At 36.0% G+C, this 135,763-nt stretch overlaps 2 protein-coding genes and 1 long non-coding RNA gene across 6 annotated transcripts; 2 read left to right on the top strand and 1 right to left on the bottom strand.

The window, feature by feature from the left end:
• Positions 1-1,498: 1,498 nt before the first annotated feature.
• On the bottom strand, positions 1,499-78,701 carry LOC127494793 (uncharacterized). Its single transcript, XR_007924975.1, has 3 exons — positions 78,454-78,701; positions 69,411-69,642; positions 1,499-2,041 (listed from the first exon to the last, which is right to left on the bottom strand). It is a non-coding gene; the product is annotated as an uncharacterized LOC127494793 (long non-coding RNA).
• On the top strand, positions 61,562-74,328 carry tlx2 (T cell leukemia homeobox 2). 4 transcript variants are annotated; one of them, XR_007924974.1, is made up of 4 exons: positions 61,562-62,987; positions 69,435-69,672; positions 72,630-72,863; positions 73,348-74,322. XR_007924974.1 is itself a non-coding variant. In XM_051860949.1 (4 exons), exons 1-4 carry the CDS (start codon positions 62,507-62,509, stop codon positions 73,357-73,359), a joined length of 912 nt encoding a protein of 303 aa, XP_051716909.1. In that variant the 5' UTR covers positions 61,569-62,506; the 3' UTR covers positions 73,360-74,317. The 4 variants fall into 4 exon arrangements, 3 of the variants coding, with proteins under 3 accessions (XP_051716908.1, XP_051716907.1, XP_051716909.1); XM_051860949.1 differs by having other exon boundaries at positions 61,569-62,987; positions 72,683-72,863; positions 73,348-74,317; XM_051860948.1 differs by having other exon boundaries at positions 69,438-69,672; positions 72,683-74,328.
• A 1,458-nt stretch (positions 78,702-80,159) lies between the features above and the next one.
• npm1b (nucleophosmin 1b) lies at positions 80,160-119,063 on the top strand. The gene is made up of 11 exons (XM_051860092.1): positions 80,160-80,308; positions 80,699-80,781; positions 81,198-81,317; positions 86,394-86,487; positions 86,916-87,010; positions 87,989-88,068; positions 88,226-88,283; positions 93,454-93,537; positions 106,157-106,264; positions 109,942-110,016; positions 115,081-119,063. The coding sequence occupies exons 1-11, from the start codon at positions 80,260-80,262 to the stop codon at positions 115,123-115,125; spliced, it is 891 nt and encodes a 296-aa protein (XP_051716052.1). The 5' UTR covers positions 80,160-80,259; the 3' UTR covers positions 115,126-119,063.
• The last annotated feature ends 16,700 nt before the right edge of the window (positions 119,064-135,763 follow it).

Consider the following 135,763-nt stretch of genomic DNA (forward strand, 5'->3'; position numbering starts at 1 on the left):
TATTTTGTTGACTTATGTGCTTACATTATCCCAAATGTTTCCAAGATCCAGAGAAATAAGCAATTTTAACCAGGACACGGACCAGTGTCCATGCGTCGCCTGTCAATGACATCATTCCCGCATTATCCTTGATTTCTGGTTTTATTTTGTAGAAACCATGGAAACACCAAAGACGCTTTAATATATTATGTGTTTTATTAGACAGGTGAGCAACTCTTTGAATACATTTATGGACAGAAAACTAATCATTGTTATATAGCTCAACACTGTTAGTCGTCTTGTTTAAATCTTGATTTACCATGAGTACCATGTTTTACCATGCCTAATACTGATGTAGCTTACTGCAGTGTGCAACAAGTGTCTCAAAGTAGCCGTCGAGCTAACGCAGAGTAGCACTATAACAACTTTCAACACAAATGTATCGCGCTGCGATACCCCACATACACATGACCGGAAGAAGTGGAAGCGGCGACTGCGGCATAATAAAAGCTCCACTGCTCTCGAGCCGTGTGTCGCTCGTCTCTCAATAGCAATCGCTTCAGCGGCCTCATTCCGCTCCAACGGCTTTCATCCACACCCTGCTTCACAGTAATGTTAATAAATCTTAATACATTAGCTCATCTATGAATATGATTTCTGCCCGAGTCCCGTTGGATTCTTTTCCACCAGCTGTAGACATAAAGACAACACATCCCATGATTCCACAAAATCAAGGCATCAACAAGCTACGCCTTTGTTTTGAATAAGTGATCTCTAGCGGCGAAAAATTACATATTGTGCTTTTATTAAAAAAAAAAAAAAATTTATTAAATAAATTTAGATTTTAAGGACCTTTTTCTTTACTTTTGTTAACTAAAACTATTAAAAAATTATTTAATTAACAAGAGTGCAACAGTCGGGTTCCTGGAAGTAAAAACTCCATTAATTTTCTTCACGCGGGAATTGATTTTGAACAATAACTTGAACTTTAAAAACAGACATACTGTGAGCTACGAGGTTGTTAATCCATGGTATTTGTATTTGCTGAAGCCGACAGCCCACATTATTTCAACTTATTTTTAAAATAATTGTGTTTAACAGCGGAATTCCGGGTGGAAAAACTACATTACCCATGATGCTGTTCAGAAAGTTACACCAATCAAAGATTCGAAAAAAGCAACACACCCCAAAAGATCTCGTTAGCTCCACCCACTCCCATGAAGCACTGAGAATGACGTAATCAAATCGATCTCCATACACTCCCAAAACACTGAAATGTTTGTATATATGCATATTTTGCAATAAAAATGCATAATCAACATTTGTAAATGAGTAGTTTTATATTTCTCCATCGCTCCCTCCGTTGCACTCTATTAAAATAAAGCTAAAATAAAATATAAACATTGAATTAAAAACTTAAAACTGAAAAAAACTTCTAGGAAAATGATTATATAATTTATATATATATATATATATATATATATATATATATATATATATATATACACACACACTAACATTTAAATACAGCAAAAATATTAAAAAATCATAAAATAATATATAAATATAAATGGTAAAAGAACACTGTACAATAAATAATTTATGTTCTGAATTGGGTTACCACTTGATCCAATGTAAAACCTGGATTCTAAAGCCAAACCAGTTTAGAAGCACCTCAATTTGTATCAATTCTTGCAACTACATGTCTGAGGATTGAATTGCTTTCTCTCTGCAGCCAGTATCTGATTTATCACATCTGTTTGTCTGAGGAAATGTGCTGCACTTCACCTGTGACGTCCCTGTTGCTGTGTTACTTTAACCTTAAAAAGTGTCAACCGTCGTTTGGTCTCGTTCAGCTTTTGTTCACGGTGCACAACATGGCGGTTAACTTCTTGCCCTCTGCACTCGCAGGGAGCCGCCAGACGTCGTGTCACTCGTCACGCTGGGGAGGACAGGAGGAAGATGGCGTCTGATGTTCTCAGGAAGTCCGTCCACTAGATGAACACTCCTTCCTTTTCACTCTTACTCTCCTGATTCTCATCACTCCTCTGGTCTTTAGCACCTGCCAACAGGACAGCGGAAAATGATGCAGCGCTTTCATAGCTGAGCGATAAGTCCATCATTCCAAGAGCTTTGATAAGACAACTATGAATTCCCACTACAATAGCATCAGTTTTTAAGTTTACAGGGATAGGAAAATAAATAAATAAATAAATAAATAAATCCCTTCAAGCATAAGCAAACATAGACATGTCAATTAAAACTGCAATGTGTATATATTTGCGCCACTAGTGACACTAAATACAATTGCAAAAATAATAATAGTTTTTTTAAGCTGATTTGAGTTAAAGAAACATTTGTATTGTATCATTTCTGTCAGATTTTATTGTTGATTTGACATGTTACTGAAATGTAAGCTTGGCAAACAGTTTTATAGATTTCTCTGTTTCCTCATTCAATTAGACAGGATCTGTACAATACAATACAATACATTAAAATAAAGTAAAATAAAATAAAATTACATTTATTAAATATTTAAATATGTTTTATATTTAAATAATACTTTCTGACACTCAGGGTTGCTTAATAACAAAGAAATAATTATGACATTATATAATTAACATAATAATATTTTTGTAATGCACCTTTCTTATACTCAGAATGCTAAAACAGAAATTTACGCAATTAACTCTTTCCACGCCATTGACGGAATTTTCCAGCAATTCATGTTTTCGCTGTAATAGGGTAGGGGGCGCTATTACGCATCTTCTGAAAGAGTACTGAATCTCCGAATCAAAACACAGGCAAAGAAGAAGCAGAAACAAGCGATAGAAGATTTCTTATGCACATGTAAAATAATCAACAAATATTAAACCGTTTATATGTCGACTCAATTAAAAAACAGCTTAAATGTCGACCCAGGAATAGGTGTGAAGACTGTGAAGCTTTGGCGGTGTTGATGGACTCGATCTACTCCATATATGTTTTGATCATCGTTTTGAATCCAATCCAGATGTAGTCTTTGACAAAAACGTGTTTTTCTTTTTGTTCAAAATGTTGCTTTTTTAAAAAATAAAACTTAAGCCCAAAGTATAGTTCACTTTTTATTCATACACGAAGGTCAGCGTACAGTGCAAGTGACGTGAATTTCATCATCAGAAGAGTATGTGCGTACTGTACGCGCACCGCCAGATTTTTATAACTGCACATTTCATTTTTTTTTGCAGTAATTAGTTTATCCACAAGGTGGCAACCGTGCCCTGAGGGCGTCGATTCACAAGGTAGTCGAAGAAAAACCGCATAAACAGAACAGACCAGAACGCATGCAAGCTACAGCGACAATGGAGGCCTACATAGATGAGGTATTGTGCGAAGAGGTTAGAAAGTACCCTCATTTGTACAACTCTAGCATGAAAGAATACAAAGATGTTTTAACTTGTGCTGAGAGATTGCTCAAAACTGCACGCGTCGAACGTCTGTGTATGTGTACGAGTCAAATGAAGTATACTTTGCAAGGCTGTGCATTCCTAGCGTACGTGTAAAAAAACAAAGTATACCCAGGGCTTTACCCACATTTAAGTATTGATAAAAAAAAAAAAAATGTAGCTAGAATTAAATATTTTGTGTTGTTTTGTTTTGTTTAAAAGCAGAGGCTTTGTTCTTTCGTTTTATATATTGCATGTTCAGATATCCATATAACAAAATATTCTGGGGGCCATGACATTTTTGTGAAAATTATCAAAAAAGTTGCCGCTGGCTGGCAACTTTTAAAAAAAACACTTGCAGCTAATCACAAAACAGATCGGAAAATCACATTAACAAAACAAATATGAAAACATAAGAACATAACATTAGCTAAAAATGAAGGCTATAGTTTAGGATTGATGGCCATTCAAAATGAACAAATAATGTCAAAAAACAAAAATCGGCACACTGCCACTGCTGCTCTCAAAATTTATTAAAAAGACAACGTTTCGACCACAAAGGTCTTCGTCAGGTCAGACAAACAGTAAATAATCAAAAGATGACAATTTCTTATCATTTTATCAACATGATCAATCACACCTGATACAATTCATTAAACTAATAACCCAATCAACACGAGTAACAAATAGAATTAAATATATACAAAAAACTCACACAAAAAAAAAATCAAATTCCAAATTTAAACCTTTTGGAGAGAGAGTATTTAATGTGTAAATATAAAAAGCTTCCCTCTGTAATAAGATTTTATTAATATCACCACCCCTTCTAGGTACTTTTATTTGTTCAATGCCTAAATAGTGAAGAGTCGACAAGTTATGTTTGAAAGCGTCAAAATGCACGGCAATGGGATTTTTTTTTGGTCCTTCAACTGTATATTACTTCTGTGTTTGGCTATGTGTGTTTTTAAACAACGCTTTGTTTTACCTATATATGCCAAAGCACAGGGACATTTGATCATATAGATTACATTTTTGGTATTACACGAAATTATTCGCTCAATCTTAAACTGTTTCCCTGAGTGAGGATGACTAAAAGTTTGACATTTTATTGTAAAATTACATTGTGCACATTGTCCACATCTATAATTGCCCTCAGGGACTGAAGTCTATTCTGACAAAATAAACATTTTTGCAAGCTACTGCCATTGAGATGAATGAGAATGCTAACAGACAGCTTCTCACTGTTATTATAAACCTCATTAGGTTTAAGTACCCGAGACAATTATTTTCAGTTATATTCCACTGCAGTTAGCTTACCTAATAAAAGATATCTGAGATGTCTTTATAGCCTTTAGCAAAAGTTGAGTTTTGACTGGTATCTAGGTGGCACGAGTACAAATTTCTCTCAGCAAAACCCTGCAGCAGTAACGTGAGGGATGTTGGTATTACGCTCATTTCCCATGAGTTACAAAAACAAAGCAATCAATGGGCACAGAAGTTCTCTTAAAGGGACAGTTCACCCAAAGATGAAAATTCTGTCATCATTTACTCACCCTCAAGTTATTCCAAACCTGCATGAATTTCTTTCTTCTGCTGAACACAAAAGAAGATATTTTGGTCGATGCCAATAGCCTAATGGGCAGCGCACCGACATATAGCGCAATTGTGCTTTGGCCGTCCCGAGTTCGAGTCCTGGCTTTCCCGATCCCGTCTCCCCCTCTCTCTCTCTCAAACTTCGCTAATAATAAAGGCAAAAATGCATAAAATAAATCTTAAAAAAAAGAATATCGGTAACTCATGCCCAAAGTATACTTCGTTGTTTTTACACGTATGCTAGCACAGTCGGACGCACAGCCAAAGTATACTTCATTTGACTCGCACGCATACACAGGCATTCAATGCTTGCGCAGTTTTGAGCAATCTCTCGCCACGAGTTACAACCAGTGTAAACATCTTTGTATTCTTTCATACTAGAGTTGTACAAATGAGGGTTCTTTCAGACCTCTTCGCACAATTTTTCGTCCATGTAGGCATCCATTGTCGCTGTAGCTTGCATATGTTCTAGTCTGTTCTGTTTATGCAGTTTTTCTTTGACTACCTTGTGAATCGACGCCCCCAGGGCATGGTGGACACCTTGTGGATAAACTAATTACTGCAAAAAAATGCGCATGTGCGACCTGTGTGTACAGTACGCGCAGTTACAAAAATCCAGCAGTGTGCGTACAGTACGCTCATACTCTTCTGATGACGAATTTCACGCGTACGCATAAAAAGTGAGGTATGCTTTGGGCTTCGACAGTTGACGGTAGACACTGACTTCCATAGGATTTTTTTCCATACTATGGAAGTCAGTGGGGCCCATCAACTGTTTGGTTACCCATATTCTTCAAAATATCTTATTTTGCATTCAGCAGAAGAAAGAAATTCATACAGGTTTGGAAAAACATGCGGTTGAGTAAATGATGCCAGAATTTTCATTTTTGGGTATACTGTCCCTTTAAGAGTTTATGTATAGGCCTGTACAGTATATTTATTTTTCAGCAATGGCAATGATAGCTATATAAATATGGGTGATTCCACAAAAACAAGTCCAGGTCACATTTCACCTCAACATCAAAAGAAATGTTATTTAGCATATTTCTGACAGGTTTCGTGAGTAACAGCCATATATGCTGAGGGTAGCCTCCTCATTGACACATTGAAGGAGGAAGTTCATGTGTATATATACAGGGTGTGGGTGTGTGTGTGTGTGTGTGTGTGTGTGTGTGTGTGTGTGTGTGTGCTTGTGTTTGTTTGATAAAGATCACTCATCTGACTATGACAGATTCTGTTTTTCAAAGAATATGACTTAGAAGCTGTGATGAGGAATCATTAATCCCATATTGTCATCAATCATTTCAACCAGACAAACATGACAAGAGCTCCGTGAGATGCTGATGGATTTTAAATAACATTTAGCATGTCTGCACTTTGTCTTTTTGTACAATCTATGATGTACACAGAAAGATATTATGTTTCCTGAACTCAGTCACTGCTAAAGGAAAGTTCATAAACACAGATATATTTGCCTTAAATTTGAAGTGTGCAATTTCTACACCAAAAGGAATTACAAAAATAATTATTGTATTCAAGCGGTCCGCGTTCGTGGCAGTCTGCAGCGCGAGCTTCCTGTCGCAGTATGACGTACAGTATGCGCAGGAGCTCAAACGTTAGGAATCTGTGAAAAAGTCAATCTTTCCAATTGAGATTGCGCAAGCGAATGTAATCTTAATTTTTTATATAGGTTGCGGCATACAGGATAAGCACAAGTATGAACAATACAACACACTCATCTTCCCTCTCTGTTGTAAACAAACACAGCGTCAGCTCACATGTGAGTTTCTCCCGCACATACTCCATTATGTAACAGGAAGCTCCACTGTTTGCAGAGGCTGTGGATTACAGGTAATAATGTTGTAAATAATGTTCAGTTTCTTTCACAGACCGATTGTTTCGCTTCATAAGACCTCAACGTATCGTCAGGGGCCACGGGTATTCATTTTGTTTTTCCTGTATATATTTTTTGACTCTCAAAGTGACGGTAGCCATTGACTTGCATTGTATGAATCACCAAGGACCACAGTTTCAGCTAAAAATCTTCTTTACTGTAAGAAAAAAAAAGACACCTATATCTTGGATGGCCTGATGGTGAGTAAATTAACAGCAAATTTTCATTTTTGGGTGAACTATCCCTTTAAAAGGTTAGTTCACCCAAAAATGAAAAGTATCCCATGATTTACTCACCCTCAAGCCATCCTAGGTATATATGACTTCTTTCAGACGAACACAATTGGAGATATATTTAAAATATATATTTTTATCCTGACTCTTCCAAGCTTTATAATGGCAGTGAATGGTACCTGAGATTTTGAAACCCAAAAAAATGCATCCAACCATCATAAAAGTAATCCATACGGCTCCAGAGAGTTAAGAAAGCCCTTCTGAAGCGAAGCGGTGCATTTTTGTAAAAAAAAAAAAAATCCATATTTCTAACTTCATAAACTGTAATCGCTAGCTTCCTGTAATGGCCGTACACGCGTTCACGAGAGTAGAGTTCAGGCAGAAGGGTGACCTCTGACCCGACGTATGACATAGGAAGACCAGAGAATAGAGCAAAACAAAACGGCGGTCACGAATTAGAAATCTAAAAAGTTTTAAAGAAAAATATCAGATGATTTCGATATAAGAGAAGTGGAGCTATGTCATACGTCGGGTCAGTGGTCATCCCTCCGCCGGAACTCGACTCTCATGAACGCGCGTACAACTGTTACCAGAAGCCAGTGATTATACAGTTTTCCACTCCTTAAACAAGCTAAAAAAGGGATTTTTGTACATCAATCAACCAGAAAAAAAGAAAGACTTACTCAGTGTAGCCTATTGATTGGTTAAGCCCACTTTTCTGAGGTGGATTAGTCATAAAATGAATGTTTTGATAGCGATAGTTTTGACAGATTTATACTTTTCAGGTGAATCAACCTAGAAATACACTTTTAAAAATAATGGTTCCAAAAGAGCTTTTTCACAGTGAACCAATTTGAGTTCCCCAAAGAAGCTTTCAGTGAATAGTTCTTAAAAGAACCATTTTATTTTCTTAGTGTGAAGAACATTTTATTAACCTAAAGAACCTTTTTCCTTTTGTGGAATGGAAAGGTTTCATGGAACCATAGAAGCCAATAAAGAACCCCTTCATTTTTAAGAGTTTAGCTACAGTCGTCTCTGTACATTAAGCTGGGACAGCAGTATTTTAACATCGGAAAAAATGACCCACTTCAGCTGAAAGAAAACTAAACATGAGCTTGTCATTATCTGCTGTTGACATAAACCTGGAGAGGTTATTTATCTCCACTTGAAATCGGAACCAACCATCCTCATGTCAAGCACTGACAGGATGAACCACTCTGTCATGCACGGTCAGACAATGAAAATACAAAAAGTTACTCTACAAAACACCTCTAATCGGAGGGAAGAATTGGCTCAGAAATTACGAAACACTTCATAGTTGTTTGACAGAGACAAACGAGTGCTGCGGCCCAGAATGCATTGCTGTGGTGAATGCATTGCTTCAAAAAGACACTAATGGTAGTGAGAGGAGGTGAACGACACATCGAGGGTTTTATTTTACTGTACGTAATGCTATAGTGATGCTTGTGTCTGCTGGCATAAACCGCAGACCCTCTTTAGCTTATGACACATACATTTGCACTGTGAATTCACTGTAATTTTTGCTGGAACATTTTCTCACATTAAAAGAAAACTACTTCAAACTACCTCAGAACACAAAATGTTCCAATAATACAAAGATTTCAGCTTCACAGATACTCATAGTTACAGTTAATGGCAATTTAATTACCCTCATGCTGTATAAACAATGTACATACCCCTGAAAATGGTTCTGTGACAGAGATTAACCTTCTTGTCAGAATTCCCTCCAGCAACAAACCCCTATAAATCTCAGCAGGAGCTGCTTCAGCACGTCTTCCAGTTCCACGTCAAGTGACGATTAATCATTCGTGTGACAAATAAGAAAAATAAAAGCAGCTCTTGATGGAAAGTAGTTGGCAGATGAGCTTGTTCAGAAACTGAAGAAGGCTCTCAAAGTGAGAAACTTTGCCAAACAGTAGAAGACTCTTTGAAGTAATGTTGACAAGATAAACCACTTTTACATCTTTGAATTTGAAAAACAGGGCCAATATATTCCTCTGTTCTTAGATAAACTGTATATTTGTTTCAATATTCCATTATAAATCAGCATTTGGTCTTATTTTGTTTACGTATGCATCAAGTAAACACGTTAACCTGATTGCTGTGCGTGTATTAAATGGTCAGTTCACCCAAAAATGAAAATTATCCCATAGTTAAATCACCCTCAAGCCATCCTGGTTTAAATGACTTTCCTCTTTCAGTCAAACACAATCGGAGTTATATTAAAAAATATCCTGGCTCTTCCAAGTTTTATAATGGGAGTGAATGGTACCCGAGATTTTGAAGCCCAAAAAAGCGCATGCATCCATCATAAAAGTAATCCATACGGCTCCAGGGGGTTAATAAAGGCCTTCTGAAGAGAAACAATGGGTTTTTGTATGAAAAATATCCATATTTTTATCTTTATAAACTGTTCACGAGAGTCGAATTCCAGTGGAAGGGTGACCTCTGACCCGACGTATGATGTAGGACATATGACGAAGGCATAGCATAAGCTCAGGAATTGAATAGGTGAGAGCAGAAGAGCAAAACAAAATGCGGGTCATGAATTAGAAGTTTAAAACAAGAACTTTTAAGGAAAAATATCAGAGGATTTCGATATAAGAGAAGAGGAGCAACGTCACATGTCGTACATGGGGTCAACGGTCATCTCGTGAACGCTCTGATGGATGTTACCGGAAGCCAGTGATTATAGCTTATAAATATGGAAGTTTTTCTTACAAAAACACATTGCTTTGCTTCAGAAGGCCTTTAATAACTCCCTGGAGTTGTATGGATTAATTTTATGATGGATGGATGTACTTTCTTGGGCTTCAAAATCATGGTTACCATTCACTCCCATTATAAAGCTTGGAAGAGCCAGTATATTTTTTTAATATAACTCCGATTTTGTTTGGATGAAAGAAGAAAGTCATATACACCTAGGGTGGCTTAAGGGTGAGTAAATTAAGGGTGAGGGATAATTTTTATTTTTGTTTAAACTATCCCTTTAATGGGAGTTCTGTACCTTATTCAGAAAATCCATTATAATTGAATAATAAATAAATAAAAATTTAAAAAACAAATATTTATATAATATTTGTATTTTAATATATATATGTCTATATATGTTTCTGTCCAAGGAAAATTAATGAATGAGAATAAAATTAATCAATTGCTATATTATTAATGAAACTTAATTATGCTCTACAATGAAAAAAATGAATCATAACAAATGCAAAGCGTCAGCATATAGAAACATGTAAACTACTTTTTTTGCAGTTAAGGCTTAAGCAGAATAAGGACCTTAATCGGAAAATTATGTTCATGTAACAATGCAAATCTTTCTAAGAATGGTGCAAAAACTAACAAATTATATTCAGTCAACCACAACGCATCAAGAAGGATGTAAGCCAACACTTATACACTCACTGAGATTAAAGCACGAAGATCTGGGAACCCCCGGTTTTCTATAAACCCGATTTCCTGTGCCGTCTCCCCCACAGGCGAGAGCGAGTGTTTGGGCTCTGGGGCAACGCAGTGCACTTCATCATTCTTATGAGCGGCTCTCAGACAGCAGCGCTGCAGCCCAGTGTACTATCAGCCTTTAATCCATCATCTTTTATGGAGAGTAATGGCTGTGCTTTTACACCAGCAGAAGGGAGGATGGGTAGAGCGCCGGGGCAGGCAGGATGCTGGGCCTGCAAACATCACCCTTCAACATGGCTGGGGTTTCAGAGCTATTATAAGAAGGGAAATCATGTTAGCTTTACATTTCGAATACTTCATATATCCATGCAGGTGCATGTGCTCAATTCAATTTTGGCTGCTTGAGTTGGACATGTGTGCGACAGGTCCAAAGTTCTTCACCCTTTAGTAATTTTGAATTGAAAGTATGATAAGTTACATTTTGATCAAACAAACAGGTTGTACTAGATTTTACAAGCAACAGGTTTTGTTATATTATACTTACGCTGGGGAGACCAGGGCTAGTTGTCACGCTGTTTACTGCAGTAAATATTTGAAAGTAAATTTCTGTTTAAGCACAAACCTTAAAGTGCCCCTATTATGCTATTTTAGAAGCTGCTAATTCTGGAGGTCTTCTACAATAGGTTTACATGCATTCATGGTCAAAAAACAAATTTTTCTCATAATATACATTGCAGCATCACCTCTTTTCTCTCAGTGTCTGGAACGGTTCAATAAAGGATCCAGTCTCTCTAAACCCCTGCTTTCTGAGAGCCTACTCTGCTCTGATTGGTCAGATGGCCCAGTCTGTTATGATTGGTCGGCTGCTTACAGCATGTGTTGGAAACAAAACGCCCACTACCATCTGAATTGCAGCTCAAGAGACTTCCTCAGCACTTGATACACAGTGATATGAACAGTAACAATAGCGCTGGTTTTGCTGAATCAATTCAGACCCGAGTCCTCATTCTTTTGAAGCGCATGCCAAGTGGATTTGCTTTCGCAGCGCAGAAAACAGCATCTCCTTGACATGTCGACAACATGAACCAAACTCTTCCAGGCCTCAGCTACAACTATAATGTTCTGTTTGTTGCAAAGTAGACATTGTTCATGGGCGACCATTGAAGAATATATGTGGAAATTATGCAAATTTATTACAAACCTACATAGGTTCGAGTTGGTCCTAACCAGCAATTTGTCTGTCTACACCAGATGCGACGATGAGGCAAGATAAAGTCAATCAAAAATCACAGCCAATCAGAAGAGCACGTGGGCAGGCTCTTTCTGCAAGCTCCGGGCACTCGCAACGAAATGTTTAAGTAGGCCACATTATAAAATTCATGAATATTACACTATTTTAACGTTAGTAAAAAATACAGGCTGAGTTACTGAAACAATTTTTTGTCATAGAACACACTTGTCTTTTCAATGATATTCAAACTCACATTAGACGGTTTTAACATTAAATAAAGCACATAAACAGTACCTGAGATTATCGTTGCCATATTTGTGTTGTTGTTCCAGCCGCGATGTCGCAGCAAAATAGAAACCGTTTCTAACAGAATAATCGCTTGTCGCTGTCGTGGCTAGTTAAGACAAAAACTCTGATTAACATGGAAACGATACCTTTTATTACGTGTCGCGGCATCGCGTGGCGTCTGGTCAGGACACGGACTGGAATTACTGGCAACTCGTTTCAGGCAGTTCAGAATCTGTTCTTTCTTTTGGAAGACAATAACTGCTTTTATCTGCACTTTGATCTTCGAAACTTTGCAAAGCTTCTACATTCACAAACAGCTATATTACACGCTACATGAAAGGTAATATCTGAAAAAGCATAATGGAAGGCCTATAAACAGATAAATAAAAAAAAAGAAAAATTGACAATTTTTACAGTCATTGCCCAAAGTAAAAAAAAAAAAAAAAAAAATGACTTGATGCACTAACAGCTTGCACCAGTGCAAACCTTCTTTTGGTGTTAAAAAAAACCACTGTCAGGATTTACTAAAGATGCTTAAAAGGTGTGGAAACTTTTGTAGCTGACCTTATTGCATATGCATTTGCAGGAGTTTCTCTTTCAGATGCAAAATTTATTGGAGGAAAGAATTTAAATGAATCAAGCAACATGATTTACTAAGGTTTGCGCTAGTCAATTTACTGGTATTTGCGCCATTATTTACCGCCCAAAAAAGTATGTCTTACACCGTGTCCTAATCAGAAGTGATGCGATAAGATTCCAGCGACGAGCAATTTGACTGTCCACACTAGACGCGACGTGACAATGAGAAGCAATAAAATCAATCAAAAACCACAGCCAATCAGAAGAGAGTGTGGGCGGGCTCTCTCGGCAAGAGCACAGCAGACGCAATGAAATGGGCAAGTAAGTAAAATTCAAAAATATTACACAATTTAAACATGTTTAAAGTACATACAGAGTGGCTGAACCAATCTTTGTCATAGAATACACTTGTTTGTTCGCATTGAGTTGACAGTTTGAACGTTCTTGTACCCATTTATTCATTTTCAAGATCTGACTGAGGTGAATTAGCCAGTTGTTTTCATTACAGCTAAAAAGCTGGGAACACAGAATGATATTCAAACGCTTTTAACATTAAATAAAGCACATAAACAGTACCTGATATTATCATTGCCATACTTTGTGTTGCTGTTCCCATCGCGACGTCGCGGAGAAATAGAAACCATTTCTAAAATAGAATATTCGCGTGTTGCCGTCGCGGCTGGTTAGGACACGGTGTTATATGCTAATTTGCGCTAATTTGTGCTGATCTTGGTTGACTGCGTTGGTCATTATGGAAATTATCCGGTTGCGTCTATGTTTCTTTAATTTGTGCGCCGTCAGTAGATCACGTGCAAAACTTTCCACTCCCATCTGCGCATCTGCCCTGTTTAGTAGCCTAATTGTGGCCCTATGTGAGGTAAGTTGTCACAATAGGACATTAACAGAAAAACAATTATTTAACATAAAATCATAAAAGTTAATGTTTTAAAAATATAATAACAAATGATTAGCTCAAAAGCACATACTCAGTTAGCTTTTGACAACATCTCCATGTGACAGCTAGTCTATAGTCCCTTATTTATACATTCTTTTTTCTTTTTTTTTTTTTTTTACACAAATTTGTTTAATGAGCACCTGATTTGCTCGTTTTGTTTAATGAGCATCTGCTTTGAACCTTAAATGAATTGACCTCATATACATTTCTCTATTAATTTTGTGTGCTAACTCCACTCAATCTCTCTCTCAAGACTTCAAAGTCCTTCAAAAGGTGAAACAGAACACAAGTCACAGACAAAAGCCCATTATGAGACACAATGATACATCACAGGAAACTTTACAAGAAATACCCCCCCTAAAAACACCATTAGAACATGTTTAAATAATAGATGGAAGGTAATACAAATACCTACTGTAACCATATCTGGATTTGAGCAAGACTCAGCCAAAACATGAAAATGCATATACTGTATATAAATCACATTTATCAGATTCCCATCTGATTTAATACATGCACAACTCACTTATAGGGCTAGGATGTTGTGGGTTGTTGCTATGTGGTCACTAAGGTGATCTGATTAATTAGTGCTTTGCTAGGGTGTTCTGAATTGTTGCAAGTAACAGTGGTTATCCCATTGACTTCCACAGTATTATTATTATTTTTTTCCATACTATGGAAGTAAATGGGATAACCACTGTTTGGTTACCCCTTATTCTTCAAAATATCCTCTTTTGTGTTCAGCAGAAGAACGAAATTCATACAGGTTTGGAACAACTTGAGGGTGAGTAAATGATGACAGAATTTTCATTTTTGGGTGAACTGTCCCTTTAAAAGGCCACAGTCAACTCCCTACCATTTGTTATACTAGCAAATGGGTCTGAATATCTACTGAGAGTCAGAATGCCATCTGTTGACTTTGTCCAGTGGATATTCCTCTAATCAAAGAAATCTGGTCCCCCCTCCTCCGGCCTCCTTATGGCGCTTTCCGCGTCTTCAAAGTTCTGCGCATCGATTAGTAACTTTGACGCCTCCGTGCTGGAGAGAGGCCAGAAATGATAAGCGCTCATGGGGGACGTGAGAGCTAAGTGCTAAATCAATGTTTGCACGTCTCCGATGCGGATAGCGTTACTGAAAGGGCCCAGTGGCCGAAGGTAGCGATGATGTTTCCCCGGGGTCGTCTTTAAGAGTCACACTTATCGGCTCATTTTTGGTGCAATCATCCACATGATCAATCATGCCCTTCGTGAGGAGAAAATAAAGAGTCTTAATTCCCCCTTCATTCACTTTTTAAGACCTTTCATTCAGCCAAAAGTGATTTGAACATCATATGATTTTCTTTCTTTCATGCATTATAAGCACAAATGTTTTCTATACATGAAAGTGTATGGTGATTTACACTACCAAACTCAAAAAAGCACCATAAACGTATCATAAAAGTAATAGAAAAGGTAAAATTCTATAGAAAACTAAAGCTTTAGATTTTTCACAGAAGAAATAAAACAATACATGTTTGGAATGACATGTGGGTGAGGAAATGATGACAACGTGAGGCAAACACTCAAAAATTACAGCCGTAGCTGATACAGGTGCACTTTTAGTGCTCACTGGTTTAGAAGTTCACTTAAGCAGATAAAGCATGGAGATGTCTTATCGAAAATCACATTTGTCATCTGTGTTCTGGTTGCACGCTCATCTCATTCGATCTGCTAAACCGCGTCATGAATCACTTGCCTTTGATTTGAATAAGTCGTTAATAACAGGAGATGAGCTGCAGTTTCAGGTTGTCTCAGACAGATGCAATGAAGCGTCCATCTTTAAAGCTGAAAGACGAAGATGACCCAGAATGCACACACTCTGTGATCTGTTTGATCTGATAAGATCTCTCACTGGTATTCTGGAGGTATGAACCTCCTTGTCTGAGCACTAGCTATTATCTCATGTGTCAATGACAGGTAAAGTACAGGTTAACAGGTCTGACTATGAGAAAGGCACTTAAAATTGGGTCTATGGGTGAGCGATTCTTCAACTATGAAAACTTTTGAACCTGAGGACTAATTAAAAATATATATATATTCGCTTAACACATTTTTCTCTCCCATTAGCTTGCATCCATTCCAGTCTAATTCTGTTATTTTACTGAAACATTATGAATCGCCACAGTCATTTTCACCACATGTGGTGGAAATGATTTTAAAATGGCTGATATCTTTGTTTTGATCATTTCAAAGCTAGTATTTTATGTATTCAAAATTTTACACATTTTGCATAATTTTACTTACAGCTCAATTGCAGCAAGAAATGAAATATTGTTCACTAGTGATATTTATCTTTTTGTTGTTGTTGTCTTCACATCACGTCTCATATTTCATCTCAAGCTCTTCACTGGCACTGTTGTCTTCTTGGTAAATACTAACTTTTGATAAAACTTTATTAGTGGCAAAATTATTGTCTGTGATGGAGATGACAGCGCAACTGAGGGATAGAAATGAATTGTGTAAAATTTAAATAATTCATTTTCACAAAATAAATATTCAAGAGTTTATTTGCTTTGATTAGTTTTATGATGGATTTTTATATCTACAGATTTAACGTCTGGGAAAAGAGTAAACCAAATCTATATAACATAACTCAAAAGGCATTTATAAAAGTGAATCAATTCTGAAGGCATGGTAAAAAGTTTCCAAGACAACTTTAAAGTCGGCATGAAACAGAAGTTGCAATAGTCTTTTCTTCCCTTTTGTGATGTATATCTGAGTAAAACGGCTTCTGGAATGAGAATAAAAATGCAGGGTGGGACTGGATTTTATCCTTGGGAACTGATTGGATCGTGGGAAGTTGGGCGTTGCTAACTAAGTGGAGGCAGATCTGAGAGGCCGTTTACACGACACCGTTTTCAACTAAAAATGGAAAACATTTTATGCGTTTTGGCCGTTCATTTACAAGCCAATGCCGTTTTGGGGACCTGAAAATGCAAACTTTTGAAAACTTTTCCATGTTTCTGAAAATGATACTGTTATCATCTCCATGTAAAGTACAAAAATGCAAATTTGTGAAAATGGTGACGTCACACGCACACGTATTACATATTCAACATATAACAACCTTTGTCTAACAAAAACAAGTAACAAATCTGTTTTTAATAAAAAAAAATCCCCTGAGACAAAAATGCCCATAGTTGAAAAACCTATGAGTGTTCCCTTTGTAAACCATTAAAAATGTTTCATAAATACAATAATGTGATTTTTTTTTTTTTAACGCAAGTGCTTTTTGCTACTAAATTTTTAATTCATATACAGAAAAATTATAATAAAAGTATTAAGTATATAAGCATTTAAAGAGGCCATATGATGCTATTTTAAAAGGTCATTATTTTGTTTATTGGGTATACTAGAACAGGTTAAAATGTTTTAATGCTCAAAAAACACATTATTTTTCACATACTGTACATTATTGCAGCACCTCTATTCCGAGACTGTCTGAAACACGCTGATTGAGTTCCGGTTTCTTCAAAGCCCCGCCTTATGAAAAACCTAATGCTTTGATTGGCCAGCTGACCCAGTGCGTTGTGATTGGCCAAACACCTCAGAAATGTAACGCCCCTTATCATAATCGTGACATGGTGATAACACTACAATTCACTGAAACCTCACCTTCTTTCTCTGTTTTTGCCTTTCGGCTGGTATTATGTTAGTATTACAAATTGTGATGTACACATTTGCGGAATTAATATCCGGACTCTGATCGAGGTGTTTCAGGCAGATACATTATACGCTAAAAGAAAAGGTAAACATTAAACAGCATCATATGGCTTCTTTAAATCAAAAGTTCTTTTAAGAGCATGAGAAACAAATTCAGTCAGGTGTGTCCAAACATACACCGGTCCTGTACATATATGCGCATGTGTGTGTGTGTGTGTGTGTGTGTGTGTGTGTGTGTGTGTGTGATGGTGAGCTGGGACGCCCACAGCTGAGTGACACCTACTTAACGTCACAGTATTTCACCATTCACATATTTCCTGTCAGTCTGACGTGTTGCTACACGGAGGCTCATTTTTCAAATCCATCGTTTAAAGCTATTTGAAAACCAGTTTCATATTAATCTCCTCCTTTCTCACTCTGTCCATCTCTCCTAATCTCAGCACTTCCCTTTCTCTCTGTTTCTTAACTCTTTCACTTCCCTCTCACTCAGAGGAAAATGTTATTCCATAGCTCAGATAATTTGACCCTGAAAGAACTTGATGAGAAATGTTGAGATCTCTGACTTTTGATTTCAGATTTGGCATCTACGTTTAGGTATAGTACATAAATTCTGTCAAAATTTACTCATCCTGATGCTGTTAAAAACATTTTGACTTTATTTTTTTATTTTATTTTTTTGTGGAACATGATGGGAAATGTAGTTTGGTCACACAAGTTTGTCAGCTCATGAATTGGTAAATTTGGTAAATTGGCCACACTTTAAAACCGAATAAGTTGGAAAAATTGAGGCAATCGGTTACATCAAAATTTTTAAGTTAAGAAATTCAAAGTTCAAGTAAGCAGAACCCACAGTTTTTTATTTTGTACTCATACATTTCAATTGTTCTTAAATTGAAATATTTGAGAAAGCTAATTTGTAGATTTAACTTGAAATTATCATATAATCTCAAAACATTTCTAAAAGAAATGAATTCATAAAACTCAAAGCAATGAAACAGTTCAGTTTACTTAAAATATATCAGATCTGTGAACTCGAAAGAAAACGAAAGTGCTAAATACTTATAAAAGTTAATTTGCAACTAATTTGTTTAATTTAAGTTTGTCCTACTCAAACTAATTAATTATTTTGAGCGTTAGGGATTACATTGAGTTTTATTTGACTTTTCTTCATCAATACTACACAAAATTCAACTTAATTGTACACAAACATTGATCATTCAAAAAAAAAATTAATTATAACCAATGACAACTGTTAAAAAAAATTATGCCATTGAGGTTGTGCTGTGCACTCATCTCTTAAATCTGATCAGTGGGACATTACAATAAACATTAAAGTTGGCATTAAATGTAAGTTGTCTGTTGTTCCCTAATGTGCCGTATATCCAAGGAAACGGCTTCTCGATAAGAAAAAATGTTGGGCGGGACTTGATTTTGTCCATGAGGAATTGATTGGATGGTTGTGGTTTGCTATTGGTCGATTTCATGTGATTTGACAGGTTGCCCCGCCCTCACACCAGTAAACTCATCATCAGAGAAGAGAAAAATGTCACTGCAATAAGGAGGGGAAGTTATTTTGATTAAAGTTTACGAGGAACATTAATTAAAAAAAAAAATAAAAAATGTTGTGCATGGATTAATCATTTATACTAAATGCTGCAATATTCCATAAAAAAATAGAATTGTCAGTTTTGATTTCATGGTGACTTTAAGGCAGAATAAGTGCACAGTAACCATACTAGCCTTCTACCACGAGAAATGTGATGGGCATGACAAGCATACAGCGTCTGGTAAATGTTTACAGCACATCAGGACACATCCATCACTGCACAAAGAAACAGGATCATTTCTCATGCATTTAACACTGTGTAAATATGATTAACATGAAATATGTCAGTCAAGTCAGTGGTAAACAGAAGGAAGAACATTCCTCTGAATTCCATTGAGTTCATGTGGTTTCTGTCGAATCTCTCTGTAATGGATCTTTCGTTGCAACTGAAGTTTAATCAGATATTTTTAGACATCATTTGCATGAACGAGTCTGTGCAATTTTTCCTAAAAGTGTGTGCATATTTGTGTTTGCATTTCAGTCAGTGTAGGAGACAGACAACTACACTGTCATTAGGTTTCACACCGCACACATATGTCGCACGCAAGTTGGAAAAAAAAATATTTCTGGGTTACTACTTTGAATATTTCCTTGATGAGAGCCAGACATTCTAAAATTGTTATTGGAAGTGTGCCATCGAGAAAGGGACCACATTAACATACAAAGGGAACACAAACCTGAACAGTAGGTGCTGTTTAAAGGAACAGTTCACTTAAAATTTTCATTACTTCAGTCACGTGATCCTTCAGAAATCATTCTAATATCCCGATTTACTTATTATTATCAATGCTGAAAACAGTTGTGTTGCTTAATATATTTGTGGAAACATTTTTTTTTTTTTTTTTTGGATTCTTTGATGCATAGAAAGTTCAAAAGAAATCTTTTTTTAAGTTTATAAATGTTTTTACTGTCACCTTTGATCAAATGAACACATCTTTGCTGTATAAAAGCATTAATGTCTTTCTTTCTTAAAAAGTCTTACTGACCTCACATTTTTGAAAGCTAGTGTATGTTTCAGTTTCTACAGTCTACTAACACAAGCATTATATACTGTTACCTGTTAATATGGACACTGAAATAAATACATGCTACTTATCGGTGTGGTGTGAAACGAGCCCTGTTCATACTGATAGTGACTGTTTCTCTAAAAGTCACTGGCCATTGGAAAACTCACTGAAAATGAATGACTTCCGGTCAGTTTGCCGCTGTCATTGTGAACAGAGCTTTAGGTTTGATTGCTTTAGCCCTGGAGCACAAGACGAATGTACAAGACAGATACTCCTCAGAAGTTATGGGAGATTGTGGACTCTTCTTTAGCCTCATGGGACAGTGTGACCTCTCTAATGCCTGAGGTTTCTAAACCGGGGTGCCTGGCAGATTGGCCACAGTTGTCAAAGAAACATGAGCAGGATTCACATGGCAGCGCTCGGACAGATCAATACACTAAAGTGTGGAGCTACTGACACGTTAAACCCAACAGCAGACATGGTCGAAAAACACACAAACGCACACACACCACATTACAAGCAGATACCTTCAGCAGAAAGCACAACAATAAAGGGGCTCTATCCTTCTATTCTGATGATTTAAATCATGTAGCTCATCGATAAAAGGTGTGTTTTTACTTTTCTTAGCAATTAGACTAGCGATAATCACCTGGCAGACAATAAAACGAGCGAACCTCTTAGCAACAATTCAAACACCCTAGTATAGCAACGCCCTTGTAACTACTTTTCAACACTCTAACACAATGGCAGTAGTTTTTGTTAACTGAAACTAAAAACGATTTAAAAACATTTTGTTAATAGAAATAAAAAAATACAGCTGCGAGCAGCAATTATTGGGGTTCAAGCGCTTTAAGGCCTTTAAGCACATGCATAAAAAGGTATAATGTTTTAATTAGCAAGCCTGTAACCATCTCGATCATAGATGGAAAAGACCATTACAGGCAATTTACCATAGGAAATATATGGTTTATAAAGCTTTTTAATAGTTATCGAGGTTGAGCCAAAAACCTAGGACTAGTTTGCCAAAGTTGGTTTTTGAAATAATCTCCAATATTTAACAAACGATTCCATGGACAGCGACGGTCCTAGAGGCAAAGTTTGTTAGAATGTGGAGTTCTACCATGTGGTACAAATGTCGTGGGTGTGTGCGAAAAATCCCACAATACACAATCCTTTACGCACGTAAAAAAACACAAAGGCGCCCTCTGGTGGCCGATTTCTTTTGTCAAACAGGCTCAGCGAGTTTCGTTCTGATCGGCCTCTGTTAACCTTGTCTGATAGCTACTAAAATTTCATTGGCTGATGGCGGCCATGTTTTTCAAGATACGTCAATGTTCTCATGCGCCTTGGACGAAGACATTGCATGCCAATTTTCAAGTCAATCTGACTAACGGTGAAGTAGTTATAGCCATTTTCATGTTTGCTTCCTTTTATAGCACCACCAAGTGGCCAGTCACCCCGTCCTTTTTCATGCGACCACAGAATGAGCTCTTACGTAGGTGTGCTGAGTTTGGTGAAAATATCTTATTTCATTCACGAGTTATAGCCATTTTAGTAATGGTTTTAGTAATGGTATAGCCATTTTAATAATGGTTCATTCATGTTAGGGCGACAGCCCTAACGATAACGGTATTGTTTTGCACTTTGCATCCTGTTTTCAAAAGTTTGCATTTTCAGGTTGCCAAAACGCTGTTGGAGTGTTAATGGACAGCCAAAATGCACACAAAGTTTTCCATTTTTAGCTGAAAACAGCGTCATGTAAACGGTCCTGTTCTAGTTTCAACAGCACTGCTAACATCTCAGAAGCTTCAGACGTTTCCAACAAATGAATATGATCCAGACAGAAGTTCCCATGATGAATGAGTATTCCTAGCGCTACCTTCGCCGCTTTACACGTTTATAGCTCCACTTACAGACATTAAACTTTTATAATATCATCAAGTCATTTCAATTGCTTTAACGAGGCCAGTAATTGGAGCAGCCCCTTGTAGCATGTCGCTTAATTTCCCTATTGCGATGTAACAATTACATATGATTTGAATATTTTTTCCCTCTCCCAGTTAAATTATGAAGAATCAACAGCGGAGTCAAATAACAGGACGCAGATCCATGCAGCGCGTGTCATGTGACTCCTGTGAATTGTTAAGATGAAGACAAACCAGTGGGGCTAATAGTGTAAGCGTTTCCCATGATGCACTGCTTCTAGCAGCTCTGATTATTATGGTGGTCTAATTAGTTGGTGCTAGAGCAGGCAGACTCCCAGCATGCTTTTCAGGACGGTATTGAGACATGGATCACGCTTGCTGCCACCAGCCAATGGCCCTTCTGGGGCATCTGAACCCCATTTTTATGTCTTTAAGGCTTTATTGCAGCTATTTCGGCGAGATCTGATGCGATTGGACGTTGTTTATATGGAGTATGAAATGTTGGATTGTAATGGTCTCGGATGTGCAGTTTCACAACTCAATATTAAAATGACAAAGGCCAATAACTGTGAGATATTCAATGAGGTTTCTCAGTAGACCCCTAAGTAATGCGGATCGTCATCAAATCAAAGCCAGGGAAATAACCTCAACAGACTCGAAATGACGTGTGTACTTCGTTTGGATAAATTCTGTTATTGATTTTTTTAGACTCATTTATGAGACATGATGTCCGCATGCCGTACCGCTCAATCTGTGCTTGAAACACTGTGAGAAAGGATGGGAAAAAAGACTCCCAAATTCTTCTTTCATATCGTATAAATTTCTCCTGTGGTATTTCCATAACTTATTTTCATTTAAATTAATTTGGTTCAAGTCAGGAGCGCCGAGGGGGGAGAAATGCAAATACCCTTGTAATTTCTCTCCCCTCTGTATATATTTACAAACAGCACAATATCAGGAAAAGACAAAACGGGGAAACAGACTTTCCTTTATAACGCAATTACAACTTTTGATGAAAACGCCTCTCCCTGCTTCTCTGTGTAATTAAATGTCTCTCGGCTGCCCCAGAGCGCCTCGCAAAACAAATCTCAAACTGAAAAAAAAAAAAAAAACCCTGCCCTGAAAGCGCAATATTTTCTCCACTGCACAGCTGAAATGCCATTTAAAGAAGCAAAAGAAATAGGTACTGCTATATATATTTTAAATAGTAAAAATCTATCTATCTATCTATCTATCTATCTATCTATCTATCTATCTATCGTCTGTTTATCTATCTATCTATCATCTGTCTATCTATCTATCGTCTGTTTATCTATCTATCTATCTATCTATCTATCTATCTATCTATCTATCTATCTATCTATCTATCTATCGTCTGTCTGTCTATCTATCGTCTGTTTATCTATCGTCTGTCTGTCTATCTATCGTCTGTCTATCTATCTATCTATCTATCATTTGTCTGTCTGTCTATCTATCTGTCTATTTATCTGTCTGTCTGTCTGTCTGTCTGTCTATCTATCGTCTGTCTGTATCTATTTATCTGTCTATCTATCTATCTATTGCCTGTCTGTCTGTCTGTCCATCTGTCCATCCATCCATCCATCCATCCATCCATCCATCCCCTGTGAGTGCTTGGCCTGCACATGCCTTAATGCCAGTCTTCTAAGAAACAAATAAGGCAATCTAAACAGTAAGCTGTATTTTAATTTCACAGTACAAAAGCACCAAACGCGTCTAAGCATGAACTCGCTTCATGAGTGAATCTCTACCAAAACCAGACTGCAGTGCAGATGCAGAGCTCCGGTGAAACTCACTAACTCCTTATCGCTTGTATCTTCATTAAAATATACTGCAAAAAGTCTTACCTGGCTCATATTTCTCCTCCTAATTTTTCCTAACACATCCTTGTGAGCTTTCAGGAATTCTGATGAATTTCACAAGTTTTCAGTGTAAAAATGCCACACCATCTCATCATGACTCTTCTGAACAGTCATGTCAACGCAGCTTTCAAAAATTCATACAGTAGCTACGTGTCACGGAAAAGTGATCAAAAAGTGTCACAATTTGTTTGACATCAATGTCTGATAAATACATGTCATTTTAATCCTTATCATCAACATAATTTCTTTCTTAGATGTAGGGTTATTGTCAACTTAATCTCATAGCCAGATCTTTAACCTTCAACGTTACATCTTTTTCTAGCCAAGAACCACACATTTAAACAGGAAGACACTGTATGACTGACATGTAAAGCACATTAATTTTCTGTGGAAGTGGAGGTTAACGGAGGGTTTGTCTAAAATAAATTCTACCACAATTACAGACCTAGATATACCAGTTAACTAATCAAATTAATCACATATATAAATATCAGTCAAGAAAAGACCCAAAATGTACGCGCATACCTAGTGTGCATGAATGGTCATGTGACATGCGTTTTCGGTCGTGTAGTGTAGACGGAGATCGTTTCTGAAACGCTGTGGAAACGCCAGTATAGACGAGGATGGTTTTTATTTTAAAACGAAAACGCATTAGTGTAAATGGGGCACTGTATGTAGAATTTTCGCCACTAGAGGTCGCTTATTCAAAAGAAAAGTGTAGCTAGATGACGCCGAGTTTGAGTGCGGAATTTTGGGATATGTCGCCTTCACCTCACAGCCGGTGGGGAAGAATAGGAACGGGACTCGGGCAGAAATCATGTTCATGGATGAGATTATTTACCTTACTGTGGTATGAAGCAGAGCGGGGCCGAGTGCTGTGGGAGCTGAATGAAGCCGCTGGAGCGAGACGAGCGCGACACATGCTCGACAGCAGAGGAACTTTTATTATGCCACACTCGCCACTTCTGCTTCTTCCGGTCAAGCGTATGAGGTAACGCAGCGCTGTTTTATCATATCAGGTACATTTGAGCGAGTGTCTCAGTGAGTTGCTGCCGAAGCTGTGAGACACTTGTTGCACACTGCAGTAAGATAGACCGATTTTATAAGATCATATTAATAAATGCTGGATGGCTTGTGCTGATAAATGGCATGCGATTAAATACAAACATATTGTATGATGGAGAAAATGCTGTATTATACTGTTACTAAAAATAAAGCTGCATCTGATTATGCTATGTTAGCTATATGACAAAATAGTGTTTTTCCCTGAGGCATGGTAAAAGCATGGTACTCATTGTAAATCAAGAAAACTATTTAAATAATAAGACTAAATGTGTTGAGCTATATAACAATAATTCGTTTTTTGTCTATAAATGTAACCAAACAGTTGTTCACTTGTCAAATAAAACGTAATATATTAAAGCGTCTTTGGCAGGGGTGTCCAATCCTGCTCCTGGAGGGGCACTGTCCTGCAGACTTTAGCTTCAACCCCAATTAAACACACCTGAACCAGCTAATCAAGGTTTTTAGGCATACAGGAAACTTCCAGGCAGGTGTGTTGAGGTAAGTTGGAGCTAAACTCTGGAGGACAGTGGCTCTCCAGGACCGAGTTTGGACACCCCTGGTCTTTGGTCCAAACAACTTCCCTGTGCAAAGGATCATGGGGGCCTGAAGTGTCCATCAGTTGTACCCTTCGAAATCCTTCATTCCGAAGGGCCCTTTGAAGTGGCCAGTTTTGAGCACTTTGGTTTGGAACGACCCTTCAATATGGCGGCCATGATTGTTTTCACTCCGAAGTGCCCTTCAGAGGGTGATATATCCCGTTTGGAACACAACGTTTGTTCTGGTTAAAAATAGCTAATTTCTCTGGATTTAAACATTCTTGGAAACATTTATGATAATGCACGTACACAAGTCAACAAAATAGGCTATATAACACTGTTCTAGTGGTTTTTGGATATTTTAATCCAAATATTCTACATATTGTGCCTTTAAGTGAATACAAGTTTTAAAAAAAACCTCCTAAGAAACAAGATAAAATGTATGAAAAGAAGTCTTCATATCTTTTAATATCTCATGTAGTGTTGCTTCTCAAGTAAACTGACCTCCTTTTTTAATGGATTTTTAGATATTTTAACAATAAATAAATAAATAAAAAAGCCAGTCTGTACTGACAATTAAAATGAAATTAATTGAAAAATAAATATAATTAAATAGTTAAATATAGTTTAAATATTGCATTAATTCTAATTATATTTACATATAATTAAATAGTTAAATATAGCTCAATTTAAAATCCAGTTTATAAATATTGTATAATCTTAAAAAAATACATTACCTCTTTTTTTTTTTTTTTAAAAACCAAGGGGAAAAAAGATTAATTATAAACATTAAGAAGTAATTTTCCATTATTTTAATACCCTGTCGGAACTGACAATTAAAGTAAACAAATGTAATATAGTTCACATTTTAAAATTGCATTATTTTTAATCACATTTTTAATTGCATTTTTTAAACATTTAATAGCATTTAATGAAATGGTTAAATTAAAAAACAAAATCCAGACCTAGCTCCACCTCAGCGTTTCTAAAAACACAGTACACGAGTCAGGTCACGTATGCTCTGTGTAAGTTTCCATGCTAGTGTTTCCAGCCTCCCTATCTCCGAATCCTACGGTAGGATAAAGCTGTACTGCTTTCTGAAAACATCCCTGTTTTAATGGACAACAGTGAGCACAAACCATCTCCCCTTCACCAGTGTTTAGTCAGGTTACCGCAGCAGGGCCCCTGCCAGATGGTCTCGGGTCCCCTGTTTAAAACCATCCTCCCCTGCCCTTTAGAGGACAGATCCTCTCCAATCCATCGCCCAGGGCTGTGGGATGAAGCCTGAGACGATCGGAGGTCGTGCTGTCTTAATTGCTGCACTCATGTGAGCTTTACTGCTGAGGAACAACAACTCAACTCCCTGCATTATTGATGGAGGAGACACAGTAGCACTTACAGGCCAACAGAAACACGCTCTCGCGCTGGGTGATGTCACACCGGGGTCGGCACCACTCTGACGGGCCTCGCTCTGGGTTCTGGGTGGTTTTTGTGTGTGTGTGTGTGTGTGTGTGTGTGTGTGTGTGTGTGTGTGTATGTGCGAGTGTGTGCGGGACCTGCTCATCCATCACAGCCACTTACGAGCCATAGGATCTGTTCAGCGCGCAGACTAAATCACGTTAGCTCCCGCTGCACATACCTGCTGCCTGATGAGCTCTTCCTGCACCGTGCAGGCTAACAATGCTGCTGTAGCTGCGCTTACAAATTACAGAGCTATATTTAAACATTACGTTACGTTACAAACACACCTGCTGCGTATTAGAAGCAAAACGTTCTGTTTTTTATTATGATTTCAGTTTCTCTGTATGAATTGCTATAAATGTTTTGTTTGATCAGGTGATATCGCTACATTGGCCATTTACACAATGTTACTATGGTTGTTATTCCTCTTCTGCTTAATCCTGTTCTGTACACAGAGTTCGGTTATTTACAACAACATCAACTGACAACAGGCACTGTGCACCATTGAGAATTCATTGACAATGCTTTTTAAATTCCAATTCAATTCCTGATTTTGAATTGAGGTAACAAACAAGGCGCAGAATTTGAAACGTAGAATTAAAATAAAAAGTTTTTTTGAAACACATACATTTTTGTGTTGTTTTAGCCATACAAATAATATTTAATATTATAAATAAAAAACTGTTTAATAATATTGTTTTATTATTTAGTAAACATATCTTACACAGACTATTAAATCTTCTGAAACACATGAATATTTGTTTTAGTCACAAGTAATATTTAAACAATTTACAAATTAAATTTTGCATTAAACATTGAAATATCATTATTGAAATAATATTATTAATTATTATAAATAAGTGTAATTGATATTTAATAAATTAGAGCCTATTTGAATAATTGAATTGTAATATGTTCTAATAAAATTAAGTATAATAACTTTATTTAAAAAAATTTTAAATTATGTCTATTTATACAGTTAAAAATTGTACATTTGGTGATCAAATTAAAATGAAAAAACATGTATTAAGTCTTATTCAAAAGATTGGATTTTACACATCAAAGAACAAATATTATTAATGAAATTAGCATCAAGTTTTGCCAGTTATGTTGGACTAATGAAATTCCTCTGTTGTCTGGCTATTCTGAATTTCTTTGAAATACAATTTAAAAATTTGCAAGAAATTCCACTTCATATGAATCCAATTCAAAATCTTGTAGAATTTGGCTAATTATATTCAAATTAAATATTCAAATTAATACTCATTAAATATTCAAATTCACACATTAAATATTCCAATTCGCCACATTCTGACAAAAAAAAAAAAAAAAAAAAAATCAGATACACATGAATATTTGTGTTGTTTTAGTTACACAAGTAATATTTAAACAATTTACAAATTAAATATTTGCATTAAACATTGAAATAAAATTATTTAAATAATATTATTAATTATTATAAATAATTGTAATTGATAGTTGAATTGATATTTAATAAATTATAGCCTATTTGAATAATTGAATTGTAGTAGCCTATTATAAATAATTGTAATATGCTGTAATAAAATTTATTATAATAGCCTAATTTTATTTTAAAAAATTGTACATTTGGTGATAAAACTAAAATAAAAAATTAATGAAATATTTGAAAATGATGTTTTGCCAGTTATGTTGGACTAATGAAATTCCTCTGTTGTCTGGCTATTCTGAATTTCTTTAAAATACAATTTAAAAATTTGCAAGAAATTCCACTTCATATGAGTCCAATTCGAAATCTTGTAGAATTTGGCTAATTATATTCAAATTCACACTCATTAAATATTCAAATTAATACTCATTAAATATTTAAATTCACAAATTAAATATTCCAATTCGGAATATTCTGACAAAAAAAAATCAGATACACATGAATATTTGTGTTGTTTTAGTTACACAAGTAATATTTAAACAATTTACAAATTAAATATTTGCATTAAACATTGAAATAAAATTATTTAAATAATATTATTCATTATTATAAATAATTGTAATTGATAGTTGAATTGATATTTAATAAATTATAGCCTATTTGAATTGTAGTAACCTATTATAAATAATTGTAATATGCTCTAATAAAATTAATTATAATAGCCTAATTTTATTTTAAAAATTTTTTTAAATGATGCCTACATCATACAGTTAAAATTGTACACTTGCTGATAAAATTAAAATAAAAAATTAATGAAATATTTGAATCCAATTCAAAATCAAAATCTTGTGGAATTTGGCTAATTATATTAAAATTCATACTCATTAAATATTCAAATTTATACTCATTACATATGCAAATTTACACATTAAATATATCAGTTCACCACATTCTGACAAAAAAATTCTAAAACATAAATATTTGTGTTGTTTTAGTCACACAAGTAATATTTAAACAATTTATAAAATGAAAATGTTTTGCCAGTTATGTTCTATTCTGAATTTCTTTGAAATGCAATTTAAAAAAAAACTGCAAGAAATTCCACTTCTTATGAACCAAAATCTTGTGGAATTTGGCTAATTATATTCAACTTCATACTCATTAAATAATCAAATTCATACTAATTAAATATTCAAATTCACACTCATTAAATATTCAAATCACACATTCTGACAAAAAAAATAAAAAATGTTCCTCCAACACAAGTAACCTGCAATTTTATGTTTCAACCACAGATGTTGATAGAGAGCCCAGAATTCTGAATTTGATTACTGAATTTGATTAATGTCAATCACTGCAGTGTTACCAAAGTGACCATTTAGGGGATTTACTACATTGAATGCGATTGTCATTGTCATGACCTCTAAAACACTTCTCAAGTGCCCTCAAATCCATTCCACGCTGGTGAAATGTCACTGTCAAACGCATCTCTTTCTGCAGCGGTGGATTTCTCTGACCGTATCCAGGTGATAAAACAGAAAAAGGTCGGTGTCAGAAGAGAAGACAAAAAGATCTCTGACAGTTACTGCCATAACATGAGAGGCATCTTAACTTGCCCATAAATGTGTTTGTGTTGGAGAGAATAGCTTAATGCTATTGGAGCTCTGTCACTCTGGCTGCTGCACTGTGAGATGAAGCGTTTAGCGCTTAGCCGAGGTGTTTCATTTCTGACAGCTGAGCCGCAATCAAAACCCCAGTGTGAGAGAGATGACTGACAGCTTTTAATGAACAGAGGCCGGGAAGAGTGTATGAGAGAGCCAGAGAGACACAGAGAGAGAAGGAAAGGGGGATTAGAGGTCTTCATACCGAACATGGCTCTGTGACATGCAGCGATGCATACGGCAGCGGCTCATAACAACATTAGCATATTACCGTGATGGACAAACAAAAGACCCGAGCTAAAATGACGACCCTGGCATTGGAGAAATAAAAAAAGGTGAATATGTTATTGCTCTTTCAGCGCACAGGAGAGTTTGTTCATGTTTCAACTGCTTCACAGATGTTTCTCCTAAAATTAGACACTTAGGGCCAGCTTGTGCCAACAAAAATATTCAACAAAAAAATTTCAACAAAAAATATTAAGCAGCAAAACATGTTTTTCAGCATAATCACAAATGCTTCTTGAGCAGCGAATCAGCATATTAGAATGATTTATGAATGATCACGTGACACTGAAGACTGGAGTAATGATGCTGAAAATACATCTTTGCATCACAGGAATAAATTAAATTTTTAATTATATAGTAAAACAGTTATTTTAAATCGTAGTACTATTTCACAATATAATCCTTTTTTACTGTATTATAAACCTTATGCAGCCCCACCCCTTTTCAGCGCTGCGCTCGTTGTCTTTTGTCTTCCGGTTTGTATTTCCACAGCGATCTTACCTATTTATGAATGAACTGCTCGTTTTAAAATCTTCCCAGTCTACTGACATTTGTTAAGACATCTGCTTTAAACATTACAATGCTCATGATAACTTTAACTCTACAACAAGTAAATCCACCAGCTAACTATTCTTTGACAGCGATGCCATAGAAGAGTACAGAGCTACCGCAAAAACTGAAGTATAAAAGACAATATTATAAAGATAGCGGCTTGCTTGTTTCTCTGGCGCATAAGGTCTGTTGATCAAATAGCCTTGGTGAGCAGAAGAGACTTCTTTCAAAAACTTAAAGCGGACCTATTATGCCTCTTTTACAAGATGTAATATAAGTCTCTGGTGTCCCCAGAATGTGTCTGTGAAGTTTTAGCTAAAAAATACCCCACAGACCATTTATTAGCTTATCAAATTTACCCCTATTTGGGTGTGAGCAAAAACATGCTGTTTTTGTGTGTGTCCCTTTAAATGCAAATGAGCTGCTGCTCCCAGCTTGCTTTCCAGAAGAGGGCAGAGCTTTAACAGCTCACGCTTCGATTGCTCAAGAACAACAAAGCTGAAGAATCTCACACAGCCAAAATGACGAGTCAGTAACGGTGTTCAGCCTTACATTGTTCAAACCGGAGTCGGACACTGATGGAGACACTCAGGAAGAAGTTACAACTTTTAGAATGAATCTGGACGTTTCTGAATGGTTAGTGGATAAATTTATGTAGTTGCTGTGGAGTTGATTCAACTCATCGACTAGCATGTGCCGTCATGTTAATCTTTTGTGCAAATCCAACATTGCCTTGCCCTCTTTGTTGTGTGTTCTCGGGGGCGGGGTTTATGTAAATTTTAGGGTTAGTGATGTCACTAAACCAGGAAGAAGCTCGTTGTAGTCCCTACCAGCTGTTTGTTGCAGTCCTTAAACAGTGAATTCTGTAAAAGAAAATATCTCCCTTTGCATTGAACTTTGAGCGTCGTAACTTCGCAGATGTTGTTTATGCTCTAACATAAACATCACACACTAACTAAAGTTAAAAAAGTGAAATCATAATCAACCACCCCTTTAAAATAATCTTTTTGCCAACCCCATCTTTTTAACAGCAGTGTATATTAAAGATTTGATTTTGGAAAAACTAAATAAATGTTTACTGGATGTAATAATTTGCTCTGCATTTCATCTCATATCAATCAATAAAGGCATAATTTGTGAATCGTTTGTTGTGCTAATGAAGAATCACAACGACACAGTTGAGGTTTGTTTGATCATGGGAGAACTCAAGGTCACGTCAAAACATGTCTTTGATCACACAGTGGGATTTATTAACCAACAGCTTCTTTCATCTGAATCTTATGGCTTTTGTAAAGATGAGGCATTATTCTGAAGAAAAACAACCTGTTTATCTTTAAAAAGAAAGGAGATTAATATGCACATCAATACCAAGAAGAAGCTATAAATATTACTGAGTATGATAACTGATAGGAGCTCTGGGCGATTTCAGCTGTACATCGTAATGAGACTTTAGAGTCAGGTAGAGATTAGTCTTAACCTCAGATGGCACACCTATTGCAAGGTTCATGACATCAAATCTTTGAAAGATATGCCAAATTTAGATGGCAAAGGTGGCACAGAAGCGCTTCTGAGCTGGCATTATGTGTCTACACAGACTGTTTAATGCTGCTCAGAGGTGGCATAAATGCATTTACACAGCAAATATTTGCTCCGTATTTTATGCAGTATTATGTCTTTACACAGAATTTTGAGCAGGCACAGAGCAGCCTTAACTCATCTGTGTAAAGAATGAGTTTTTGTTTGAAACACTTAGCCAAGTCAAATCCATTTATTTATAGATCACATTTAAAAACAACAATTATATGCTAAACATAGCCTATTTAAAAATACATTTAAAGGGATAGTTCAGCCAAAAAGAAGAAGTTTTAAAATCAGTGGGCTCCAATGTTATTTGGAACCCCAAAGTAGAGTATTATTCCTTTAAAGGATTAGTTCACTTCAGAATAAAAATTTCCTGATAATTTACTCACCCATATGTCATCCAAGATGTTTTTTGTAAAGGGCGTTTGACTTAGTCTTTGCACGTTCGCTTTGTAGACACTGGATCGGTATTTACGCCTACGTCAATCGTGACCTTTCCAACATGATTACGTAATGTGTGACGCATCACAGAGCTAGTGCAAGACGAGCATTTGTGGTTTTAAAGTATATAATTTTTTTTTTTCTTTTTTTTGGAAAATGACCAATAATAAATAATAAGCATTTATTAAACTGCTTATTAATAAATGTTCACCTTTTGATTATTATTGTTGCCTCTAGTAATTATGTGTCTGATTTTCAATTTACAACCTATTTTTGGTTCATTTTAAGCCAGCCATATAGTAATTTTTAATTAATAGTTGGGTTAAATAAAACTGCCCAGCAGTTTGGTCAAACATTTAACCCAACCGCTGAGATTGTCCATATTTAACCCAACTTGGGTTGTTTTTAACACAGCTTTATATATTATATATACACAAAAGCCAGTCATAAGTCACACAGGTATATTTGTAGCAATAGCCAACAATAGCCAAAAAACTGTCAAAATTATAAATTTTTCTTTTATGCCAAAAATCATTAGGATATTAAAGGGTTAGTTCACCCAAAAATGAATATAATGTAATTTATTACTCACCCTTATGCTGTTCTACACCCGTAAGACCTTCGTTCATCTTCAGAACACAAATTAAGATATTTTTGATGAAATCCGATGGCTCAGTGAGACCTGCATAGCCAGCAATGACATTTCCTCTCTCAGCGTGTCAAATCATGATTCGGATCGTGTGTCAAACCGCCAAACTGCTGAAATCACGTGACTTTGGCGCTCTGAACCGCTGATTCGACACGCTGATTCGACACGCTGATTCGACACGCTGATTTATAATGCTTCGAAGCTTCCTGACGCAGTGTTTTGAAATCGGCCATCACTATATAAGTCGTTATTATTTTTTTTTTTTGGTGCACAAAAAATATTCTCGTCGCTTTATAATATTAATATTGAACCACTGTACTCACATGAACTGATTTAAATATGTTTTTAGTACATTAATGGATCTTGAGAGAGGAAATGTCATTGCTGGCTATGCAGGCCTCACTGAGATATTTTCAACAAAAATATCTTGATTTGTGTTCCGAAGAGTAACGAAGGTCTTACGGGTGTGGAACGGCATGAGGGTGAGTAATAAATTACATTATTTTCATTTTTGGGTGAACTAACCCTTTAAGTAAAGATCATGTTCCATGAAGTTATTTTGTAAATTTCCTACTGTAAATATATCAAAAAATTAATTTTGTGAGAGGATATGCATTGCTGAGGACTTCATTTGGACGACTTTAAAGGCAAATTTCTCAATATTTAGATTTTTTTGCACCCTCAGATTCCAGATTTTCAAATAGTTTTATCTCGGCCAAATATATGGTCCATATATATATATATATATATATATATGTCGCTAAATAGCACAACAGTGCTTTATTTTTCGGCCAGTCAGTCTCATCTATGTGGCTGTTTTGGCCACAATGAGCTGCAAAATGGATCAGACTATGTGTCATATGCAAGAATGGATCGTCTGTAATATAAAGTGTGCGACTGTATGTGTGCATGATTGTGAGGTTCATGTTGGTAGGTGAGTGGGATGAGGATGGTACAACACAGCTGCAGGAATATCACGTTTCAGACATAATCAGAACAGATTGACTCCTGATTGCCTCAGTGTTGGACCAAACACATTTCTCTCTCTCTCTCTCTCTCGCTCTCTCTCTCTCACACACATTTTACAGCATATAATTCACACACAAAAAAGGTTTTTCACCAAAAGCACCATTTAATTTCTTCACAGGAGTGTCAGACCATAAGGACTCTAATGGGTAATAATTATCAGCATTAACAGTGAATATGCATCATTTAGTCACTTCTTGCTGTTTTATGCTTTTTCTAACCCGTGCGTCAAACGGCATTTCCAGTTTCATCCGAGCATTTACCCAAAATGTTACCGAGGGTTAAAGAACAGGAGACGGGACTGTAATGGATCATCGGATGAGGCACGTTAGGACACATCTTTAATACATCATCAAAAGAGTGTGAAGGCTCTCTTACTCAGTTTTACTAAACAGCTGAAGATTGTTTGCATGATACGCTGACACCAGAGCAGCTAAAGACCAGCACGCTGAAACAAAACCATGGTGGTGCTGCTTCGATTTCTACAAACGCCCCCAGCTTCGGCCCTTCGGGGCCGGGCGTGAAGTTAAAAACCCCGGGCCTCATCTGTCAACCAAACCATCACAAAGCATCGGGGTTCCTCACATCCTGGGCGTTCATCCGGAGATCAGAATCTTCCCATTTCCCAAGTAACGAATGAGGGCGCTACAAAAGACGATTGGTTTTTGCGGATCTGCGCTACACTGATCGTGGAAAAGCCTCCCGGGTGCTGAGATGTCTTTTAATTCATTAGTGCCTAATGGTTAAGAGTGTGTGAAGTTAAATGTGTGGAAAAACAGCTTTACGGCTGGGTAGTTAATGGCTAGAGATGATCAATCCATCATCGTACAGAACAACATCTCCTTGATTTCAGGTTAAAGGCCAGTGGTGTGCTCTTAAATGGAAAACACCACAATTCCTAGAACTTTCTCTTCACCAAAGAATCCTGGAAAATGTTTCTTACCCTTACAGAAAAGAAGTTTATTCAAGTGTGCTATTAGTATACTTCTATTAAACTAAAAGCAAGAAAGTATACTTTCAGTCTACTTTTTATACTTCTCAGAAATATACATTATGTACTTCTCAGAAATATACTTAAAATAGCACTTAAGTATACTTGACTTATACTGACAGAAAAGTCCAAGTATATTTGACCTATACTTGTTCTTAATCTTTTGATTGAGATATACTTAAAACTATAATTAAATATTCTAAGTATACTTGGCTTGTTGTTGTGTTTTCTCTTTTGAGTAGCATATTAAATAATTAAATACTTTTTCACATAAGTTTACATACTGTATTATAAACATGCATGTTTTCCAATACTAAAATCCAATAGATTTGTTTTGATTTATAAAGAAAACAGATATGTAATAAAGTGTAATAATAATAATAATAAACTATAAGTATGATGTTAAGTTTACTTAAAAAAAAATTACAAGTATGCTTGCAGCATAAAACTACTAAACTAGTAGCTCAATGAGAGTATACTTCAAAGTGTACTTTCATTAACTAAAAAATGTGCTTGTAAACTATCAGTACTATACCTATAAGTTCACTTATAATTGCAGTACAAATAAAAAACATAGTTGTAAACTAGTTGTGTACTCAAAGTTTACCATTACACTTAAAGTATACTTTTATACACTAAAAAGTGCACCAAAATAGTACACTTAGAAGTATACTACTTGTACATTTATATTAGTATATATATACTTACTACATAAAGTATACTTAAAAATAAGCTTGAACTTTACTAAAGTATACTTATTTTTTTTGTAAGGGTAAGCAGAAAATCAGCATATTAGAATGATTTCTGAAGGATCATGTGACACTGAAGACTGGAGTACTGATGCTAAAAAATTCAATTTACATTGTAAAATAAATTATAAACCACTCAGAACACTTATTCACTCAAATATTCACTCAATTTAAACCTAATAAAATATTTGAGAGCTTGGCATAACTGAAAAATGTATATTAATAAAATATATAAAAACACCCATGAAATTTTATACATTTTTAACAAATAATTTTTATTTTATTAAAGATTTTATTTATTGATAAGACTTTTCCAGGTCTAGAAATCACACTTTAATCATTCTTTAAAGTTGTTGAAGGGTTGAATTGAAATAATAAATATATAGATTTTTAGTTGTTTTAGCTTACTTTATTTGAATGAATTAAGTCATCTTGAGGTCCTAGTGGGCCCCGGCTCTCTGCTTGAGAACTACTAGTTTAGACAACAGAGTGCAACAGTCGGGTTCCGGAAGTAAAAACTCCATTCATTTTCTCCATAGGGAAATTGATTTTGATCGATAACTTACAACCATTTAAAGACAGACCTACTTTGAGCTATACGAGGTTGTTAATCCATGGTATTTGCTTCTGCTGAAGCCGTCAGCCCACATTATTTCAGGTAATTTTTTAAAATAAGCATATTTAACAGCAGAATTCCTAGTGAAAAACTACATTACCCATGATGCTGTACAGAAAATTACACCAATCAGAGAGTCGAAAAAAAGCTAGAGTTCTTTTAGCTCGGCCCACTCCTATGAAGCATGATGCAATTGAGTCGGTCTAGCTCTCAAAATACTTAGCATACTTTGCAGTAAACTTAAAATATATTGTTTTTTTTAATCAACATTTGTACATGAGAAGTTTTGTATTTCTCCATCTTTTTGAATTCGATTATGCTGTTTGCAATGCTTCATGGGATTGTAGTTCTTACCTTCACTAAAGCCGTTAAGTACATATTCTTATACCTTTGTCATTTTGTCTGATTTTCAAAAACTTTTTTGCTTCAAATTCAAGTTTGTAGTGTTGTGATTCATCTCGTAGCTGGCTGGCTTTATTCATGGCTTATAACTCTTTAACAAAGACTTTTTAAATCACTATGGGAAAAAATTAATAATAATAAAAAAAACATTAAAAAAAAATCAGAACCAGCGCTGATGAAAAAGGGGGAGGGAACTGTTGAACTCTATTCTAAATTTCCCAACCATTCAAAGACTCACTTAATACTTTCAAGTCTTGTTTTCATATTGCTACTATGATTAGGTATCTCTCTGATTCTGCTTCAGAGACAAGTGTCATCTTAAATGTCATAAAATACAAGTGCAGATGATTACAGGAAACCAGCATATGTGGGTCCTGCTTCCAGAAACTGTTGTTCCCATTCTTACAAAAAGACAACAACCCCAACCTTTTCTAGTCATCCCCTTATAATATGAGTGAAAAGACGGAAGAATGACAAATCCAGTGGCTTTGTGAAAGACGGGATGTTTACATTCTTTCTCTTAAGTGCTTTAATGATTTTAAGGTGTGTGTGATGAGGGTGTTTAGCGTTACACTGGAAGCAACCCTATAATGGTACCGTGGTACAGTGATGGTATCAGAAGACACTAATACAATGATAAATACCATGATATTGAATGACTACCAAGGTACTTCATTTATACCATGGCATTTATTATGGTATAACCATGGTGCTGGTCAAAAAACAAAGTATTTTCATGGTTCCATTTACAGAAAAAAAATCTAAAAAATCTTTTGAAACTAATATTTCACCTTTAAAATATACTCACTCACACTTTTTTGTTTATTTAAATAGACTATATATAAAAATCCCTTTTCAGGATGCTGAATTTTAAATAAAATGTTGTAAAATCCAAATAAGCTATATAAGCGTTATAGATTTTTTTGGAAAGGGTTTAAACAATGTTTTTATGCTTTCAGCTCATATCTCAGTTGTTGAATCTTTTTATTTCCAGACAAATATTTAAGAAAGAAATCTGCTGGAAAAAAACAGCTGAAAGTAAGAGGACATTTCATATTCATATATATATATATTATATATATATATATAAGTATATTTTTACAATGATTTTCCACTTTCTCTGAAACTCAAAGTCATTTGCCTCATTGTTTGCTTCCTTATACTGCATATAAATGACTTCTTAATGTGTTTTAATTAGTCTCTTTTTACTTGTTTTCCAGTAAAAATATCTAAAAATCCTCAAGGAAAGATCAACTTATTTGAGATAAGAGATATGAGATTTTAAATTAAAGATACAAAGTGTTTTTGTCTTGATACACATCCATCAAATATCTATTTTTTAAAAATATTTTAACTGCATAATAGGATTTTTTTTTAAGAGTTTTTGCAGTATATATATCAACTTGTTACCAAACACGGGTAGGTTTAGGGGCAGCGTTAGGGTAGGTCATTTGTACGAATTCATATGAATTTGGCAACTCATAAAATACGTACGATTTAGCAAAAAACATACAAATTCCTGCAAGTGAGGTCATATGAGTGAGGTATGAATTAGCCACCTCGTAAAATATGTATGAATTGCTGTGAGAACAGGTGGCATTTTTGAGGTCTGACTGTTTATAACTGAAAACATGAAAGTCTATTAAAGTAATGTCAACAACAGACATTATGTTACTCATAAATCCAAACCGGTTGTTCTAAAAATCCATAGTTAATTTCAGGTGGAGCTTATGGAAAAACAGCCTTAAAGGATTAGTCCACTTTCAAATAAAAACTTATTTGAGGAATAAGGGTCTTATCAAGCGAAATGATCGGTCATTTTCTTAAAAAAAAAAAAAAAAAAAAACTACAAATGTATATGCTTTATAAACACAAATGATCCCATTGCAAGTGCTTCACCATTCCGCCTTCCACTGTATGTCCTACGCCTTCCCTATTCAACTTACAGAACGAACGCAGCGCCAGTTCCGTTTTTTCCGTAAGTAGAATAGGGAAGGCCTCTGTTAGTCATTACTTTTCTTCTGATCTCTGACACTACAAAAGACAACCAGCTTCACTTGCTTACACACAAGCACACATGTACATGCATGCACACGTACACACACACACACACACACACACACACACACACACACACACACACACTGACTGAAGAGCACTCAGCATCATCAGCTGTCAGCACAGGGTCTGCACGGGTTCGAGGGCTGACGAGTGGAAGAAGATATGGAGAGAGGTTGGGGGGGGGGGGGGGGGGGGGTTGGAATTAAATTGTCAGTAGTGGGACCGACAGGCGACGAAACGACTGGAGAGGTGAGACAGCTGACAGGGTGAGACAGCAGCTCTTATACAGAGTCATCAAACCCTTCACAGAAAGCGTTTGAGTCTGTAGCTCCTCTACAGCTCTCAACAGACCTGTCAGCGTGATGGAGGATGAAAGAGTAACAGAGCGAGACAGGTTTGCATATACTGTCTCTGATTTCTATATTGAATCCACTCAGTGTCTTTCATTTTATATGAACCTAAAGATATGTGGAACTTTAAGAGCACTTCAAGTTGAGTTACAGACTTTGAGCTGCTACAAGATGACAAGTCATAAACCTGTTTCTATACACATTTCCTGCTATTTTATTGATCTGTTATTTTGGTATAATCTACTGCAGATAAACCCACATCTAAGCAGCATGCAAAAACAGAATGAACTGTGAAGAGTCACTTTACATGTCGGTCAGAGGCTCTGTTTTGGTGTGACTACATGAGACAAAGATGCATATAAACAAAGAAAAAGAAGCCACAGAGTTACATACGTTATAGATAGATATTAAAACAATGAGTCTGTATCTAAAATCCCTTTTTAAAAATAGGAGATCCTATGGAAGCTTGTTTCCGTACAGAATGAAAACCTCACAATTCTATTTTCAATACTATTTTTAATACTATTTTCTTGCAATTTTGAGTTCATATCTCCGATTTCTGAGGATAAAAGTCCAAATTGTGAAATATAAACTCAAAAAAAGAAAAAAAAAGCAGATTTGCAAATTATAAAGTTCGAATTGTGAGATACAATCTCGCAATTCTGAGAAAAAAAAGTCAGAATTGTGGGATATAATTGCAAGAAAATCGTCAAAATTGCTTTAATAACTTAAAGCAATTTTTTCCTCCCAATGGCAGGTTTATGTCAGTAAACTTGGAATTGTGAAAAATAAAGACAGAATTGTGAGATTAAAAGCTTCTAGGTTCCACAGTCTGATGCCATTAAAGGTTTCTAAAGAGGATTATGAAATCAAAACAGGATGTGTGGTTTCAAGTTTTGTGGTTATCCATTCACGTTTTTTAGCGTTGAGGTCATATATGCTAGTGCACTCCTCACTGTAAACACTAATGCTCAAAATAATTAATTGGTTTGAGTTAAATTAAACAAATTACTTCAATCAAATTTACTTTTATGAGTATTAAGCACTTTCTTTTGAGTTCACAAAACTGACATTTAAGTAATTTGAATTGTTTTGAGTTTTATGAACTTGTTTCTTTTAATTTGGACAAACTTAAATTTAACTGAAACTGGGATGGGATTTCTATTTCCCAGCATGCTTTGCCATGACACTCAAAAGGGAGAGTAAATGCTAAAATTAAGTGTTGTATAATGTTTTTTGTGCAAGATTAATGTTAAGTGGGAGATTTAGTAGTGATTGATGTTTTGATATGCTAAATTAGAAGAGTTTCTGTTATGTGGGGTTTTTTTGGGTGTCAAGTGGAGCATGAGCTTGGTTTGAGAACAGATGTATGTTAAATGTCCTATATTGCCATACTCATTCAGCTATTGCTATGCTAGGCTAATGCTATCAAAGCATTGTGTTACCAATTAGCAAGTTAGCATTTACTGAATTAGTTAAAGCAAGCAAAGTTTCAACTACTAAAAAAATTTAAGTTGTGATTACATGCTAATTTTAAGTTAAACGTATGAGTTAGCTTACTCAAATATTTCAAGTTAAAGGGTAGTTCACCCAAAAATTAAAAATTCTGTCATTTATTACTCACCCTCATGTCATTTCAAACCTGTAAAACCTTTGTTCATCTTCAGAACACAAATTAAGATATTTTTTATGAAATTCGAGAGCTTTCTGACCTCTGAGACTGCAACGTTATTACCATATTCAAGGCCCAGAAAGGTACTAAAGACATCATTAAAACAGTCGACGTGACTATGTGAAGCGACAAGAATACTTTTTGTGCGCAAAAACAAACAAAAATAATGACTTTATTCAACAATTTCTTCTCTTTCATGTCAGTCTCCTACACTGTTGACATTCTACGTCAAAACCCAGACTCAAAAATGTCTTCATTTGTGTTCTGAAGATGAACGAATGTCTTTCAGGTTTGGAACGACATGAGGGTGAGTAATAAATGACAGAATTTTCATTCAATTTCATGGGTGAACTAACCCCCTTAAGAGCAATTAAAATGTATGAGTAAAAAATAAAAATGTCAGTTCTGCTTATTTAAACTCAGATACATTATATATATGTATGTGTGTGTGTGTGTGTGTTCAGGTGCTGATCTAAAGAATCTGCAGTGTCACATCAACAACTTCTTTAATATGCAATAAACCAACTCAAGAACGCTAAAAAGCAAAAATGTTTCCTGTTAAAAAGGTGCTGCAAAGAAGCACTGAAGAACTTTTATTTTATAAGAATTTTGGTAATTACTGGTCAGATAAAGAGATCTCCATATTGTACTGGCCTAAAGCTCTCTCAACGCAGCTGTGAGAACTGGGCTTTAGTCAAAGAATGCTGGTAGTGTCTTGCAACACCTGCACGGATCACTGACCTCCCTTTTAACAACATGAGACAGACGAATCAAGCTAATCAACTTGCCATATTTAAACCCTCTCATAAATCTGCTGGCTTTATATCGAAGGTACTTCCTTTATTCCGTATCTGGTTACCGAGGCGTGTTCTGGCGCTCTCTCTCTGCCTTTGCAACTAATGCATTTTCCTCCTGGGCCGAGCGAGGCCTGCACGACTGGACAACCTCACATCAATGTGCTGAAAATGAACACTACTTCACTTGGGCTTAATCCAGATATTTCTTCCTTGACATTTTTATGGAAGGTCCAAGCAGAAGAGTATTGAAGTTGCATTACACTGGAACAAAACAAGCCTTTAGCTACAGTAGCCAAGAATCTGGCCTCAGAGAGCAAGCGCAGATGTGCGAGATCGGATTTCAGGTGAGGCTGGAAGCGCCTGCGAAGAAACTGCGCGTCTCCACAAACACGAGAGGTGAGAAAAGCTTAAAGTTTCCACAAACCGCCGTAACAGGCCGACGTGAATCCGCTGGTCTGTAATAGTAGCAGCGCTGATAGCTAAGCCAGTTGTAGAGCAACAATGGATTCAGCGGATTAATGTTCAGACTCTGCAAACACAAACATGGCTGGCAAATGTAAGCTCAGACACAAATGAAAATGCCCTTCGGCCGACGTGAGATCGCGGCCCGGGCCTCAGAGCTCCAGTGCATTCAGGACAAGTGGATTGACCTCGTTTCTGTAACATGAGAAAGAGCAGCACTCTGGAATTCACAAACTTTCATCTCGCCAGTCAAAACCTTTCACCGCGGTCGCCTCAAAGGGTGCGTCAGCCGTCACGTATCTGCTGAGTGGATGGGCAGAGACCTGCGCTCTGACTCACGCACGGACACAAATCTGTACTGAAAAAAGTCAAACTTTGAATGCTGACTTCAAGTCTTGCCTGAAAATGTAAAAAAAAAAAAAAAAAAAAAAAAAAGTGTACAGTTTCGAGAGACAGATAGATAAGCTGTAATTGTTACTAATTTTTATAACTGTGAAACAAAATATTAATATCTCACAACTGCGGCTTTACTATACCAATCAAACTTTTTATTCTTACAACTGTGAGTAATTTAGTAAATATAGCCGTAATATATATAATATATAAAGTAAAAATGACAATAATAAATACAATAAAAAAATAGTAGTAAAGTATAAATAACAAAACCCACAGTGAGGACTTTGAAAAACCATATTCATAACCATATTCAAAAAAATAAATACATTTCAGAAGTAAGTTAATCATTAGGCATAAGTTAAAAGTCCAAACAATATATATATATATATATATATATATATATATATATAAAATAAATACATATCACAATTCAAACTTTATAACTTGCAATTCAGAGTTTTTTCCTCCCAATGGAAATAGTGATATTGATTTTTATATAGTGATATTGATTATTATATAATATTATTGATTGTTATAATATTATATAATAATATTATAACATTATATTAATTATATTGTAATAGGCCTATGATATAATATTACAATATAATATAATATTATATTAATAATGTTATAATATTACATAATAATATTGATTATTATATAATCATCATTATATAGCGATATTGATATTTTAAATAGTGATACTGATTGATATTGATTTTTTCCTCCCAATAAAGTTCAAAATGTGATCTATGTAAATATATATAACTTTTATATATAACTTACTTACACGCACGCAAACACATACACACGTATATATATATATATATATATATATAAGAATGTTTTAAGTTTCTATAAGAATGTTAAAACATTCTTTTATATATATATATATATATATATATATATATATATATATATATATTTCATTTCATATAACATTCGTTATATATGTATATGTATGTGTATATATATATATATATATATATATATAACGAATGTTAAAATTACGTTAGATTCCTGTGACAGGTAGGTTTAGGGATAGTGTAGGGAAGGACGATAGTAAATTGAGTCAACATTTAGTCTCATATAAAAGATTTTGTCCTTGTGGGGTCCAATTAAAGGACCCCACAAAGTCAAACATTCCGTATCTTTCGTACTTTGTGGGGACCCCACAGTGTAATAAATACAAGTTCACACACACACACACACACACACACACACACACACACACACACACACACACACACACACACACACACACAAACACACAAACACACACACACCACACTTTTATATCTCATAATGTAACTATTTATTTTTCTTATCACGTTTCCTTTTTACTTTGAGGCAGAATGTGCCTCATAATTCCTTGTTTAACATAAGTTCACATTAGAAAAGAAAGGGAAAAAAGTGCTCACATTTATTTCTTGTGTTGTGTGAATCATCTCTAAACTCACTGTCCCTCATCACTCACAACGAGGTCATACGCAGTCCAGATCTTAATTCTTTTCATCGATTTCATCAACAGCTTTGCTGCAAGGTTTTGCATCAATGAACAACGTTTCTTAAAAACAAAAAGACAGCAATGACAGACATATGGTAAATGTAAAACTGTTTGTAATTCCCCTTCTTCAGTGTGTTTGGCATTCGTCAGATTCCACCGAATCGGTTCTTTCTGAGCCCGATCAGACCTGTTGATGTGCCGAGATATTCTGGCAGCGTACAGATCCGTTTAATGAGTATTTGTGTGGGGAGGTGAAGCATGGAGCAAAAGAGCTCAGACTCACCCTTTAACGGCTGTCAATCTTCTGCTGTGTCATCACTCATCAGAGGTTACAACAGCAGTACAGTTCTACAGGGTTCACCTGCAGTGAGAAACTATTGACATCAGTTACCTGACTGATGGCTCTATACACACACTCACAAGTGTGCAAACACAGACAGGCTTATACACACACTGATCAAACACAAACATACAATCTCACGCACTTAAAATACAGTTCAACAGTTGCAAGAAAGTAAACAAGCACATACTCGCACACGCCAAGAAGGGTTTTACTGCCAATGGAGAGCATTTTTAAACTTGCATAAGATAACTTTTAAATCTCTGTTTATTTAAAAAGCCTTCACATGTTGGTGCTTTAAATAACCCAGAAAACACTGTACATCAATTTAATTTTCAAAGAAAGCAAGAGCTTTTATATTTTTATTTATTTAATTCAAATAATATAAATGATTTAAATTTATTTAAAAATGTATTTATTATTTTATATATATATATATATATATATATATATATATATATATATATATATATATTATATATTATATATATATATATATATATATATATATATATATATATACAGGTGCTGGTCATATAATTAGAATATCATGAAAAAGTTCATTTTTTTATTGTAAATTATTTTTAAAAATTAAACTTTCATATATTCTAGATTCCCTACATGTAAAGTAAAACATTTCAAAAGTTTTTTTTTTAAATTTTGATGATTAGAGCGTACAGCTAATGAAAGTCCAAAATCCAGTATCTCAAAATTTTAGAATATTTCCTAAGATCAATCAAAAAATGGATTTGCAAAACAGAAAAGTTCAAGTTCCTTAAAGTATGTTCATTTGTGCACTCAATACTTGGTCGGCAGCACATATTACAGCAAATGACTTGCTCCTAGCACAAATTACAGCATCAGTGAAGTGTGGCATGGAAGTGATCAGCCTGTGGCACTGCTGAGACACTATTGAGCCTTCAGATCATCTGTATATTGTTGGATCAACTGTTTCTCATCTTTCTCTTGAAAATATCCCATAGATTCAGGTCAGGCATGTTGGCTGGCCAATAAAGCACAGTAATATCATGGTCAGCAAACCACTTGGAAGTGGTTTTTGCACTGTGGGCAGGTGCTAAAGTCCTGCTGGAAAAGGAAATCAGCATCTCCATAAAGCTTGTCAGCAGATGGAAGCATAAAGTGCTCCAAAATCTCCTGGAAGATGGCTGCATTGACTTTGCACTTGATAAAACACAATGGACCAACACCAGCAGATGTCACGGCCCCCCCAAATCATTACTGACTTCAGAAACTTCACACTAGACTTCAAGCAGCTTGGATTCTGTGCCTCTCCAGTCTTCCTTCAGACTCTGGGACCATGATTTCAACATGAAATGCAAAATTTACTTTTATCTGAAAAGAGGACTTTCGACCACTGTTCACTGTCCAGTTCTTTTTCTCCTTAGCCCAGGTAAGATGCTTCTGACGTTGTTTCTGTTTCAGAAGTGGCTTGGTAGTCCTTTTCCTGAAGATGTCTGAGTGTGGTGACTCTTGATGCGCTGACTCCGGCTTCATTCTACTCATTGTGAAGCTCTCCCAAGTATTTGAATCGGCTTTACTTGTCAGTATTCTCAAGCTTGCAGTCATCCCTGTTGCTTGTGCACCTTTGCCTACCCAATTTCTTCCTTCCAGTCAACTTTGCATTTAATATGCTTTGATATTTCACTCTGTAAACAGCCACCCCATTCAGTAATGACCTTCTGTGACTTACTCTCTTTGTGGAGGGTGTCAATGATTGTCTCTTGGACCATTGCCAAGTCAGCAGTCTTCCCCATTAGTGTGGTTTCAAAGAACAAAAGATACCCGGAATTTATTCTGTAGGGATGGTCATTTAATGAAACTCAAATGTAAATATTCTAATATTTTGAGATACTGGATTTTGGACTTTCATTAGCTGTACGCTCTAATCAACAAATTTAAAAAAAAAAAACTTTTGAAATGTTTTACTTTACATGTAGGGAATCTAGAATATATGAAAGTTTCATTTTTTAAAATAATTTACAATAAAAAAATGAACTTTTCATGATATTCTAATTATATGACCAGCACCTGTATATATATATATATATATATATATAGTTGGGAGCATTAAATTGTCCAAAATGTCTTGGTATGCTGAAGCATTAAGAGTTCCTTTCACTGGAGCTAAGGGGCCAAGCCCAATCCCTGAAAAACAACCCCACACCATAATCCCCCTCCACCAAACTTTACACTTGGCACAATGCAGTCAGGCAAGTACCGTTCTCCTGGCAACCACCAAACCCAGACTCGTCCATCAGATTGCCAGACAGAGAAGCGTGATTCGTCACTCCAGAGAACACGTCTCCACTGCTCTAGAGTCCAGTAGCAGCGTGCTTTACACCACTGCATCCAACCAACCATTCCATGAAGCTCTCTACGCACTGTTCTTGAACTAATCTGAAGGCCACATGAAATTTGGAAGTCTGTAGCTATTGACTCTGCAGAAAGTTGGCGACTTCTGCGCACTGTGCTCCTCAGCATGCGCTCTGTGATTTTACGTGGCCTACCACTTTGAGTTGCTGTTATTCCCAATTGCTTCCACTTTATGATACCACTAACAGTTGACCGTGGAATATTTAGTAGTGAGGAAATTTCACGAATGGACTTATTGCACAGGTGGCAACCTATCACGGTACCACGCTTGAATTCACTGAGCTCCTGAGAGCGACCCATTCTTTCACAAATGTTTGTAGAAGCAGGCCTGCATGCCTAGGTGCTTGATTTTATACACCTGTGGCCATGGAAGTGATTGGAACACCTGAATTCAATGATTTGGAGGGGTGTCCCAATACTTTTGCCAATATATTTATACACATTATAATACATACATTCATTTTTATAAAATACATTTTATTTATTCACCTATGTATTGATAAATTTATATATTTATGAGTGTGTATATGACTCAATATATGAAGAAATAAATTATATAAAATAAATGTTTCTATTAATAAAAAAATTATATAAAATATAATTATACATTAAAATAAAAGTATAAAATCTAATACAAATACATGTGTACACACACACACACACACACATATATATATATATATATATTTTTTAAATACTAATTATACAAACTATAAAAGTATTATACATATATATTATACATATATTTTAATTATATATATATATATATATATATATATATGTGTGCGTGTGTGTGTGTGTATTTATAATACTTTTACTTTATAATATATGCATTCATTTTTATGTAATACATTGTATTTATTCATCTATGTATTGATACTATTTTAATTACATATATTTATGTGTGTGTATATATGACTCAATATATGAAGAAATAAATTATATAAAAATAAATGTTTTTATTAATAAAAAAATATTATATAAAATATAATTATACATTCAAATAAAAGTATAAAATCTAATATAAATACATGTGTACACACACACACACACACACACATATATATATTTATTAAATACTAATTATACAAACTATAAAAGTATTATACATATATTTTAATTATATGTGTATATTTATAATGCTTTTACTTTATAATATATGCATTCATTTTTATGTAATACATTGTATTTATTCATCTATGTATTGATAATATTTTAATTACATATATTTATGTGTGTGTATATATGACTCAATATATGAAGAAATAAATTATATAAAAATAAATCTTTTTATTTTTATGTAATTTATATATATATATATATATATATATATATATATATATATATACACATATATATACACATATATATACACATATATATATACACATATATATACATACTTACATACACACGTACAGATAGATAGATAGATAGACAGACAGACCGACCAAAAATTATTCAGACATTTTTGATATCTTTGGTATATTTTTACTAGTGGGTGCAGGACACTATGGCCCGGTTTCACAGACAGGGCTTAGCCTAAGCCAGGATTAGGCCTTAGTTCAATTAGGATATTTAAGTAACTTTTATAAATGTTCACTAGAAAAAAAACACTACTGGTGTGCATCTTGAGACAAAACAATGGCTCTGACATATTTTAAGAAATGTCAGTGCGAGTTACATTCAGTTGAAACGGCTCAAACATGCATTTTAGTTTAGGACTAGTTTAAGCCTTGTCTGTGAAACTGGGGGTAAAGTTCATTTATGTAAGTGAGGATAGTAAAATAAAGTAAACTGTGACATATTATACCCAAACATTCTTCATACAGTGGACTACCAGTAAAACTGATAAAAATGTGGAACCAATAATTATTCAGACACTTTGACCTGACCATGTTTTGCTCAAGTGTTATCTGACATAATTAGATTATTTTTTTCTGACACAGTTTAACTCTGAGATCTTGTCATATTTTATTACCATTTTTTTTTAAACTATAGTGAATAAACTGTAATAATTAATGAAATGTTCAAGGTGTCTGAATAAATTTTGGTTTGACTGTATATATATAAACACACAGATTAGTGCCAAAGAACTTATTTTACAAAGTAGGAAAGGTGTGTCAGACTCGGTTCTTAAGTCATCTGACTTCACCAGTTCAGTTTGTTCTGTCCTTCGAGCTGCAATCATTTTCTCGTTAGGCATTAATGCATTCCTTTCCCCCCGTCCCACTGCAGGGCTCACGCAGAGTTTATTTTAACCCTCTTAATTAGAGATGGGACAAAATATTCTGTGCCAGACACTCCTACAGGGCACCACAGCAACCCTAAACACAAATACTGTTCATTAGATTTGTCCTTTTGCTTCCACCACCACTGATTCTGCCACTGAAAGGGTGACCGGATCGATTTGGCAGTGTTTGTGAAGACATAATGAAGTCCTCAGACGGTGTGTTCTTATAGAGTTAAGCAGGGCAGAGGCCACTAGCAGACTAGCTGTTACTCTCAGATTTATTAGACTCAGCCTGGAGGTCCAACCGTGAACCGTAATAAATGATATCAAAGCGGCCGTATTTCTAGATAACTACATTCTCAGCTAAAATCTCACCTCAGGATCTCCAGGATAATATATATTATTGATCTGTGCACCTTTTTAATCAAACATACATGAAATGGACTGATCAAGAACTTTGCTAACGCACCTTTAGGCCTGTTCTAGAACGGATTGCAAATGAACGGCCTGCATATACATCTCCTCAAACGACCCTTCTTATACCAGATGAAAAGTCATGCAGGGGTTTTAATATGTACACTACTAGTCAAACATTTGGACACACCTGTTCATCCTTTAGGATTATTTTTCTCTATTTAGCATAATATTATAATATTAGTCATCAAAATAACACAAATGGAAGTATGAGAATTACATAGTTTTTGAGCTTCTTTGTGCACAATCTCTAAACTTCATTAGATGCATCCTGGGATGCATTTTACACAACAAGCATGATGGACACTTGTTGATGCTTTCTCTTCACTATTCATTCAAACTCACCCATTAAAAATGAACTTTTTTTTTTTTTTTTTGTAAAGAAATTCTTCATTTTTTTTTAGCATTTAAGTATTAATCTATAGCAGAGTTATTATAGTTAAATGGTACTGAATTGCCTAAAGCTAAAACAGAGATAAAAGTTAAACACTAGACACACACACATGCATGTGTATATATATATATATATATATATATATATATATATATAGATAGATAGATAGACTATTACATCGAATAATACTACTTCAATGCTAAATAAATGATTTATAAAATGTATTTGTTGTGTCAACATCATGCAAAAACACTTTATTATAGTTTAACTAATTTCAGTTACATGCTTAAAAGATGCAGGTGGAGAACGTGGAACATAAACATTCTTCCACATGATTGAAAATGAAGTGAACATGAACCTAAAGCGCATTCATTTACTTTAAATCCATTAAAATGGAGAAAAATGCTTGTGCATGCAAGTTGTAAACCGTTCCAGTGCCTCTCTCTCTCGTGATGCATGAAGGCTTATTTGTGCGAGCTCATTATGATTAATAACGCGCGGACTGTGGACGCTCCATTGTCACAAGAGAAAATGGAAAATGCAATTACCCGTTTGAGATGGCTGGGAAAACAGGACTCGTGGAAGACTGACTGTAACTATTGGAAACAGCGAGATAAAATGGCACGAAATTAAACAGAGGACTCTCAGACAACAGGGCCAGATTACTGAAGTCCAGTCTAGACTTTACAAATAACCATTACTGTGAGAGTCTACGATAATGTTGGGTAACACTTTGAACCTTGAACGTATTGCATTAATTAATGATTATACACTGGGTTAAAAACAACCCAAGTTGGGTTGAATATGGACAAACCCAGTGACTGGGTTTTTTTTAACCCAGCAGTTGGGTTAAATGTTTGTCCAATGTGCTGGACAGTTTTATTTAACTCAACTATTGATTAAAAATCACTATATGGCTGACTTAAAATGAACCCAAAATAGATTAGAAAAATAAAAATCAGACACACAGTTAGTAGAGGCAACAATAAAAACCAAAAGGTGAACATTAATAAGCAATTTAATAAATGTTTATTGTTTAATTATTATTAATTAAACTTATTAATAAATGTTCATTCATTAAATTCATTTCCTATGTATTTTGGGTTTATTTTAAGCAAGCAATACAGTAATTTTTAAACAATAGTTGGGTTAAATAAAATTACTGAGCAGGTTGGGCAAACATTTAACCCAACCACTGGGTTAAAACAACCCAACTTGTTTTTAACCCAGCATTTTTTTTTAAAAGTGTAGTAATAAAAATAACAATGTGTGGTATAAGCATCCCCACAAAAGTAGGGATGCACCGATATGAAAATTTGGCCGATACCGATAATTCTTTACATTTGAAAGCCGATAACAGATATATTAACTGATCAATCTAAATCAAAGATTTTATATCATTTTTGAGAGCCTGATTACAGAAACAAAAGTCTCACCATTAAAATGTCCCAAACACACAATTATAATGTTCTCATTATTATATTACGTAGCCCTTTTGAAGTGATTTCAATCATATTTCAAGCAGTTCAAAACCATAATAGTGGACAGTGCGCATCTGAAGTGTCTCAGCTGAAGGAAATAATCATTATTTATCGGCTTTAATATATCAGCCAAATTTTCTTATCGAGACGATAATGACATATATCGGTCGATACCGATACGGTAGCCGATATATTGTGCATCCCTACACAAAAATATTACCACCGGTGTCAAAAGTATTCACATTCATTACTCAGGCAGAAGTATAGATACTAGGGTTTAAAAAAGACTTCTGTAGAAGTTGAAGTATTAACTCAAGCTTTTTACTCAAGTAAAAGTGTAAAAGTAATGTAAGGGAAAAAAATGCCATTAAGGACAAAAGCTTAGGCCGCACCACAGGGGCCTATTGTGCACTACCCCACCTCCTCAAAAAAACATTTTTCTAAAGGCCATAATGACTATAATGTTATATTAAAATGTTAATGTTGAAAAATTTGGGATGCACTAGGCTACCTCTTTCTACCAACCTCCTCGCTGGTGCTTGGTTGGGACATTCGCTCGAGTTCTCTTCTTCTGCCACGGACATCTTCGTACTTGGCTACATACGTCTGTTATGTCCAGTGTTGGGGGTAACGAGTTACAAAGTTAGTATAGCCTACTTATCACAACATTGTCAATCGCGTTGTCAATCGCAAACGCTAATTTATTCAAACGTCTCTCTACCGAACTACCTACTGTAGCTTAATTTGCGGAGGACGAAGAGAAAGCACCCGTTTGATAAATGAGCCAGTAGTGGATAAATAATAACTTTTAAGAAAAAATCTTTTCTGACTAACGACCCCAACACTGGCTATGTCCTCCTTGCTGGAGTGTGACGCGATTTGTTTTCATGTGCAGGTGCGATGGATCGCGTACAAACCAATAAGGTGTCGAAATAGTATATATGTTTATACTTCTCATCCAATCACAATCAAATTCACTCTATCAGGATGGCGCGATTTATCTGGATAGGTTTTTTTTTTTTTTTTTTTTTTGAACGATGACAAGCCGAAATGAAATAGGAGTAACGAGGCTATTTTTAAAATGTAAGGAGTAGAAAGTACAGATAATTGTGTGAAAATGTAAGGAGTAGAAGTAAAAAGTCGGCTGAAAAATAATTACTCCAGTAAAGTATAGATACCCAAAATTTCTACTTAAGTAAGGTAACGAAGTATTTGTACTTCGTTACATGACACCTCTGAATATTACCCATTGTGACCTAATCATGTACATTATATAGATCAACATAAAATGAGCTTTGAAAACAATTAAAAGTAAGGTTATCAAAGCATGGTCCTGTGAAATTAAGTATTTAATCTCACGTTACACTTTATTTTGATGGTCCCCTTTAGACATTCTGTTGACTATAAGTTACGTTGCAACTACATGTCAACTAACTCTCAGAGTATTAGTAGACTGTTAGGGTTAGTAGAATAAGGGTTTAGGGTTAGAATAAGTTGACATACTTGAAAAGTTACTTATAGTGAGTATAATGTCTGTTGGGGAACATCAAAAACTGTTCGCAGATATTAAGCAGACAGACAGAGTTAGTTGACATGTAGGTGCAACATACTGAATGTCTAAAGGGGACCATCAAAATAAAGCGTGACCAAGAATATTTGTATTTTACATTCTTTTTTTTATAATAACATGTAGATTACTTTAACACTCCTAAATGACAGTTGCCCCGTTTCACATCAGAAGACCTGAAATGGTCACACGTCACATTAAGGAGATAATTTTACATTTTATTTACATATTTACTGGGCAAATCTAACTAACTGCATATTCTTAGTCTGTATTTTGTGTAAATGTTTTTAACTGCACATAAATGATCAATTATAGTGACAGACTCTTTTAAAGTCTGACCCAAGTATCAGCCTCATTGTGAAGAATCTTCACGTAGATATGGGCAGAAACAACAAATCACTGTAAAAAAATCATTGGAATTTTAACTGTAAAAAAAACAAACACTACAGTAAAAACCCTTTCTTTGGTAAAAACTTGTTCACAGTAAGTTCCCTTAATATGGAGAAAACTGTAATAGATCTAACCTTACATTTCATGTAATATTACAGTAAAATACCATTTTTGGAAGTAAAAACAAAAAACAAAAACAAATCATCAGTGAAAAGCCGACATTCTGACATTCACTATGTGACACTTCACATTTGATGTTTTTTTCATTTTAATAACAGTTTCTTTTTCGTTTTATTTCTTTTTTTTTGTTTTGTTATCAGTTCTGTACATTAGGGTTTTATGTTACATCTTATTGTTAAATGAATGTTTATTGAATTATTTGAATGTCATGTGTGTTACTATGATAGTGTTTTGTATTTGTGCATGATACTGTGTGCACCTTATATTATTAATATTTACCTCAGCTTGTGGATGAACTTTGATTCACCATGTGACTTTCTCTTTAGTGGTTGTCAGTTTTACAGGTTCTGTAAATATGTTTACTGTATATATTTTTATTTTTATAACCACATCTGCCAGATTTTCTTACAGTGTGCATTGTCTTTATCAAAATGATTTCTTAAGGATTTCTTAAGCTAAAGTACAAATGATGATGTATTATTCTTTGCCCCTATTTTACCCTGAGATATATGCACCGTCTTCCCAATATTTCATGCAAATGCCATGTAATTAAAGTCATTCAGTGCTGTCATAGGATGGGCTATAAGGCCAGTTTGATAGACACCTTATTGAGTTAATGCTGCTAGGACTCATTCCAAAAGCCCTAAATTGCAAGGCCATCAATCTCAGCTAGTGTTTTTCCTCACTCAAAGGGAGTCATCAATTAGGAGGCTGGTGCTCCCTGTGTTTTGGCCCAGACGCTGGGTCCCCCCATCTAATACAACAGGCCTGTCTGTGCTGAGACTGTGCAGGGATTGAGAGAGAGAGAGAGAGAGAGAGAGAGAGAGAGAGAGAGAGAGAGGAGGGGGGCTGTATGATAGACAGCACTAAGCCTGAGGGTACATCATTATTACCAAAAGCCACCTCTCTCTCTCTCTCTCTCTCTCTCTCTCTCTTCACTCTTGCTCCACCATGTATTTATCTGTATTCTCTCTCTCTCTCTCTCTCTCAAAAAAAATAAATAATAATTTATATATATATATATATATATATATATATATATATATATTCACATATACATATATATTCATATACATATATATTCACACACACACACACACACACAGTAAAAAAAAAAATATAAAAAATATATAATATATAAAAAAGGTTATCAATATATATTATATAAATATAAAAAAGTATATATATATATATATATATATATATATATATATAAAAGTATATATATATATATATACACATACACACACACAATAAAAATATTAATTATATTAAATTCGATTTTTTATTAATAATAACAATAATAATTGTAATAATAATAATAATGATAATACATTATTTAAATTATATATATATATATATATATATATATATATATATATATATATATATATGGTGAGTCAACGAATAATAAAATATATTTACACACCACACACATGAAATAATAAAAAAGAGCAATAAGAAACATAATAAATTATATTAAATTCGATTTATTATTACTAATAACAATAATAAATGATAATATATATATATATATATATATATATATATATATATATATATATAAAGGAGTACCTTCTGTAATGTCTGAAATGGTGAGTCAACGAATAATGTGGTTTTTATAGGCTATAAATGAATAAATGTGCACAGACACACACACACACACACACGCACGCACGCACGCACGCACGCACGCACACACACACACACACATAAATAAATAAAATATTAAGTTTTATAATTAATATATGCAAAATATTTAGGAAGTCAAAAAAACAATGGCTTTTTATTTTTGCGTAAATATCTTTTAAGATGCTAGTATTTCATTTGCACTCTTGCTGTTTTAAATTTGATAGCCTCTCTTGTGCCATTTGAATAGTAACTGACACAAGCCAGTCGCGATTCTTGTAGTATATAGGAGCAAAAGAGTGAACAAACTGTTATTATTACATACATTTGAACATTTCCCGTCTGTTTTCATTAAGTTGGCCCATGCCGCCCCTCCCCCGGGTTCCTCCCCCGCAGGTGGCTGGCAGAAGGTCCCTCTCAGCCCGCAGCCCGCGGGCATCACCGCTGAGTCCGTGCCGGTGGCGGCTGGTGGACGAAATTAAATTACTGCTCGCGGTTTGTAAACAACACAAAGCCAATGATACGCTTAATTACGCTTTTGACACTTCAACGAGACGCGTGTAGAAACGCGATCGGAACGAAAGACACAAAAAGATGGATTACAAGAAACACAATAATGCTTGAAGCAGATGCGTTTAAATTAAACATGGTTCCGTTGTCATTGTTGCTAAATATCTATCTATCTATCTATCTATCTATCTATCTATCTATCTATCTATCTATCTATCTATCTATCTTTATCCAGTGCTTTCAGAGAACCATGTTTGATTAATGTCTTAATCAATAAGTAAACTAATTAAAGCTCTTATTAAACTTTGGTTTGGAATTGTGTATTTCCTCACATTTCAACATTTTCATACTGAAAACACTAAATTGGGGGTCTGCCTCAATTACTATAATCCGTGAAGATATAAACTTGATTTAAATTATTAATACAAGGCACCTTTAAATATGCTGAAAACATAGTTCATGTCTTTGTCATTACAGTGAAAGATCATATGTGAGGACAATTAATTCATAAATCAATATACACTTAAATAATTACACAGATAAATATATTTTAGTAAGTCATATTTTCGTTTGTTTACTACGACCTGTGCAAGATCAATAAATTTACTGCCAGAAATGTCCCCAAATCGTGCAAGAAAATACAGAATTATGACAAACAAGAGGAAAAAATTGTTCATCCGTTTTATATTTTTTTATTTAAAAATTGTATGTACCTTGCCTAAATTAGTTACATCAAATACTTCGTTATAATCTTATAACTAAACTTACATAAAAATGCAAATTCTGATAATACAAATGTTGAGTAAAAGAAGATGCATAATTTAAAATATATAGCATACAGAGAAAAAAAATATTAAAAAAAATTATATTATATTATCTCTTATCTCATTCATTCGGTTTAATTTGGTAATAATAGCCTGCCAATAATAATAATAAAATAAAAAAATAAAAAAAATAAAAAAAAGGGCGTGAAGCCCGAATTAAACTGGCTGTACAACCAAAAATGAAACAAAATGATTTTTCTTCCTTTACCATCCCTATTTCTCCCCAACGCCCTCTGCGCGCAAAATTCATATCGACAAAGTGAATAAAACAATTCATTATTCCAACACTTTATCTGTTTCAGGTCACACAAGACCTTGCGATGTTATCCTGTCTCCCCTGCCCTCACACCTCTCATTTAGCCCACATTACCAGATGACGTATCGGAGATCCCGGTGCGCTCTTGAGCGCTTTTCCCTTTCGGCGGTCCGTCCAGTTGAAGCCGTCTGATCGGGCAAGGAGGCGCCAGGTTCTCCCGGGGGAGAGAGAAAGTCAAGGACTGCAGCTCGAGATGCAGAATAACGTAATTCAATCTGCTCTGAATTCAACCTAATTACAGCAGAAAGCACAACAGTCATGGGAGGGATGGAGAATGGTGCAATGGATGCGAATCCTCTCTTTGACAGGCTCATCGGCGCGCGCATACACATAAGCAAACACACACGCGCGCGCGCACGCACACACACACATACATTTGAGGGGCACAAGGCCAAGATGCACACGAGGAAATGCTGAAGGTAAAAGGATGTACTGACACTAAGAGGCGCTGGGATCAGCCAGAGCTGTTCCGCCATTTCTCTGCTGAAAGACACCAGGATGAAGTCTCAGATGAAGCTTCTAACATCATTAGATTAAGAAGATTGAAGTTCATAACATAAAGAAATATAGGCTACTAGTGATAATACACTAAAAAATGCTTTGCTAAAAACAACCCAAGTTGGGTTGAAAATGGACAAACCCAGCAATTGGGTTGTTTTAACCCAGCGGTTGGGTTAAATGTTTGCCTAACTTGCTGGGTAGTTTTTTTTTTAATTTTTTTAACTCAACTATTGTTTAAAAATTACTGTATTGCTTGCTTAAAATGAACCCAAAGTATGTTGGAAATTAACATTTATTATTAAGTTTAATGAATAATAATTAAACAATAAGCATTTATTAAATTGCTTATTAATAAATGTTCACCTTTTGATTATTATTGCTGCCTCTAGTAATTATTTGTCTGTTTTTTAATTTCCAACCTGTTTTGGGTTCATGTTAAGCCAGCCATATAGTCATTTTTAAACAATATTTGGGTTAAATAAAACTACACAGCACAGTGGGCAAACATTTAACCCAACCGCTGGGTTAAAACAACCCAATCGCTGGGTTTGTCCATTTTCAACCCAACTTGTGTTGTTTTTACCCCGCATTAATAATAGTAATTATACAATAATAATAATGTAAATAGCACATAATTATATGCACACTCTAAAAAAAGTGCTGGGTTAAAAATAACCAAAGTTGGGTTAAAAATGGACAAACCTAGCGGTTGGGTTAAATGTTGTTTAAAAATTACTATATTGCTCTCTTAAAATGAACCCAAAATAGGTTGGAAATTAACTAATATGTTTAATAAATGGACATTTATTACTAAGTTTAATAATAATAATTAAATAATAAACGTATTAAATTGCTAATTAACAAATGTTCACCTTTTGATTGTTGCCTGTATTTTGGGTTCATTTTAAGCCAGTCATATAGTATTTTTCAAAATACTGGTTGGTCAAACATTTAACCCAAACGCTTGGTTTGTCCATTTTTAACCCAACTTGGGTTGTTTTTAACCCAGCATTTTTAGAGTGTATAATTTATTATTCTATATTGTTCCGCAATAGCTAAACAATTGCAAACATAAGTCAACTAACAGTAGCAGTTAAAATGTAAAAGATCATCTTGCATTTAAAGTGAAAAACAGATGCATATCAGTCAATCCTCATAATCTATAGATGGATGCAGCTGTGATGGGTGGGATTTTCCTTTCAAACCCACGTGCCGGGTTCATATTGAACATGGTCGGCAGGTGTTCTAGCAATACATTTTAATGGCTGTTTGTTATGTTGTTTATGTTTGATTATTTTAAAATATCTCTACACCTGAATTTGTTTACATTGACAGCTCATGTAAATAACTAGGAAAATGAGGCTCGGAGTAGCTACTGACTCATCTCATTCTTTATGTAGCGTTGCAATCGCCATTTGTCATGAGCTGTGCTGCTCGGTATCGCCTTCCAGTCCCCGTGGCACCATATTGAGCAAACACTATCGCTGTTGTTTGCAAATCTCCAAAAGCGCAGTGAAACAGGTTACACCCGGGAGGGCGGCGGGTCACCGAATCTGTTGAGAGGCGCACTGTGACAAATTCTTTTTGTCTTCGCTTTGTCTTTATACTTTATTATCAGCACCGCCTGGAGATTCCGATTTATCAATGACCCCATATACACTCAACAGCCTTGCCAAGACATCGCCTACGGGCAACCGGCTATAAGGGCTTTTATATTGGGCTTTCACTGGTAGAGGAAGGCCGTTTTAGAAGGCTTTAGGCATGAACCAAATAAGGTCAAAATGCAGGGTTAGTGGGTGTTTACAGTATGCATTCGTTAAGCGTTTTCAAACATTTCAGCATCACAAAAGTTAGTGCGCTCGCGAACAGAAATCGTAACCATGGCAACAGCTGCTCGTCAGTTAGCTATCAGACAAAACATAAGTAGCATCAGTTATTATTCGCACATTACCAGATACAAGAAAATGAGTTATCTGTGCCAGTGCACGCGCCAAAAGACAAATTTGGTTGAGCTCTGTAAATCACTGACAGAAATCATTTTAATCTTATTTGCTTTCAACTTATGCATGCATTTCAGACTTTCAGTCGTTTCAGTCATTGCAATGTTTTAACAGGACATTAATTGGATGGATTTTAGTATAAACACTCCATTGCACCTAATGAAATGAAACAAGAGTTGGGTAGGCGCGGTTTGTCAGGTTCAATAATTCGAGCTCTTCTTAGTGTTAAAAATAATTACAATTTAAACCAATTAGTAACCATTAGATAATATTTTGCCTCCGCGCGAAAATGTAATTGTGTTTAACATTCACTGCTGACGAAAACAAGTCGAGAACGCGCGGGGTAGCGTTTGCTTCTGGAATTTAATTCAACTCAATAACAGCAAGAGAGAAACGCAATTAAAATATTTCCAGCACAGTTCATTTAGTCCGATAATAACTGTGGTTAAAATAAAGCAATCTGAGGGAAAATAACTGCTGCAGGAATATGAATGTGCAAGAAATTAGATCTACAATTGCATATGTGTATGGCATTAGGGCGAAATCATGCAAATGAAAACCAGGAACTAATAGTTAATCCTGACTGTTAATTATGATTGAGCTCGTCCTTTATTTCTGAACTGCTTCGTGATGAAGACAGACTCAGTCGTGTCTGATGATCATGACCTCAGATGGGCCTTTAAAAACGAGATGCTCTAAAACTTCCGGCTCCATATCATCATCATCATCACTCTGCCAGAGCAACGAAATACAATCATCATTTCTGGAAGACGTTGTCAGCATTACCTTCAAACGAGCATTACTGTACGACAAGCTCTTCATGTTTAAGAGAACAAACTCGCATTTTGATACAGCCAGAGATGTTTTTGTTGCACAACACGACCTCGTGCAGTTAAAAGCCACGACTCCGGGATGCTTTATTCGACAACATGTTTTCCTGCTATTGAGAGACACACACAAGAGCGCTTATTATTGATACCGCTTTGTATTCAGAAAATTGATTTTTATGCTTCCCTCTAGCCACTTTGTGCTGCGGAGAAATATTTTTATTCGTGCGAAAGCTGAAATAAGTACGTAATAAAACGATGATATATTAAATTCGTTTTCCTTGCTTTCAGGTTTTATTATGCGCCATTTTTCATTTTTATTGAATTGAAAGCGGAGAATCTTCCACTGTAGCTTCAGGCGAAAAAAGGTTAAATTATTTGCGCCAATCACACTGGCTTCTGCATCACTGAAGGCAACTGATGCTTCCCTGGCTTCACCCTTCATTTTACGCACCCAAAGGCTAGTGCACTTCAATGAAATTCAGTTTCATTTGATTAAGCAAACGCATCGCCATGTGTAAAGCTGCGTGTTTCTGTACCCTTGACAAAACCTGAAGAGCTTTTTTCACAATTGAACTAAACATCTTGGCCTTTATTCGATGGGATAATTAACAGCTTCAACCCTGTGGTTTACAAGCTATTTTGATGTGTTATCTTTCACAACATTAACATTATTATTATTCTTTTATAGTCCAATTATGTCAATAGAATTCCTGCATAGATTCAGTGTATTTTAACTTCACAATTCACCTTTTTACAAGTGTCAAGTTGTAATCGTTGTATTCACGTTGGTTTCACACATTTTTGAAACCTCTTTATAACATATTCGATATAAATGTGGATGTAATGACTCTAAAAAAATATCTAAAATTAATCATCCAATACAAAAAGTAGCGTAAGCAAGTAAAACACAAAATAAATTGCACCGTAGAAACGTCTAAAATGATTAAATCAAAAATATAATGATATTAAGGTCACTCAATTTGAGCACAATTTGACTTTTCTTAAAAAGGTCAAAATATGATATTGATAAAAAATTGACCTTCGTGGCTCACATTAATGAAGGTCAAAAGTTATCTGTTATTTGTTTTTCTTGTCACATGAGAACAAAATGGCTTCCTGCAAGTTGGTTACACCACACGGACTTTAATTTGGCAGACCAAATTCCACCCCTCCCCCCAAGAAATAATATTAATAATATTTAAAAACAGAATCACTTCACTGCTTATTTTTGAAAGAAACTATAATATAAGATTTTGCCAAACTACTTACGTCAACGCTTTTTAATAAATCCACTACACTGCTCTATTTTCTAGGAACATGAAACATTTTATTTTTAAACGTGAGCTGTAAAACAACAGCCCTGGTTAAAAAAAAACAAAAAAAAAAAAAAAAAACAGAAGCGGGTTCTTTAAGAGAGGGGTGCGGGCGCGAGGCATTGTCTCTACAGAAGTGCGCGAGAGCCAATGGAGAGGCGCGTGACAGAGTTTGGGCAGAAGGGGTTTGTCTCACCTGCTCGAAATCACTTCAAGAGGAGCGCGAACAGGACATTTTCAGCTCGCGACAATTAATACGCACGTATCGGACAGTTAACACTTCACTTTAGATAACAGTGATGAGCTCAAGTCTGGGCCGTGCGCCTTTCTGAGGTACAGCACCACTCCAGAAACGCGTCAGGTTTGTTTGCTAGAACTTGGCAACTCATCACTCCGGGATTTAACAGTGAGCGCGGATCCCTTTCTACCGCCGAGTCGCTTTTTTTAGGCATCATCATGGAACTGAAAAAGAGCCAGCCGCAATGCAAGAAAGTGTTGGATAACGTTGATTTTATCGTGAAGGAGTCAATGTGATTTCTGTTCTTCGTTGTTTTTGTACATCAAATGGCAGCGATATAAATTCCACGAGCTCTGAGCACTTCAAGGAAGAATATTTGTTTTTTTTTTGTTGTTTTGTTTTTTTGTTTTTTGTTTTAAATAAATAAATTATACACCTCTGGGAATAAACCGTAAGTTTTAGGAATTAAACATCTGTGTGTAACAGAACCGCGACGATGGAGCACACGGGAATCGAAGAGGTGAACCAGACCCACCAGCAGCACGAACCCATCAGCTTTGGAATAGATCAGATTCTCAATGGTTCCGATCAGCCGAGTAGTTGCATGCTGCCGAGCCGAACCGGCGAGCCGGACTACGCGCTCGCGCCGAACGTCTATTCCAACGGCTACAACAGCGTGTACAATCCGGCCTGTTCGATGGCGGCCGGACTGGCAGGTTCCTACAACGTAAACATGAACATGAATGTGAGCATGAATATGAACGTTAACGTGAACTCAGGGAATGCAGGCGGTGTCATCCGCGTCCCGGCCCACAGACCCATGCCACCCGCACATCACCCGCCGACAACCGCCCATCCACCGGGCATCGCGGCGGGGATGCCCACCGTGCCCACGGTCTCCAGCATGGGCAGTCCCCACAGCTTCACGTTCCCCTGGATGGAGAGCAGCAGAAGGTTTGCGAAAGATCGGCTGACCGGTAAGACTGGATTATATGTCCCGGTTTTTCCCAGGCTATAATTTTGACCAACATCAACGAAGACAGACAATTCATTTGTTGCTGACTTTTATGAACTGAAAAAAAAAAAAAAATAATAATAGCTGATTAAACGTAAATTGCTGCAAATTTTCCAATGATTTCTCATAGCCTAAATTAAACCCATAAATTAATAATAATAATAAAAAAATGCTTTTGTAAAAACAGCGGCAGTTCAGTTAATAGCAGAATAGGATAAAAATAGGCTAAAACAAAAACAAAACAAAACAAAACAAAAACAAACAAACAAAAAACGCTACGGTTTTACAGCCCATTTTCAGGTCCCCATTTCCACTGAATTATTTTCTTTGACTCTATGCCGTTTGTTAAAGAAATATTTCAATGCATTACGATCTTTTACCATTAAAATGCAATATTTACGTTTCGGTATAATAACATATATTTGCATATAATATATGTGTGTGCGTGTGTGTGTATAGGCATATATATATATATATGCAGAAATATATTTCAGCCTAACAGAATTTTCAAGATTATAATTTTTTTTTTCCCCCCCAGAGCCAAATGGATTTTAATTTAAAATAAATGCCTTCTAACTTTAATCTAGACGATTATTTGGTTACACTTTATTTTGTGACGTAGTTACATTTTAATAAGTACTGAGTAATTTTAATTAACTACATGCACTTACTATAGAGTTACGGTTAGTGTTTGGTTTAGGGTTTGTTGTAATTATGCATAATTTACTGTTATTACTATGTAGTAACCTGTAACTAGGTCACCTTAAAATAAAGTGTTACCGATTATTTTTGTCGCCATTATTAAGTGTTTATATTTAGGCTGATGATTGTTGTAGACCCGTTTCTTTTTTCTCTATTCTTGCTAAAAACACTTGATGTCTAACATCTCTGCATTACGCTTGAATTAATATCAGAAATCCTCTAAACACGTCACTATAGCTTTACCACACGTGAAAATTGAAGAGTAACACTAGACAATCTTTTAAACCATGCAGCACGCTCACAATAATTCAGTTTTATTTGAGACAGCCCATGGTGTTACACCAGCATCATCTCGGCCTGTAGATATTGTGTGTGTGTGTGTGTGTGTGTGTTGCTCATAAAAACACAGTGGCTTTCAAAATCACAATTTCTTGTGGAATGGTTTTATGACACCAAGTCACGTCTGTATTCTTGAGCTCCTGTCTCTCTGGGCCTTTAGGACAAATGAATCATGATACAGTGTTGCAGGGAGCTAAATGTTGCCAGTATGTCACAGCCAGTACTGATGCGTAATGGCATGTTGACAAATCGTTTTAATCTACGCAAACATAATACCAATAGAGATCCAACAGAGGACGATTTTGGATAACATTTCCAAGTGGGACGAAAAAAGCACGCGCGTCTGAAGAAAAATACAGCCTTTAGCCTGCGTATGATTACAGAGAAGGAAACGATGATACTTTATTATTATTATTAGATTCATATGTTTGTATTATTAAGACTTATTTATGTAGGCTATATAATTATTTCAAATATACATTTTAAATTTATATTTTGATTAATTTCTAGATCATAATAATAATAATAATAATAATAAGAAAATATCGTTGGTTATGTCTAGTCTGCAGCTGTATAACATCCTCCTCAGTTTTCCTTTCGGTCAGTTCGCGTCTTCAAATGACGTCACTCATAGTGAGACGACAATGAAGAAGAATATGGATTTCTGCGCATTAAATATTCAGAATTCCGCTCTATTCTCATTAATTATTCAAATGAGAGAATGATATGTCAACTGCAAATGCTCTTTTGTAAATATGCTTATCAATTTTGCTCATAGTCACTTTGGGCCACTCGTTTATTATATTTTATCTCTTCAGTGCCTTTGAATTGCGCTGGATACAAACGCAAGGCCCCCCTTTTTTTTTTTAAGAAATTAAATGTACAGTATATAAGTATATAAACATTACATGATATAAAAATAAATAAACATATACATATATACAGAATTTGCGTCAAAAACCTTGAATGCTGAAAGATATTTACATTATAAGCTATAACAGCAGTTTAAACATTGCAATTAATTTGGTGCCTTCCTCCCAGCGTAACTGGTTATTAGTCATAATGCACACAGGTCTTGCTGTAAAGTCACGATGCCTGTCTGGAATAGATTTCTCTTTTTCCAGTTATTTTCTCCGTCAGCTTGAATTGCATGTCTGCATTTCACCACAAGTGTCAGGGCTAGTATAGGTGCACGGACAGGCCTGAGACTCGATATGCACTGCAGGCCGGACATATCATGCCGGATTGGGAGGCGATGAAAGGCTATACCACATGTTCTTTTGTTAATTGACTCCTTGGCAGTTTGCAAGTTTATAAAAATCCAGAAATGCATAAACAGATCAGTCGCTCTCAAGTCAATAAACACAGGTGCTCTGGCGATGGTGGCGGCGCGCGGCCTTTACGCACGGCTTTTCTGTTCCTGTTAACAGCGTTGGTGACAACTGCGACTTGCATAGAGGCTATATACAACTCTGTAAGCAAAATAACTGCTTTCATAGACCATTTTGAAATATACACAATGCCAGAATCTGATCTCCCAATTCAAACTTCTGTTTAGGGCCTGTATTTGTGTTGTGCGCTCTGAAAAAACACAGCCACTTGCACTGATTCACATAACAGTATATTCATCAGTAGGTAAATTTATTTGTATTACGCTGGTGGTGGGGGCTATTGGGTCCAGCTGCATCACAACATGGGGCAGGTGATGGTCGTAATCTGATATGACTGGCCTTGGAGAAATTGGAAAATGAAATTGCATGTGGATGGCCCTCAATCTGAAATGACAATAATGATCTTTCCCACCCATAAATACAAATGATTATGAAACTGAGACGAGGCCGTGTAGCCATGGTGACAGTGTCTAGGCTCTTGAGCGGACGGTTTATGGCTTTTCCTGACAATTATTTTATTTTATTCGATATTTCAATTCCCAGCATGAGGGGAAATTTAAAGGCACATTCTGTTTTGCCTCACTGCGCGTAAATAGCGACAAATGCCCATGTTATATTTCAATATCGCGCTTTGAATCCATTACATGTATATTTATTAGATTTCTACAAAGGTAATATTCGCAATGGGAAAGGCAGGCGCTGTCGCATGAAGGTGATATCACGTATAACTGATTTTATTACTGGCCGCATATTCTCTAAGGCAAGCTTTGATTTTTTGATGTGCTCACCATAAATTTTATTACACAGACTTATCATTTAGAATTCCCTCTGCTGTCGAGAGAGAATACGGGGATTGTTTTTGTTTCCATTTGACCCACATATGTATCTGCGGAGGAGTGTTTCTGGGAAATTTCTTATTAGTTTTGTTCTGCAATCTGCACACCTGACATATAGTAGAAAAGAAAAAATAACACCGATCAAGCTGTGACATCACATCGACAGAAAGAAAAAAAAATCCCACATAGCCACGGAGACAAAGTGTATCCTCTTATAAATAGAATATATATAAAATAATAATAATAATAATAGAATTTTGATTTCAAACGGTCTAGGATCAGACCGAACATTACCCGTGTGCTTAATTGATGATGACGCGTGCCGCCTGTCACTCAAGATCAGCGCTTTAATTAAAAGCAATCAAATCCAATTACTCACAGGAATGAAGAGTCTATGCGCTTAATCCAATCAGAAGTCTTTTTACTAGCTTGTCTAATAAAATATGACAAATAAACTAATGATCTAGGCATTAGGAATGTTCTGATCAAAATAAAATATCTAAATAAATAAAATCATGACACCTTGTTTTTTTTTTTTTTAAATTATCAGTTACTCTGATAAAATTAAGATGTATCTCAAGAACAAAACAGATTCAATGTCACCCTGACCTCACGTCAGGAATCCCAGCGTGACTGCTGTGTGAACTGTTGAGAAGTTCTTCCGAGAGCCACCGACAGCATAGCAGCGAATCTTCAATTACACGAGAACGTGAATGAATGTAGTTGAGTCGCCAAGAACAGACATTTACAAGATCATGGTATTATCTGAACTCCAACCTGCCAAACAGAAAATTCTCTCTCGGTCTTCACACATGGCCAGGCAATCACTGCAAGACCCAAGTTCAGCCACAAGGATCACAGAACATCTTGGTCAAAGGTCACTCTCTGGTCTACTCAAAAACAGGTTTTTATGCAGCAGAGTACTGTATGTTCTCCAATTATTTGTCATTAGTTCAATTCCTTAATGTCATGTTTTCTTCATTTTATGATGGCCAAACTATTTACATTATTCGTCTATATGGGAACTATGTAATTTAAAATAATGATCTAAGGCATATAATAATTAATCTCTCTCTTTTACATTCTCTTTTCACAAAATTCTGTATTACAAGTCATACACAACAATAAATAGATATTGTCATTGTAAACATTTTCTTTAGATTTTCCATATTGGACTTCTATTGTAACACTAAATCAAACAGATTTTTTCCCAATCCAGGAATTACCTGTTGTGACATGTGTGTATATATATATATATATATATATATATATATATATATATATTATAAAGAATTGTTGGGTTAACTTAAAAAAAAGTAATTCATTGAAATTAAAAAAATGAGTTAATACAATGAAGGCGATTGGTTTAATCAACATAAACTCAATATATTATGTTATCTGAATCACATGAATTACAGAAGTTGATTTGACAAAAGAAAAAATTTTGTGATAACAAATCATGAAAATATTTTTTTGTGTATACCCACACATACAGATACTGTTGATTTCATTTTGCAGCACATACACAAACATACATTAAATATTATGGTAACACAAGGATCATTAGTTAACATGAACTGCACTTCTACAGCATTTATTAATCTTTGTTAATGTTAATTTCAACATCTACTAATACATTATTAAAATCTTGTTAACATTAGTTAATGCTCTGTGAACTAACATGAACAATGAACAACTGTATTTTCATTAACTAACGATAACGAAGATTAGTAAATACAGTAACAAATGTATTGCTCATGGTTAGTTCATGTTAGTTAATACATTAACTAATGTGTATCTAATGAGCTTTATAAGTGTTACCAATATTATATATTATTATATTATATTAACAATATGGACATTTATATACATTTATATTCAGCAGTGTAACCTCCATATATAGACATGTTAGGGACAGTTCATATTAGTGGTTGATAATATGGGCTTTTCCAATGGTTGATTCTTATGACATTTGGTCTACTTATTTCTGAATATGTGGTTACATCCTTGTTTGTATTCACCAAATCATGAGGACAGTTTTCCACACACACTGCTAATGTAGCATAAGAGAGGGAGTGTCATTATTCATTTGCTGTTTGAAATGTGTAAATTAATGTCATTGTGCACACTGGACAGCATTGTGACCTGTGATTTATTTATGCAGTTTCATTCAGGTACACGTACACATCTGGACAGCAAACACTTTTCTGGATTACCAAACATTATAGGTTAGACTTCCAATATGTTGGAAAGGTCTCACCGTGTCTGGGAATCGTTTAAGGTCCACTTAAGGACTCCAAAATGTTTCTGATATATAGTCTTACCAAACAGTTGATATAAGCCTTATATACTTTTTATTTATTTATTTATAAAAGGTCACATCACTTATTCAAAGCTGCTTCCACTACAAACATTAGTGGCAAAAATACAGGAAGGAGGGGAAAGGTGAAAAGAAAATCAAATGAATACATACAAAGAATGCTGAATGCAAAAATCAAGACCTCTGTTGTGAAACCATGAATAATGCATAACCAACAGCCTACAGAAGGGTTGAGTGAGAAATGAACCCGAGTTCCCTGCTGCTGCTGGATAAACCTGAATTACATTGTGTCCATGTGCTGAAGTTAAAAACTGTCGCGTTCGGAGGTTACCATAGCAACGGTACGCCAATCGAACGCTCAGTTCCGATCAGGAAAACGAATCACAAATATAAATCACATAGAACGTTTGCGTTTGGTTTAAAACGTCGTTAAGAACGTCTAAAGATCGCGCCATTATAGCCTATTATTTGATTAATTAAATACATATTTCAGAATATAATATCTAGGCTCAGTGTGATCAAGACCATCACACCAGTAATGAATGACCCAGTGTTTGATTCTGCCCTACTTTACTGACCACGCATTTACTTACAGTGTTATGACAAAAAAAAAAAAAAAGGGAAACACTTCACAATAACCTTAGCTATGGGATAAAATTATTCTCATCAAAATTTCAAGCCATTCACAATTAGCCTATGTCATTCTACATTAAGCATTATTTAATGGCTCCGGAGAATGTTATTATTAGGCCTACTGAAAGTGTTATCGAATGCAAATATTTTTCACATATACTCACGCCCAATTCCTGATTTTCTTTCAGCAGCTCTTTCACCGTTCTCCGTGACACGACGGATCGGTCATCCGTACCAGAACCGAACTCCGCCGAAAAGGAAAAAGCCGCGCACGTCGTTCAGCCGAGTGCAGATCTGTGAACTGGAGAAGCGCTTTCACCGGCAGAAGTATCTGGCGTCTGCGGAGCGCGCCACGCTCGCCAAGGCCCTGAAGATGACAGACGCTCAGGTCAAAACCTGGTTTCAGAACAGAAGAACAAAATGGAGGTGAGTGGAAATATATACTTCAAAATGCCTTATTTTTAAACATGCCCGCCTGTCCAATCCCTATCAGTCAAAAATGTTTAATAAAAGAAAGAAGCGACAATAACACAGAGCCTATTTAAGAATAGTACATATACCCTTGATGTAACACCAGCAGTTTCACCAATTAGACATGAGCACAACCAACAACTTTCTGTGGGGACTTTCTGCGGATCCCATTTTGAACTAAATGTGATTACCACGAATTTATGCACACATTTTAAAACGTCCTTCTATTAGAAATGTTAGAACTCACCCATATTGTTCTTAATTTATTCTTTTGAAAAAAAAAAAAAAAAAAAGCTTATTTTTTTCTGCTTTTATTGTGCTACCTTTGATTGTCTTTATGTATTTGTGGTTAGTAACATAACTAAAATCCTGTTGACTTTTCTGAAATTAATTATATATCTGAATTAGTGCTATCAAACCATTAATTGCATCCAAAATAGTTTGTTTACATAATATATGTGTATTTATTATGTATATATATATATATATATATATATATATATATATAAATACACACACACACATGTATATATTTAAGAAATATTTACATGTATATATATATATATATATATATATATATATATATTGTTTTTTTTGTGTGAAATATTTACATGCATGTGTTTGTATTTATAGATACATAATAAATATACACAGTACACACACATATATTATGTAAACACAAACTATTTTGGATGCGAATAATCGTGATTAATCACTTGACAGAACTAATCTGAATCAAAAGGTTTCAAATAATTTATATTTTGTTGGCAATACATGATTAGATATATATTTCCAATATCAGCTATGAGAAATGATCTTAAGTGAAGGCCTAGTGGAAAATAATACTACTGTGAATTTGCAGAGGATTGCATTTTTATTTGTTTATTTATTTTATATTGGACACCAATTGCCTTGACCAAGCAGAAACGTTGAAGCTCTTAAAAGGCTCTGTGGAAACTTGCTGTCCATGCAGTACAGAAGCTATTCTTCTGAATAATTGAGCGCATGTCCATCCTTTCCCCATAATCTACTCAAGCTTTTGCTGTTGGCTCTTTTGGAGCAAATAAGTGCCCAATCTAATTAAGAGCAGGCTTACTTACCTTTGGTTTTACCAACAGGCTGCAATAGGCAGACAAGAGCTGGCTGAACGTGATTTATTTATGATGAAGCTGAGTCATGGCCTTTAACAAATAAAAATTTATTATGGTTGTTTTAGTATGCCTACTCATCAATATTTATGGAGCTCAACTTAATTCAACAATTATCTGTATCTGCTGAAAGCTGCTGGGAAACGTTCATTAGCGCGGGCACTTCTCCGGACTGTTGAACTTGCAGTGCTTCGCCTCTTAGGATTGAAATTCTGGTAAATCTTATACCAACCAAACCTGAATACACTGAAAACAATTGCTCTCAAAATGAAGGCCTCCATGAAAATCTTCATCTTCCATGACAAAATCTGTCCACCATGTGGGTCTAAATCGTTGCTCCGTACCTGCCGCCCCGCGTCCATTAGCCACACGTCACACGCAGCTAAATGCATCACTGTAATGTGATTGCACTTGGCTCATTTGATCACAGGCTTGTTACCCGTACGATCGACACACAAATACATCCTTCATTCTCAAAGTGTCTCCAGACTACAGTCGAATATTATACATCACGATAAAACTGGAAAACCTGACGTGAAATGCAGCACTCATTTGTTTTTAGCCATTTTTGTTTGCATTTTCCATGCTGTAAGTGATCACACATGAACCATTTATCATCTTAAATGTGATAAAATATTCAAATACGGCATTATAAATAAATGGCAATTGTCTAAAATATATATATGCATTTCCTAATACATGTTTCAAAAAATATGTTGTAGTTTTGTTACTGTAAGGAGCTATTTTTATCCTTAAAAATACTTTTGTTGGTGCAACCATGTGAGATATTAAATAATATTTTTGACTTTTAATAAAATCAATTAATTCACTTGACAAAACATTTTTAATTAGCATTTGTTTTCTGTATCGCTCACTCTGAGAACAAAAGGTTCCAAAGAACTTCTTCTGTCAGGTGCTTCATATAGAACCTTTTAAGGATTTATGGATTTAGTTTTAATTAGTTTTGTTTTATTTTAATTCATTTTTTAATTTCAATTCAGTTTGATGAATTAAGAAGCTTGTAAACATACTTTATCACAAGAAAAAAAAATGAAAGAACCTGTTAAACATGAAAGTATTATGCAATAATTTAAGACATTTCTTCAGAACTATTTTGGGTTCTTTAAAATTGAATCAAGGGTTCTATATATAAAGGAAAAAATCCTTTTATACATTCAAATTAAATACATTTTCAGAGAATTCTCCCACAAATGATGCATTTTTTCATCATTTATTCACCCTAATGTTGTTCCAAACCTGTATGACTTAATTTATTCATACAGTTGTTTGTCCATACAATAAAAATCATGATAAAAGTACTGTGGAATGACATGTGGTTGATTTAAATGATATAATTTACATTTTTGGGTGAACTATCCCTTTAAAATTAATTCAGCTGGTAGAAAGATGAATCATATTCAATCTATCAAAGTATATACCAATCCGGACCAATAAAATAGGATTTATTCATTGTTTTGTCATGTACTGTTATATAATAATATTCACATCTGTTATGCCGACAGCCCCAACAGGCTCCTCATGCGTACATTCAAAGCATTATTAAACGTACAGAAGCATTAACATTCACATGTTTCATTCAAAATGACTTTAGTCATAACGCACACATTGTTATTTTTCACAAAGGCATGACATCTCTTTTGTGTATGCGGAGAGCTCAGATCTCTGAAGGTAATTAAAACCAGCCTAGGACCTGCACTAGATAAACATGTTAGTTGACATAATCCGCTTTTTGTATTTGAAAAGGGTCTCTGTCACTGCACATCATGTTGACTTCAATCATGCGTCTCTGATGACAGGAGGCAGACCGCTGAGGAGAGAGAGGCTGAGCGACAGCAAGCCAACCGTCTGATGCTGCAGCTACAACAGGAGGCCTTTCAGAAGACCCTGAGTCAACCGCTCCAACAAGACCCTCTCTGCCTACACAACTCCTCGCTTTACGCCCTGCAGAACTTACAGCCTTGGGCGGAAGACAACAAGGTGACGTCCGTCACCTCAGTCGCATCTGTGGTCTGACCTACAACTCTGATGATGAGTGTGCTAGTTAATTGAGAAAGGATTTTATAGTACATTATAGGACGCCAATTAGACCTTAATTTGGGTGGATCTTTGATATTCTCACTCGGACTCACGAGCATCTGTATTCGACGCCATTCTTGCTTTGTAAAAACGTCTTTTCCAATCATACATGGGAATTCAATTTCAATGATTTTTGACAGGATCAGCTTTGAGTAATTAGAGTAATTTCAGATTAAACTGTATTTTTGTGTATTTGTTTATCAGCATTTTTCAGAAACGTGCTTATTTAAGTCTTGGCGTGAAGCAAAAACCCTAATGTATTCCCAGTTAAAGTGGAATCAAAGCAAACACAAGCACACCCAGTTTACATTTTCATTCCCACCTGAATCTGACTGGTCATTTGAATCTCGACCCTTACGCTACATTCTCGTTCCTCTTTCTTCAGCTACCCATCTAAGAGAGGGACGGGCTATGTCCTTTCCAACCCAAAACCGCAAAGCTGTCTGATGAATTTCATCCATCAAGACGGCTGTCTACGTGCCATTTGGCATCAAGGAGACTGACTCAACCCCAGACTCGTTCATTCTTGTTCTTTTTATTTGTGTTTTGTTTTTTTTTCCTTTGGACTTTGTAAGATGTGTTTGTGCTGCATGTTCTCTACATTTCCTGTATGAAGAGATGGACTAAAAACTGTTAGTTCTGTCAAGCCGGAGTCCTTCCTAAAACGCACTTTGGAAGCAATTATGGAGGCGCTCTCTCTGGATTCTTCATGACGTGACGTTTAAAGGTGTTTTATATTAAAAAGAATTGTGACTTCTAAGACTATTCTTTTTCCTCCGCTGTGAAATTACTTTAGAATAATCTCCAAGGTGATGTGTCATTTTTGCACAACTACAGAATAGACGATTCCAGAAATAATGACCGAACAGCTGCATGTGATTGGTTGCAATGTTACCGAGTTTTTATAATTTTATAATTTTTTTTTGGAAACCAACATACAAATGGCTTATTTTAACATTTATAAAAAATTACACGCATCTCTTTTAAATTTTACTACCTATTTTTAGTCCAAATCATTGTAAAAACCTTATGGTGAGAACCTGTGATTGCAGTTGTATACAAAAAACAAAGTTCTTGACACGTATTTTGAAAGCATTCATCACCCTTGTCCACCTAGACACCGTAAGGGCGTAAACAACTGATGGGATCTCTGTGAGCCAAAACAACAGTCAAAACAGGAGTTTCCTCATTGGCTCCCAAAGAGGAGTGATCCCACGTAACACAGGGAGGGGATGTGAATTCATAGCAGTTTTATTCGCAGCAAATGAGCCTTTACATTCTGTTCTACACATGACTGCATCTCCCAGGAAATGCTAAAGCTGTAAACTGATTATGGCTCTCCACAGCCTGTGGCTTTCAAAAAAGAACCAGCAGTTGCACCAACCATAGACCGGGAACACAATATGCATCTTTCAACAGGAACAATAATACTGTTGGATTTGTGTGATTAGCTCATTTTAAAATTCATTACACATAATCATGATCCAATTTAGTTCTAGGGCAGGTAAATTAAACATTAAAACCTTGGAAATTGATTCTGAAATTACAGAAGATATTCAAATAAAGAACACACACACACACACACACACACACACACACTAATACAAGTATAAGTTTGGGGTCAGTAAGATTTTTTGGTAACACTTTACAATAAGGTTTCATTAGTTAACTACTTTAGTTAACATGAACTAAGAATGAACAGTACTTCTACAGCATTTATTAATTTTAGTTAATGTTAAAAGGTTAGTTCACCCAAAAATGAAAATTATCCCATAATTAACTCACCCTCAAACCATCCTAGGTGTATATGACTTTCTTCCTTCAGCCAAACACAATCGGAGTTATATTAAAAAATATCCTGGCTCTTCCAAGCATTATAATAAGAGTGAATGGTACCCGAGATTTTGAAGCTCAAAAAAGCAAATCCATCCATCATAAAAGTAATCCATACAGCTCCAGAGGGTTAATAAAGGCTTTCTGAAGCAAAGTGATGGGTTTTTGTAAGAAAATATCCATATTTAAAACTTTATTATCACTGCCGTACGTGAGTCGAGTTCCAGTGGAAGAGTGACCTCTGACCCGACGCATGACGTATTGATGAACGTGGAAGAGCAGAGGATAGAACAAATCAAAACACTGGTCACGAATTAGAAGTCTAAAATGAGAACTTTTAAAAAGAAATGAGTATTTCGGTGTATTCCGATATAAGAGAAGAGGAGCTTGAGTTTGTTGCTCAGCCCTATTTGTTTAAACCGTGAGAGGTGTCTACTCTCACATCCTACATCATGCGTCAGGTCAGAGGTCACTCTTCCGCCAGAACTCGACTTGTGTACAGCCGTTACCGGAAGCCAGTGATTATAGTTTATAAAATTTTAAATAGGGATATTTTTCTTACAAAAACGCATCGCTTTACTTCAGAAGGCCTTTAGTAACCCCCTGGAGTTGTATGGATTATGTTTATGATGGATGGATGTGATTTTTTGGGCTTCAAAATCTCGGGTACCATTCACTCCCATTATAAAGTTTGGAAGAGCCAGGATATTTCTAATATAACTCTGATTGTGTTCGGCTGAAAGAAGATAGTCATATACACCTAGGATGGCTTGAGGGTGAGTAAATCATGGGATAATTTCATTTTTGGGTGAACTAACCGTTTAATTTCAATATTTACTAATACATTATTAAAATCAAAAGTTGTATTTGTTAACATTAGTTAATGCATTGTGAACTAACAAACAATGAACAACTATTTTTTTTTTTTAACTAACATTAACAAAGATTAATAAATACTGTAACAAATGTATTGCTCGTTGTTAGTTCATGTTAGTTAATACATGTTAATGTTAACAAAAGAGACCTTACTGTAAAGCGTTACCGATTTTTTTAAATGAATACTTTTATTCAGAAAAGACGCATTAAATTGATCAAAAGTGTCAGTAAAGGCATTTTTTACATAAAATTTTTCAAATAAATGCTGTTCTTTTGAACTTTCTCTTCATCAAAGAATCCTGAAAAAAAAAATTCTAAATTTACATTACATTTATGCAAGTGACTTGCATTACATTCAAGGTGCACGTTTACATTTTTATTCTTCTTCTTTTTTTTTTTTTTTTTAAATATTATGCAGCACAGCTGTTTTCAACATTGATAATAATAAGAAATGCTTTTTGAGCAGCAAATCAGCATATTAGAATGATTTCTTAAGGATCATGTGACACTGAAGACTGGAGTAATGATGCTGAAGTTACATTTTAAAATATATTATAATAGAAAACAGTTATTTTAAATTGTAATAATATTCACAATACAATCAGTATTACTGTTTTTACTAGCCTTGGCGAGCATGAAAGACATCTTTCAAAATCATTTAAGAATAACTTACCAACCCCAAACGTTTGATTGGTATATATTTAAAAACTACCCCTAGATTTCATTAAAATTCAAGTAAAGTATAGTATATTAAGCAATCTATTGATTCTATTATAAAGTAGTTCAGTTTTTCAGTCTATACCCTAAGCAGAATGACAACGTCTGTTTTAGCCATCACACTCCTAGTTTGTTTAGCCAAGTTTGATGCCATCTCGCATGGTTAAGATCCTGTCAGTGTGAGTCGGTTGCCACGGTGACGCCTCTTCTACCCTCATTTCCTCTGTCAGTCTTGCAGGCGCTTTCATCTTCCTGTCTATTCTGCCACTGCGACGTGACTTGGCTCATTTTGCTGAAATTCCTTTCTGCCTCTGTTTTCGAAAAATCTCTATTGTGTTTGGCCACAGGTGCTCTGAGTTTCTCTTCCTCCTCGTGATGTGCCTTTATGTTTTTTTGCCCTATCTACCTGAGGGCCCTCACCTTATCCAATAAAATGTTGCCACACAAGATGAGCGAGAAGCGAGAGGTTAAAGTATCACACTTCCTATCTCACTCAATGTTCCTAGACAGGCTCCTGTTTATCTCACAGACACTACAAACCAATATGACCTATATGCCCTCCACTTCTTCATAATACGTCTACGTTTTCAGATTACATTGATGTCCAATGGTTCAAAGATCCAACAGTGCATTTTCCAAACACATACAGAAGGATAAACACAGTCCTTAAAGGGATAGGTCACCCATTTATTGTCATCATTTACTCACCCTCATGTTGTTCTAAACCTGTATGAGTTAGAAGATATTTTGAAGAATGTTTGTAACCATAATATTTTTTTTCCTACTATGGAAGTCAATGGTTACCGTCAACTGTTTGAATACCAACATTCTTCAAAATATCTTCTTTTGTGTTCAACAGAAGAAAGAAACTCATACAGGTTTAGAACAACATGAGGGTGAGTAAGTAATGACAAAATTTTCATTTTTGGGTGAACTATTCCTTTAAAGATACAAACAACTCTAACAAAGGGCTTTAGGCTGAACATACCAGAAGACAATGCACCATCCATACAATACTTCATACTCATGTCATCTTCGACAGCTCCATTTGACAGCTAATGCAAATAATAATTAGTAGAAGACTGACATATCAGCCAGTATTTGGCCATTTTGTAACTGTATCTTTTTTTTTCAAACTCCTGTCCTTCATTGAAATGGTGTGCTGAAAATAGACTGTATTGACATGCTTTATTTTTATCTTATATAGATGAAGTGATGTCTATATGTCTAGTCCCACAAAAGAATTCAATAAAAGCCAACATTTCTTTTTATCAAGCAAAGAATGGAGTACCACGGGACACTCACTATACAATTTAATGTAGCATAAAAAGGCTTTTCCACAGCATCCGTGGAACAATCTCTGCCAAATGTCGTGTCGTCAAAAGCATCGCCAAAGGAAAGCAACACACAAAAACAACTGATATACATGTGGCTTTACTGACACATCTAAATCGCTGATCTGCTCATCTGCGTCTGTGAAAATCAGATAGCTGGTTCTCTTCCAGAGAGCGATACAGGTCTGGAAAAATATTTCCGTGAAAGTGAGAAGTTGGGAAAATATCTAAGAACTGAATTTCTCATTATTATAATAAAGTACAAAAGACAGGACCCTTTAACCCTTTAAAGCCTGACATATAATATTTTTAGTATATATAGGTGTATATATATATATATATATATATATATGCTTACTAGATATCAGCACTGATCATTAAAAAACACATTTTGGTCAACAGCTTCATTAAATCCACTGGTTGAAATGACATTTCCCTGTATCATTACAAACATATGATCCATATCATGCAAGCTTTTATTAATGAACATCCACCATGCAATTTTATATCAAAAGATACACTGAAATAAAAGTTGATAAATTCCCCATAAACATGATTATAAATTTGCACTCTCCTTTTGGGGATTTGAGAAAGAATTGTTTATGTGAATGTTAAGCAAAGTGTTGACAGGGCCCAGAGACTACAGAGAGCTCTGAGATCCGACAGGCATGCATGTGTTTTGGGGTGTGTCATCAGACCGGCATGTCTTTGTGTGTATACGGGTCACTCACGTTAAAGTGCTGCCTGTTTTGAACTGTTTTCTTTCAAGATGGCCCTTTTCGCCAAGCGCCTGCATGAAGGGTGGAAGCGATTATCTTCGTCCTTTTTTATGGCTGTCACCTCTAACAAAGCAAAAAAGAAAACTTTGTTCTTGTGAATGGCAAATCAAGTAAATCCTCTGAAGAGTTTAATAAATAGTCGAAGAGCGACATTGCCTAGTGAACTACGGCCTCGTGCAGCCATGCGCGTTCGAAACGAAGCTTCAAACACTTTACGAATCTTTTGATCTTTTGAATCAATTCTTTGGAGCGTGTATTAAAACTTACTAAGTGACGTATAATTTGAGCGTTACACCATCGTTTCGAAACCAAAATTGTTATATAGTTGTAACTTATTTTAAATCAGTTTTATAATTTGTGTTCATAGAGTAGAATTTCCTTTAACTGTCTTAAAATTCCATTTGTTAAAGTGTTTACAAGATGGTTGGCAGACAAAATAAATGCTACAAATTAAAAAAAATTACTACAATTTATTAGAACTTACGGCTAATATAATAACTGATCTCTAATCAGTTTTATAATTTATGTTCATTAAAAATGGTCTAATTTAAAATTCTAATAGTTAAAGAGTTACATAATAAGTGCTATAAAGTAATAAATTACTGCATAGCATAGTACATAGACAGTTTATTTTTGATGATATTTACTAGGCTAGCCATTATTTTGCAGAACATGTCACTGAACAAATATTTGCTGCTTTTGTTGCATTTTCTTTTTAACTAGCAAATGGCTTCAGCGTGGTGCGTTCCAAGAATTTTGACACCGAAGTTTCTCCCATCACTACCTAAATGCAGTACTTTATCAGTTGTTAAGACATTCCTTCAGTCCTAATTTATTCAGTGAACTACAAAGGTATTGTGAGCGATTGTAACCGTTTTACTAACACTTGCCACTTTGTAAATCTCAACCAAAGTAACGCCCTCTTTCCAACACCCCGCCCCCTCAAGACCTGTCAGCCAACCCGACTTCACCAAACCCGGCGCGCAAAATTGACAGGCGTTTCTGACTGGCTAAAAAAGCAGGCCATTTCTGTTTATCGATTCTTGTTTTTTTCACAGAAACAGGCCTAATTTCTCAATATTGGAGTGCTAGCTGGTTTATCTGTCAGGTAGTTTAGCCTTTTTATGTATGAAAAATCACCTACAGCACCTTTATTCAACATGCAATGGTAATCTCATTGCATTTTACCCACTTAAAAAGGATATTCAACGAGAAACCCAATGGCACTTGATATTACCCATGGAAATTATTTGAATTGTTTCAGCAACACAGCAATTTTGATTGGGAAGACAATCATTGTTACTTTAACAACAACAACGATTAATAATAATAATAATAATAATAATGATAATAATAATAATAATAATAATAATAATAATAATAATGTGCCATTAATTTTATTATCTGGAATGGATTCCATTGAATCATAAATATAATCATAATACAAAATTTATCTCATTATAAAAAACAAAGTTTAATTTAGGGAAAAAACGGTTGAGCCGACAAGCAGTTTGGAGAACGGATGGATGTCTGAGCAGAGGCAAATATACCGAATATTTTATTATAGGGCGTCATCTGGCGGATAAATGAGGTATTCAAAGCAAGAAAAAGAAAACGGGCAGTTTACTTAAGCACCAAGGGTGCATGCGATTGGATGATACATCTAAAAGCCCGCCCACTGTAACACTCTCATTCGTCCGTTCAATTGTCAATCCACACGCCGGAACTACGATTAACAGGACCTTCTGTGGCGCAAAAATGGAGGATAACATTAAAGATCTCAGCCGACCTCAGATGTATTTGTTTGGTGAGCTGAAATAAAATCTCATGTTGCATAATCATATATGTGCGATGATGAAAAATATACTATCATGCAATATATTATATACATGCGTCTGCTGCAGTATTGCAGTGTAATAAACGAGTTGTGGCTAATGCAGCTAGCCTCATGCCTTTGTTTATAGCCTTTTGTTAATATAAACGTAAATGTTATTTTCATTATTATTTTAAATATATTAAGGACAAGACCCTTGGTTTTAAATATATTAAGGACCCTTTGTTTGCTATGATCTCGTGTCTACACCTTATATAAAGGAGCCGTTGTAGTATGTGGGATCCTTGAGGAGGGTTTTCCTAAAGTTTTCATCACGTTTACAACATTATTGAATAAAACACAAGTTTTGCCGTCTTCTTGTAGGTTGCTCATTGAAAGCAGATAAGAAAGAGTACAAAGTTGAGCTGGATGATGATGAGGCTGAACATCAGCTGTCACTCAAGGCGGTGAGGAAGATGAATTAATGACCTGTTATTAAAATTATTAATTGTTATTTAACTCTGAATTTTCTTACCTATTGTTAAAAAGCTTTAAAGTTCATAGTATTAAGTATCATCCTTCTTTCTAGTCATGGACAGCCCATTCTATTCTATTCTATTCTGAAGAATAACATTCTATTCTGGTCTGATCACATTCCATTTTCTTTAATCATTCTGTTCTGTAACATTGCATTCAGTTCTATAATATTATTGTAATACTATCTGTAGAATTATCTGCTTGGACTAGATCTAATGGGAATGCTGTTGTCAGTATTCATCATCATTGTGCAAATGATCCATATTATAGATGTGTTATTTGAAATAATCTCACATTAACAAAGCAGTTTCCCCTCTCATGTGCACGTCTTCACCTGTGTTCTCAGGTGTGTTTGGGTACAGAGGCGGAGGATAAATTCCACACCGTGGAGATGGAAGGATTGACTTACGATGGCAAAATGACCAAAATCACTCTCGCTGTACTGAAGCCGTCCGTTCTGCCTTCTGTAAGTGTGCTAGTCTCCATTTATGTCATGAACAGAAAACCCTATTTGTAAAGTCATTTATTTAGTCCTGAATGCATCATTCATAAATTATTCTACTGCAATTTGGCTACTGTTATTAATGCAGTGACTGTTTTTGTTGATTCCAATGTACAAACTGCGAGATATAAACTCGTAATTGCATGTTATAAAGTCAGAACTGTGAGATATAAACTCGCAATTCTGAGAAAAATAATCAGAATTATGAGTTTATATCTCGCAGTTCAGACTTTATAACTCGCAATTGCGACTTTATATCTCACAATTCTGACATTATAACATGCAATTATGAGTTTATATCTCACAGTTCTGACTTTATATCTCGCAATTCTGACATTATAACATGCAATTATGAGTTTATATCTCACAGTTCTGACTTTATATCTCGTAATTGCAAGTTTATATTTCGCAATTCTGACTGTATAACGCCAACTGAGAGTTTATATCTGTTCTGACTTTATAACTCGCAATTGCAAGTTTATATCTCACAATTCTGACGTTATAACGCCAATTGAGAATTTATATCTCAGTTCTGACTTTATATCATGCAATTCTGAGAAAAAAAGTCAGAATTGAGAAATGTAAACTTGCAATTGTGGAAAAAAAGGGCAGAATTGTGAGATAAAAAGTCACAATTACCTTTTTTATCTTTTATTTAGTGGCAGAAACAAGCTTTCATAAGTTGTGTATAATTCATTTTGTAAAATAAAAGAGAAAATATGGTAACACTTTACAATAAGGTTTCATTTGTTAACATTTACTACATAAGTTAACATGAACTAACAATGAAAAGACTTGTAAATAATTTATTAATCTTAGTTCGTGTTAATTTCAAATTATTATTCAAATAAAAGTTGAATCTGTTAATATTATTATTTAATGGACCTAAGCTAACATGAACTAACAATTAACAGTTGTATTTTTATTAACTAACATTAACAAAGGTTAATAAGTACTGCAAAAGCTGTATTGCTCATTGTTATTTAATGGATTACCTTGCGTTAACTAATATTGGATCATATTCTAAGGTTTTACTGAAACAGCCAAGTGTTATTATGCCCTCAATAACACTTTGAATGTGGATTTATACTGTGGAGGGATGCCTGTTATGGGTGTTTTATGGTATTGGAAGAATGTGTCTAATAAAAATTCCAGCTGTGCCGAGGCTGGTCAAGTTGTGATTGACAGATTGTTTATGGAAGGGGCTGGGCCATTGTTGCATCATAAGGACAGCAGGCACAAGCTCTCCATGACATCAGCACATATTCGCCTCTGTTTTATATCAGCTATGGAAAACATGAGCATTTCCAAAGAACTGGGAGGAATCTATGTTTTATGGCTCAGTACGAACAGAACGCAGAGTTTGCAACTCTATTTGTGTTCAGATAGATCCCAACTGCTGGTATGATTATCACGGTGGGTGGAGTTTCAGGAATATTAATGTTGGCGTTTTGACCTTCTTCACACCTTGTGGTCATTGAGTTTAGTGCATAACTGCTGTTTTGTCCATTTTTTTTTGTGTGTGTGTGTGTGTGTGTGTGTGTAATTTTGACCCTGTCTGTAAGATCTTGGATTTTATTCAGTTTATTCAATCACCAAAATTAGAAAACGCCCCAGGATATTTGACTCAAAAAAGAGTCAAGCAATAATTGTACCTTAATTACAAGGTTTTGTCTTGATTGCTTGGGAGACAATCAACTCATCAGTCAGCGTTTATGTTGAAATAGATCATCTGAGATGATTTTGGACGTGAGGGATTGCTCGCCATTCAGCGTAATTGCAACAGTTACATAGCTGTCATTTAAAGCATTAAGCAGACCATCGCGCCCTCAGCTGTTTACATCTGGTTGCCATCGATTCAAGTGCTGTTGCCTGGTGCGGTGGAATGTTCATTCAGAAGTTTTGGCCGTGGCTTGTATTTCACGAGTTGCGCAATTGTGTACTGATGTTTAGCTGTAGGCCTGTTTTAGATGTACTGGCATGGAATGATCGGGACGGCTCCCAGTTCTGAATTCTTTCTGGGAAACAAATTTTGTTTGGTTGTTTGTGGTGGGAATCATTAATCATCTGATTTTGCACAAAATTGCCAGATAAACAACACGTAGCCTTGCTTAGTAGTACACAGGGTTCCCGTGGATCCTTAAAAAGTCTTAAATTAGATCTTTAAAATTTAAGGCCAAAAAAGTCTTAAAAAGTCTTATTTTTACTAATGAGAGGTTTTAAATTTTAGATGACACTTTGACTTAGACATATCAAACAAATCATTTGCCAAATTAAAACTATTATATTAGCATACATATTATTTTTTCTTTGTGGATTTGCTTGTTCACGTGACAATTTGCGGGCCTCGCGGCATTTACGACAGCGTGTAACATACTATTTCCTGCATGCAAAATGAAGAGAAAGCAGAAGAAAATGGGTAAATGTCAGTTCAGTAACAGTTGCAAGTTCATTCTTTATGTGCGTAGGGGTGTGTTATAAGCATAGTCTATATGATATCGTAATTATTGTTTTAACGATGTGCGAGCTGACATTGAGTTTGTACTGTGCTATTATTCTAACTGAATTTAATTTGAATGTTAGAATTTGACATAAAATATCCAATAAGTTTAGAAAAATGCACTTGTGTAGGTAAAAATGGAAATCAAATTAAGGTGGCAAATACTGCCCCTTAATAAAAATGTTAATTTCTGTTACTGCTGTAAACTAACCACCGCACAGAACAAAAATGTCTTCGCAGTCCACAACAGACATAAGCCAGCCATGGTACCAACACAAAAACACACTCAGAAAAATATAATCCAAATATTATCAACAAACTTTGAAACTTTTGAAACAACTTTAAAAATATCGAGATAAAATTTTTGGTCAATATTGCCCACCCTTAATGTATAGTAATAATTTTTATTTCTTCAGTTCTTAAAAAGGTCTTAAAAAGCCTTAAATTTGACTTTAAAAAATGTGCAGCAACCCTGGTACATGTTTTAAGATTCAATCAGTTGCATTACCGTTTAAAAGTTTGGGTAAGGTTTTAAAATGTTTTTTAAATAGGCTAAGTATTTAATGCTCAGAGAGGCTACATTTATTTCAAAATACAGAAGAATAAAAATGAATTAAATAGTAGGGCTGTCACGATTCCTCGATTAAATTCGAGGACTCGATTTTAAAAAATCCCCATGCCGATTAACCGGAAAAATACTGGAACTGGAGCATCTCCAAAACTGCAGCTCTTGTAAGGTTTGCCTAGTCTGCAGTGGTCAGTATCTATCAGAAGTGGTCCAAGGAAGGAACAGTGGGGAACTGGCGACAGGGTCATGGGCGGCCAAGGTTCATTGATGCACGTGGGGAGTGAAGGCTGGCCCGTGTGGTCCGATCCAACAGACGAGCTGCTGTAGCTCAAATTGCTCAAGAAGTTAATGCTGGTTCTGATAGAAAGGTGTCAGAATACACAGTGCATCGCAGTTTGTTGCGTATGGGGCTGCATAGCCGCAGATCAGTCAGGGTGCCCATGCTGACCCGTCCACCGCCAAAAGTGCCAACAGTGGGCACGTGAGCATCAGAACTGGACCACGGAGCAATGGAAGAAGGTGGCCTGGTCTGATGAATCATGTTTTCTTTTACATCACATGGATGGCCGGGTGCGTGTGTGTCTGGGGAACACATGGCACCAGGATGCACTATGGGAGGAAGGCAAGCTAGTGGAGGCAGTGTGATGCTTTGGGTAATGTTCTGCTGGGAAACCTTGGGTCCTGCCATCCATGTTGATGTTACTTTGACACGATCCATGGAGGCCCCACCTCGCAACTTACAGGACTTAAAGGATCTGCTGCTAACATCTTGGTGTCAGATACCACGGCACACCTTCAGGGGTCTAGTGGAGTCCATGTCTTGACGGGTCAGGGCTATTTTGGCAGCAAAACGGGGACCAACACAATATTAGGAAGGTGGTCATAATGTTATGTCTGATCGGTGTAAAAATCTACACCAACACAGGAGAATACATCAATATTTTCTAAATATGCAAACTGTTCATCGCGATTTCAAAATAAAAGCTCGTTCTGAGTTGGCATGTTTTGATGTCCACATATTCTTGTTTATTTGAACTAAATGTTATTTCCTATTATTATTATTATATATGGATTTTTAATTTAAAAGGCTTAGGTCAGTCTTTATTACAAAAAAATCTGATTACTCAATTAATCGTCAAAATAATCGACCGATTACACGGTTACCAAAATAATCACTAGTAACAGCCCTAAAAAAATAGTCATATTGTGAAATATTATTACAATTTAAAATAACTTTAAATAAATTTAAAAATGTGTTTTTAAAAATGTATTGTTGTTATGGCAAACTAAGCTAAATTTTCGGCAGCCATTACTCCAGTCTTCAATGTCAAGTGATCCTTCAGAAATCATTCTAAGGTTGTGTTCTCTGTTAGTGGGATTATTTGATTAGGTGTGAACGCTGCCATGTGAACCCTGGTGCGCACCTGAAAAGCAGACCGAGACCCACATTTTCAGGGAGTCTTGGTCTGCTTCCAAACGAATTCTAATATGCATGCAACATGGACTAAAGACGTCTAAACGAACCAAAAACAGGAAGTGATGTCACAACATGCAACCCTAAAAAGGACAGAATGCTCAAGCATACCTGCTTAATATTTTTTGTAGAAACTGAAACATTTTTTTCAGGACACTTTGATGAATAGAAAGTTCAAAAGAACAGCATTTAGTTCAAAATGGAAGTCATTTGTTACATTATGAATGTCTTTACTGTCACTTTTGATCAATTTAAGGCTTCCCTGGCCTTTCTGAATTGAATAAAGAATTTATTAAAAAAAACTTTCTGACCTCAAACTTTTGAACAGTAGTGTAGATAGTAGACAGCAAGGCAGCTCACTAGGGTTTGGAACAGATCCTCGATGTGGTAAGTTCAAGATGTTTGATGTCAGTCTGTGGACTGTTTTCTTTGTGTTCTAAAAGTAGATAATAATTCAAACTTTTTTCTATTGTCTGTATGTCTGCATTTTCCCTCTAGCTAAGTCTGGGAGGTTTTGAGGTCACGCCTCCTGTGTCCTTTCGTCTGCGGTCTGGAGGGGGGCCAGTCTACATCAGCGGTCAGCATTTCGTCAGTGAGTACCTCTCGTCTTTCCTCATTTCTTAGGGCTGAACATGACTACTCAAAACAGAGAGTTCAGGAAGACCATTTCCCAGGTGTGTCTTTTGCATCTGTTGTTTACTCTCCTCTCTGATGGAATGTTTCTCTGTACCTGTTGTGATGTCCAAGGGACTAATCCGGCCTTCCTAGAGGGCCCTGCACTCTCCATACGGACTCAGAATGAATTAACCAGCACCATGTGACACCATTTGCGCGGATATAATGGCTTCCATATGTTTGCACAGGCTGTTCAGACAGTTTAAGCTTGTCAGTTGTATTCTCAGGATATTAAACAAGTGCAGCACTTACATATGTCAGTCTGGTTTTGTCATATGAACCTGTGAATTTGTATTTATTCGAACCAGTTATTGATGTCTGGAGATCTCTGTGGGTTTTTTTCAGGTGTAAAGGAGTCAGATGATGAGGATGAGGAAGAAGAGAATAACACATCACCAGTGAAGAGACCATCCAACATGACCCTCACAAAAGTGCCTCAGGTGATTTGTTTTTAATCTCACTTTAAATTTAATTAATTAAAACTAGTAAATTATGATTGTTTTTCGTGCAATAAACTTTAGCCACTTTTCCACCGAAATTACCTGGAACAATTTGCTAATTTTGCACTGCGTGTCTTTAGTAAATCCCAACAGTAGTTTTTTACTGCCAAAAGAGGGTTTGCGCTGGCACAAGCTGTTAATAAATCTGGCCCTTAATATCTTAAGTCATATTGTTTCTCAAGTAAATGTATCTTGATTTAAGAATGTTTAGATATTTGTACTGGAAAAAAGACAAAAATACTGAGTCTTTCTTTTTTTCTTAAGAAATGAAAAGGGTTTAACTAGGTGTCCAGAAAACTGTGAGGTTACCATGTTGACTTTCATGGAATCTCAATAAAGAGACACATTGTTCAATACACACTTAATCCTCTAGATAAGTGTCTGAGACAAGCAACAGCTTGTCATCAATGTGATACTCAGAGAGTCTGTTTGAAATCTTTTGTCAGAATGTTGAAATGATCCCAGAATTCTTATTGAAGCAATAAGCCATGAGAGGCTGTCACTTACACTGATTTTACTAGGGTTTAGGAGTGTTGTTGTGATTTATTCACAATAAAATTACTGTAATGCACAGCCTTTAATGGTTTATTGGTTTTTATAAATGCTGACAACTGCAAGATAAGGCACAAATGAATGCATTAATGGTGAATTATGTAGTTTCTGTCACACTAGTGGCACTTAGTGGAATTGCAAAAATACTTTGCAAACTTTAAATTTTTTTCTTTTCAGCATCTGCCATCTCACAAATATCTTTCATACTTCACCTTTAATATATTTTTAAAATAATATAGTATGATTATTCTTGCCTCTAGCAGTTCACCACTCTCTTCCAAATTTTCAGTGGCAGAACTCTCAGCTTTATTAAAAAAATATATATACTTTCTTCTTTTTCCAATGATGGTGTTCTGTCTTTTTTAGAAAAAGCTGAAAATGGACTCTGACGAAGATGAGGATGAGGACAGCGAGGAAGATGATGATGACGACGATGATGATGAAGAGTGAGAACTCTAGTTTGTTCAGTTATAACTTGTGCTTTTAAAAAAGGTTTTTACACTCTCAGTGAACCAGATTTCACTTTGAGGGGGATCATTTTTATTTTTATTCTTTGATAAAAGTCAAAGAAACGTCTGCATTTCTATCTGTTTTTCTTTTTAGGGACGACGACAAAGAAGAAAAGACAGTTAAAAAGAGCCCCATCAAAACCCCTCAAAAAGTAAGTCTTGCTGTTCATAGAATCAGGAAAGAGGAAATGCTGTGTATTACACGACCTATCAAAAATTTGTGGTCGGTAAGGTTTTTAGTATTTTTTTTAAATCTCTTCTGCTCACCAAAGCTGCATTTATTTGATCAAAGATACAGTAAATCCAGTAATATTGTGAAATATTATTACAATTTAAAATTACTGTTTTCTATCTGAATATATATTTTAAATGTAATTTATTCCTGTGATCCAAGCTGAATTTTCAGCATCAGTACTCCAGTCTTCAGTGTCACATGATCCTTCAGAAATCATTCTAATATGCTGATTTGCTGCTCGAAGAAACATTTCTTATTATTATCAATGTTAAAAACACTTTTTGTTGCTTTAATTTGTCTTTCAGAATTCCGATAAATAGAAAGTTCAAAAGAACAGCATTTATTTGCCTTTCTTTTGTAACATTATAAATGTCTTCTGATCAATTTAATGCATCTTTGCTGAATAAAAGTATTAATTAAAAAAAAAAAAGTCTTACTGACCCCAAACTTTTGAACAGTATTGTGTTACATTGCTGCATGTTACCACTGCTGTCTTGAATGAATTCAAATAAACAACAGATTGACCAGCAGGTGCCAGTCTCTGCCTGAGAGAGAGAGAGAGAGGAAGTTACCCCCATCACATTCATCAGCACCTGTGATTATCCCATCAGCTTATAGAGCACTTTACGTTCTGTCTGTCTCTTCAAATAACACGTATTCTTTCTCTCTCATGTCACATTTATAAAACCTTAGTGTCTTCTGTCATCTTTATCATGCCTTGTTTGCATCCTTTCCTCATCTGTCTGTTTTCATAGACACCTTCTTTCAGTCTGGAGCATAATGATCACATGTACACAGTGTGACTTCACCTCTCTACCCGTCACTTGCTCTCTATCTCTCCCTCTACCTCTTTTACATGTGTTGACAACTGCAGAGTATGTGGCACTTTTATCTGCTGTGAAGAATCTGATATAAAAGGAATGATGGAAGGAGTCAGTGAAAATGCTTTATATAATTTGATAAAAAAAAAAAAAAAGGAAGGAAAAAAGTACTGAGCTGTACCAAATGACCAAAAACTAAGTTCTAAGAATTTTTTCCTTAAAGTCCAGACTTTTGACAATTGGTTTATTTGGGCTAAGAACCACACCAGACAGGTTTTTTTGTTGTTTGTTTTACATGTCAGAGGTAAATAATGAAATATCATAAAATAATAATTATTATCATTATAGAATTAAATAATGAATAATGCTATTGTGATCGTAGACCTGCATAAGCAGTAGCAAAGTAGTGCCTCAATCAAGTAGCTCAGATCTTTTTATTAAAAGGGTATATAAGTAAAAATTAGTTTTGGTCAGAAAATGAATATGAATAACGGGTGCCACGAGGTCTTGCAATTTTGCCATGACTGGGCGTGAGGGTGAAATTAGGATAGAATATGCCACCGCTATGTTTACCTCCACTGTTGTTTAGCTTTTTATAGAAATAAAAAACAATTTAATTCAGTTCCCACACAAGCTGCAGAGTTCACTGATCATGTGACGAGAGTAAGTGACGAGATGACTGACAAGACCATAGCGTAGGATTCGTTGCGCAACAGAACCTAAGCATCTGACAAATGTCTTATCTTGTAGAATGAGCGCTCAGCATTGCCGCTCGCATAGGCGCGAATGCTTTCATTCAGCATAATCCTTTCATTCAGCAGGGATGCATTAAATTGATCAAAAGTGACAGTAAAGACAATAAAGAATTTATGATGTTACAAAAGATTTCTATTTCAAAATAATCATGGTTTCCTCACAAATATTAAGCAGCACAACTGTTTTCAACATTGATAATAATAAGTTTTCTTGTTTCTTGAGAAGCAAATCAGCATATTAGAATGATTTCTGAAGGATCATGTGACACTGAAGAATGGAGCAATGCTGAAAATTCAGCTTTGATCAAAGGAATAAATTACATTTTACAGTAATCACAATAGTAAACAGCTATAATATTAGTTCACAATACTGTATTATTGATCAAATAAATGCATCCTTAGAGAGGTTCATAAAAATATCAAAAACATAATAAAACTTTCTGAATCCAAGCTTTTGAATGGTAGTTAATATCACGATTGAAACTATTTATGCACCATTAAAACTCGGGAACTGAACTGAAATCGACTACCCTAATAAAACCCAATAACCCTGCTGTGTATTTAAGTGTTTGAAAGAGCGTGACAGTGTGTTTTTGTATGTGTGTTTAGAGATCAAAGCAGGTACATACCTGCTCTGTGAGGACTGATTCCTGCCCTGAGGGGGAATGACAGACGAGCACTTCTGTCACACACTCCACATCCCCTCTGATCCCTCCGTCCTGAATGCTTTCTTCTCTTCTCGCAGCTTTTCAGTCTCTCACTCTCTTTATTTAGCCATCTCCAGCTCTACCTCTGTCCCATCAGGCCTTTAAATTGTTAATTCGTTCACTGTTCATTTTGCTGGAAACCTTTTCTTCAAACTCTGTATAAAAAGCATTATTAAGTTAGTGTTCAAATCACACATTATAAAAGAGAAAAGTGGGCTGATACATCTTTTCATAAATAAATTATAATGCATGCTTATTCATGTTTGTGCCTTTATTATATAATGAATAGGTATGCTAGACCAGTGTTTGCAACCATTTTGCCATGATAAGTAAAAAATCCCACGGCTCTCCACTATGCACTAAAACAACAAAACTGCACAAACATGCATTGCTTCAAATGGCGTATCAAGAAATTATAGTGCTCACATTTAATTTAATGTGAAACTTGAGATTAAGTCGGGTATGAAAACAATAAAGTAATTTATACGAAGCTATATGATGTTTTTGGTGATGATGATGATGATGATGATAAAACATAGCTAGTAACGTATAGCTAATATATCGTCGCTGTCAGGCGGAAACCTCGTATTTAAAAAAAAAAATAATAATAATTAAACATCAAAGTTGGTATTGTGGCTTTATATATGTCAAACACGTGCATGTGTCATCATAATACCATTTTATGAAAATCAAGCTCAGATGACCAGCGAATGACAGATATGCGTTTTGTCATTAGAACGGCCGCCTCTGAGGCAGTAAGTTCATCGCATTACGTTTTCATCAACTTACAGGTTATACATTTTATTGTAGCTATATGAGCTCTCAGTTTTTTCTTGTTGCTGAATACATTTGGACAAAATCTCATCATGTAACAGATGAAGCGGGATATTTAAAACAGTACTGGCTACGGCAAATACCAGACTGAGACTCTTCTCCGCTCTTTAAATACAAAAAAAACATTAGCCGTTATAGACATAGTGTTTCTTGAGTAAAGAAAACGCTGTACATATTCAAACATAAGTTCTTTATTTACCTTTGCTTTGCAAACAAGCAGAGATCTCCAAACTGCGTGCAGACCGCGACACTTCATTCACGCTAGAGGCGGGGCGGAGTTATGAGATTTGACTGACAGTTTGAGGAGCCAATGGAGTTACGAGGTTTAGTCACAGCCTCTTTCGATCCTTTTCATTGGTTAAATATTTGTAGAACCCACATACAGGCGTAAAGGATGACCAGTAGCATTGATTTTTAAAAATATAATAAAAACAAAAATGACAAAATTTAGAGATACAAGGTTTCCGTCTGACATCGACGACATAATCTTAATTGTATAGCATTAATTTAATTTAATTTGGCATTTTTTAGCATTTGGTAATTTTCCACGGCACACCGGACAACCTGTCGCGGCACACTAACGTTAGTTGGGAAACACTGTACTAGACTGTACTATACTGTATATTATGTATAGGTACTATATTGTACTATAACTTTGTTTCTGTGAATAATTATAACCATATTATTAGATAAAAGTCTCTCTCTCTCTCTCTCTCTCTCGCTATACAAATTAAATATTGCTTCATTGGCATGACTGTAAATAATACAATATTGCCAAAGCTTGGAATATGTGTACATAAAATAATAATAAAAAGAGGGTTAGTTCACCCAAAAATGAAAATAATGTCATTTATTACTCACCCTCATGCCGTTCCACACCCGTAAGACCTTCGTTCATCTTCGATACACAAATTAAGATATTTTTGTTGAAATCCGATGGCTCAGTGAGGCCTCCATAGCCAGCAATGACATTTCCTCTCTCAAGATCCATTAATGTACTAAAAACATATTTAAATCAGTTCATGTGAGTACAGTGGTTCAATATTGATATTATAAAGCAACGAGAATATTTTTGGTGCGCCAAAAAACAAAACAAAGCGTTATGAATCAGCGTGTCGAATCAGCGGTTCGGCGCGCCAAAGTCACGTGATTTCAGCAGTTTGGCGGTTTGATACGCGATCCGAATCATGATTCGACACGCAGATGAAGCTTAATGAAGCAGTGTTTTGAAATCGGCCATCACTATATTTTGGCGCACCAAAAATATTCTCGTCGCTTTATATTAAAATTGAACCACTGTACTCACATGAACTCATTTAAATATGTTTTTAGTACATTAATTTATCTTGAGAGAAGAAATGTCATTGCTGGCTATGCAGGCCTCACTGAGCCATCGGATTTCAACAAAAATATCATAATTTGTGTTCCGAAGATTAATGAAGGTCTTACGGGTGTGGAACGGCATGAGGGTGAGTAATAAATGACATTATTTTCATTTTTGGTGAACTAACCCTTTAAACTTAAATAAACTGTGTAACAAATTAGAACATGATTTATATACAGACACATACACACATATATTGGGTTCATGGAAAGTGTAAACTCTCCCATCCAGATTTCTTTATTTCATCCTTTCGTTTACTCGTCTTTATGTTATAGAGCTATGATACTGTCCTGTGGTCCCTTCAGGCCATGACTAAACAGGCTACGCTTTCTACAAATTACTGCTCTCTTTCATCACGGCTCTTTGACAGCCCGACTGAAAAAAACATCCGAGAAGTGTATTGTGTTACATCACTGAAGAGCAAAGCCGTCAGAATCACTCAATTCACAAACATTATCTGCTGTTATGATTCTAACACTGAGCATGACAGGTGACTGGAGCAGCTCTGTCTTTGACACGTGTTAAATATTTTCTCTGCTCATTTTAACCTGGGATTGCAATGTCTTTCTCTCTGTCATTTTTCCAGACCCCAGAGAAGAAGAAAAGTGCAGATAAGCAGAACGGCTCTCCAGACAAGAAAGCGGAGGCATCAGGGAAGCCCCAAAATCAGGTAAGTAGTTTAAAGTTATTTACTTTGGAAAAAAAGAAAGCAACACTGCTGCATAAATGTGGGTGGTATGACCAAAATCTTCAAATCAGTGATTCTTTGAGACATTTTATTTCATGGTGATGGTATAATATCACAATACAGTCATTTATTTTGACAAGTACAAGTTCTGATGTACATTCAAAGACATTTTACGGTCATACAGTATATACCGTACTGCACAGATCTACTTCAGGATAAGTTAATTTGGGTCAGGAGCCGTCTGGGTTTCAGGTTTTGGTATTCAGTCCACATCCCATTTCCAAATTGCCAAGCCGTGCCAACCAAAAGCCAAGGTCTACCGTTGAATGCCAGAGGTAATTCTTACCAAACGTCCAGGTGCAGTTTAGAACGCCGACGACATGGCAGCCTCACAGAGAAAACCACGGGATAATGAGACGGCCTGTCTTTGTTTACGATCAACCAACACCGCCAAAAGCAAAATGTGAATTAGACCAGCAGTACCCCTAAAGATAAATGTGTGCAACAGCATTCAAAACTCCAGCTGTGATTAGCTGAAAACCGCCCAGTCTTGGGAGGACACGACGATCCCAAAGCCATTATTTCAGTATCTTTTTTTGGAGTGAGTGCACTTAATACACTTTTAATAATCAAGCGTATTTGAGAAAAACATCTTGACATTCAAAGGTTTTCTTTTAGGTCATGGAAAGGGACATCGTATTTTTCCCATGCAAGGAAATGGTGAAGCACTCTTAACTAGCTGCTGGTGGCAACAATCCCAAAACGTCCAATTTGAAGGGTCATTTGTGGTCTGCTTTAAAACAACAAACTACTCTCAAAGCCACGGCCTTCTGGCAGGGTGACCGATGTTGGGAATTTGAAATGCATTCACCAGACTTTCTTCTAATCACATTTTTTTCCTCCTTTGACCGGTGCACACGCAGTTGTATGGGGTTAAATTTTCTTTGAAGTAGATTTTTTCACCATAATTGTGGTGCTGAATCAGAAAGACACAGGAGCAGGAACGCTACGCACAGTGAGGGTTCTTCAAAGACATGCACAGAGGTAACGGTCATCCAGTTGGAACAAAAGAACACTCTGAACTTGAGAGAGAAGTTGAGCGCAACCATTGGGAAGTAAAAATCTCATTGAATTTCTCCATACATTTTTTCTCTCTCTCTCTCTCTCATATATATATATATATATATATATATATATATATATATATATATACACATATATACACACACCGATCAGGCATAACATTATGAGCACTGACAAGTAAAGTGAATAACACTGATTATCTCTTCATCATGGCACCTGTTAGTGGGTGGGATATATTAAGCAGCAAGTGAACATTTTGTCCTCAAAGTTCATGCGTTAGAAGCAGGAAAAATAGGCGAGCGTAAGGATTTGAGTGAGTTTGACAAGGGCCAAATTGTGATGGCTAGACGACTGGGTCAGAGCATCTCCAAAACTGCAGCTCTTGTGGGGTGTTCCCGGTCTGCAGTGGTCAGTATCTATCAGAAGTGGTCGAAGGAAGGAACAGTGGTGAACCGGCGACAGGGTCATGGGCGGCCAAGGTTCATTGATGCACGTGGGGAGCGAAGGCTGGCCCGTGTGGTCCGATCCAACAGACGAGCTGCTGTAGCTCAAATTGCTCAAGAAGTTAATGCTGGTTCTGACAGAAAGGTGTCAGAATACACAGTGCAACACAGTTTGTTGCATATGGGGCTGGATAGCCGCAGATCAGTCAGGGTGCCCATGCTGACCCCTGTCCACCGCCGAAAGCGCCAACAGTGGGCACGTGAGCATCAGAACTGGACCACGGAGCAATGGAAGAAGGTGGCCTGGTCTGATTAATCACGTTTTCTTTTACATCACGTGGATGGCCGGGTGCGTGTACGTTGCTTACCTGGGGAACACATGGCACCAGGATGCACTATAGGAAGAAGGCAAGCCGTCGGAGGCAGTGTGATGCTTTGGGTAATGTTCTGCTGGGAAACCTTGGGTTCTGCCATCCATGTGGATGTTACTTTGACTCGTACCACCTACCTAAGCATTGTTGCAGACCATGAACACCCTTTCATGGAAATGGTATTCCCTGGTGGCTGTGGCCTCTTTCAGCAGGATAATGCGCCCTGCCACAAACCAAAAATGGTTCAGGAATGGTTTCAGGAGCACAACAATGAGTTTGAGGTGTTGACTTGGCCTCCAAATTCCCCAGATCTCAATCCAATCGAGCATCTGTGGGATGTGCTGAACAAACAAGTTCGTTCCATGGAGGCCCCACCTCGCAACTTACAGGACTTAAAGGATCTGCTGCTAACATCTTGGTGCCAGATACCACAGCACACCTTCAGGGGTCTAGTGGAGTCCATGCCTCGACAGGTCAGGGCTATTTTGACAGCAAAAGGGGGACCAACACAATATTAGGAAGGTGGTCATAATGTTATGCCTGATCGGTACACACACACACACACACACACACACACACACACAAACACACACAAACACTCACCAGCTACTTTATTATGTAAACCTGTTCAACTGCTCATTAATGGCACTCTAATCAGCCAATCACATGACAGCGACTTAGGCGACTTAGGAATGCATTTAGGCATGTAGACATGGTCAAGATGATCCGCTGAAGTTCAAGATGAGCATGTTCATGCACAACTATCTCAAGAGATATTTTCTTGGCACACTTTGGGCCCCTTAGTACCAATTGAGCATTGTTTAAACGCCACAGCCTACCTGAGTATTGTTGCTGACCATGTCCATCCCTTTATGACCACAGTGGACCCATCTGCTGATGGCTACTTCCAGTAGGATAGCACGTCACAATACTCAGATAATCTCAAACTGGTTTCTTGAACATGACAGTGAGTTCACTATCCTCAACTGGTGTCCACAATCACCAGATCTGTCCAATAGAGCAAGTTTGGGATGTGGTCAAATGGTAGATTCACAACGGGATGTTGAGCCGAGAAATCTGCAGCAACTGTGTGATGCTATCATGTCAATATGGACCAAAATCTCTGAGGAATATTTTCTAGCACCTTGTTGAGTCTATGCCATGAAGAATTAAGGCAGTTCTGAAGGCAAAAGGGGTCCAACCTGATAATAACTAATATATATATATGGAAACCATAAAAATATGGATTCTTTTTCAGGATCCTGTGAAGAATAGACAGTTCAAAAGAACATAATTTACTTTTTTTTTTTTTTTTGTAGTTTTGTAACATTATAAATTTCTTTACAGTCTCTTTTGATCAATTTAATGCACTCTTGCTTAAAAGTATTAATTTCTTTCAGAAGAAAAAAACAAACAAACAAAACATTTGAATGGTATAGTGTTGCAGCCATTTGTTTTAAATTACTTTTAAAAAATATTTTTTTTCACATCAATCTACACCCCATACCCCATAATGACAAAGGAAAAAAACGATTTGTGGAAACTTTGCAAATTAATTAAAAAGGAAGAAAAAACAAACCAAAATATCACATTGACATAAGTATTCAGACCCTTTGCTATGACCTTTGACATTTAGCTCAGGCACATCCAATTTCTCTGGATCATCTTTGAGATGTTTCTATGCATTGATTGGAGTAAATTTGTGTGAAAAAGCATATCAGAGCAAAAATCAAGCCATGAGGTCAAAAGAACTGGCTGCAGATCTTGTGTTTAAGCACAGATCTGGATCTGGGAAAGGCTCCATAACTCTTAAATGGAACAACCAGGGTAGGGCTTGACATGATGCTGAATGTGAGTAATGATGCTGAAAATTCAGCTTTGATCACAGGAATATATCAGCCCCATGGAACAACCAGGGTAAGGCTGCAACCAACCATTCGTAAGTTCTTAAACTGCAATGTAAAGTCCACACTAGAAGCTTAGTAACTACTAGCTAGGTTGTAACTAACTCTGTACTTTATTTGTTCTTAAGGCAGTACATAGCTAGTAGGTCGTAAGCTTTCCGTAAAGTAATGCGTAATCGCATAATATTTACCCTTAATGATGTGTTTAACTGCTGTAAATTTCAGTTTAATCCTTCATTCTAACTACTTTTGCCTCACATAGCTAACGGTAAAATAAGTTTATATTAAATACAATAGGCTTGCTACTTGATCATGAAAAGCATATTTTTGTATGTAAATAAAATACACAAACTGTTTTTGAAATGAATAAGTATCAATCAATAAATAATGATACAAAATAAAAACATAAGAAATGACATTTATTTACTATGACTGATTTCATTTGACATGCCCAACACGGGCTGATGCACACAAGGGCGCGCTGTTTGTGACGTTAGTTGTTAGTTGAAACAAAATAAATGTTAACTGAAATAAAATATTAAAAATGAATTTTTTTTTTCAGCTTGCAAGGCACCATTTCTTATTTTCATTTAGTTTAACTTGAAGTACTGCAGATAACTAATACTAAATAAACTAAAACTAATAAAGAAAAATGAATAAAAACTATGTAGACATTTTTTTTAAAAGAATTATGAAAACACAAAATTACAAAAATTTTAATTAAAATTTAAGTGAAAACAGAAAATATAAAATCTAATTCAAAATATTAAAATTCAGTCATTAATTACCCTCATGTCTTTCCAAACCTGTAAGACTTTAGTTCATGAGAGCACCATGGCGCATGCGTGTTGTGCTGACGCAAGAGTATAATATATATATATATATATATATATATATATATATATATATATATATTTTTTTTTTTTTTTTTTTTTTTATAAATATTTTGTAAATAAAATGGTAAATTATGTTTTTGATCAAACAAAGCACTCACGTCTCTTCATAAAACTAAGTTTAAACCACTGGAATCATATGGATTACTTTAATGATGTCTTTACTACCTTTCTGGTGCTTGGACAGAAAGCTCTCAGATTTCATTAAAACGATCTTAATTTATGTTCCAAAGATAAATGAAAGTCTTTTGGTTTTGGAAAGACATGAGGGTGAGCAATTAATGACAGAATTTTCATTTTTGAGTGAACTAGGCCTTTAACAAAAACTATAAAAATACATCAAAGATGTTAAAATAATATTGTGCCAAAGGTGCTTCAACTAAGTACTGAGTTAAAGGTTGGAATACTTATGCAAATGTATATTTCAGTTATCATCTTTAATACATTTTTAATAAAGTTATTACAAATTTATTAAAAAATGAAAGGATCTGAATGTACTGTATATTTTATAATCTATTCTGTCAGTTAAAGTAAAATGAGTTCAAATAATACTTGTAATCAGTGGCTTAGTTGTAGTCAATATATTGTACCAACATATTTTCTGATTCGATTACATTATTCGCAGTGTCCCAAGAGAAGACAGACACGTACATTAGACTTGTACATTAGTTCTTTTTCTGAATTCCCAAATACTTAATATATAATACATTTTTTATAAATAGTTTTAACTAATAATTGTTTTTAGTAATTCATCATAGAGCTTTTCAAATGCTTATGGGGAAAATTAATGATGAAAAAATCCTTAACCAGGAACAAAAAAGTGGCCGGTCACTCGTAAATGTCCATCAAGCTTTGCCTTTCAAACATCCCAAAGTGATTTCAGATACCTGATGACCAATTACCTAAGAGGGCAAGTTGTGTGTTTTTTGCGGGTGACAAGAAAGACAGGTGACAAACAAAGGCGAGACTAAACTTTCACCACTAAATTTGTATGACCTCTGACCCCTGGAACACACACCCTCAGGACAGATTTATACCTTTACAGGGTGACCTTTGGTTTTAGCATTCAAACCCAGACCACCTTTAACACGTAAGCATCCACATAATGTCTAAATGAGTTTCCCATCGCTCCCGCTGGCAGTTCACTTGACCTAACAATGTAAGACTCGGTAAGCATGTTATTAGCATCTTAGATGCCTGACGTGAGGAGCGCTAATTACCTACTGTTATAGAAACACCCCGGGGGGCTGTGTTTGTGTGTGTGTGTGTGTGTGTGTGTGTGTGTGTGTGCGCGCGCGCACCCACATTTGGCTAATTCCATAATGGCTATGTTCTGGTGCAAGACGGTGGTTGTTAAAACACCTGACGAGATTAGACAGTCAAGCAGACATCCTCCCATCTTTCTCAGACTCTGGCACTTTTTTACATTTCTGCTTCCGGTCGGCCACTCCTACTCGTCCTTCTCGCACCCTTGTTTCCGGTTGCCACTCCTCTGCCATTAGAAATCATTAGGGCTTGGTGTCCCTGCAGGCCATGAGGCGAGCGGAAACCGAGTGCTCTGTCATTAAAGTGTGGCTGGCTCTTTACATTCTGCCAAAAGAGTGCTGTATATCTGTATGAGTGCATGAAGAGAAATCTCTTGCATTTCACAATGACACGCTCGAACAGTTGTGGAATGCTTTGTAAGACTGTATTTGCCTGTAGAAACAAGTTTAGTACAATAGTATGGGTCATAACTGTAAGATGCCTTCATCTGTGAATGGCTGTCATAAAGTATACAAGAATATTCATGCATTAAGTCCAGTTGGTTTTGTTTTGTTAGTCAACCTCAGCCATAACACACACACAGATGGTTCATTGATCATCTTATTGTGAAAGCTTACTCAAAATGGTGGTCTCCATGCTGATTGCCTGATTTCTGGTAGTGTTATCCTTTTGGACATTTGTATAATCCACTTTGTCTGATTTCAGATTTGTCCCGCTGTTGTGTAAAAAAAAAAAAAAAAAGAAAAAAAAAAGAAAAAAAAAAAGTGAATTGTGGTTGGTCACCTCTTTTCAACATAATGGCCTATGCACTCACCTTTTTTTTTGACAGGTGATTTTGATATGCTTATTTTGAATAAAGTTGAATCTTTATGCCACCCTAGGAAATTAATTATTTCATTCAGCAAGTACACATTAAATTAATCAAAGTGACAGTAAAGACATTTCTAGTGTGGCAGAAGATTTCTATTTCAAATAAATGCTGTTTTTTTTTAACTTTGTTTGTCAAAGAATCCTGAAAAAAAAATCCACAAAAATATTAAGCAGCACAACTGTTTTCAACTTTGATAATAATAAGAAATGTTTTTTGAGCAGCAAATCATCATATTAGAATGATTTCTGAAGGATCATGTGACACTGAAGACTGGAGTAATGATGCTGAAAATTCAGCTTTACATTTTAAAATATATTAAAATAGAAAACAATTATTTTAAATTGTAATATTTCACAATATTACTGTTTTTACTGTATTTTCGATCAAATAAATGCAACATTGGCGAGAAGAGACTTCTTTTTAAATTAAAAAAGCTACCAACCTCAAATGTTTGACCGCTAGTACACTGTAAAGGCCCGTTCACACCAAGAACGATAACTATAAAGATAACGATAAAGTTCTAAAAATCCTCCTAAATATAAAAGAATAGCAGTGTCCACACCACAGCTATAACGATATAGAGAAACAATATCATTGGAATCACTTTCAGAACAATTTTTTCCCTGTTGTTTAACGATAAAACACTGACAGCCAATCAGAATCCGTTCTAATTTAAGGGCTCGTGCATTTAAAATGGCGGATGACATTGCGAAGTAGTTAATCGTCGAGGTCCAGAAAAAGCCACCACTGTTTGACAAGTCAAACCCCCTTTTCAAGGATACTTTAAAGAAAATGGATATATGGAAATCAATCTGTCATACCCTTGGAATAAGTGGTGAGAAGTAATGTTATTAATACGAGATCATTATGCCAGGCTAGCAAACAGTATAAAATAAAATGACCTCAGGTATCCAACGCTAGTTTCGACAACACTGTCTTGCTTCCTTTGAAGTTGCTGTGAAAAAGACTAAGCGTTGTTTTTATTCCACTATATTGACATTGTTCTCTAAATTCATTGTTAGATTAGATCGATTTGCACTAGCTATTCACTCGAAACATAGCATGCTGAGGACATCTGCTGGTTAAAGCCGTATAAATTCAACAAGAACAGAAAAAACATGTACACATTTTAAAACCGCAGCGCGTGAGCTTAGAATAAACAGACCGTTATCGTTCGTTGGTGTGAACACAAATATAGTTATCGTTATAGTTATTGTTCTTGGTGTGAACGGGCCTTAAGCCCGAATAAGTTGGCAAAACTCAAAAAATGTGAGGCAATCAGTTACCATCATGTAACTGATAATTTAACTTAAAATTTTCATGTAACCTCAATGTGAACATTTTCATTAGTGTAAACTTAGCTTGCTATAACAAGCTAATTCAGAAAATGCTAATTTGCTAACATTTTAACAACAGTATAGTATAGCTGAATGAGTGCAGAAATATAAAGCATTTGACATACTTGCTCTCAAACCAAGCCGCATGCACCACTTGTCACCATGATGTTAACTCTTCAAAAACCCACATTAGCAGAAACTCTTCTAAATTAGCATAACAAAACATTAATCACTACTAAATCTCCTACTTAACATTAATCTTGCACAAAAAAAAAAAAAAAAAAAAATACATAACACTTCATTTTAGCATTTACTCTCCCTTTCAAGTGTCATGGGCAAAGCATGCTGGGGAAAAAAGAAATCCCAGCCCAGTTTCAGTTAAACTTAAGTTCTTCTAAAGTAAAAGAAATAAGTTCATAAAACTCAAAACAATGAAACAGTTCAGTTTACTTAAAATATATCAGTTCTGTAAACTTGAAAGAAAAAGTGCTAAATACTCATCAAAGTTAATTTGTCTGAACTAGTTTGTTTAATTTAAGTTTGTCCTACTCAAACCAATTAATTATTTTGAGTGTTAGAGTTAACAGTGTATATTTACAAAAAATACAATCATCATATTTCAGTCAGAACGAGGAAATTAAGTTGCCTGAGTCAAAAATACGAGACTAGTTTTATGAGTATCTTGTTATAAGTGTGGCAGAGTACGTTAGAAGTTTTGACAGTGGGTGCAGAGAAGAGGTTGAGATGTTATATGAATGCTTGTAAATTCGATTCCTATTAGGCAGCAGAGACAGTTTCCTCTCATAACATACATAAAAACTACATTAGAGTAATAGAGCTGTAAATAATGAGCAAGATCCTTTGTAATGTCCCTGATTGTTAAAGGCCAGTAAAGTTTTGAAGTTATGTGCTCGATCATGGCTAAGTGTGTGTGTGTGTATTGAGGACAGCTGATTACATCAAATGCTAGCGTGCTAATGATTAAGTGCCGTCCCCTGGCATCTGTAATCAGTGTCTGGCGTAGATTAAAAAGCTCGCTGCACTCTCTGTCTGTCAGCTGTCTTAACTCTACAGCTGTCCTTTCCCAACACACAAAAACGCCCTGCTATATAATGACTGCACCACACCGGGCCTCTCTGGCCCTCTGCCAGTCCTGTGTGTGTGTGTGTGTGTGTGTGTGTGTGTGTGTGTGTGTGTGTGTGTGTGTGTGTTGTGAGTGCATTTGTCCTTTAATCTGATACCTTTTGATCTATCGCATGCTCGTCAATCGCTGCAGAGGAAAAGGGGATTATTTATTTTGTTCTTACAACGCAAGACTGGAAGACATTGTCCTTTACTTTATGTTCCTCTCCCACTTTCCGCTTTCATCTAGCACGACCAAAAGTTCTGGAGTATTCTCGAGGGATGTTTACCTGATCGCCTTGAAGCTGAACTTACATAGTGTATGTCCTGATGGGTCCAGAGATGCTTTGTTTTAAGTTGTATTCACTCTTTGAAAGAACCAAACATAGACCAAAGGGAAACCAAACCCAGTTCTTTTTGTTTTCACACTGCATCTGGCCCCAAAAGTGGACTCTCCTAAAAGATCTCATTTTGGTCTCATCTAATTTTATCGCAAATTAATCGCACATCAAATTTGGCTGAGAAATGGCCCCCAAAAGATAATTTAAAGTCATTATTGTGGTAAATGAGAAAAGTATCGAATAGACACTCCAAAAAGTAGCTTTAGGAAAAAAAATTATTTGATTCAACATGGAATTTATTACACATAAACTTCAACGGTCATGAGAGTGAGTAAATGTTGACAGAATTTAAATTTTTGGGTGAACTATACCTTTAATTTGTTTTTTGTTTTTTTTTAATGTTTTTTTGTTTTGTTTTTAATGAAATGATACTCTAAATAAGAAACTAAAACTGCCAGTAGGTGGTGGTAAATGTCTAAATGAGTAAGTCATTCATTCATTCGATTCGTTTAAATGGCAGATTGATTCAGGAATTAAGTAAATGGCTCGCATTATGAATGGGCCATTGAATCATTGGTTCACCCAATTGTTTTGCTCAAAATGTGGATACACCGCTGTATGTTGCTCGGAGATGCACAGATGTTCTGCTCTGGCTTATAGGTAATATTTTCATTGGGAAAATTGAGTAAAAGCAGACAATATTGTGTCTAAAATATAACACAATATTAACTTTTTTATTAAACTGTTGAATAAAATCAATATCACATTTGCACTCATGCTATTTGGGACAAAAACATCATTCGTGTGATATTGCTTAACTATATCATGATATAAATATGAGACAAATACTCACACAGGGGCATTTTTGCCCTGATATCTGAAATTTTAGGGATGTTCTAACTGCATTCTATATAGGGTACATCATGCAGTGAGTTGTTGCCCTGCTTCATATTCGTCACCAATCAACTTTATTATATGTAAGATGACCTACATAGGTCTGGGGCAGGGCGGGTGCATCAAATGCGTTAATATTTTAAATTAACGTGTTAAAGGGATAGTTCACCCAAACATGAAAAAAAATTATCCCATGATTTACTCACCCTCAAGCCATCCTAGGTCTATGACTATCTTCATTCAGACGAACACAATTGGAGATATATTTAGAAATATCCTAGCTCTACCAAGCTTTATAATGGTAGTGAACAGGGGACCTGTTTTGAAGCCCAAAAAAATGCATCCATCCATCATAAATATAATCCATACGGCTCCGGAAGGTTAATAAAGGCCTTCTGAAGCGAAGCGATGGGTTTTTATAAGAAAAATATCCATATTTAAAACTTTACAAACTAAAATAACTAGCTTCCGCCAGACGACTGTAGGCAAATTGTGCGTCGACTTGCACCAAATGAGTAACCTCTGAAGTGACGTATGACGCAGGATGTAGGAGTATCGTAAGCTTAGACGCCTCTCGCGGTTTAAACAAATAGAGCTGTGCAACAAACTCAAGCTCCTCATCTCTTATATCGAAATTTTCCAACATTTCTCTTTAAAATTTCTCATTTTAGACTTCTAATTCATGACCGGTGTTTTGTTTTGCTCTATCCTACTTTATCCTGCTTCCGTGTTCGTCATTGTGTCATGCGTCGGGTCACTTCCGCTGCAAATCAATGCATACGGCTGTCTGCCCGAAGCCAGTTATTATAGTTAATAAAGTTTTAAATATGGATATTTTTCTTACAAAAACCCATTACTTTGCTTCAGAAGGTCTTTATTAACCCTCCGGAGCTGTATGGATTAGCATCTAATCCCCCGATTACTCCCCGTTCACTACCATTATAAAGTTTGTAAGAGCCAGAATATTTTTAAATATATCTCCAATTGTTTTTGTCTGAATGAAGACAGTCATATACACCTAGGATGGCTTGAGGGTGAGGAAATCATGGGATTTCACATTTTTGGGTGAACTCATTTGAGGTCATTTTAAGCATTCATTTAATCACATATGTTAGAAGTCTTCATGCTTTCCATCTCCATTTCTTCCTTCTATTACCATCTCTCTCTTTCGCTCGCTGTTAAAAACAAGGCTCTGTCCATCAATTTAACCCTGCAATCAGTGTGGATTCTTGGCTGGGCTGCATGCATGGACAAGCCACTGTGAGTGTGTGTGTGTGTGTGTGTGTGTGTGTGTGTGAGCTTACAACAGTCTGCAGAGGGACAGTATCTTTCTGCTGAAAGCTGGACACACACCTGTGCCCCATGAGCAGACACAGACACAGACCTGCTCTTTTAGAGGGTGGACACCAGATTCTTTAGTGAAGTTGTAATAATACAGACATTTGCCCTCGTAATATCTCAGACCTTCTATACTATGACAGAGCATCAGTGAGCACGTAAAGCATTTACTTTCAAAGCACCAACACAGACTGCGCTTACACCTGGTAAACTTTGCTGGCTTTGAAAGAAAATTACCATCCGATGCAGTCACAAAATCAGAGACACTCCCTCCGAAATACGATCACAAAGTGGTCAAAGGAGATGCTTCTAGCATCTGCTACAGCACCTGTGTGTGTGCTTGAGGTACACTGACTTCATACATCAACTCAAAATTTCTCAATTTCTCATGACACCGGCCTTAACATGAGGGTGTTTGAAAATATGGGTCTTGTCACTGAAAAACAAGTTGTTTATTCCTCCTCTTGGCAGTGTGTCCATCCCACTGCCGCATCTGAGTGCTTTGGGCTTGTCCTCTCCTGCATGGAAGCAATAAAAGAATCATTTGTACCCCTCTAAATTTGTCAAAGGTGCTGTCATTAGTGCACTGGTTAACAGGGCTAAATGAGTCAAGGAGCTGTTGGTGTATGTTATTTATGTCTGCCTTTTGTTGTCAATATCTAACATGAGATGTGTGACACTTTGCTGTGTGTCTGAAACATGTCTAGATTAACAGATTTGCATTTTTCTTGTTTACAGACACCACAGAAAGTAAAAGACAAGTCTGCAGCAGGGCCTTCTGGGAAGAGTCCCAGCACTCCCAGCCTGAGTGAGGTCAAAAACAAACTAACATCAGCAGCTAAAGAGGTACGGATACTCATCATATTCCCTTCCGCATTAAAATGTGTCTCTCTGATAATTTCTTCTCTGTAATCACACACATGCTTTAGCCCTGACATGCATACAAACACACACACATGCCGTGTGTTAACTGTAAGTACGCTGACTTAGCAGATGATGAGATGGTCAGATGTTAATGAGGCATCTGAGTTAAAGGCCGAAGGGGGAATGACCAGCTATATGACATCAGCATATCGGGATTAACCAGCCTTTCTGAGTCCACCTGCTCATTTCCTCAATCAGTTCCCAAATGCACATTCACTCAGTACCCCTGAACACTAACCCTCTTCATCCTCACATCCTCAGCTTCACAAGAGCCTTCTGATCATTGTGAGTCTCTCATGATATCGGTATGTTTTTGAAACCGATACTGATCCTTTTTAATGTTACATGATTGCATACAAACACACCATGACAGTTAGATGCTATAATACATTAGGATTTTCCCCCCGTTATCTTAATGTCTGTTTATTTACCGCATGTGTGATGTGCTGTTCAGTACCAGACCATAGATTTAATTCATTCCTCAGTTTGTCAAAACGAACAATACAAGTAGGAATCCCAACAGTCTATATACAACACTACAAGTAGATGTTTAAAGGGGTGGTTGATTATGATTTCACTTTTTTAACTTTAGTTAGTGTGTAATGTTGGTGTTTGAGCTTAAACAACGTCTGCGAAGTTATGATGCTTCAAGCTGCGAAGTTCAATGCAAAGGGAGATATTTTTTTTTAAAGAAATCGCTTTTTAAGGACTACAACAAATGGCTGTTAGGGACTACAACAAGCTTCTTCCCGGGTTAGTGACATCACTAACCCTAAAATTTACATAAACCCTGCCCCCGAGAACACGCAACAAATGGGTGAGGCCATGTTATTGCAATACAGTACGTAACACAAATGCAATAGCATGTCATAAAAGCAAGATGACAACATAAGTTATAACCGTAATTAAACTAAACTATACCTGTTCTATCTTCATGCAGCATATATTCTTTGGCTCTGTAGGATCTTACAACAGTTCCAGTTTCAGTATTTATAGATTATCATGACAGAATATGCTAATCAATGACTTTAATATAGTTAACTCCACATCAGCTACATAAATTCATCAACTAACCATTCAGAAACGTCCTGTTGCATTCTACATGTTGTCACTTCTTCTTGAGTCTCCATCATTGTCCGACTCCGGTTTGAACATAAAAGGCTGAACAGTTTCTGACATTTTCAGTGAGTCTGCGTGAGGTAACACAAGCTCTTGAAACTCCGCCTTTTTCGTGAGAGCAGCAGCTCATTTGCATTTAAAGGGACACACACAAAAACAGAGCGTTTTTGCTCACCCTCAAAAAGTGACAAATTTAACATGCTATAAAAAAATGATCTGTGGGGTATTTTGAGCTAAAACTTCACATACACACTCTGGGGACATCAGAGACTTATTTTACATCTTGTAAAAGTGGCATTATATGACCCCTTTAACATATGCAATATTTGATTTTAAAATATGCAAAACACTCTTTTCTCGCCAGCACCATTTACACAACCATTCAAAAGTTTGGGGTCTTTTGTAACGGTCACTTAGAGCATTTACAATAATTTGTGGTAGATTGTGAACTGCGCATGTGCATTGAGTGTGTGCGTCTGTAAGAGAACGTGAACGGTGAGCAGGAGAAGAGATAACCGCTCTATCGACTTTGTACTCTTTTCTCTTTTATTTTCCTTTTTCTATTTGTGACCTAAGTTGAATGTTTATTTGGATCCTTTTCTCTCACTCATCCCCATGTATGCGGACGAGTGTGACGATGTACAAGTCATTTTATTAAACCCGGGGAAAATACACGCCAGCTCTCGCCTCACGTGCATCATTTCCTCGAGCTCTACACATTTGTTTTTCTGGGCAACAACATTTCAACTCTGCGTTACACTTTGAAAGACATCTCTTCTGTTCACCAAGGCTGCATTTATTTGATCAAAATCAAAAACAGTAAAGTTAGTGATATTGTGAAATATTATTACAATATAAAATAACTGTTTTCTATTTTCATACGTTTTAAAATGTAATTTATTCCTTTGATCAAAGCTAAATTTTCAGCATCATCACTCCAGTCTTCAATGTCACATGATCCTTCAGAAATCATTCTAATATGCTGATTTGCTGCTCAAGAAACATAAATCAATCAATAGCTATGTTTCCATCCAAAGTTGCAAAATTAACACATGCGCAAAATTGGAATATTGCATAAAACATTTTCAAATAAAGCACCATTTCTTTCCAGTGAGTTGAAGAGAACAAAATCATCACTTCCTGATAAACTGGTGCTAAATATCACTAAGAAAAGTAGGAGAAGCCACTGTATATAATAATTTCCCTGTATAATAAATTACTTGCACCTCAGAGCGCGCAGAATGCAATAAATGCAATAAACCAACCTGATCTCACAGCAATTCGTACATATTTTATGAGGTGGCTAATTCGTACGACCTCACTTTTGCTAAATCGTACGTATTTTACGAGTTGCCAAATTCATGTGAATTCGCACAAATTACCTACCTCTAACCCTGTTGCTAAACATGTTATCGTGTAAGACCATTCTAAAAGTAACTATAACGAACAAATTTGCCGACAGACTTTCGGGCATTTCAGAGCAACCAAAACAGCATTTCAGATGCTGTACATTGAGATCGGTTCACTGGTTAGTCCAGTTATGCCATCCTATCGCATGAAGTCACAGGATTTGTTTTTGATGCGCATCGAGGAATTTATTCAGTAAATACGTCTTAGCTTATGCACGTTTTCTTATCGGTTGAAAAATGTATTCAATTCAAATGAGCGCATACGTTTTTTATGTACGTTTTTAGAATATATGCGCACCTTGGCGTTTCCATCCAGCAGTTTTTGATGCGATATCCCAAAATGTGCATAAAAATAGGTGGATGGAAATATAGCTGATGTTAAAAACAGTGGTTCTGCTTAATATTTTTTGTGGAAACTGTGATACATTTTTTTTTCAAGATTCTTTAATACATAGAACGTTTAAAAGAACAGCATTTATTTGAAAAATATTTTTTTCTTTTTTGTGACATTATAAATGCATTTACTGTCATCTTTGGTCACTTCAGTGCAACCTTACTGAATAAAAATATTCATTTCTTAAATAAAAAAAAACAAAAAACTTTCTGACCCAAACTTTTGAATGGTAGTGTATATACTGAGGGACTTATTGTGTGTGGTAATTGAGAGCAGGTTGAAAAAAACCTGTAATATTCCTTGAAGACATCTCTACACTAGTTGCACGCTTTTTAGAAACTCCAGAAATTGGAGAACGAGATGATTAGTATGTTGTGCGGTAATATCTAGTTTGAAACTGGAAGGATACAGCGGATGGATTGTGTTGAGCAGATATGATGATTTGTGTCCGTGTGATTTCATTCGGTCTGCTGTAGATAAGGGGAAGTGGAATTACTGTGAAGGCCACAAAAAAATGCGAGTTCACTGAAGTGCGTCCAACACCCAACGACTCACCCTGTTCATCACCGCAGCAGCGCTCTGGCTCAGAGTCAGGATGATCTCAACACTTAGCAGAGAGACACAAGTGATGAAAAAGGGCCATTTCATTTCTTCAAAAATATGTTTCTCTGAAACAGGGGAGGCCACTTCCAAAGACGGAACAGAAGTTTGAGAACTACGCTAGAAGTGCTTTCAAGATCTCTGATAAACAAGTGAGTATCGCTTTTTTCATAAAGCACTGTGGTTGGAGTATTTCTAGCGTTCTTATGTTGCATAAAATGCATGTATGGCCTTGACAAAATACTTCTAAGAGGTCTTTATTTAAGAACTGTCCACTTAAAAGATTAAAACACTTCTGCTCAGAAGATAAGACACTCTTCAGCCTGCAGAAAGATACAGAAACATACTCAAGTATGCACCTTATTGATTTTAAACTTCCTTGTTTTTTTTGAACGTGTGAGATTCTGACATTTTTTCTCGCAATTGCGAGTTTTTATCATGCAATTCTTTATTGTCTCAGAATTGCGAGATACAAACTCAAAATTGTGAGTTATAAAGTCAGAATTGCATGATATAAACTCGCAATTGCGTCTTTTTTGTGACTTTTTTTTCTCATATAACTTGCAACTTATAAAGTCAGATTTCTGAACTACAGAATATAATCTATATAAATATAAACCGAGAATATTTATATTTATATCACGCAATTCTGACTTTATAACTCGCAATTCTGACTTTATAACTCGCAATTCTGACTTTATATCACGCAATTCTGACAATATCAGGCAATTCTGACTTTATATTACGCAATTCTGACTTTATATCATGCAATTCTGACAATATCAGGCAATTCTGACAATATCAGGCAATTCTGACTTTATATCACAGAATTCTGACTTCATATCACAGAATTCTGACTTTATATCATGCAATTCTGACTTTATATCACAATTCTGACTTTATAACTCGCAATTCTGACTTTATAACTCGCAGTTGCGAGAAAAAAAGTCAGAATTGTGAGATATAAACTCGCAATTGTGAGAAAAAAAGTCAGAATTGTGAGATAAGTTGTAATATACCTTTTTTATTTCATGGCGGAAACAAGCTTCCATAAGTAACAAACCTCAAGTGGGTGATATAGTTGCCTTTAAAGGTTTGTGCCTTGAATTGTGGGCACATATCTAAAAACACTATGTGAAATAATCACAGCTACGTTCACATACTTGCATTTGAGTATATTTTAGGCCTTAGCATCTTCTCTCTTAATGGGCCGGTTGGGGGGTGGCATACTGAGATCTTTCTGCCGCTCTCTTTTTTTTTTATCAGCAAATGAAATATGTACTGATTGACCTCTTGGCATTCAAAAGAACAGGAGGGAGCTGTCACGCCTGACATCTTTAGCTGTGATTTAAACCCCTTGTTCACTCATTCCTCTCTCGCTGTCTCTTTTAGTCTAGAGCTTTTTTTGCAGTCGTATGTGTCAGGCTGGGTGTTGACCTAAAATATTGCAGTAGTCTAAAGCAGCCCTCACAAATGGCCACATTTGGGTCAGAAGAGAAAAATCTCTCTTTTAAGTAAAGTGCACTATCATGTCTGCTGGAGCTCCTCTTTTCTCGGGATGAATTACACACGAGAGAGTGCAAATGTCAGTGTGAGTGTTTGTGTGTGTGTGTTAGTGGTACCAATGGTACAAAAACACGTCCAAGTCTCATTTTACCCTAATGCTTTTTTTTCTTTGTAATCTTATTTTTACATTTAAGCATGTTTTAAATTTCATGGGAATCAAACCCATGACTTTGCTATAGGGCCATGCTTTACTGTTTGAGCTACAGGAACACATTACCCCTTTAAAACACATTGCCCCTAAAAAAAAATAGTTATAAGTTGTACAAATACTACATGATGGCATTATTTTGTTTATAAGGGAAATTAGTTTTTCTTTATGAGGTTGAGAATTTGAGTGTGCTTTAGGATGCGTACACACTATTTACACGTCGTCAGACTATTTACACTTCGTCAAGGCAGTTCTTGGCTAGAATGTAGTGGGAAAAGAGTTCCCAAAAGTGATCATAGACCAGAAGTTGAGAGATTTTTCATTTTTGCTACATCATGCTCATGTAGGCATCCATTGACCAATTTCTGCAATGAAATAATAAATATAATGTATTCTCAAATAAAGACCAGGTATTTTTATTATTTTTATTATTTTTATTATATTTTAGATACAGAATAAAGTAAATATGACATGAATTTAGTACAGTGGCACATTGAATATAGTGCATCATATTTAAAACCAATAATTTAAAGTTAATCGCTTGTGTGTGTCCAGTGACAGCCGAACTCTCCTGTCCGCATACATTTCACACGGCTTTGATCCTTTGGGCAGACCATCAAACACAAAATACATGAGTTTTTGTGCAGGCTAAGCACACAAGATGATCTAACAGCTGACGTTTGCGAGGTTTGGGGCATGTAAATATTTATTATATATTGACTTGTTTAAAATGACGACAGTATATGAAAAAGTATTGCCTTTTAATTATTAGACAGAACTGTTAAATAAAGACAGTAAACAAATGAAGATGGAGAATGGGATCTCCAGTGCGGTTTCTCAGTGCTGTCAAAATAAAAGTCCTGCTTCCGACACTAATTGGCCCAGCAGAAAAACTTGTTGCAAATATTGTCCGATATTAGCCATGGCGATATATTGGTTAACTTTTAATTGTAGACATGCTACAGAAGAAGCCGTTTTTCCAATAGATTTTGAATGTGTCAAGTGTTGATTATAAATATATAATAACTAGGGGTGTAACGGTACATGTATTCATCCCGAACCGTCATGGTACAGACATCACTGTTCGGTGCATACAGTCAGACGACGAATACAGTCAGTCACAGGCGATCCACACCAACCCAGAAGGGGCGCGCATGGTAATGCAACACTGTTTTCTAACCCTACAACAAGAAAAAACACAAAAGAAGAACAGACGTGAATGTAATCTCTCAACCAGTGTTTCAACCGCGAAAAGACATCAATAAAACAGCTGGAGAATAATATTTCACGTAGCATTACATTTACCTCAGGCAAGTCATATAGTGTCCACAATATGTTACTTCACTAGGGCATTTCACTAAATATATGCACTATATTAGCTTATATATTCATTATATTTACTTTACCTGTTAGTAATGTCTTGATTATTTATGTTTAAATAAATTTGTCATGAAAACAAGTTATGACAGTACCTGTGTAAATGATTATATTTCAAAAAATGAATTGAAGTAGAAAAATTGAAAAAATATTTGTATAATTAGATTTAGAAGTTAATGCAAATCCTACCTTATGTGCAATTTAAATTTTTTTAAATTTTTTTATTGGAGTGTTGATTATTATTAGGGATGCACCGATACCATTTTTTAAGGACCGAGTACGGGTACCGATACTTTTTTTTTCTGGTACTCGCCGATACCGATGCCTATACATTTATTAATTTCTCTCTTTTTTTATTTTTATTTTTGGTGATGTTGCAGTTTTCCAAGCACAACACAGTGAGATTAATGAATGTAGGACAGCTTCTTTATTATTACTCTAATGAAAAAAGTAATATTTATGTGCTGTCACAAACTTAAAGGACAAAAATGTCTGTGTCCAATAACCTTCAAAGGGCATAATTACCAATATATATAATTGTTATATAAAAAGAAATTTACAAACAATACAACAAATACTATAGAGATACAAATAAAATATATATATATATTTTTTTAGTTACAGTAGGTTTATTTACCATGTATACATTTATTTAACATCTTTTGTTGTTTTATTAACATTAATGACAAATATTTAATTAGGCTACGGTCCCTTTAAGACCGAATCCATGGATGCTGACACATATCCTGTTTTCACCCAAATGCTTACGTCCACTTAAGCCATAACCGACTGTATTTACGTGAGATACTCCACACAATACATTTGACCATTCAGGCGCACGGAGAACTGATCGCGTGCTGTCTGAGAGAACTGGGATCGCGCGCTGTGAGAGAACTGGGATTGCGCGCAAGAAAGAAAGAGAGAGCACTCGCTTCTGGTCTGTGTCATTCAGCGCGATTCCGCATATCCCGCCTTCACTAATCGATCACGAATTATGATTGAAAGCATGCAGGTCGCAATGTGCGGGTATTTCCACACCTCTGAGGCTGACATTGTTTCTGCTGCCGCCGCCGTGTCTTTGTGCACGGAAAATTCTGTCAGTTACGTCACGTGAGGTATCGGTCTTTGGTATCGGGGGTATTTTTCCGAGTACGAGTACAAGTACAAGTACATGAGCTTGGTATCGGTATCGGTGCATCCCTAATTATTATATCTAAAAATGAATAATTTGGGGTTGTTAATTGTAGCCTTTAATATTATAGTAATGTGCAAGATAAGAGAGACACAATTTGTTCAATAAACCACTGTTTAATAAAAAAAGTTTAGTTTTCTCCCCCCTGCTGTACCGAGCCGTGACTTCAATACTGAGGTACGTACGGAACTGTCATGTTTGTGTACCGTTGCACCCCTAATATTCACATTTTATTAAATACCTAAAATTGTCAGTAAATCTATTAAAATAGACTACTCTATCCAGTACTTGTGTTTTTTGTATTTTTATACACATCATCAATTCTATTGAGTCGAGTCCCCTGTGTGCTTCACTTGTGGAGCGCCATGCTGCCTATGAAGATTGTTCCAGATCACTTATGAGGTCCCATTTCAGTTAGGATGCTGCCTTAGAAAGTAGACAGCAAGCCAGCTCACTAGGATTTGGAACAGAGTTTACATGTTTTCGTGTTTTGGTCGGTAATGAGTTATGAGCTATTTGATGCATTGCGCCCTGCGCGTCTGTTCTAGAAACAAGGCTGGAGCGTGTCAGGCTTTGCAGTGCAGGTGTCCTCTCAGATGTACAACGGTTGGAGTGTGTGGGTGAGTGTGTTTTTGAGCAGAAACGGCTTTGGGAGCACAGCAGGCAAAGAGGTGTGAGACATGTCTTTGTCAAAGAGAGGCACTAGTCATACCCTTTGGTATGTACAACGACTGCACCCCCTTCCTCTGGGCTCGGCGCTGTAGTTATACCCCAGACGCACCGCTAATGTGAAGCTTTTCGTCCAAACTGACTCACAAGGCTCTAATTATTAAGCATCCAAATGAGTCGCTACATCAGAGAAACTCCGTTCCAGCTTCACCAACTCATCCTTTTCCCCCCCCTCTCTCTCTCCCCCCATTTGTTTTCTTGCAGGTGATCAAAGACCTTTGGAACTTTTTACAATCACTAAAAAAGTAATGGCTGCTCTGCGCTCCCCTTCCCGTCCCGGTGCAGCAGAAGTCTGGGGTTAGCCAGTAACAGCACTTCAGCTGTGCGATCTGGCCTCTTCCCCTCTTAACGTGATCCGCCTGCCCTTCTCTGCCCTTCTCTCTAGATGGATGGAGCAGAAGGAGCCTCAGCAATGGCAGAGATATCATGCTTCATGTTTTATATTTTACTTTCTTTTTAATTATGGATTCTCTTTTTTTTTTGTCAGGTCCACAATGGTTTCTTAGAAGAACATTTAATGGGATGTTTTGCCAAGGCAGTTATAAGTATAAAATGCTACTTAAGGGTGAATCTCACGAAATCTTATCAAGAGCATGCCCAGATCATATTTCACTTTAAAATCAAAAGAAAGAAAAAAAAGGAAATTATATTGTGCATAAAGAAAATGAAGTCTATTTTGGACCAAATATATTTTTTTGCACAGTGACATTTTCATAAGAATTAAGCATATTTCCCTCAAAAAAAAAAAAAAAATGTAATGTGGATTTTTTTTTTTTTTAAATCATGTAACCTTTGTTGTATGGAATCTAATTTATGGTGATTTAATTTAAAAAATACAGTATGAAATGAGTTAAAGTATACTATATTATAGTAATGTGAATGCTTTTGAGAATAATGAAAACATTACATGACAATTTAGGATGGAAAAGTTTGAAAAAAATTGTAATGGTCATAAAAATATGCTTTGTTTTCTTAAAGGATTAGTTTACTTCAGAATTAAAATTTCCTGGTAATTTACTCATCTGCATGTCATCCACGATGTTTGTCTTTCTTTCTTCAGTTGAAAAGAAATTAAGGTTTTTGATGAAAACATTCCAGGATTTTTCTCCATATAGTGGACTTCACTGGGGTTCAACATGTTGAAGGTCCAAATGTCAGTTTCAGTGCAGCTTCAAAGGGCTCTACATGATCCCAGACGAGGAATAAGGGTCTTATCTAGCGAAACAATATAACATTTTCAAAAAAAAAAAAAAAAAAAAAAAAAAATTATATACTTTTTAACCACAAATACTTTTCTTTCACTTTCTTTCACTTCCACCTACGTCACACGTGACCTTTCCAACGTGATTACGTAATGCGTGGCGCATCACAGAGCATTGCAAGACCAGCATTTGTGGTTAAAAAGTATACACATTTTTATTTTATTTTTTTTTAGAAAATGCCATATCGTTTCGCTTGATAAGACCCTTATTCCTCGTCTGGGATCATGTAGAGCTCTTTGAAGCTGCATTGAAACTGCAATTTGAACCTTCAACCCGTTGAACCCCAGTGAAGTCCACTATATGGAGAAAAATCCTGGAATGTTTTCCTGAAAATTCTTCAAATTTTTTTTTTTTTTTTTTTTTGACTGAGGAAAGAAAGACATAAACATCTTGGATGACATGGGGGTAAGTAAATTATTGGGAAATTTTAATTCTGAAGTAAACTAATCCTTTAATGCAAAATTTCCTTTTGATTTTTGGGTAAAATGTGATCCTGTTTATGATACGTTTTTATATGTAAAATATGATATGTTTTTGTGAGTGTCACTCTTAAGAATTAAATAGAAAACTGATATTGCTTGGTGCTGGTTTATCACATAATTTATTTTAGGGATATTTTTTGTGATGCCATTTGAAAAAACAACAACACTTGAACATTATCATGAGCAAAATAGCTTTTCGCACTACCAGCCCAAGACCAATTTGCTTCTGGCGTATATTTGAAACCACAATCACTGTAAATCGTCCCCTTAATTTCTTTTGTAAAGATGGCAGCTGAAGTGTAATAATGCTAACATTGAGTGTTCTTTCTGATTGAAGATTCCGTCTAGCTCGCAGTATTCCGTTCAGCCCTCAAGATTCTGCTTTGCTGCAATTCCAATGGCCTTCAACATTTAAACTTTACTACACTCTAAAAATGCTGGGGTAAAAACAACCCAAGTTGGGTTGAAAATGGACAAACCCAGTGCTTGGGTTAATTTCTGCTGGGTAGTTTTATTTAACTCAACTATTGTTTAAAAATTACTGTATTGCTTGCTTAAAACAATACAGTACAATACAATACAGTAATACATCTTAATTTTAAGCCAGCCATATAGTCATTTGTAAACAATAGTTGGGTTAAATAAAACTGCCCAGCACATTGGGCAAACATTTAACCCAACTACTGGGTTAAAACAACCCAGTCAATGGGTTTGTCCATTTTTAACCCAGCATTTTTTTTTTTTTTTTTAGTGTATAATCTCAAGTGCTATAAACTATCCAATAAAATTTGTCTTTAAAATTGCGGCCAGAATATAATACCTCGTTAAAAAAAAAAAAAAAGATGATGATGATTGTTAGTCCAAGGTTTAGGTCATTAAATGTGACAAAAAAGATGTTTAGTTGATTTGATGCTTTGAAATCCAGCTTTCTGTATAATATGTTGTTTTTTTTGTCATATCGGTTGTTTTTATTTTTGCACTAAACCATTTTAATTTGTTAGTTAAAACCCTTCAATATATGTAGGTGTTTTTGAAAATGGAAAAAACTGTCCTTGATCTCTTTTAATTAGTTTGATGTTCTGTAGCTCTGAATGCAAGTAAAATTGGTACAATTTTTTTTTTTTTTTTTTGCGCATCATGCATTTGCTGCAAGCAGTGCATTGCAACAAAATTATATTGTTCCCATTATGATACAAAATGGTGTACAATTCGACTGCACTGTTGCTTGTTGTTTGTTGATATTGATTATATTTGGAGCAATCTAGTTTTGTCAAATCATGCTTCTCGCTTGCAGTGTTATATTGGGTTTCATGCCTTTCTTGAATGGAAATGGAGGTAATCCAACTTTAGTTAAATAAATACTGTACTTTTGTCTGTCAATTATAACAATGTGAAGTAGCTTATACTTTTTACCAGTCTTTGGATTAAAGGGTTAGTTCACCCAAAAATGAAAATTCTGTCATTAATTACTCACTGAAGCTCTGAACATATACAGGGTAGGAAATTGACAGGAAAGAGAAGAAAGTTTTGAATAAAGTCGTTCTTTTTTTTTTTGTTTTGTTTTTTTTTTGTTTATGTGCACAAATAGTATTCTCATCGCTTCATAACATTAAGGTTGAACCACTGTAGTCATGGACTATTTTAACGATGTCTTTACTACCTTTTTGGGCCCTGAAAGTGATAATTAAATTGCTGTCTATGGAGGCTCTCGGATTTCATCAAAAATATCTTAATTTGTGTTCCGAAGATGTACGAAGGTCTTGCGGGTTTGGAATGACACGAGGGTGAGTAATTAATAACAGAAATTTCATTTTTGGGTGAACTAACCCTTTAAGGTAACCAAGTTCACCAGTAAGGTGTTGTTGTGGCTGCTAACATTAAAGGCCAGAGTCAGATCATGTTCTCAGAGTTTTCAGAGCAAGAAGTCTGGCTAGACTGACGCAAAACAAACTACATTGTGCACAACTAGATCATTCTGATTATAGTCAACAAAACGTTGTAATCTGAAAATGTTCAATGCAACGCACAGGCTGACGCCCCATTCATGTGTATGTTGCATTGGACAGGTGCTCCATGCAGTGTCCTTCTAAAATAACATTTATTAACAATATTATAGGTGTGAATTGATTGATAATAATTTTGTTTATTATTAGACCTACATAATCTCTGACCATTGCATCAAAAGCAGCTCTGTTCGAGTAAATCTGTTGGATTATGTTCTTAAAACTTGTAACACTCGCCAACAAAGACCATACCGAGCACCATTTAGTGGAAAAGGAGTAAATTATGTCCGCTGAATAACCTCAGCAATCATTTCTCCTCCTCTAGAAAGTCTCGCCCCATTTCTCCATCTTAAGGTGTTCACCTGATTGGCTTGTTTGAAGAAACAGTGTTTTTCGTCCCATCATTGTTTGAAACAGAATGAATAAAAGTGACAACTGAACAGACGGTGTTGCATTTTCTTTTACACTTGCTTCCTTTTTCTGCCTTTTCTGAACATCTGAAGCAGAGATTTGATGAACATGGTTACTAAACGCTTGAACCTGGGCCAGTTCACAGCCATTATGATGATCGCTCTGGAACAAATACTTGCTATCATCCGTGTTTGTTTCCATAAAGTCAAACTTGCCATTTGCTTATTTTACGCCTCTTTTCTTTTCATGTTCTTTTTGAAGAGATTCAAGTTTCAAATGAAGAGGTCCATCATAAACTCTCCAACTTGATTTATTTATTTATTTTTACATTTTTTATGATTCTTTTTCATTTTCTTTGTTCGTTTTCATTGATCTTTCCTTATAAATGTTATCCTGAAGTTACTTTGCTAATTTAGTTTGGAAATTATTCTTCATGCATTCACCACATGGTGGCGATAATGGCTTGTATTGATGACAGTGTATTTTGATTTATGGAACGTTCCTTCCCACTATAGCATAAGGGACAGTTAATCAGCCACTCACCTGGATTACACTCCTTCATTATGCCTGCTGACACTTACCTACTTCCTGTTGTCTGAGCCTATTGCAGGAAGTGAGCTCAGCAGACAGGGTGTGTGTGTGGGGGCAAGACTTGAAGTATTACTGTGTGGAATTCCCCCTCTTTCCCAAGGGTGAGGAATTCCAGATCAGCGCACACTTCAGGCAGAAACAAGGATGAAGGAGAATGTACAGAAATTTCACCTGAAGCTATTTCAATCAGCGGTTAGTAGGAATTATGAAATATTTCACTGATTCAGCTGTCTGACTGAAGTGTCCAGTCATGACTGCACAAACAACAGTGTCAGCAAGATCATGTTGGGAGCAGAAACCATTTTGATCCCATTTAATAATGGGACAGAAGCAGCTGTCCTGAGTGTTGCACGTTAGTGTTTAACTGTGCAAACATTACTCTTTGGCATCTCTGTATTCTCTAGAACATTTATCGAAGAATTTATCAGACCATTTACCTTGCATGATCTTAGACTACTCCGTTCTTATGAATACTAAGACATCTAATTCCATCCAATGTCCCTTTGACATATTTTCAAGCCCAGTGCACTTTGAATGCAAAAAAATATCTGTATCTTTGATATTTCAGGTGCATTATTATTTGTGGGTGGCAGAAATCACCCCAACCACTCATGTCACTTGAAATTTGTTGTAGAAAATGTCATGGCTCCCATTTTAAATACAATGAAAATACATGGTGATCAATGGCTCGGTTCAGTTGCAGTTTTGCTTTGTTTATTTACAAATATAATTATGCGTTAGTTTGGTATTTGAACTTGGACCCTCTTGTACACTAAACAAAAATTATATCACTAGACTAATGCACATGACTTGTATGGAAAGAAAGTGTTATTGTTCTTTGGTCTCATATTTTCTCATTTAGGCCTGGACTGCCACTGAGGGTACGTTTGCACAACAATGATGTACTAAATACGGAAAAGTTTTTTTATTTTTAGCGTACAGATGACAACGTTGTCAAAACGATCCTCGTTCATACGAATCTGCGAAAACGACTACAAATGCCGTATTTTGCATGCCAGGCCAGTAGTTGGCGATGTCACTTTGTGAAGAAACACTATGCGGCTATAGATTAAACACATCACCGTTTTCACAAATTTCACATTTTTGTTGTTTACACAGAGATTATAACGATATCGTTTTCAAAAACTCATGTAAATAGTGTCGTGTAAACACCCCCTAAATTTGCTCATGATGCTCCTGGATTAAGGTGAGGAAAACAGGTGTAGAATTGAGATTTTCTACACACGCTGACTATTTTAAAGAAAGCCGGTATGGATACTCTGAACTGCATGCAAATTGTCTGTATGCACATAATACTCTAATGTGCAATATACAAACAGAGCTGCTTGGGAAAACTGTATCCCACAATGAAATGCGCTTGACTTGACCTTCCATCCATTGTGACGAATGACTTGGAAGCGATGCCATCTTCATCTTCAACATCTCCTTCTTGAGCCATTATTTGATCAGACTGCCAAAAATTAGGACATTTTTACACAAATTTGGATTTAAAATCTCAAAATAACAGTTTCAACTTCTGAGATGATAACTAAATTAAGCATGTAGCATGATGAGTCATGTGAAATCAATGTAGTGTGCTGCTGTTTGAAATGTTTATGGTTGCATATGGCATACTTTCGCATGCTATTTTTTTTTTAAATGGCTACAGGTGCAGTGGAATCAGTTTAGTCCCGTACACAATGTGCTTCCATCTCTTCCAAAACATATTGAGATGCGTTTGTATGCATCATAGACCCAAAAAATGACAAAATTTAAGATGTATGTATTTGAATTGCATATAAAAATTCTATCCATTTGGATTACAGTTTTAACATAAACTAATAAACATCATGTGATGCATATTTGTCAGTCATACGAACAGGTAGGATTTATGTTTTAAATTAACAACCATGTTTATCTATTTATTATCAATAAATCCAATTTGTTTCAATCTCATACATTTTAGCTAATTGAATATTGATTGTTTCACCACTAGCCATAATTGAACCATTTTCATACTTTTTATATTCTAAGCAATTTGAATAAATGCATTTTGAAAATATGATTATTTAAATGGGTATATAGGTAATGATAATCCTGAGATGTATTTACCTAATTGTAAGACCTGCTAAGCACCAGATGATTTTTTATTATGTCCTGATATGTAAAAACATAGAATTCAAAGAGGGTGTACTTTCTTTTTCACATGGCTGTACATAAAAAATATGTAATTTTATGTTTATAGAGCACTGTTTTTAGCTTAGTAACATGTTACACAAACCTCTATTCAAATCTAAAATTTGTATGAGGCAAGTTCCATTTCAGGTAGGATGCTCCCTTGAAAGGTAGATGTCTATGTAGACAGTAGACAGTTTACTAGGTTTTGAAACAGAGCCCAAATCTCAGTATATTCAAAGTAAGTGCGTCATTCTAGTGTTGAAGTTGCTTGGATTGTCCTGTTTATACCTGGTATTAAGATGCATTTTAGTCAATCAGATTACAAGTGGATGAGGGAGACATCATTTTCACCTGGTGTTTTTAATCCGGCTTTTTTGTCCAGTTTCGACCACTTCTGTCCTGATTTCTTCTTTCTTTGTGTTAGAAATCAGGAATGGTGAGAGAACATTGTGCTTAGTACGTTCTTCGTCTCCAAACCAACCAAACTTGGGTCTTCAGCCGACAAAGTTTAAATCCCATCTGCCTAGCGCGCTTCCCATAAAGTTTACGCATTAGGTCAGTAGGCAGAGTGGGCGTCTTTTGCGCACATTCAACCACGAGCTGTCCACAATCCGGTCAAATGTGTTTTCGGCCCTGTTTCCACCTGGTATTAAGATGCGTTTTGGTCGATCGATCACAAGTAGACGAGGGAGACACATATCCATTTACACATGGTATTTTAATTCGTCTCTTTTATCCACTTTCAACCACTTCTGTCCTGATTTATTCGAGGGGAGGCTCTATGGATGGGTAAATGTATGGGTATTTTTCAGATCTTTTGATCTAATGGACAAAATAAGCTCACACAATTTACATATGAACGCTACCGGAGACGACAGAAAATCATACGGAGAGCATCAACTTTCGTTTCTGCTCTGACAGCCGCAAGACCAGCCAAACGCTGTGAGTGTGTGTTAGAAATCAGGGATGGTGAGAGAACATTGTGCTTGGTACATTTTTCGTCTTCAAACCAAACTTGTCTTCAGTCTTCAGCTGACAAAGTTTAAATATCATCTGGCTAGCGCACTTTCCATAATGTTTATGTGTTAGGTCAGTAGGTGGTCTTTTGTGGCTGTTCGAACGCATTCGACCACGTGAGGGTTTTCACTATGAAAGCACTACAGTCGAATGCATTTTCGACTACCTCTGGAGGTGGTCAAAGTGGACAAGCTCAAAACGTTTTACACCCCATTTACACCTGTATTTAGTGTAGTCCACTTGTGATCCGATGGACCAAAACGCTTCTTAATACCAGGTGTAAACAGTGCCTATGATATCAAAGCCTCTCAGTGTAGCGCCACTGCTCTGTGTGGATAGATGCAACGCTGAACCTGCCTGATATACCTGGGCCAGGTAAAACAAAGAACTCATGCTCATGGTGATAAAACAGGCTGCTGAAGTGCAGGGAGACAGATTTGTAAACATTGACTGTGGGAGAGTTAAAGAATGGCATCTTGGCATGTTTAACGGGAACCCTTGGGGCAAAAACTGGTTGGATCAAGGCTGATTAAATGTTTGACGTAGCTTCAATTTCAGCTGTCATGATCTTGGCAGTGATATGGCTCAGTCTCATTTGGGTCCGCAGAGCTGTGATAGTGAGTGATTGGTTTGGACCTGGACACCAACATTCATCAGAACATTGGCCAAATGTTAGTCTATATCCCAAATCATCAAGTCGCATGAGAGGTTTGTGTGAGGAACAGACCAAAAATTAAGTTGTTATTCACTGATGATCTTCATCTCACAGGTCATGCCAGGTTTAATGCCAATTGCCATATTTACATGTGTGTCATGTGAATTATTGTGTCGGTGCAAGTTTAAATATGTGGAAGCACAAATAAGATATTCATGCAGCATTCACACTGTATAAAAAGTTTTAACTTAAAGGGATCTTACAATGCTTTTTAACATTTTCAACCTTGATTAGTCTGTAATGTTGCTGTTGGAGCATGAAAAAGGTCTGCAAAGTTAAAGCACAAAGTCATTCCAAAGGGAGTTATGCTCTATATTTGTAATCACTTTCTGAACTCCCTGAAATGCCTTGATTGTAGTCCTGAGTTTTCTTCCGGGAACAAACACGTCACAATAATCCTAAAATAATTAAATAAATTAAATATAAATTAAATAATTCCCACCTAAGGCATATGAAAAAAAAGAGGGTGTGAGGCCTGATTGAGTTAAGTTAGAAGTGTGGTGAAACTCACGGTTATAAGGGGTGTGACTTCAAAACACGCTGAAAGCAGTTGACCCATTACAACACACTGCTCCAGCCAACCAATCGGAGCACAATGCGCTTTTTGGAAGGAGGGGCTTCACAGAGACGGGAACGAAACAGAGCGTTACTGACAGACTGGGAAGAGAGGTGCTGCAACAATGTCAAATATATGAAACACAGTGTTTTCTGAGCATTCAAGCATGACAACCTATTTTAGTAGGTAAAATAGGTTGTAGTAGTACTCATGCATGATAATTGCTCCTAACTTGAAGTACCGAGTTAGCGAACTCATACATTTTGATAGCAATTAACATAAAATATTTAGTTAATTAACTTTATTTTGAGTTCTTACAAATCAAATGAGTTATTTATTTCACTGTAAACCTTAATAAGAAAATTCAGAAAATGCCAACTTGCTAATTTGCTAACATGTTAACAATAACATGGTATAGCACTTACTGAATGTGTACAGCAACTTAAAACATGTAACTTACCTGCTCTCAAACCAAGCAGCATGTGCCACTTGTCACCATGATGGTAACTCTCCAAAAACCCACATTAACAGAAATGCTTCTAAATTAGCATAACAAAACATTAATCACTACTAAATCTCCCTTACCGTTATTCTTGCACAAAAAAACATTATATAACACTTAATTTTAGCATTTACTTTCGCTTTCGAGTGTCATGGGCAAAGCATGCTAGGAAATAGAAATCCCATACCAGTTTCAGTTAAACTTAAGTTAGTCTAAATTAAAAGAAATTAGTTAATACAACTCAAAACAATGAAACAGTTCAGTTTACTTGAAATATGTCAGTGCTGTGAATTCAAAAGAAAAAGAAAGTTCTAAATACAACAGTTAATTTAACTTAACTAATTTGTTCAATTTAAGTTTGTCCTACTCAAAATAAGTATTTTGAGCATTAGGGTTTACAGTGTGGTGCGATTGTGTGAACGCTGCCATCTGAACCCTAGTGTGCACCAAACAAGCGGACCGAGACCGCTGAAAAGATTGGTCTCGGTCCGCTTCCAAATGAACTCTGGTGCGGTTCAAATGATATATGATGGACCAAAGACATGTAAACGAACCAAAAACAGGAAAATGAGACCCTAAAAAGGACAGAATCCTCACGCATATCGGTTTTTCTCATCATAGTCGTGAGTTTGCCCATCACAGGCATCAGACGCGCGTCTCCACGCAGCAGATCGTTTGTGTGTATGACGGAGGAATTCCCGCCGCTGTTTTGACTCCTTTACACATTTTATAAGCTCTTTACGAGTTCCCAGCTGGCCAAAATACCATCACATGCAGACTACGCACACAAAACAAGTGCATTTACCTCAGCACACAGCATTGTTTTGGATGTTCCGTAAGTTCCGTCTCAAAGGCAATACATCATAAAATCCAAACAATCAGGTTGTGAACGTGTCCCTGTGCCTTTAGGTTCGGTATCTTTTGGTTTGGTGATAAAATTGCCAATCTGAACGCTAATCTGACCAGGACTAAATGTTTTTCTTTTTCTTTTTCTTTTTTTGCTCCGGACCAAACAAACCAAACTACAAGTGTGAATGCACCCTAAATTTTACATTTAAGTGATCGCTAATTGTAATATTTTTTTTTACAGTGCAGCTCAAAGAGTAGAGAATGCCACTAGAGACATCAAGGTCATAGGTTCGATTCCCAGGGAATGCATGAACTGATAAAATGTACACTTTCAATGCAATGTAAGTCGCTTTGGATAAAAGTGTCTGCCAAATGTATAAATGTAAAGATACAGCAGAAGGTAAGACTTTGGGTTAATAACTGCAATGCAAAACTGTAGTTATGAACTGCTTGTGTGATTTACCCAGGAAACCGTAGTCTGGGTTGTTTTGTCTTAAGTATTTTTTTTTTTTCTGTTTTTTGGGGATGAGCGAGTGTCACAATGAATGTCCATGTTGACATCTGTCTAATTTAATGAGATTCATTAAAGTGGCAGATGAATTTGCACTAAAAACCATAGAATTTAATTGAATTGGACCTTTGATTTAACAAACAATATATAGGAAGCATGCTTTACTTCCTTTTACATATTTATAAGGATTAATGAGGATTTAAGCATTGTTTTCCCCTGCTGTCCACAGCCAAACCAGAACAGACCTATGACCCATTTTTGCTTTTGCAACCGAACAGTAGAGAAGTGAGGTGAACTATATTTTTTGGACTTTTTTTATTTTTTTTTTCTTGGACTCTTTGGACTTCTTGATTGCAGCAGCTTTTGATTTTTACAACGTTTTTGGGGACAAACGCATTACAACAATACCATATAACATTTAACAGTTCATTCTTTTTTGCTGACCAGAAAAGTCTAACCCAATTTATCATCTTCGCAACATATGTTCCATCTGTTCCATTGGTTCATTAGAAGCAAACTAAGCTTTTAACTGTTTCATTAACATTGCAAGCTTGTGGAACTGTTCACTTTCCCACAGTCTCCGGCTATGCCTGTGCTGGCGTGAACTTTCTCTCAGGTAGCATGGGCCTCTGGAGGAACACATTGCATAATCCTTTCCCCACCGATGGAAAAAAAGAATGCCTGAAGTATGAGATGGAGGGACTAATTATTCTGCAATATCACACTGGAATCTGCACTAAAGCAGGGTCGGCGCGAACGTGGCCTCGATTTCCCAGCAATTGAACAAGGTTGGATTCAGTGCATCACTCAAAGAGGGTAAGCTCTCATTCTAGGTATATTTGTATCTTTCTCTATATTCCAAGATGAAGAAGAAAAAAGTAATTCAAGTCATTCCATTGAAGTGAATTATATATATATATATATATATATATATCCTTTTAATTAAAATTCTATACACTTAGGCCTATATATGAAGAGTTCAGATGCAAAAGCCGCTAAACGCCACCTCCGTCAAAAATGAGATAATGATATTGAACGAATGCTCTTCGCACATATACGTTCAGCAAATACTTTGCTTCAAATCCACTAAATCCCAGCGTCAACCCATTCAGAAATACCGGTTCGTTGGCAGAAACCACTAAATGCCACTTCCCTTTTGTCAGCAAAAGCCTCTAAATCCACAGAAGAACCAATCGGAAGACGCAAATCGAATCGTGGTTTCAAGATGAATGACGGTGTGCGTATGAGCCACTTTCAGTTGCTGAGCTGCAAGTTTTTATCGTGTTTTGTCCATTGTTACAATGGCTATGACAGGATTTCGAGTAGCAAGTAAACACAACAGTGTTTCTTTTGCCGCTGTAAAACTGACAAAAATGGATGTTTTACTTGTTGTCCAAAGAGTTGGACTTAGATGTTTTTGCTTAAAAAGCACACATGGACTTAAGGCAAAAGACAGGCAAATTTGTTAAATACCAATGAATTGACTAAAGTAAAAAAAAAAAAAAAAAAAAAAAAAAAAAAATTAAAATAAGGCATTTCAATAACTAACTAATAACCTTTTCATTGCCATTAAAGTGAAATTACTGAACCTAAACATAGGAGACTGGCGGAAATTTGTGAATAGGTCTTCCTGTCAGCTTACGTTATATGTTTGAATGTTTATTTGTGTGTACATTATTGTCAACATGTTTCAAAGAGTTCATTTATGTGTTTTTTCTCTCTCTTTTTCTTTCAGACCTGCTCCGTGTGCATCTCTGTAAGAGGTCAGGTACATCAAAAACGACATGTTAACACACTGTCTAGATACAGCCCAAAAAAAGCAAAGAAGCATTTAAACTATTTGTGGAGAGCTTTCAGAATGGAAGTGGAACAATACGATAGCCCGAGGGGAAAATAAGTGATCATGCTGGTATGTTTAGATTAGGCAGAAAGGAAGCCATCATTGTCATTGTCAGATTTCTGTTTTTTTTTAATACTTTGCTGAGCTTTGACATTCTATCCTGTTCTAATCTGTTATAACCTAAAACACTGTCTCTATCCCTCTCAAGCAGTGCATTCTCTTGATGATATGTGTAGTGTGAAAGTTTGCATAATATATATCCACTTTTTTTTGAAAACTTCCTCTCTTACATCATTACGTCTTAATGGTGGGCGTATAAGACGGTTGCGATGGTTGTGGGTTGCGATGTGTGCTGCTTGATTCATGAAGTGGTAAAGACTGAGCTGCCAGTTTTGAGAGAGGAGGCCAAGCTTTATTAATAAGAGACAAGGCGCTCTTCCCTTAACATGTGCCAACATGCGAGTGCATTACCTCCTCGGCTGGCTATGGCAGAGATGTGAGTTGCATTCCACTACCCACAAAAACCCTTGTCTCTGAGCACAGAGAGGCATTAGAGAGAAGGGCCAGTTTTCATTTCAAGTTTTAATAGCTTGTCATTGGTTTCTTAGAAGCTGCTGTGTGGTTAGTTTGTGGTTTCTCTGTGGTTACTCTTGTAAAACTATATGAATCATGGGTCTTTGTTAATAGCCGAGAGACTCTTTCTCAATCTTGATCTACTAACCGCCAGTCCAAGATAGGGCTCAACAAGAAGGATGGCTTGATAGCACAGGGCCAGTGTGAAAGAGTTTCGGGCCATTTAAAATCTGGCATCTCACTATTGGTTCTTAACTACATCTTAAGTTTGGGTTTTTATGCCTGGCAATCTTAAACATTTCCCATTATATTTTAATTATTGTTGTTAATAATTGTTGAATTTATTACGTCACTAACAGGGCTTGACATTAACACCCGCCAACCCGCCGAAGGCAGTGGCGTGTAACGCAGTCACTACTAGCCACTTTGGCAGGTTGAATTTTATATATAACATTATACATTTTTCAAATGTAGTCTTTTAAAAAGGCATCTGAAATAATAAACTACGTGCAATGTAGTGTTGTCAAAAATATAGATTTTTCCATACATATTGATACTGAAATATCTGGAACGCTTCCAATACTCATTTTCCTCAGAATAGATACACAATATCAGCTGTGCTTTCTCTCTCTCTCATCTGTCCGACAGCGACTTGACACACAAAACCCGTCTCCCCTCCCCTCCCCTCATTTCATTTGCTCCGGATGAATATTGTTGGTGTTACAAGGCTTGAATTTCAGCGTGGGATTGCACGTATTTTGTTGCACGTGAGATTTTGTGCTCACACCCAAAGTGAGCACACATAAAGCCGCCTCTCAGTACTAAATGTAGTTATTTTTCACTGCTTATTGCGCTTAAACAGTCAAATACACACAAAATAATAGTAGGCATATTCAGGTAAACGCAGTCAGCTATGTTTTAAGTGAACATAAACAGAAAACGCATGTGTAACAGTATAATGGATCTGTGTGTCAGGTCTTAAAGTGACAGTATCCTAATATACCTGCTGTCGAATTATGAGATAATATTAAAAATATCTATATGGTAAGGCTGGGACAATACATCAATTCAAGATACTTGATTCTGGATTGATTCTGATATTTTCTCTTTTGAAATGATTCTGAGCTTAGTTTTAATGGCAGATGGTCTAGGCTAGTTTTTAACCACACACTCAAATGCTCATGAAGAAGAGTGCTGGACAGCGCTCATGAGTTCGGCTGAGTCATGTAAGTGGTTAAATATACTTGCACCTCGGCTCAAAATGCTTTTATGACATGATATTAATGTGTAAACAGCCCACTGTGAACACTCTTGTAATTCGTTTCAACCTTTTTGAACTTTTTGAGTGATTATTTTAGGTTTAAGTGGTGTGTGTAAAGGAACTGGAAGCAAGCAGAGGATGGGTGTTTCTAAAGCAAGTAGTGTTAAAAACTAAGCTCAGAATCGAATCGAGAGAATCGCGATACATCGGAAAATATCAGAATCGCTCCAGATTCTTTGTATTGCAAATTGAGAGTCGATGTATTGTCCCAGCCCTAATATAGGGCAGTTTTTCCTCATGGTATCAATGTCAAAATTGTGGTCAGTGAAAATGCTGAGTGGTTAGTAACTTTGGAAAACCACTAGCCACAGTGGCTTCTGAGCAAAAAAGTTCATGTCAAGCCCTGGTAGCACTTGTCTAGCTGGCTAACATGTTTTGAATGATTTATGATAGTCTTGGAAGCATCAAATAAATCAGCAGTGCTGGGCAGATTACTTGCAAATTGTAGTCAGTTACGGATGATGAAAATTGTAGTTAGTAATCTAATGTAGATTACTCATTTTAGGTACTGCAGGGAAATTGTGAGTTGATGAAAATCTAATGATTAATTAAATGATAAAAATGTAAAATTATAAAATAAAAACAATCAAAATAAAATGATTGAACACTTAAAATATTCATATTTTATTTGTTTACCTGCATGTCAGTGTGACCATTATCCAACATCAAAGAACTGTGAACATGCAAGTGTGTTGTTAAATTATTGAAAAATTAACTTAAAATCTCAGGGGACACCAAGTAAATGTTATAGGTCAAATGGGCCTATAATACTGCATTACACGAACAAACAATAATAAACAGCAATGATATTACAAATTCAAAGTTTTCCAGGTTTGAAATATTTTTGTCCAGACTTTTGTCCAGATCAATAATTAGTGAAGGTCACTGGATATGATGAAGACATAGTTTTTCACAGCTATATATCAGCAGTGTTTAGTAACTTGTTGTTTAGTTTAGTTAATCAGTGTTTAGTAAGCATAATTATTCATCTCACACTTAGTGTAATTGAGATGTGCTTTTGTCTGCAAATTTAGAAGCATCACAAATTTATTTACATGACATTTACATGGCCATCCTATTTTGTGAATATAGTCAAAGCTAAGCAGTTTGACACACAAAAGGATTTTGTAAAAGAGTAAAAAGAAGGATTAGGGTGAATCAATAAATTATGAATAATTGAATGCCATTGTATGAATAATATGTAATCATGTAATCCATAAAAAGTAATTGTAATCTCATTATGAGCTTTAATAAATGTAAAAAAAAGTAACTTGCGTTACTTATTTGTAAAAGTAACATATATATTTTGTTGTAAATTGAAAAAGTAATGCGTTACTTCACTAGTTACTTGAAAAAGTAATCTGATTACGTAACTCAAGTTACTTGTAATGCGTTTCCTCCAGCACTGCACAAAATATTGCTAAAACAGTGACAATTTTGACAGCACTGGCCCAATCTGATGATCATATGCTAAGATATTTTAATGCATAAAGGAACTAAACCTACACGTTAAACCAGATTACTTTCTTAGTTGTGTTATCCAGAACTGCGGTAACAGTTTCTGAGGGGAAATACTGTAATATTGTTATGCTAATTGCCTATCTGTGTTATCCTGATTCATTCACCACTAAAATTAGCTGTTATTTACCTACAAAGACCCCTTTAGCTTTTGAAATTCATCCTGCATTACTGCGAACAATTTTGTTTTAGTGTTTTCCAGATACATTAGCTAGCTTTTGAAACGGTGAAGCTAAAAAGGGCCATTAGTCATTCTCCTGAGTGAAATAAAGTGAGCGATATTTGCACAGATTGCAGTCCCTGTGGTTTCTGGCAGATCTGCACTTCAAACGTGCTCAGCCCTGGGTCGCATGGGGCACCTGTAGCTCTCTGAGAATAATGGGATGAGGTTTGGTGTTTTTTCCTTCATGACTGAGTTCTGGAGACCCTTATCGAGATTAATTGGACCCATTTGCAGCTAAATGGTGTGTGACAGGCCATATGATTTGCAGGCTTTTTGTTCCGATGCGACGTCCTCTATCTATCTTTACAACTTGGCCAGGTTGATCCCGACAACCTGAGACTTACCATACGAAGAATGAAATGAGAAGACCACAGAAATACGAATCAGACAAAATAACCATTGTAGGCTTGAAGTGGGAATGAAGTCATATATAAACACCTGGTGTGGATCACCTTTTATTGAGGAAGAACATTTGAGCTTAATTTACTACAGTATTTACTAAATGCAAAACTCTTGTTGAAGCTTAGCGATCAGCACACGTTCTGACATGTCATTTCTCGACCTCATTCACCCTGTCTTCTCAATTTCCACTGTACCTCTCAATAATAAAGGCAAATAAATAAAACTCTTTATGAGAAATCAAGCCAAACAAGCGTGTGATAAAGTCAAATCTGTGAATGTATTACTGAAATAACTTTGCTGTGAAATGAATCCAGAGGAGGCAGACCGTGATCCCTAATTACCACATTAAGCCTTGCTGCTTTGGAGAGAGCAGGGTGGTTGTCTGTAATAGTGTACTTACCGTCAAGGCCTTCCCCTTCAGCACACTTTCAACCAATAAACCATTATATAGACCGTTAAAATGGCCTTCAATTGAAGTAGAAACTTACATCTAATTATAGCAGTGTTTCTGTAGCATCTTCAGGCTTCATCTAGTCTCACACAGCCTGACTTTTAACTCAACATAAAGTCTGGTCTAATTTATGGAGTGCAAGTCAGGTTCCAAAAGTAAAAATCCCATTCATTTTCTCCACAGGGGAATTGATTCTAAACAATAACTTATAAACCTTTAAAGACAGACCTACTGTGAGCTACAAGGTTGTTAATAGAAAGAGTATGCTTTTGTTGAAGCCATCCATGTGTTGTTAAAGAAAACGTGATTCATCAGACCAGCCAACGTTCTTCCATTGCTCCGTGGTCTAGTTCTGATGCTCACGTGCCCACTGTTGGTGCTTTCGGTGGTGGACAGGGGTCAGCATGGTCTAGTCTGCGGCTATGCAGCCCCATACGCAACAAACTGTGATGCACTGTGTATTCTGACACCTTTCTATCAGAACCAGCATTAACTTCTTGAGCAACAGTAGCTCGTCTGTTGGATCGGACCACATGGGCCAGCCTTCGCTCCCCACGTGTATCAATGAGCCTTGGCCGCCCATGACCCTGTCGCCGGTTCACCACTGTTCCTTCTTTGGACCACTTTTGATAGATACTGACCACTGGAGACCGGGAACACCCCACAAGAGCTGCAGTTTTGGAGGTGCTCTGACCCAGTCGTCTAACCATCACAATTTGGTCCTTGTCAAACTTGCTCAAATCCTTACGCTTGCCTATTTTTCCTGCGTCTAACACATCGACTTTGAGGACAAAATGTTCACTTGCTGCCTAATATATCCCACCCACTAACAGGTGCCGTGATGAAGAGATAATCAGTGTTATTCATTTCACCTGTCAGTGGTCATAATGTTATGCCTGATTGGTTTATTTATATATATATATATATATATATATATATATATATACAGATATATATATAGATTGAATTTTAGAATTTTTTTTTATGTATTTTGTATTCTCTGTAGGTTGTTCTGTTGATGTCTGTGTGGTGAACCAAAGACAATTTTCCACCCGTTTCCTAACTAACTAAGGCCCCATTTACACCTGGTATTAAGATGCATTTTGGTCGATCAGATCACAAGTGGACGACACTAAATACAGGTGTAATTGGGGTCTAAAACGTTTTGAGCTTGTCCACTTTTGAGCACTTCCAGAAGTAGACAAAGCAAATTCGACCAGATTGCTTTCGTAATGGAAACGCTCATGTGGTCGAATGTGTTCGAACAGCACAAAAGACCGTCTACTCTCCGCCTACTGACCTAATGCGTAAACATTATGGGAAGCATGCTAGCCAGACGGGATTTAAACGGGAATGTGTCTTCTTCGTCTTGTTGTGATCAGATCAACCAAAGCACATCTTAAAGGGTTAGTTCACCCAAAAATGAAAATTATGTCATTTATTACTCACCTTCATGTTGTTCCACACCCGTAAGACCTTCGTTCATCTTCGGAACACAAATTAAGATATTTTTGTTAAAAAAATAGGATAAACAGGCTCAGCGAGGCCTGCATTGCCAGCAATAACACTCCCTTTTTCAATGCCCAGAAAGCTACTAAAAACATATTTAAAACACTTCATGTGATTACAGTGGTTCAATTTTAATATTATAAAGCGACGAGAATACTTTTGTGCACCAAAAATAACAAAATAGCGACTTCATTCCACAATATCTAGTGATGGGCGATTTCAAAACACTGCTTCATGAAGCTTCGAAGCTTTACGAATCATTTGTTTAGAATCAGTGGTTCAGAGCGCCAAAATCACATGATTTCAGTAAACGAGGCTTCGTTACATCGTAAGTGTTTTGAAACTTCAGTAGTTCACGTGACTTTGGCAGTTTGATACACGCTCCGAACCACTGATTTGAAACAAAAGATTTGTTAAGCTTTGAAGCTTCATGAAGCAGTGTTTTGAAATCGCCCATCACTAGATATTGTGGAATAAAGTCGCTATTTTGTTATTTTTGGTGCACAAAAAGTATCCTCGACGCTTTATAATATTAAAGTTGAACCACTGTAGTCACATTAACTGTTTTAAATATGTTTTTAGTAGCTTTCTGGGCATTGAAAAAGTGAGTGTTATTGCTGGCAATGCAGTGATCCATCGGATTTTATCAAAAATATCTTAATTTGTGTTCCGAAGATGAACAAAAGTCTTACGGGTGTGGAACGACATGAGGGTGAGTAATAAATGACATAATTTTCATTTTTGGGTGAACTAACCCTTTAATACAAAAGTCCTTTTGTCTTTTTCTCTGATTTTTGAATGATTTCAAAGCTTCAAATCACAGTTTATGATTCACCTTGTAGCTGGTTGGTTTGGTTCATAGGTTATAACTCATTAACAAAGACTATTGAAAAAATTAATTGGAAAGAAATACTTCCATAACCAAGGTCACTAAAAATGTAGGCAGGCACTGTTTCACTATATTCTGGTCAAGAACCACCCACTTAGACAGGAAGATACCGACTGACTGACATGAATAGCAGCACATACCATTGTACATACCATTTTTACATACCAAATATATACAGAAATGATTTATGGAAATGTTATTTTTTCCTTTTCTGTTCCACAGAAAAAAGCAACTGTTTTGAGCGTGTAAATGATGACAGTAACTATTCCCTTAAAAATGTGAATCTCTCAGGAAAGTGATCTTTACATCTGTGTCCTCTTCAGAAAACATCTGCAACCAAAAGCCAGACAGGTATTTTAAGAGTTGATTGGTCATGGATGATTTTCTCTCTCTTTCTTAACTCTCTCTCTCTCTTGCTGAAAGCCCAGAGGCTAGTATTTCACTGATTACAGAGTGGCCATATGTGAATGGTTGTTTGTGTATTGACAGAACAAAGGAAACGCAGGCTCTAAGGAGGTGTTAGACAGGGGAATGGATCAGACCAGCCCATAAAGTGCCCGGGAGGGGGGGGGACTAGACTGGTCCATTGAGTTCAAGCTGGTTTCAGCTAGTTGTAGAGGGACACACAGTACACCTCCAGCACACTTCTCATGAAAGTCTGCTAATCTGAGTGTGTATATGTGTGTGTGTGTGTGCGTGTTTATACACAGGTGTAAGAGAATACACCTGAGACTGCGTGAATTCAAACTAAAGAATATGGCTCATTCCAGTTTTGTCTGCTTCCCTGAACAAAGCGTCTCTGTTTTAAAACAGTAAAGTGCCCTTAGATGACCCAAGCTTGACGCAAAGGTAGTGTTTACTGTAATCGGAGATACTGTTTTTATATAATTGAGCATTGTGAGGACAAGGCTTCTGTTCGGGACTGGTGGGTGACACTACTTCATTGTATTTTATTAAATAGATGATGTAAACAAGGTTATCTGGCCCGCGTCCAGAGCTGACTGACAACGCAAATGTTGTCCGTCAACACTTCAGACATTTTGACTCTTTATTGCCTCATTGTGAAGATTGAAGGCGTCATGGT

The sequence above is a fragment of the Ctenopharyngodon idella genome, chromosome 14 (assembly GCF_019924925.1).
Source record: "Ctenopharyngodon idella isolate HZGC_01 chromosome 14, HZGC01, whole genome shotgun sequence".
Classification (NCBI taxonomy): domain Eukaryota; kingdom Metazoa; phylum Chordata; class Actinopteri; order Cypriniformes; family Xenocyprididae; genus Ctenopharyngodon; species Ctenopharyngodon idella.

Bases quoted from the DNA above. Each gene is read 5' to 3' on its own strand.
- tlx2 (XM_051860947.1), top strand. From the start codon at position 62,507: ATGGAGCACACGGGAATCGAAGAGGTGAACCAGACCCACCAGCAGCAC. The intron at 62,988-69,434 runs GTAAGACTGGAT...ATTTTCTTTCAG, and splicing joins TGCGAAAGATCGGCTGACCG to CAGCTCTTTCACCGTTCTCC. The intron at 69,673-72,682 runs GTGAGTGGAAAT...CTCTGATGACAG, and splicing joins AACAGAAGAACAAAATGGAG to GAGGCAGACCGCTGAGGAGA.
- npm1b (XM_051860092.1), top strand. From the start codon at position 80,260: ATGGAGGATAACATTAAAGATCTCAGCCGACCTCAGATGTATTTGTTT. The intron at 86,488-86,915 runs GTGAGTACCTCT...GGTTTTTTTCAG, and splicing joins CAGCGGTCAGCATTTCGTCA to GTGTAAAGGAGTCAGATGAT. The intron at 88,069-88,225 runs GTGAGAACTCTA...TTTTCTTTTTAG, and splicing joins GACGACGATGATGATGAAGA to GGACGACGACAAAGAAGAAA.